The sequence below is a fragment of the Vulpes vulpes genome, chromosome 4, assembly GCF_048418805.1.
Source record: "Vulpes vulpes isolate BD-2025 chromosome 4, VulVul3, whole genome shotgun sequence".
In the NCBI taxonomy this organism is placed as follows: Eukaryota; Metazoa; Chordata; class Mammalia; order Carnivora; family Canidae; genus Vulpes; species Vulpes vulpes.
In genome coordinates this window covers 122,083,573-122,227,751 of record NC_132783.1, presented here as the reverse complement: position 1 = coordinate 122,227,751, position 144,179 = coordinate 122,083,573, and the positions used below count along the sequence as shown (strand labels likewise).

At 34.2% G+C, this 144,179-nt stretch overlaps 1 long non-coding RNA gene across 1 annotated transcript; it reads right to left on the bottom strand.

Moving 5' to 3' along the window:
* Positions 1 to 86,988: 86,988 nt before the first annotated feature.
* On the bottom strand, positions 86,989 to 129,748 carry LOC140598467 (uncharacterized). The gene is made up of 3 exons (XR_012000892.1): positions 129,491 to 129,748; positions 125,194 to 125,304; positions 86,989 to 87,061 (listed from the first exon to the last, which is right to left on the bottom strand). It is a non-coding gene; the product is annotated as an uncharacterized lncRNA (long non-coding RNA).
* Positions 129,749 to 144,179: the final 14,431 nt, after the last annotated feature.

The window sequence follows — 144,179 nt, the reverse complement described above, 5'->3', positions numbered from 1 at the left end:
TATAGCACCTCATTTTTTGGTGGTTAATAACAAATATACTTTTACCCTAATGAGTAATACACATGACTATAGGAGTGAAAGGAATAAATATCAAAATCTCAGGAAGCCTTTAGTAACAAAAATAATGCTAGCTTCTATCTTTCAGGAGTCATTGAAAGTGTGACAGAGAGTAAAGTAATGAATATCCAGATAGGGAGAATTTTAAGTGGCATCTAAATTAAAAACTGTTTTCTTCCTACAAAAATGTAGGAAGGCTTAATTAACAAATACATCATGCTGCGTAGTTGCAAAAGTCTCCAACTTTATGTCTTTCTAATCTGTTTTCCAAATGGCAACGCCTTTAAAGCTGAAATCTGAGACTTCCATGTTTCTGCTTAAAAATTATTTGGTGATCCCCTTTGTATTCTGATGCTCCAAATTCTTAACATGTCATACACAAGGCTTCCAATGAATGTCTCCTGATGAACTCTAGATTTCATTTTAGTATTTTTTTCTCATCATCCCCCTAATGTTTGATAGGCAAGTTGAATTACTGGCTCCTTATAAGATCATCTGCCTTCTCCTCTGGGCCTTTGTAAGTGGTACTTTTTTTTGGAATAAACTCCCTCCTTATCTTTCCTGGGTAAATAATTCCTTAGGTGTCTTCTGTAAAGACTTTCCTTCCCTGCTATCAGTGTCCCTCTATCCAACTCTTCCCTCCGACCCCTGCATTTGTGCAAAGCTATGCACAGTACTACTCAGTTACCGACCCCAGGGCCACTGTTCACATTTTAGTCCTTCAAATTGCACTGGGAAAACCATTTACCTAGAATAAAGTGTGGATGTCACACAATACTGATGCCTTGTCTTTTACTAGTTTTCAGTCCACTACTAAGATCAGAGTTTCTAGAAGTAGAGTCTAAGTTTGCCATGTATCACTGCCATATAGGTGTACTTATAAAAACTGAAGACTGACTAAATTAGCACAACAAAGTCCAGTGGCTAGTCTTTGGGTCTGGCCATTTGTTTTTTAAACAAGCTACTCAGAAGATTTCCTTGCCATCTCAGTGTGATAACTATTACAGTTGACTTGAAACTCAGGGGGCACAAAGAGTGTCCTAGCTACTTATATATCTTCAGTACATATTGTGGAATGTAGCAGCATTTAATATTTAAGTGAAATATATTTTCCTGAGTATGGAAATAATTTTGTATCCTACAAACACTATAATCATTTATAAATTACAGGAGGTTTTTGTCTTTTCTTTGGGAGTTTCTACATAGACAATCATGGCATCTGCAATCAGTTTTGTTTCTTCCTTCCCAGTCTGTATACTTTTATTTCTTTTTCTTGTCATATTACTTTAGCTAGGACTTTCACTATTTTGTTGAACAAAAGTAGAGAAAGGGGACATCCTTGCCATGTTCTCAGTCTTAGGGGGAAAGTATCTGGTTTCTTATCCATGAGTATGATGTTAACTACAAGTTTTTATAAATATTCTTTATCAAATTGAGAAGTTCCTTCTCTATTTTTAGTTTTCTGGGTGTTTTTTTTTTTAAATTTTGAATGAATGTTGGATTACATCAAATGCCTCCTATACATCTGTTGAAATGATCATATGATTTTTCTCCCCTAGAATGTTGATGTGCAGGATTATATTAATTCATTTCAAATATTGTATCCATCTTGTATATTTGGAATATATCCAATTTGCTCATGGTGTATAATTACTTTTACACACTGTTGAATTCAATTGCTAATATTTTGTTGAGGATTTCTGCATTCATACTCGTCTGTAGTTTTTCTTTATTTTAATGTCTTTGGTTTTGGTATTAGGGTAATGTTGGGCTCATGAAATATGTTAGGAAGTGATCCCTCTACTTCTACTTTCTTGAACAGATTATAGGAAATTTGGTATCATTATTCCATAAGTATTGGTATTGATGAGTGAACTCATCTGAGTTCTTTTTGTTTGAGGTTATTAATTATTAAGTCAATGTCCTTAATAAATATAGTCTTACTCAGATTAACTATTTCTGTGACTTTGGGTAGATTATGTCTTTCAAGGTATTGGTCCATTTCATGTAGGTTATCAAAATAGTAGGCATAGACTTGTTGATAATATTCCTTTATTATTCTTTTATTCATAGGCTCAGTAGTTATGACCACTCTTCCATTTCTGATATTTGTAATTTATGTCTGTTCTCTCTCTTTTTTTTTTTCTTTGTTAGCGTCATTAGAATTTTATCAATTTTCTTGATCTTTTCAAAGATCTAATGTTTGGTTTCCTTGATTTTCTATAATTGATTTCCTGTCTTCAATTTCTTTGATTCTTGTCTCTTTTCTTTTGCTTACTTTGTTTTTAATTTGCTCTTCTTTTTCTAGTTTTCAAGAAAGATGAGATTCTATATTGATAATTCTAGATAGATGATTCTAAAGAGATGAGAACTGAGTCTCACTTTTAGATATTCCCTTCTAATATATTTAATTTTATAAATTTCTCTCCATCCCACAAATTTTGATAAATTATATTTGCATTTTCATTTAGTTAAACAATTTTTATTTATTTTAATTTTTTAGTGTGCCAGTAGAGGGAAAGGCAGAAGGAGAGGAAGAGAAGCAGACTAAGTGTAGAGCCTACACTTGAAGCTCCACCGCATGACCCCAAGATCATAACCTGAGCTGAAATCGAGAGTTAGAGGCTTAACCAAAGGAACCACCCAGGTGCCCTGAGTTAAAAATATTTTTAAAGTTTTGTTCAGATTTCTCTTTTCTATGTGTTATTTAGAAGGGTGTTGTTTAATTTCAAAATATTTTGGGATCTTCCAGTTATTACTATATTATTGACTTCTATTTTAATTCCATTGTGATTTGAGAGTATGCAAGGTATTATTTCTATTTTATAAATTTGTTAAAGTGTGTTTTATGGCCCAGAATATAGTCTATCTTGGTAAATGTTCCATGTGAGCTTGAGAAGATTGTGTACGCTGCTATTATTGGATGGAGTAGTTTATAGATGCCAATTACGTTCAGTTGATTGATGGTACTCTTAAGTTCAATTATGTCCTTACTGATTTTCTGTCTGCTGGATCTGCCAATTACTGATTGAGTGGTGTTGAAGTCTCTAACTATACTAGTGGTTTTGTCTGTTTCTCTTTTCAGTTCTATCAGTTTTGCCTCATGTATTTTGATGTTCTTTTGTTAGCTGCATATACGTTAAGGATTGTTATGCCTTCTTGGGGAATTGACTTCTTTATCCATGGTGATTTTTCCTTTTCTGAAGTCCTCTTTGTCTAAAATATGATAGCTACTCTGACTTTGACTAGTGTTGATGCATCTTTGTCGCTTTACTTTTATATTTTTGTGCATTTGTGCTTAAAGTGGATTTCTTATGGACAATATATAGTCAGGTCTTTTTTAAAAAAATATAATCTGGAAATCCCCATATTTTAATTAGTATATTAAGATAATGCATATTTTAAATGATGATTGATACAGTTGGATTAATATCTACCATATGTAACTGTTTTCTATTCATTTTTCTTTTTTTATCTTTCACTTTTTCTATCTTCTCTGGCTTTAACTGAACATTTTACACGATTTCACATTCTCTCATCTATTAGCATATAAATTCATACTTCCTTTTAAGATTTTTTTCAGTGGTTTCTCTAGAGTTTACCATATACATTAACAACTAATGTAAGTCTACTTTCAAATAATACTACACTGCTTCACAGACATTATAGGTACCTTATGACAGAGTTTTCCTAATTTCTCCCTCTCATCCTTTATTATACTGCTGTCATTCATTTCACTTATGCATAATTTATAATAAACAGGTCCATTGTTGCTATTTTTATTTTGATCAAACTATTACTATTTACTAGATGCTTTTAAGATTTTCGTTTGTGGTTGATTTTCTGTAGTTTCTGTGTGATATGATTATATGCCTAGGCGTGGAATTTTTCCTGCTTGGTGTTCTCTGAGATTCTAGGGTCTGTGCTTTCATGTCTGTTATTATTTTAAAATATTCACAAATGCTTTTCTTCATGTATTTTTGTTCCTTTTTCTCTTCTCCTTCTAGTATTCCCATTATGCATCTGCTAGGCCTTTTATAGATGTCCTACAGTTCTAGGATAGTCTGTTCTATTGTTTTTTTCCCCCCTTATTTTCCCTTTTTAGTTTGGAAAGTATCTATGACATATCTTCATAGTCACCAATTTTTTTCCTTATACATATCCAGTGTTCTGATGAGCCCATCAAAGGCATTCTTCATTTCTGTTGCAGTGCTTTTGATTCCTATTATTTCTTTTTGATTCTTTCTTTTCTCTTTGATTCTTTCCATCTCTGCCATATCATCCACCTATTTTTGCATGTTGTCTACCTTTTTCATTAGCATATTAATCATAATTGTTTTTAAATTTCAGGTCTTTTTTTTAAAGATATTATTTATTTATTTATGAGACACACAGAGAGAGAGAGGCAGAGTGACAAGCAGGCTCCACGCAGGGATCCCAATGCAGGACTGGATCCAGGGACTCCAAGACCATGCCCTGGGTCAAAGGCAGGCGCTAAACTTCTGAGCCACCCAGGAATCCCCTAAATTCCAGGTCTGATCATTCAGAAAATCTCTGCAATACCTAAGTCTGGCTCGGATACTAGTTTTGTATATCTCCTGACTATGTTTCTTGCCTTTTTTAGCATGTCTTGTAATTTTATTGTTGTTGTTCAAAAGCAGACGTGATGTGTTGGGCAAAAGAAACTGAAGCATATAAACCTTTAGTTTATGAGATTTAATTTATGAGATTTTATGTTTATCTGCTTATTTTATGTTTATCTGGCTAGCAGTTGCATTGTATTCACTGATGCTACAGCCATGGTTTCAGAGGTTACAATTTCCTTTGTATCATTTTTTTTGTCTCTTCTCTTGACTTTAGTTTCTCTAGAGACTCTTTTTAAATAGGGTCCAAGACTCACAGTTCTTTCAGCTCTAAGTCCCTGTTACTGCACTAGAGCCTTACCGATTAGGTCAAACTCATACAAACAGTGAGTAGATTACCAGGTTCTAGAGTGAGGAGATATTGAGGAGTGATGGCTAATGAGTACAGAATGCTTTAGGGGAGAGTGATTAAAATGTTCTGAAATAGTAGTGGTGATGATTGCACAACCCCATGAATACACTTTAAAAGAGTGCATTTTATGTTATGTGAATTATATCTTTAATAAAATCTGTTAAAGAAAACATGGGTGAACACATTTGATTTGGTGACAAGGAAAATTCAGAATTATTTTCAGCAAAGTATTACTTGCAACCTTATATATAGTTTGGAAAAATTGGAATATCCTAAATTATGTTATATTGAAACTACAAAGTTTTTGCAGTCACTAAAAATTATGCTATCAAAAATGTCAAAAGTTAAGTAAAAAATCAAGATGGTATTAGATACAAGATGTAATTAAATTTTATGAGATATATTTGTATATCTATATATATTTGTGGTTTTCACTTTAAATTTATATATTTTAATAAGAAAATAGCATAAGGGCATTTTAAAAAATGTCAACTGTGTTTATTTATAAGTGGAAGTGTTATGTGTGATGATATTCTACTATTTTTCTTGACAAATTAAGAAATTTTCCAAATTCTTTATAATGAACATTATACAATCATTTATAAGTGATTATAAAATAATCAATTAAAGATAATTGTCTGTCTACTGTGATTCTTAAATCAATGGTCTATGATGGAAAGTAAAGCCCCCATCTAAAATTTTTTTATGAATAATAATAATAAATAATAATAATGACTTAATCAAAACTCACCATCTAGTCCTCACTCCCCGTATTAATATATTCAGTGGTGTTGCCAATGCTGCTATAATGTTCAGGCAAATGGACACAATAACACAAGTAACTTCTCAGTCCTTCTTAGGAAAATCCATTTTAGGATAAAGATTTTAGCAATGTAGTGCATGGTCAAGTAAGGCAATTTAGAACACAACATTGGAGCTAAATTTAATTATGTAATCATTTATGAGGTAATTTTTATGGAGTTCTGTAAACTCCATTATAATTTTTAAAAATGCATTTGTAATGCCCCTTTAGTGACCAACCACAAGATGGAGGAGGTAAGGCAAAACTCATTTTAGAGAAATAGAATAGAGCTGAAAATTTATGAGAAATTCTGAATCAAGTTCACAATTTTACCCATTACTCATAATGATTACACAAAAACCAGAACAGGAAGAAACTGGACTTATTAAAAGAAACATTAAACAAAGCACTAAACAATCTAGGCTTGCAAACTACTGTATCTAGAAGCCATGTTCCCCTGTGGACCTGCCAGAAAAACACATAAAAGACTAAGAAATGTTGATGATATGAACTTAAGAAACAAAATATTCCACCTGGAGCAGTTTTCTTTAGTTATTTGCTTAAAAGCAATTCACATTATCCTAATAGGTCCAAGCAAGCATTTTAGGTAATACAGCACATGATATTCACTTTAGAGCAGAGCCTGAAATATTTTTAAGCACTTGTTTTCCCAACTTCCTATTTTTGTTTTCTTTTGGTTACCAAAGCCCTAACTACATTTTTTTTTTCAGAAGATCCAAAGCACTTAGTGTTTGTACCAAATATTTAGAATTTTATTATATTTTGTTATATACCATACCTCTTATTAAACCAAGATGTGTTCTTGTTTGAAATGAGGTTTCTCCAAGGAAAGAACTGTGTTCCATTTATTATATATACTTTCATAAGGACCCAGACTTGCACTGGGCAATGCTAATAAATATAAGGTCTAGTTTTGCTGGTGTTACTTTCTTATCTATAAACTTCAATTTAATTGGGCTGACATTCACAATTTCCCTCAGAAACTCTGCATTTACACTCTTTTTTTTTTTTTATTTAAACTCTTGCCATATCATCGTACCATCATATTTTATATGGTCATTCTTTCACTCATCCCTCTATTCAACAATCTATATCCAAACTGGTTTTCTTCTCTGTTGACTTGGAAAATTTTCTCTATAGGGAAAAGTAAATAGGGCCTTGTGAGTCATAGGGACTCTGTCACAGGTACTCTCTTCTACCATTGTAGTGCAAAAGCAGCCAAAACAATACATAAAGGAATGAGTGTAGCTAGGTTCCAATAAAACTTTATTTACAATGCAGCTGCAGGTTGTTTGGCCATGGGCCCAAATTTGCAGATCCTTGCTCTAGTCCATCTTCTTCTTTCACAAATTCTCCTTGCCTGTATTCCAATCACCAGGAGACAAAAATCTTTGAGAAACCATACTTCTTCATTGCTGATAAATCTTCAGTAATGTTATTGGTATTCTCAGTCTAGTTTTAAAATACTTGTTTCTGCTTTCTAACATTCCTAAACATCTGCTACTACAACTAAACTTGTTGGTTTCCTGAAGTTCAGAAAAACCTTGGGTATTCTCTGGGAGTGACATTTATACATCCCATTCTATAACTACTAAATTGTCCTTTTACTTAATTTTTCAAGAATCACCTCCCCAGGACTCCTGAGTGGCATAGTCAGTTGAGTTTCTGACTCTTGCTGAGGTAATTATCTTGGAGTCTTGAGATTCAGCCCCTCCTTGGACTCTATGCTCAGCACAGAATCTGCTTGGGATTCTCTCTCCCTTTGTCTTTGCCCCCTCCCCACACCCTGCCACACTCTCACTCTCTCTAAAAACAAACAAATAAATAAATAATACATATTTTTAAAAATCACCTCCCTTATTCAGCATTCAAAAACTACTCTTACTCTGACTCCCTTAGCAGGAAGCTGCCTAGCTGTGATCATCATTTGTATAATTCATTTAACTCTCTATCATTTCCTCTCTATTATACACTTCATTTTTTATTAAACACAATCACTATTCAAATCCTCTTACTTTTTTTTTTTAAGCTTAAAATTTTATGTTCCTAATTAAGATGTAATTCATTAAGGAAAAGAACTGTTTTATACTTAGGAATTTTCCCCATTGGAGCTACCTTTATAATCAATAGTACACAGCAACCTTTTCACCCAATATGTAGAGCTAGACCTAGATTTGAGATAGGACATAACTTAGACTACCTGTTTTTTCTAATATGGAAGAGGTAGCCAGGAGTGGTCTCTTCACTGATGAGATGCTTTCTTTGGTAAAGTGATTGCTCCACCATGAGAACAGGAATGATCTTACTGCCTGGATGCAAGATGAGCTGGTTTACACAGGCACAAATAATGGATACACCTGAAATCCAGGAAGGGGCGATTTCAGTTGAAATGGTTGTACTGAACCTGAAGGGGAAAGTAGAGGCAGAAATTAGCACTACTAAAAACCCATTTCTGTCTCCCTAATAGGTTCAAATACCAGTGGGAAGGCTCTCAACAGATGAAAAAAAAAAATGAGCATAAAAAATGTGCTGGTAGAGAGAGACGAGAAAAATAAGAGATCTCCTAGTAGAGGCCATGGGATTGGTTCCACTGAAGAATTTTGTTCTTGCTTTAAGGTGTAGATACCAAATCACAGGGTAGAATCTGGCCATCATTTTTCCTTCTGTGAATCATTTCTTTTATGATCTAATGGTTATAGTCAATGTCTAAACAAAAATGTAACATTCTTTTCACTTGGATGTCACCAAACAGCTGTATAATTTTTCAATTTAGTTTTTCTGCAATTGTAACGTATTGGTAAGAAACACTCTAAGTACCCAACTGACAAATATGTCTGTACAACTTATACACTTAACATTTTGACATTTTTAACAGGTGCATAGAAACATGTCTTAAGTGACGAGAGATCATTTATTATAAGGGTTGAATTACTTAATGTTTCTGAGTCATTATCTGCTACATCATCATGTTATTTCCTCATATTTTTACTCATAGACTGTTATTGGTTTTTCATTATTAATAAAGCTTTCAAAAAATCACTCAATAGTAGATGTACTATTACTGTTTGACTTGGTGGCTGTTACTCTGTAGAACTCCTATTAATATCATATCCATGGAAGTGGCTCAAGATGACAGTACAGATTACAACTGATGGTTGGTAAAATATTTTTTTCTCTCAGAGAAAATAAAATTTCTGTGGAGCAAACATATAATTTGGGGCAACGAATTATTTTAATAGCTTTAAATATATATTTCTAATTATCATAAAGAATATTAACATGTAAATTAAAGTTTATCAATAGCTATACTAAATTTTAATAATATTTGACCTAGTTACCAAATGTCTATCAAAACAGTCAATTTTTATGAGCTTATAATAGATGAATAAGAAGAACAGTTAACATACAGGTAAAATATACCCATAGCTGTTTTTCACCAAATAACATATTTTTTTCCTTTAAAGGAGGGATAAAGCAAGTTTCTATGTAATGAATACTTATTTTTCTATACTTTTAGTGTGTATATTATGAATACAGAATGAATAAAGTTTTGTTGTGAAATTTCTTTGTTACACAAATGATTAACAGAAAAATCTAAGACATTTTAAATGGTCTTTAATATCAATTTATGTTGAATCAGTCTCCAAGTAGTTTGTAAAAGCATTACAGGAAATAAGATCTTGGGAAAAAACTTGAAATGATGGTTAATTTTAAGCATGAGCTGCCCTCACTTTCTTGCCTCTGTGGCCTGAGTTACACAGGCCTTGAGGATCGCCCCCTGTCTGTATGCTAGAGTGGCTCACACAGTAGCCTTCAGGGTACCCTGGGGGCCAAGGGCTGCTGGCCTCTGCCAATGGTGGTTGTAGGTGGCTGGGCCCACGTGCTGGTGGCAGAGGAAATCCCCTGATGCTTCCTCCCATATAAAGAGTTACAATGTTTCCTTTTATGGAGAGGGTGCTCCTTATATGGCGAGCCTTTGGACAGCTGCATGCAGAAGAATGAAATTGGATCATTTTCTTACACCATACACAAAAATAGACTCAAATGGATGAAACTCCAAAATGTGAGATAGGAATCCATCAAAATCCTAGAAGAGAACAGAGGCAGCAACTTCTTACTAGGCATGTCTCCAAAGGCACAGGAAACAAAGGCAAAAATAACTATTGGGACTTTATCTTAAGAAGCTTTTGCATAGCAAAAGACATATTAAACAAACCAACAGAATGGGAGATAATATTTGCAAATGTCTTATCAGATAAAGGGCTAGTATCCAAAATAAATAAAGAACTTATCAAACTCAACACCCAAAGAACAAATAATCCAATCAGGAAATGGGCAGAAGACAGGAACAGACATTTCTCCAAAGAAGACATACAAACCGCCAATAGGTACATGAAAATATGCTCAACTGTACTAGTCATCAGGGACAACAGATAGAGCCATCAGCAATGTCAATGGCACAGAGACAACCTGAAAATCAAGTTCATTCAGATCAGGGGTCCTTGGAGGAGCCAGGTATACAAATTCTTCGGGATCGTAGCATCTTCCCAACCTTGAAGGGATGAATTACATTTTCCATCTGTTGGTGGCCCAGCCAGGCTCCTTAACCAAAGAAGAGCTCTAATTGTCTTGGGATGCTTAAAAAAAAACATTTTTAGAAATGTTGATCCCTAATGCAAGATGGTGCAGTCACTCTGGAAAACAGTATGGAGGTTCCTCAAAAAGTTGAAAATAAAGCTACCCTAAGACCCAGCAATTATACTACTATGTATTTACCACAAAGATAAAAATGCAGTGATTCAGAGGGGTACCCGCATCCTAATGTTCATAGCAGCAATGTCCACAATAGCCAAACTATGGAATAACCCAGATGTCCATTGACAGATGAATGGATAAACAATATGTGATAAGTATTTACAGTGACATGGTTGGAACTAGAAGGTATCATGCTAAGCAAAATAAGTCAATCAGAGAAAGACAATTATCATATGATCTCATTCAAATGTGGAATTTAAGAAATAAAACAGGATCATAGGGGAAGGAAGGGAAAAAATAAAACAAAACAAAATCAGAGAGGGACAACACAAAGAAGACTCAACCATAGGAAGAAAACCGAGGGTTGCTGGAGGGTAAGGGTGTAGGGGAATGGGATAACTGAGTGATGAACATTAAGAAGGACATGTTATGTAATGAACACTGGCATTGTATAAGATGGATGAATCACTAGGGATGCCAGCATCGGTGGCTCGGGGGTTAAGCATCTGCCTTTGGCTCAGGTCATGATCCCAGGGTCCTGGGATGGAGTTCCACATCAGGCTCCCCTCACAGAGCCTGCTTCTCCCTCTGCTTGTATCTCTGCCTCTCTCTCTGTGTCTCTTATGAATAAATAAATAAAATCCTTAAAAAAAAAGACTGATGAATCACTAAATTTTACCTCTGAAACTAATAATACATTATATGCTAATTAATTGAATTTAAATTAAAAAATACTAATTCGAAGGAATACATGCACCTCAATGTTTATATCAGCATTATCTACAATAGTCAAATTATGGAAATAGCCCAAGTGTCCATCAACTGATGAATGAATAAAGAACATATGATGGATATATATATATATATATATATATATATATATATATATATATACCATAATGGAATATTATTCAGCTATAAAAAAGAGTGAAATCTTGCCATTTGCAACAATGAGGACAGAGCTAAAGAATATTATACTAAGCAAAATAAGTCAGAGAAAGACAAAAGCTGTATGATTTCACTCCTATGTGGAATTTAAAAAACAAAACAAACAAGCAAAGGGGGAAAAGAGAGAGAAGCAAACCAAGAGTCAGAATCTTAACTGATGATTATCAGAGGGGAGGGAGTGGGGGGAATGGGTTAAACAGGTGATGGGGATTAAGGAGCTCATTTGTTCTGATGAGCACTGGGTTGTGCTCATGTGCAATGTGCTCATGTGCAACATGGAAGTGTTGAATCATTATACTGTACACCTGAAACTAATATTACATTGGATGTTAACTAACTGGAATTATTTAAAAATTGAAGAAAATAAAAACAGGGATGTATTAAGGGAAATAATATGCTCTTTTTCTGCCTGGTTGTCTTTTCTCTGTTTGACTATCCTCAAGCTGGAACAGAGGTCTTTTCCTGCTGTTGAACTTAGACTAGAACTTACACCATCAGCTCTCTATCTTCTTAGACCTTTGGATTTAGACTAGAAGTATACCATCTGCTCTTCTGGGTGTCCAGCTTGTTGACTATAGATCCTGAGACTTGGCTTCCATAACCACATGAGTGAATTTCTGGTAATAAATTTATTTATTATATTATCTATCTATCTATTTATCTATCTATCATCTATCTATCATCTATCCATCCATCCATCCATCAATTCTCCTATTGGTTCTCTGTCTCTGGAGAACCACTAATGCATTAGCCTTGAGTTAAGCAATCTTCTCATCTAAGACCATTCTGGAGTCCTCCTGTTCCATCTCTATAGACTATCAGGTGTTTTTCCTACATATTTCAAATCATCTGTATCTCTGTCTTTGAAAACATACTTTATGTGATTCTTCCTCCAAATACATAGCAAGCACCTAGAAGACAGGGATGGTAGCATTTTCATCTTGCCTAGTGCAGTCCTTGATGCTTAGTAATGGCTCAGTAGATTTTACTAGAGTCATACATGCATATAAAAAGATATAGAGATTGAATTTGCATTAATCTGCACACTTTTTCCCAATTCTCTCTGTATCTTTCTAAAACTCAAATCTATATAGAAAGGACAAATAGAAGTAGGGAAAAGCACACTAATGATTCCTTAGCAGACAAATATAATTTTTTTTCTGAAAGTCAAGTTAAATAACTAATAAACTCAATACTTTGACATACATTAAATTCAAATATATCTTTTGAACTCTGGTATTTATGCTAAAAACCAGGTGTGTAAATACTGCCCTTCACTCGCTACAAGCTTATTTTAATGAATGTGCTTTTTTTTGGTAGTAGATAAATTCTCTCTATGTAAACTATGGGTTTGTAAAACACTCATAAATGACCCATAATATCTTTTATAAGAAGCAGCAAAATAATGGCTCAAATAGGTTGGCACAGAAATTACTTCAGAGCAGAAATAATGACCTAAACAACGTTTATCTAAGGAGGATGAAAAGAAGTAATGATGTATAAGAAACCAGTGCAGATAAAAGATCCTAATTTTGAATGTGCCTAGACAAGTAGGGGGAAAGACTTATGAGTGTTTGGTATGTGTAAGTCCAATATTGGGTAAGAAATCTAGGAGGATGTCTTTACAAAAGGTAGAATTGACTGATATTTTTAACAGAAACCATATTAGAGAATATTGAGGACATTGCCTAGCTCTCATGTGTTGAAACCATTTGGATCTAGGAAATCAAGATCAAACTTAATGATTATTAAAATAAAACTGCAATAATCTATATGCCTCTTTAGAGATCAGAGGATAATTTTGTTCTGAATCACAGGGGAAGAGCAAAGGGCCAGGCTGATAGAGGGAGCTGAACAAATAATTATTTGCTCAAGTTTTAAGTTTTCTAATAAAAGAGAAAAGCACATTATTTATTGAAAATACTCAGCTCGTGTGAGTGAAACCATATGATGATTGATGAGATGAGCACTGGGTGATAAATTATATGTTGGCAAATTGAATTTAAATTTAAAAAATTAATAAAAAAAGAAAATACTCAGTTTGTTTTTGAAGTCCAGAATAGGGAACATCATGATGAAATATAAACAAAATATTATAGCTGTTCAAAAATATTATAGCTGTTCGTCATGAACATCATGACGAAATATAAACAAAATATTATAGCTGTTCAAAAAAAGATAGTGCTCTTTTTCTGCCTGGTTGTCTTTTCTCACCATAATATGCTGGGTATAAATCTTTTAAAGTTTTATAGAATAAAGAATATTGGTCTGGCTCAGGACTGAGCATAGAGGATGTTAAGAGTTGAAGAGGACTTTGGCAGAGACAATGGCAAGACTTCAGAGGCTTCAAGGTGACAAAGACAGGATGTGGAAACCTGGAGTTCTCCAGGTCAGGGAGGGTATTAGGGACATAGTAGAGGACTCTAGTAGTAACCAGAGTAATGAATTTGGATTTCATTCTCTGAAATCCAATTCACTGAATGCTACCTAGCAAGCAAATGATGTGATCACACGTGTGTTCTTTTATAGGATACAATAAAGAAGGCAAGACTGGCTCATCCAGGAAAGATAGTATAAGAACTAGAACTGAGGTAGGAGCACTGAGAATGATATCTGAAAGAAAGGAAATGCACTTAAGACCTACTGTAATGGATTAATTGACTTGGTAACTGCTCGGATGGGAGGTTGTGCCTAGTATCTCAAGGAGGTGTTGGGAGTTAATAAATTAGGTTTTGATATTTAAGAAAGAAGTAATATAGGTACATAATAAGTCCTTGATGCATATTTGAGTTAATGAGGAATAAGTGAAGTCATTAAAATATGTAAAGGACCCTCAGGACTGGAGATAAAAATCTGAGAGTTATTTCTAGAAGTTGATAAGCAAAGCTATTGGAATAGGAAACTTCTGAGTAGGATGGAGTCATTTGCTTCAGATGAACAGTGCCATCAAGAACAAGTAGAAATACTGTGGACACCTGAGTGGCTCAGCGACTGAGCATCTGCCCTAGGCTCAGGATGTGATCCCGGGTCCAGGGATCGAGTCTGGTGGGCTCCCTGTGAGAAGCCTGCTTCTCCCTCTGTCTATGTCTCTGCCTCTCTCTGTGTGTCTCTCATGAATAAATACCTTAAATTAAAAAAAAAAAAGAACAAGTAGAAATACTGGATACAATATGAAAATCATATATTTAAAGGTATATTTATAAGGTATAAATAAATCATATATTTAAAGGTATATTTAAAGGTATAAGAAAATCATATATTTAAAGGTATAAGAAAATCATATATCTAAAGGTATAAGGTTTTGCTAAAGCAAAACAAGGGTTAGAGAGATAATATTCCAGTGAGAGGAGACATCAGACATGAGCTGACAATTTATAACTACCTCTCCTTGGAAGGGGGCCAGTGGGGGGAAGCTACTTGCTTCTCTGAAGCTTAGGCAAGAAAGTGAAAATTCAGGCTTTATTTAGACAAAAGAGATACTTTGAGGGACAAAGAAGCCTGTTGGAGAAAACAGATATGCAGATGAAATAGCTTTTAAAAGAAGTGGGGGTATTTAAAAGGTCTTAAGTACCTGGCTGATTTCTTTTTCAAGAAGTTTGTTGAATTCTGAAACTCCACAGAGTAAGAGGCTTAATAAAAATAATCTTCAGATTTCTAAAAAACAGAGACATTTTCATAGCCATTCAGTGCTGAGAAGGCAAAAATTGGCACTCAGGCCCTACCAGGAATTGGGTCCTGGAAGGAATGCCAGGTCCAAGGAAAAATCAGATGTCAACTGAGCCTTGCAAAACTTGCAATCCAGCCTTTACTCGGGTTAGATCCTCGTTTGGATTAAAGATGGTTTCTTCTCTCGCCACCACAGGCCATGCTCCTCCTCTGAAGTCTCTAAGGAAGAATAAACTCTTTGCTTTGTCTTAGCTTCTGGTGGCGATCAGCAAACCTTGCTGTTCCTTGGCTTGTTAGCTGTATCACTCTAACCTCTGTCTCCATTGTCACAAGGCCTTCTTTCCTCTGCATATTTCTGCATCTTCAAACCTCTCTGTTTTTAGACACAAGTCATTGGAATTAGGTCATACTAATCCAGTATGATCTCCTTTTAACCTGATTTCATCTGCAAATATTTTATTTCCAAATAAAGTCAAGTTCACAGGTACTAGTGATTAAGACTTGAACATGTCTTTTTGGGAGGGACATAATGTAATCCGAAATAGGGGGAAGGTAGAAAACCAGTGGGCAGGTGTTATATAAAAATGGATTAATTATGACTCAGCTCCACAGATTGTTGCCAGCTGGGCTTGCTGGCCAGCAGTACCACATGTGAACTGTGGGCTGACAGTATGCATATTTTGCTTTCAGGAAAGTATTTACCTTGAGGAGGGTAGTTTGTTACTGGGGATTAATAGAAGGGGTCAATTGTGAGCACAGGGCCTTTAGTTTTACATGGCTTTAGAAAATCGTAAATATGTCCTACTATGTAGTAGAAGAAATGTTCTGGAATGTCAAGACTAGCAGAAATAGTATAGTTGTAGAATGTCAGAGAGCCCTATCATAAACATTTGGCAATATCATTAAAAATTACATCTAAAAGATGTAGTGAGCATAGATAGACTTATGTATAATATATAACATTATAATCAAGTTTTCTTAGAAAGTTTCCACTTACATGTACCTTAATCCATAGTTATTGGATTTACTCGTTCCCCTTATGACACATTTATGAACTTGACAAGGTCACTTTAATGCAATCAATCTTGTTTTAACAACAATCTCCAAAGGCATGGGATGGGAATGCAGCCTGTTTAGACTTAGAATCACTAAGGTGGACTGCATTTTTGTAGTTCCCAATGTGGAAATTATCTATCCTGAGGAATACTTACTTACAACTCAAAAGGGATTGCTCAATATGAGAATATATTCTCCATTGGTAGGGAGAGATAGGATTTGAAATCTAGAGACTGCAAGTAAAATCACAGTTCGTGTCTGAGGCTCACAATGTCACAGGAATTAAATGAGTAGGATCCAACTCAACTATCTCTTCTAGAAGTAAATTATAAATAACTTCTTGTGTAGTGGGCATTTCTTAAGGTCTTATATTTCTATTGAGTTTTCCTGCTGCTGGAAATACTAGAATTGGGTAGAACATTTCCCCCATGCACACAGATAATTATACATTTAATCCTTTTTTGTTGTTGTTTATTTTACTTTTATTTATTTATTTTTGTCTTTTGTTTCTAGAAGCAGTAGGGCACTCAACCATGAACTTTGCTGATACAACAAAATTTAAATATGGCCTTTTTACTGGACCTTCATAGTCTCATTGCCTAACTAAGGTTACACCCTCTAACATCCACCATCCAGCTATGGCTGTTTTAATAGTTATACTGCAACACAATTTTTACACAAATGTAACACAAATTCACAGCTCCCACGTGGCTAATTCCAAACATGATTTTAGCAATGATCTTTACCGTCACTTTTGCTCATTCTATTCCACTATTTCTGTATGGGTCTACCATTAGATTGTAAATTCTGTTGAGGGAGGGCAACGAGACCTTTTCTTTTCTCCCTTTATTAATGTGTTTTCATATACTAACCATTTAGCAAATATTATTATAATAGCTTCACAAAACTAGTTAACAAATTGAAATAATTCCATTTTTCACTAAGAAATTATTAATGTAAAACAAGAACAAAACACAGTTTTAAGCTAGGACCACAAAGTATAGTCAAATCATTATTAACCACCAAGTAAACTCCAAAGTCAGGCAAGCGAATTATTTGTGCCTAGGGTAATTTTTATATCATGATTTCTACACTATGTCCCATGATGGAAAGACATTTAATTAATTAATTGACAACACTCCAGGTGACTTTATGAAGCACTAGATTGCACTTACTTTGAAATCGAGAAAGAATTTTTTTCCCACACAAAGCAGTGAAATAAATTTGTGTATTTATGTCATGGAAGGAAAAAAAATGCAGTCTCTGAAAAGATTTAGCTCTTTGGGGATTGCAGTATTTCAATTAATGACACTTTCATATCTCTTAAATCCTGCTTTTTGCTCAAAATTCGATTGTCATAAATTTATTCTGTTGTGTTAGGACAAGTCTAAACTATCAAAGGGAAGAGGAAAATAGAGACAATTATTCAGATAATTGAGGCAATATACTTTTTTCTCATTTCAGTATATTTTCAGATAAAATCTTTTTAAAAGCCTGATTACATGGGCAGCCCGAGTGGCTCAGCGGTTTAGCACCGCCTTCAGTCCAGGGTCTGATCCTGGAGACCGGTGATGGGGTCCCATGTCAGGCTCCCTGCATGGAACCTGCTTCTCCCTCTGTCTGTGTCTCTGCCTCTCTCTCTCTGTGTGTGTGTCATAAGTAAGTAAGTAAGTAAGTAAATAAATAAATAAATAAATAAATAAATAAATCCCTGATTACATGTGGAATTACCCTAGTCTCCTTTCTAATAATGCATAGAGTTAGATTATATTATTTAAAATATCTGATTCTTATGAACTTTGTGACTTTGAGACTTGTTCTATCCACTAGTGGGGCTAAAATATGCTTGGGAATTGAGCTCAAAGTAAAATGTTAAGCTTCAGCTAATGAGTTTAAATATTAGAGAATTTATCCAAATAGATATATAAAAATCTCTTCTCTGGAGTCTGGATCCAAATAAGTAAATAAAATAAAGAATCAAAGTAATTATCTCAGTAAACAAAGTCCCAAATTCACCTCTTAAATGCAAAACATACGGATAGTAGATATTTTTTTAAAAAACAAAACTTTTGCTTGAATCATCCAAATTTGATCTTCACCTTACATTTTGTCATTTATGATTTTATCATTTTTATCATTTAAAACTCATTTTTGTTTTTTGAACTTGCTTTAGTCATTTCAAAATAAGATATAATGATATTATAAACTATATACCCCTCTTTGCTACAATTATCCTTTTATGTTAGTTTTCTTCTGGTTCCTAAATTATTCCATAATTGTCTATTTTCATATTTTAGGGGCCATTAAAATGTTTATTTGAAGCAGCAAATATAATGATTTGGAGATAGCTAGCTCATTGTACAGGAAAAATAAATTCATTGAACATATAAAAAGGCATACTTAGGTAAATTAAAAACATAAATGTGAAAAGTAAAACGAGAATGAAATTAAAAATTTATAATGAAGGATTCCTTAAATCAAAAGACATACTATAAAGCAAGAATGAAGGATTGAGCACATTAATTAAGGACTTTATTAAAAAATGGGAAGCTTTGAGAACATGAGTAGAGGTTGATATTGATCTAAAATTGTACCAGGTATTATTCTGAAAATGACAAAGATTTAATATCCAAAATACAACTCATGCAAGTCAGTAAGAAAAGCAAACAAGAAACAGTATAAAAATTGACAAAGAAGAAGGAAGAAATTTAAATGACTCACAAATATGCTAAAAGATGATTAATCTCATAACTAATCCAATAAATGTAAATTAACACAACAATTAGGTATTTATATGCCTCCAATTATTGAAATTTAAACAGTGCCTATATTGCCCAGAATGTAAGAAAAGACAATTCTTTAACCATTGCCTATGACAATGTAAACTGGTATAATTCTTCATGAGATATATTTTGCTTGTTTTGATGAAATTAAGTATACATATAATCTATTATCCAAAGATTCTCCTACTGAGTATTTACAGAGAAATTTTTGCATAGCCTATTGTTGCCTTTGTGTGTGTGTGTGTGTGTGTGTGTGTGGCGGGGGGTGGTAGCAAGAACACAGAGAACCAAACTACGGTCTATCGCTACAGAAATGGATAAGCAAAAATAAGGTAGATAAAAACGATGTGGTATTATGAAGGAGTTACAATCAATGGACTAGACACACAGTAAAATGAATAGATCCTCAAATATTGGGTGAAAAAGCATAAAAATAGAACATTTATAGCCTCACATCATATATGAAATTAAAATATATACATATACAAAGCTGCATTACATTATTTAATAATATATGATTATTAAATACATATAGTAAATAAAAATAGAATGTGTATAGAATGGGAGTGAGTTTTGTTAATGAAGAAGAAAAAATAATAAAATAGAAGAATCTCAAGTAGACCAAAAATGATTGTGTTTCTGTTGAGCAAATAAAACAACATAAACAAGGCCTTCATATTTCATTCTTCATGAAATCAGAGACTCTTACCTTCTCCTCTGTGATACTCTAACTCTACGAATTCACATGATATTTACATTTCTCAGATCTGTGATTCCTTTGATTGACAGATCTGCCTTATCCACTTTATTTTTGTCTATTTCTTGGTTATTCTCTGCCTCTTGTTGTTGTGTCTCTTGTTTTATTATACTACTCTGAAGTATACTTATTTTTTAGTTAGATAGTAAATTCTTGTTATAATTAACTCATAATTTTGCAACTTTGAAATATTCACATAAGGATTCCTGGTTTTAAAAAAAGTAAAAGATATTTAAATAATACACATTGACTAAACTATCACATATCAAATAAAAATGATTCCTCTACTGGAATTGTTTCCCTATAGGGGAGGATATCAGAGGATTAAGGAAGACTCTGCCCTTCTAAATATTTTCTCCATATACTGGCTATTACCTGAAATTCCTTTACAAGCTATGTAGCTTTTCTATTCCACAATTAGTCATATAGTTCACATTTGTAAAGCTCTGTTAAGAGCAACAGACCTTAAAAGAATGAATGGGAGTGCCAGGGAATAAGCAACAGAGCAAAAGGTAAGAATTTTCAAGTGTTTGTTTGTTTGTTTTTGCTTACAATTGGCAGTTATCATCCAGAAATATGAAAAATTCTTTAGTTCAGGACTAGACTTTTCCCTTTCTTTACAAACAAACATGGTTTGTGGTATGAACAGAGACCACATAGGGTTTTCTAGACTTGGGTTTCCACCTTAAACTAAAGATAACGAGGAACCACACTCCTGCCTCATTGCTTGTGTTAGATGAGCCCTATTGGAGGTCTGAACTTTTACTACTCTTCAGAGGTTATGAGGTCGTTCTTCCATGGTGTCAGTGGAGGCCACATGAGGAACCAGAATTCTTATACCTACCCAGTAACAATTAGCAGGCTCCCTCTCCTGCCAATGTGTCAATGGAGGCTGAGCAAGAGACCTGGACTTTTATACCCACTTAGCAATAACCTACTGGCATTCCTCACTTTCTCCATCAGAGTGTTGTCAGAGGATGCCTAAAAAAGCAAAAAAAAAAAAAAAAATTGAATAAGATTGAAATGTTCATAACATACTCCAAATGTCAGATTTTAACAACAACAACAAAAATCACTCAAAAGAGAAAAAAGAAACAATTAATAGATCTCTATGCTGAGGTGAAACAAAAGTTAGAATCATCTGAAAAGGATTTAAAAGTAGCCATCATAAAAATGCTTCACTTAAATATTTAGGAGGGGCATCTGGGTGGCTCAGTTGGTGAAGTGTCTGCCTTCAGCTCAGGCCATGATCCCAGGATCCTGGGATTGAGCCCTGTGTGGGACTCTCTGCTAATTGGGGAGACTGCTTCTCCCTCTGCCCCTCCCTCTCCTCATGCTCTCTCTCGAATAAATAAGTAAATAAGTAAATAAATAAATATAATCTTTTCTTAAAAATTAAGAATACGCTTGAAATGAATGAAATAAGAAATATAAAACAAAGAAATAAAAAATATAAAAAACTAAATGGAAAATTTAGAGCCAAGAAATACAGTCACTGAAATAAAAAGCTCAATGTATGAACTAAATCACAGAATGCAAAGAGCGGAAGAAAGAGCAAATAAACTTGAAGCTAGAGCAATAGAAATTGTTCAGTCTAATCAGAGAGAAAACATATTGGAAAACAATAATAGAATCTTTGTGATCTATGGAATTATTGCTCACATCTAAGATTCTTGTCTTTACAGTCCTTTAGAAGAGAAGAATGGTGGCACTGAAAAGCTTGCAAATATGTTCTATGTAAAAACTTCTCAAATTTGTCAAAAGACAAAAATCCATAGATCCAAGAAACCAAGCAAACACCAAATAGGATAAAAAGTAATTCATGCCAAGATAGATTATAATTAAACTTCTGAAAACTAGTACAATAGGAAATACCTTGAAAGTAGTGAGAAAAACACCTTACCTATAAGGGGAAAATAATTTGAATGACAGAAGATTTCTCATCAGAAACCATTAGGCCTAAAGGAACTGGTACATTATTTTTGAAGCATTGAAAGAAAAGAACTGTCAACCCAGACTTCTATATACAAGGAAAATATCCTTTAAGAATTAAAGAAAATCGAATAATCTCAGATAAAATAAAACTAAAAGAATTTGTAGCCAGCAAATCAAATGTAGCCTAAAAGAATGAATAAAAGGAGGTTTACTAAGTAGAAAGGAAATGATCTAGGGATGAATTCTGGAATATAAAGAAGAAAGAGAAGATAAAGAATAAAGAGTTAAAATATGCATAAATACGATTGACTTTCCTTTTCCCCTTGAATTTTTGAAACTATATTGGAAAGTTGAAATAAAATTGTAACTCAGGCAGACATGGTTTTCAATATAGGCAGGGTATATACATACTGTGTATATGCGTCTCTCAGCCACTAAAAAAGCTATATAAAGACAAAAACATTATATATAAGTCAAAATAAAATTCTAATAGATTTTTCAGGGACACCTGAGTGGCTCAGCGGTTGAGCATCTGCCTTCAGCTCAAGACATGATCCTGGGATCTGGGATTGAGTCCCACATCCAACTCCTTCCAGGAAGCCTCTGCCTATATCTCTGCCTCTCTCTGTGTGTCCCTCATGAATAAACAAATCTTTAAAAAAAAAAAAAAAAGGTTTTTCAAGTATCCTATAGGAAGGCAGAAAAAAAATAAAACAGAAATTTTTAAAAGAGAGAAAAACAGAAAACAAAAATAAAATGACAGGCTTATGCCCTAATATATTAATAATTTCATTCAGTGTAAATTAAAAGACAGACTAAGAAAAGCTAAGAAAAAGATCATCTGGCTCCATATTATCTACAAGAGACTCACTTCAAGTATAATGGCATAGGTAGATTGAGAGTAAAAGCATGGAAAAAATAGAATACAATGTAAACACTAATCAAAGAAACCAGGACCAGCTATAGTAATATCAGGCAAAGTGAGCTTCAAAGCAAAGAAAAATACCAGAGCCAGAGCCAAATATTACATAATGTTAAAGAGTAAATCGATCAAGAAAATACAGCCTTCCAAATGTGATGAACCAAGCAATAGAACTGCAAAATAAGAAGCAAAAACTGATGGAACTGAAAGAGGAAACTGACCAGTTCACAATCATGGTTAGAGACTTCAACATTCTTCTTTGAATAATTGATTGTACAACCAGAAAGAAAATTTGTTTTTTTTTTAATTTTTTTTTAATTTTTATTTATTTATGATAGTCACAGAGAGAGAGAGAGAGAGAGAGAGAGGCAGAGACACAGGCAGAGGGAGAAGCAGGCTCCATGCACCGGAAGCCCGACGTGGGATTCGATCCCGGATCTCCAGGATCGCGCCCTGGGCCAAAGGCAGGCGCCAAACCGCTGCGCCACCCAGGGATCCCCAGAAAGAAAATTTGTGAAGTGTAGAACTCAGTCACATCATCAATTGGCAGAATCTAATCAACATTTAGAGAACACTCCACCAAAAAAAGTAGAACAACTCTCTTTTAGGACCCATGGAACATATACCAACATACACCATATGCTGATTCATAAAACAAAGCTCAAAAAATTTAAAGATTAAAATTATACAATGTGTTCTCTAATCACAATGGAATAAAAATAAAAATTTAAAAAGAAACATAAAAAGAAAATCTCCAGATACTTGAAAAATAAATATTTCTAAATAATCTGTGGGTCAAAGAGGAAATAAAAAATTACAATTAACTTAATGACAATGAAAATATAATATATATCAATTTTCTGGACATTATTAAAGCAGTTGTAAGAGAACTTTATAGCAGGAAATGCTTCAATTAGAAAAGAGAGAATTTATAAATCAATAATCTAAACTCCCACCTCAGGAAAGTAGAAAAATAAGGGCAAAATATGCCTAAAGCAAAAAAAAAAAAAGAAAAAAAATCAAATAGTAAAGATACAAGTATAAATCAATGAAATTGAAACAAATAGAGAAAATCAAAGAAATGAAAAATCAAACTGATGCAACAAAATGGATTCTTTAAAAAGATCAATGAAACTGACAAACATTTAATGAGACAAATAATTTTATATGCCATCTTGGTTAAGCCCTAGTGCTTGTTTTTAATAAAAAAGCTACTCTAGATGTTGCTCTGAAGGTATTTTTCAGATATGATTAACATTTAAATCAGTAGACTTTAAATAAGGCAGTTATTCTCCATACCATGCGTGAGCCTTGTTCAGTCAGTTGCAGGTCTTAAGAAAAAAAGACTGAGATCCCCAAGAAAGAAGGAACTCTGCCACCAGACGGCCTTCAGACTCAAGACTCCAATGTCGACATTTGCCTCTAGCCTGTAGCCTTCCCTACAGGTTTTGGTCTTACCAACATCCACAATCGTGTGAGCCAGTTTCTTGAACAAAGAAACAAACAAACCCCTTTCTATATTTACACATCCTGTTGGTTCTGTTTGTTTGGAGAGTTCTGACTAATATATCTAGCATTACTGATAAAGGAAAGAGAGGACTCCAATCACCAGTATTAGGAAACAAGAGTTATCGCTACAGACTGTGTTGATATCAAAAGGATAATAAAAGGGTACTATGAATAACTACACACATAAATTTCACAGGTTACATGAAATGGGCCAATTCCTCAGAATACACAAACTATCACAATCGACACAATATGAATTAGATCATTCATATTTGAATGACCCTGTAACTATTAACATAATTAAAGTCATCATTTAAGAACTCATGAAAAAGAAATCCCAGGCCTACATAGATGGTTTCACTGTAGAAATCTACCAAACATTTAAAGAAGAATTAACATCAATTCTACACATTTTTTTTTTCCAGAACATGAGAATGGAGAAAACACTTTCAAATTTGTTTTATGAAGCGAGTATTACCCTGGCTATGTGACTGTAAATGGGTCATCTTTACAGATCAGGAACATCTTTACAGATGAGGGACATCTTCACGGTGATGACATGGTCCTATACCTTGATCATGGTGGTGGTTACAGGAATCTAGGCATGTATTGAAATGAATAGAGCCATACATACTAAATGTTCCATTGTCAATTTCCTGGTTAGATATTGTACTTACTATACTTAAATAAAATTAAAAGATACGTTAAATCAGGGAAAACTGTGTGAATGATACACAGGATCTCTCTTGTACTATTTTTGCTACTCCCTGTGAATATATTATTTCAAAATTAAAAATTCAGAAAAATCTTAGGATTTCATGTGCTCTTTCAATTAAACTTTGGTGCATTGTAATATTGGGGAACTAAAATTTCCCAGGATTGGGGCATCTAAGTGGTTCAGTGGTTGAGCATCTGCCTCTGGCTCAGGTCATGATCCTGGGGATCCAGGATCGAATCCTGCATCGGGCTCCCTGTGTGGAGCCTGCTTCTCCCTCTATGCCTCTGCCTCTCTCTCTGTGTGTGTCTCTAATGAATAAATAAATAAAATCTTTAAAAAAAAAATCTCCCAGGTTTGCATGCTTTTGGATACTGTGAAACATGAAAATTCTAGAAAGTAAGTTCTAAGTAATTCATGCCAAAACAATTGAACACATTGCCTGATCTATGGTAGGCAAATACTAAGATACTAAGTAGTTTAATAGTTTAGAAGACAAAGGGATAAAAAAATGACTGCGAATTTGTAAAACCGAAATCAGTGGGCAAGTTTTCTCTGGAAACTGTGATGCATTTTTGTTGTTGTTGTTGTTAATCTTTGGGATGACATTCTCTTATCGGAGTATTATCCAGTTGAATCGTCAATCTCATTTGACTGCTGGATACTTCTCAATCTAATCTTCCCCTTTGCCAACACTTCAAAGTCATAAAAAATGTGACCATTTGTAGATATCATCTACCTTAATGTATATTATCTCATCTCATTTAAACTCAACTCTATAGATATAAAAATTATAACTATACATATATAGGAATCTTTGATGAAGGAATGGAAGGAATTAATAAGCTTATGTAGCTAATGAGTGACTTTTTACATGAAAAGTGCAACTTCATGTTAACAATCTAGAGAAAGAATAATAGTATGTGTAATGATGCTTAAACATGGATGATTGCTTGCTCTAAAGTTGGTTAATCCTCAGTATGTTTGGATGCATCCGTAAGTTCTTGGCAATAGAACACAAAAGTGTGCAGTCCTAGTTAGAGAAAAAAGTGACATTCGATTGCTATAACATAATAATGATATTACCACTTAATGTGTTTCTGACATAAAATATGATGTCAATAAGATTTTCATGCTCAGAAATAGTAAGAGTGGTATGTATAATTTTGGTCTGAACATTTTAAACGGATGTTGGACTGACAATCTATAAAAAGAAGATGCTAAAAGAAATGAATACAGTGTTCATAGGAAGTAAAAAAAAAAAAAAAGCAATGAGAGCTCTGTAGCACATAGAGAGGAAAATAGAGGAAGTCCTCAGATTTATTACTCCAGAAGATCAGTAAGAGCAGCTTCTGCTGTGAGGCATGGGACATAGAGCCTTTAGATACAACTTTTCAAAGTGATACCTCTGGAGATGTGAGCAACTTAGAAGTTTGAATTTGGCCTTCCTTTAAGCCAAGCACTGCCATCACATAATTTCTTGCATTTTCTTTCAGAATTATGACTTTTTTTTTAAGTGGACTGAACTGAGGTTTCAGAATATGTGCACCATTACCTTAATTAAAATAGAAAACCCAAGTGTGTCTCTAGTGATTGCCATGTTTGACTTCATCTCTTTCATAATCTTAATTGTCTCTTTAATTAAGGAATTATCTTACTGATCAGTTTTAAGATAGTTGGAGCCACGGTATTCATCCGTGTACTTATTTTGAACTTGTAAGGAAAAGTCTGAGTCCAAGGTTAGGTAAGATGGTGTAGCACATTTTTCTTTAGGTTTCCAGACATAATTTTGTTCTCTCATCTTAACACTTAGTGTGTTAAGAATCATTCTTCCATCTCTTTCCAAAGCTTCTGATGGCTGTATAGTTGACCAGAAAGAAGTCCCAAACTAAAGAGTGTTCTACAAATGTGGTGAGGAAGATTTTTTTGCTCATTTGCTGAAGATTTGAGTTAATGTGGCATTTAGACCATTGGTTTCCTCAAGTTTTTAAGTGTTCTCTTACAACAAATATACCTTAGTGTGTAACAAAGTTTTGTTGTTGCTGCTGTTAAAAGCAGGAGCAAGTGAAGTTTTACTAAAGAGATTTAAAACCAGCTTCTTGACAATCCTACTAATGTAAATAAAAACTATATAATGAGAAATAGTGCAAAGAATTATTTTATTCCAAAGAAGTTTGTCATTTTTCTAATGGGGTGTTCTAAATATCATTTAGGAAACAAAGTGATTGGTATTAAAATACATGCAGAAGGACTGTGGGATATTGTAAAGAACACAGATTGAAAGTCAAGAAAACGAGAATCAAATCTCAGATCTGCTTGTATTAATGGACAAGTCATTTAATCTCTCTGTCTCATTTTTCCCATTTGTGGACTGGAAATAATATCCATTTAAGGATAAACTATATTGTTAACTGTGACTAAAGAAAGAATCTTGCTTTTATTGAGTAAGAGGGAGGTTTTAAAGCTTATATTTATACCACTTTTCTTCCTAAAATGTGAATAATTTTATTAAAACAGCAACAAGAGCAAAGTAGAAAGTCTTCATTAACATGGCATGAGGCATGATACATCCATATTGGTTACTGATAATATACCAATCACTGAAAATTGTCTAAGTTTGAGATTTGCTCAATAGGTAAACTAAAACCTTCAAGCCTTCACATGGACCTGTATTTACACACAGATGCACCCTCCTCTCAAGGTTATTGTTTTCTAACAAAGTATTGTTTATATGTTTCATGCAAATTGGTTTGAAGTGTTGCTTCGACAATCTTATTATATTTAGGAATAAAAACTTCCATCAAGAAATTGTACAAAAGAAAATGGACACACCAGCTGGGTAAATCTATCATATGCAGGGAGTGGAGCGGGATGGTGGGGGGAGCACTTTTAATTAGCTGAGTGAATGCAGTTTGCTGAACACAGAAAGCACAGCCTCAGTCATATTAAAATGTGCCTAATTTTCTGTGAAAAAGTCCCATCTGAACAGGCCTGACCACAGTCAATCATACTAAAAGCCACTGGTGCTTAATTTGATTTACCAATATAAAATGCAAATTAGGTTATTAAGTGGAGTGGCAGACTGAGTAGGGCCCCTTTCAAACCATCAAGTTAAATGCAAGCAGACAGCAAACTGGCTGTGCAAAGAAAATTTTAGCATATTCGTTTGATTAGTGCTACAAAAATTTAATTAGGTTGGCTAATTACTTGACAAATTGCTCTACACGAGAGAAAAGGCAGAGGAGTTGTTTTTTTTTTTCCTTTTTCATTGCAAATATCCTGTGTGTATTTTAGCCCAAATGCTATCTGCCAATTTGCAAAAACATTATTAAATGAATGGAAGATGGTCCCCAACAATGGTAAATCGTATAATGCATATAATTAGACAAGACCCACACAACTGTACCCATATGTCCATACTCTCTCATGACTAAAAATATTTAACACAGTATTTTTACGTAACTACTGTCAAAACAGATTATTACAAAGCATTCAGTTGTTCTTAAGAAAGAAAATATTGTGCACGATATAGAAAAGAGACATTTGTGAAATTCCTCCCAGAGGAGTTTGTTTGTTAACTATTAAATGAAGTAATGGTGACATGCTGAGGTTTATCATCACAGAATGGACCTGTCAGCCAAAACATGCCTGATTGAGGCCAGGGTTACAATGGAGTAGAGAAAATTATCTCTTTGTGGTACATTCAAAATGTAAAACTATTAAATAATTCTCAAAGTCGACTGACATCTTATAAGATGAATTTCCCTTTCTTGAATGTTGTTTGTTAGTCTTTGTTTCTTCCTGTCTTTTCCCAGTCACTATATGAGAAAGCAGACTTGAGATACTCATCTTGGGGGAAAGCTTGCAAGTTGTGTGACTACAGAATGAAAGAAAATTTTCAGCCCATGTCAGTATTTTATTGAGAGATTAAGAATAACCTTGAGTAACAGAAAGTTTCTTTCTCTGTTCAGAGGAAAACTTGATTTTTTCCTAGAGACAGCATATGTTTTTATCAGCACTCAAGAGAGCAAGAAAGGGAATTTCACATAATCATAGCATTCTTTGGAGGATTTTTTTCATATACTTTATTTGATTTTTGTTGATTTTCTACAGAACTAGTGAATCTGTTCTAACTCAAACACCATGATTTTACACATAGATGACCACTTTGCCTGTTCAAGTGGAAAAAATAAGTATCATGTTTTATAAACATTAAGCTTAGCAGTTAGTAATTAGATACTGTATTTAACCTGTTCTAAAGTGACATTCTAGGAAACTACAAACTATAAGAAATATTCGTGAACATTTATGCAAGATGTGCCTTATTTTTTTGTAATTAGAATTTTCTAACTTAAATTCAGAACATAAATATAATGACACTGCACAGTGCAAATGTGGTAAAATTATTTTCTGTAACACCCCCACGGTTGCTGCCATTTTATCCTAACTTACCATTTTTACTCTTTTTAGATTTACAACCATCACCAAAGGAAGTAGAGCATAGATTATGTGTAGCATATGGGTTATGCAGAAAACTTTACTACTGTGGAATAAAGTTCTGGGAAAAAGTGGTGGTCTCCTAAGCATACTTTTGGCCATGAATTGCTGGCTTTACATATATTGGCCTCAAAGACTCCATCTTTTTATGTAAAGCTAGACTCTACAAAACACTGGGTCAGAAAACATAAAATTCAATTCTGAAGTAAAAGTATTTTTTTAATATAATACAACTGTACCAACTCTTGAGGTTTTTCCCTTCAAGGTAATGACTGATTTTCTTTACTCTCTCTTTTTTGATTCTTTGTTTTCAGTTTGATAAACTGATTTTTAAAAAATCTGGTATATACAGTCTAATAAAAATATTGAAGTCTGAGACATTTTATTAAGGGCATGAGTATAAAATAGTAAAAATCACTAACTTGCAAACATGTTTTTTGTGTTAATATAAAATGTATTTGTCCAATGAATGCTGGCATGTTAATTTCTGAAGATGTGATAATATTTTATTATAATTACTTTGTGCTGCTTCGCACCAATTACATGCATGTAAAATAATAGTGGTTATCTTTTATTGAGCCCCTACTATGTGAAGGCACAAAGTTTAATGCTTACATTTATTTTATTATTTAATTCTTTTTGTAAACTCAAGATATAAGTACTATCATCCCTGTTTTAGAGAGGGTGAGATTGAGACCAAAACAGTTTAAGGAAAATTCAGAATTGAAGACCTAGCAACTGACAAATCTGAGATTTGAACTGAATTCTGTCTGAATTCCAACATCATGTTCTTCCCTATGCCCTGAGTAGTTTTTGAACATATATTTTTTTATGCGATTTTATACATGTATGTGTTTGTGATATAAAACCGGTGTATATAATTTGTATATTATTTGAGATTTTGTGAAACCATTGTGATTTGTATACAGAAAGCCTATCGGTTTTAGGGAGTCTATATCAACTATGGTGATTCAGTCTGACAAGAACCTTTGGGAACATCGTATCTTCTAAAGTTGCATAGACAGAGTCAGATTATTTGCTATATTGGAGACATCAAAAGAAACACACACACACACACACACACACACAGGAAAGACAGGTATGGGATTGGATTAGGAAAACTGAACTTTCCATCTCCATGACAACAAATGCATTGGGGAAGAATACACCAGTGTATGAAGACATGAATTAAAAAGCAGTGTTAACCTATTATAGGGTTTTATTTTCTTTCAGTATAGCTATGTTGTGAATTTTTTAAAATTTTGGTTTCCAGATGGGATAAAACTCTTTCTTCTTAACATCTTAGAAGCTTATTTAAGATACATACATATCTATGAGTAGTAAACAGCAATTAGTCATCTGAATGCCTTTCTACATGTTACTGATAGTCCTGAACGTTTTGTTTCAAGTATTTGATAGACAATAAATAACTTTTCATGTATAGAAATGTCCATCCTCTCGAAGTAGATTTGAATTAATGGCAAAAATTTCCCCAATATTTCAATTTGAAAAGCATTCTTCAGATCTTGAACTGAGTAATAAAATAGATGACTCTAGGAGACACAAGATTACAACCCATTAATTCACTGTATTTTAAAGTTCAATATACCGTGAATTGCATGGTATTAATCATTAATATATATCATAATTCCTTCAATACTTTCATATCTAGAAAAAAAATCTTTTCATTTAAGTTGAAATTTAGAGGAGAATTATGTGGAATTTCAGATTTAAAAAATGATTTGATATTTTGATCAGTGTTTGATCGTATTCCTTGAGTACCTCGACTTTGTCAAGGAAAACAAACATCCTGTTATATGTAGGTCCCATATTATAATGAGAGAGCCATACCAAGTGTTAACTCCACCATCTGCAGCATTCAGGGAACACTTCTTTTCCCACTGTGGGAATTCTCTTCATGCAAAGTGACCAGTAGTGGATCAGTTCTATTCTGTGTTCACAAAGGAAAAGTTTAGCTTTCTGATCTGTAGTTTCACTATACCGTGTGTTATGTATGTCATCTGTGATGCAAAATATAAACACAAAAGCTGCTATGCAGTTAGAATAATAGGTGCATATGCTTACTGAGTTGAGAAACATCAAGAAAAAATGCATGATCTTGCCCAGTTATTCGTAGTCAGGAAAATTTACCCTGATATTTAAATGTATGAACAAAGAGAAAAATAATTTTGCCGGTGAGAGCAAAACTTAAACTACAAGAAGGCAATAACTTAGAAGTAGTTTATCTGGATTTAATGAACTTAAAGAAGGTAATCTGATGAAGAGGAAATTGCTTATAAAGAATTGTTGCAGTTCAGTTTCAAAACCTCAAATATTTGAGGCATTAAGTCTAAAATTTTCGCCTCTTGTCATAAATACAACATTAGCAAGATTATCATTTATTTTTTATTTGCAGAATAATTTATAGTTAATTGTGTGAAAGGGGGACATCTTTACCTTAACAGTTTGGGCAAAATTGTCTAATTAATTTGTAGGCAGTTGAGTAGGATGGACAGTATGCAGATGAAAGCTAGAGAGAGCATTGACACATGGCCAGCTAGTTCTCAGGTCCTTTAACTATGGGGCTTAAGAAAGAGTTTCTGGTATCAAGGAACTTCATTTTAATCCTTTGACTTAAGAGCTTAAAAAAATCCCCTGAACTTTGTACAATAAAAGCCATATGATTACCAGGAGCTCTTCATTAGGCAACAGCTGTCTGTGTCTAGCATGTGAACTTCTGTGGTGGCTTTTCCATTCAGCATTTCTAGGCAGGTCTAGAACAGTAGAGGTAATAATAAAATGAAAATAATTGCTGAACTATAAAAAAAATGAACTCGAATAAGTTGTAATTTTAGAATAAAATCATAGGTTAGCTCACTTGCTAACCGAATGGCCTACACATCCATATTCTTATATTTAAAAAAATCCAGATAAATTTTTATCTTTCACATATTAAGTCACTTTCTGAAAATGTCTTGAAACTGCTGTGTAATGTGTAAATGTGTAAAACTTAGTATGACCAGGTATTCAGTAATAGTTACTTGTCTTGCCTTAGCTAACAGCCTCATTTATGGATTGAGAGTGATTTTGAAGAACAGAAGACATTAAACTGGATTGTCTATGTTCAACTCTAAGAGTAACAATCAGTCTTTGTTTCAATGATTTTCATCTTGGTGGCTATAACCGTGTCTTCTGCTTGTGCTAGTACTGGGCACAACACTGAGGAGGCACTAGGAGCTGAGGCACTAGGTATGATTGAATCAGCTTAACATTATGTACAGTATTGAACCAACATAATTATTACCAAATATTAATTCATGGTATTATCAAACTGATAAAAAATTGTGGGTTTTTTGAGGAACACAAAAACTAATTTACAGTTTTCTATTAAAACTATAAATACAGGGTGGCTGTATTTATAAATAAATACAAACCTGTATTATAATCCTGGGTTGCTCAGCTAGTTAAGCATCTGCCTTTGCCTCAGGTCATGATCCCAGGGTCCTGGGGTTGAGTCCTGCATTGGGGCTGCCTGCTCAATGGTGAGTCTGCTTCTCCTACTTCTGCCCCCCTACCCCCCGACACCCCTGTGCTCTCTCTCTGTCAAATAACTAAATAACATCTTTTTAAAAAGAACTGTAAATGTAGTAAAATCCTTGTTGCAAAAGAAACACTTTCCTGCTTTTTCCCCTCCTTTCCCATTATTAAATGATCATTTTTAATAGCAGTTGTTTTCCTTCTTTTTCTTGATGATAGAAAATGATTGTTTCAGCTTAAACAACATAGTCTGTTCATCTGAGAGTATATTTTTCCTTCTACGGAGCTGAGTACCTTTGTATTTTAGCAGGACTTACAGATTTCCAGGATGTTTTTGCTGCTTTAGAACTAATTTTTGTCTTTGTTTCTCCCAAAGTTAAAAACAGTTAGTGCAAATCACATTAACAAAGACTTACCTGTACTGAGATTCTAAGTTGAAATCCAGCTGCTTTACTATTATCATATAGGGCACAAATTAATCAGCACAATCCTTCACTCACCCGAGAAAACGGCTTCTTTCTCAAAGGTGTAGGTAAGGGACAGAATCACCTTAATGAGATTCTATAGGCAGGGCCTCCTATAAAGCCAAAATTCGCAGTGAAACTACAAATTGTCCGTTTTTCCCTTAAAAGTAAACCACTGATAAGGATATATGAGAATAATATTTTATACACAATGAGCCTTCTATAACTTGGTCATTGTTCACTTCTAAGAGTGTTGAATTGTCTCCCTGCCTGATAAGGTACTGGTTTCTTTTATTTCCCAATATTCTCTAAAGTATTAGTTACACATATGTGAAACATTCTTAGTTTATCATGATCCTGGAAGTTTAGCATTACAAGCTGTGAATATGTTTTAGATACCTGAGAAAATAGGTACAACATGCAAAAGGACTATTCGACTGTCTTGGTCCTGCTATGGTTTCTTTGCAAAGACATAAAGACACCAGATCTTGCTGCAGGACACTATCGACTTTCTTTACTTTTCTTTAAATGGGAAAATTGTATGGAGTGGCAAAAAGAAAAATAGTTAATGAATAAAACAATATAAAAAAGCCACCTCCCCACACTTGTGAAATTTAAAATTATTTGATTAAGAAATTCTTTTCAAAAAAATTAAGCTGCTCTGGCATCAATTTAACATTATAAGCTTAACTTTTCTTTTTTTCCCTGAGTTGACTAAAACAACTGTAAATACTAATGTTTTTAAATTATAAGACAGGATCCAAAACTTTGAGGTTAACTGCATTTGCTTTCTAGGGAAAAGTAAGAAGACCTTTAAAAATTCAAAAATTATAATTACAGATAATTTTTCTAAGTTTCTTTAAATTATTTTAGCTTATTACATTTCCTTCTCTTCTAAGAATACACTTTTTATTTATATCTTCTATGTTATTCTTATTTTTGACTACAATATATGACAAATTAACACGAACATAAGACATCTAAAGTTTACTGTATTTTATGTTTTATATTTGCAGCAAGTCAGTTTTTTGATAAATCCTCTTAATAAATCCTTTTGATAACCAAATATATTAACCACAGTAGAATCAGGAGGGAAATAGACATGACTAAAATTGTTTTAAATTTTCCTAAGTTAAAGGTATCATAATTGTGAAAGGATGTGGCATTTTACATTTTTAAATATTTGCCTTTCATAAATTTTCCCCTTCTAAAAGTAACATTTGGGGGGTGGTTAATATATAGAAAAATGGGTTTTGGGCTAAACAGTTGTTTAGCTTAACAGGTGAGTGCTATGTAAACATGAATAAAGACTATTCATTTGGGATCCCTGGGTGGCACAGCGGTTTGGTGCCTGCCTTTGGCCCAGGGCACGATCCTGGAGACCCAGGATCGAATCCCACGTCGGGCTCCCCGTGCATGGAGCCTGTTTCTCCCTCTGCCTGTGTCTTTGCCCCTCCCTCCCTCTCTCTCGCTCTCTGTGTGACTATCATAAATAAATAAAAATTAAAAAAAAAAAAGACTATTCATTTATGCAACTGTTATTTTAAAAATTCTCCTAGAACTCATTTACTTCCCCAGTGGAGACATTGAGGTCATTTGCAAAAGTTCATTCTTAGAGAAAATATAATCAATAAATCTAATATTTTCTCCCTTTTTAAGTATAAGCATCTAATTGTGATGAGCACTAGGTGTTGTATGAAAGTGTTGAATTGCTAAATTCTACATCAGAAAGTAATATTACACAGTATGTTAAATAATTGGAATTTAAATAGAAATTTTTTTTAAAAAGGAAAAAATAACTATTTTTGTTTCAAATAGTAGAATTACTAGAACCTACTCTATCTGTTGTGGCGGTTTAATGTTGAATGGAAGGTAATATAGCTGTCTTCTATTATCTCAACATTTCCATTCCTTCATTTATTAATCTATTCATTTCACATTTATTAATTCATTTATTACACAAACTTTTGAGTATTGAAACAATAGGAATTGTTTTGATATATAAAATAATGAATTGTATGAGAAATGAATATACATAATATTAAGTTATTACAAATATTTGATACTATAAGAAAGCAGATAATGCAAAAATGCATATTAAATAATGATTTCAACTCTAGAGCTTATCTGTTCAAAATCTATGGACCCATTACAATGAATGCAATAAGGACTACATAATGAATATCAGTTGTACCATATTATTAAGGAACATATAAACCTTTCTTTCTAATCTGTGAAATATGAATTTTGGATGCAGGCATTATCGACATTAAGGCTATTCCTTTCTCAAGAAGCAATGAAGTCAATCTCTGAAAACTTAATCTGAGTCAAGAAGCTTTCAGGTTTGCTTGTCTCAGGGATCCCCTTCTCTCAGATACTCCTTGAGCCCTCTTCATACTGAAGACAGACTTTTTCTCTTAGGTGGATATGTGTTTTTTCTCTTTAAACTTCTCTGAAGCAGAGAATGAATATGAGCATTAAGCTTCCAAGAATTTCTCTGCATGCAAGCAATTGCTTGTCAACAAAACTATGATTAGTGATGCTTTATATAAAAATTCATAGAAAACAACAAGGTGCAATTAAAAACACTAAAGAAAAGAGCATTATTTCTTAAACTCTTGAAAAATTACACATGCTTACAGATACCTCTGAACTAAAAGAAAATACTTTTGGTAACTTGTTGAATAATGATTAACAAATCTAATTTCTTCACTTAATACAAACTTGTGATGGAAATAATGAATGAAGAAGTTTATTTTTGTTTAGGAGATTTCCATCAGCAAGGACCGATAGAGGGAGAGAGAGGGAGAGAGAGAGAGAGAGAGAGAGAGAGAGAGAAAGAGAATTGGAACATATCAGGTCAGCATATGGCTGTGTTTCTTATGTAGAGAACATATTAAATTACAAACCAGGAAACCAGAATTGTGATGTTTCCAAGTAGAATGAGAATATATCACATGAGCCTTTATTTTGGGCACCCTAGAATACTTTACCTATTTCCCTAATTGTGATTACTATGCAAATTTCAGAAACATTTTTTTTTGTTTTTCTTTGCCTTTGTTAGTATATTTTTCTTTCCTTTTCTTTCTTTATTTCCTTTAAATTATTTATTTGAGAGAGAGAGAGAAAGAGTGCATGTATATGTGCATGCCCGCCTGGGGAGGAGACAGCAGAGGTAAAGTATCTCCAATAGACTCTTTTCTGAGTGTGGATCCAATGGGGGGGGTGGGGCTCCATCTCATGACTCATGAGATCAGGACCTGAGCCAAAACAAAGAGTCAGATCTTAACTGGCTAAGCCACCCAGGTAACGCTCCATCTTCATTTTTAATAGCTGATAGTAAATAGAGAAGTCCATAACACATATGTGGGGGGGGACTCCCAAATGTACTAAATTGGTAGCTTTCAAATCTATCACTCCCTCTCTTTGGCAGAGAGGAAACAGTTACACACACACCTGAACTTATTGTTCTTTCAAAGAGATATACACCACCTGTTCTGTGTGTTCATTGGAAATACTGTACAGACTTCTGATGCTTTTGCTACAACAGCAAAAAGTGAATCATAATTCCAAGCAGATAAACATTACTGTTCTTAGTTCAGTCCTTTCAATAAACCCAAATATACATAGTTGGAGCTATAAATATATGGCTTTCCTATTGTAGAACTTTACTTAAGTTATATTGTTATTTACATACTTTTGTACAGGTTAAAATAGAAAACATAATACTTTATAGGAGAAGAAATGTAACTTTTTATTACATCATTATTGTGTCTCTAAACATCTATATATGTCATTCAGATTCATCATAGTTTTGTCTTCTACAGATTACTGAAATAATAAACATTTCATTATACAAATTTTTGAAAATAAGAAAAAAACTTTAAGGAAGGAAAAAAAATAAACAAATGTTCCCACTCAGATAGTTAACATTTTGAAACATTTTTCAACAGTGGTATATATGTTTGCATTTCCTCTCTTACTTTGATAAATATTTAGACCACATGATATGTGTGTGGGGGTTTAATACTTTTTCACATTTCATCATGAGCATTTGCCATGTTATCAAATATTACTTGAAAACATGATTACTAACGATAGTAGATAGTACGATATTACAATAGGTTAAATATCATAATTACTTAGCTGAGGCTGTCAGTGTTTTACTTTACAACTATAGTGAACATTCATGTGCATAAATTATTACATACATTTATGGGTTTTCTTTTAATGGATTTTAATTACAAATGTAATACATGGCCTTGGTAAAAAAAAATCACACAGTACAGACAAGTTTAAATTAATAACTGTTTAAGTGTTTTCTTCCCACAGATGCCTGATTTCAATTATAGACATTTCTACTATTAACAGTTTCTTATTAATCTTTTCAGATTTTTTAAAATGAAGCTATTTTGCACATATTGTACCTTATATTTTTTGAAGCAAATTTTTTTGAACTACCTTGAAGGCTTTCTATATTTGAACCTTAAGAGCTAATTTAATTCTAGTAATGTTTTCATTCTATTCTATGCATTGCTCAATGCCATAATATATTTATTTTCCTCATGTACTCATTTAATTTCTTTCTTTTTTTTTTCTGTTAAACAGCACTACAAAAATATTTTGATCCACATATCATTCAACATGGTTACTAGTAACAGCAAGATAAATCCCTAAAATATAAGAAGCTAGGTAAGCATTCAAATGCGTTTAACAGTTTGGTAGCTGTTTCACATTTCATTTCTAAGAATTTTTACCAATTTTTGCCTCTGAAATAAAGTATGAGAGTGTATATTTCACCATTTCTTATTTTTGCTGATATATATGCTATTTATCTTTTATTTTTCACTGCTTTAATAATGAGCAAAGCTAAGTATTTATTTTGTATATTATTTGCTCACCCTTTTCTTCACTTTCCTTTCCCTCCTCCCTTCCTTCCATCTTTCCATCTTTTGTAAAGCTCTGGATAATATTTTTTATCTATAAGGTTCTTATTATCTTGGACATGTTTTCATATATGTGTGTCTGTGTGTATTTAACTACATATAAGTTTAAAAACTTTTGCATACCTATCAAAAAGAGGAAGAGGAGATAATTCCTCTTCTTAATAATTTGTTGTACACAGTTTTAGAATTTTGTATGTCAAATTAATGATATTTGAGTTTCAGGTCATACTTAGAAAATCTTTTTCCTTTTTTCGAAAGAGAGAGAGAGAGAGAAAGACAGAGAATCTTCAGCAGGCTCCATGCCTAGCTCAGAGCCCAATGTAGGACTTGACACAGGGCTCAATCATGACTGGAGACTGAATCAAGAGTCGGAAGCTTAATTCACTGAGCCAACCAGGTGCCCAGAAAATCTTTTTTTTCCTCCAAGGTTAGTTTTTAAAGTTTGTGTTTTTAACTACATGGATATTTTGGACAAGCTCTTCTCTACAAAAACCATTAAATCTGCCTGCAAAACTATTTTTGAAAATATTCTTAAAAGTATCAATAATGAACACAAGGGTAAGAAGTGATAAAACCAAAATCTACTCATAAGAGGGAATTCCCAGAGGTAAGAGAAACATTGACTGTCTTTCAGTCCCCTGGTCTTGAGACCAGAAGGAATAAGGATTCAAGGTCTCACAGGAAGGGAAGACAAAAAGCAAATGCTTGAGTTGACTCAAGGTAGGGAATATAATGGAAGATTCTCCCTGTTTAAGGCAAGATCTAAAAGGTATGTTCTTTGTAAAAGCATGAAGCAAAGATAGAATTCTTCGCCCTCTGTTCCCCAATTATGCAAGGGAATTTGATTTAATTCTGAGCACAGCAAGGAGGAAAAATCCACAAGATGGTGTAATGATTATCCAGTCTTTGTGTGGATGTGCAGCAAAAAATTCTATCACCTGACGGTTCAAAAATACTGCAGGTCATAAACTTTTTAAAGTGATTTCTTGCTAGTAGAGTTTTCAAAGGCCTGTACTAAGCAAACATAAATTCCCTCTGTAATAAAGAATCTTGGGGATCCCTGGGTGGCGCAGCGGTTTGGTGCCTGCCTTTGGCCCAGGGCACGATCCTGGAGACCCGGGATCGAATCCCACGTCGGGCTCTCGGTGCATGGAGCCTGCTTCTCCCTCTGCCTGTGTCTCTGCCTCTCTCTCTCTCTCTGTGACTATCATAAACAAATAAAAATTTTAAAAAAAGAATCTTTACTCTTGATCCAAATAATTTTGTAAAGTAGTTGAGCAGCTCAAAGTAAAAAACAAACAAACATGAAACAAAATGAAATGAAACAAAGAAAGCCGTAAACTCAGATCCAGTAGAAACAAGAATGCTATAAAGCAAAGGTGCAAAACTTTCAGGTATGGGAATTATCAGACACAGTTACACAGATTATAAAAAAACTGTGCTTACTCTATTAAAAATTTTTTAAAAAGCAAGTCAGAAAATATATCCAGAGAACAAGAAACTAAAAATAGTCACTGAGAGATTTGGAAAACATCTGGAGAGGAGCTTAGAAATGATAATGAGATAATTGAAAGAAAACAAATGTAATAATGTTGTGTTTTGGTAGAGTCCTTGAATGATGGGCTGGGATGATGGGCTAGTAGAAAGCCATTAGAATGCAGCACAAAAAGGTACAGGTGGCAAATATAAAAGAGGTTAATAGATGAGAATAGAGTGAGATATTCTAACTAAAGATTAAAGAGATGACCACCGGGATCCCTGGGTGGCACAGCGGTTTGGCACCTGCCTTTGGCCCAGGGCGCGATCCTGGAGACCGGGGATCGAATCCCACGTCGGGCTCCCGGTGCATGGAGCCTGCTTCTCCCTCTGCCTATGCCTCTGCCTCTCTCTCTCTCTCTGTGACTATCATAAATAAATAAAAATTAAAAAAAAAAGAGAGATGACCACCAATGTATGTAGCTGAATGACATTCTCAAGGATGTTCATCAGGCACGAGAAATTGGAATCCAAGTAAAGTTGTGATAAGGAAGACTGAAAGAGCTAAGTAAGTAATATAAGCCTAAATAAAACTGAATATATGAAATGATAGAACCATTGACCCTTGAACAGCATGGTTTTGAACTGTGTGAAACCTCTTATATGTGGATTATTTTTTGATAAATAAGGTACAGAATTGTAAATGTATTCTCTTTTTTAGAATTTCCTTAATAACATTTTATTTTCTCTAGCTTCCTTTATTTTAAGAGTATTATATATAAGACATAAAACATAAGAAATAGGTGTTAACTATTTATGTTATCAGTAAGGTTTTCTGGTCAGCTGTAGGCTCAGCGGTTAACTTTGAAGACATCGACCTCAATGATAATTTTCATAGAAATTGAAATTTAAACCTCAATGCGTTACCATTACAAATTTTCCCTCGTACCAAAACCTAAATATCTGCTAGTATCAAGCATTGGTGATGATATACTGCAACAGCAATTCTGCTGTTAGTGGGAACTTGCATAAGTAAACTTCTTTGGACGATAGTTCAGATATTTGTTAATTTTATTATTTGTTATATATCTTAGAAAAACTTTCTAATGAGTACTAATACTAGAATATTCATGGAAGCATTGCTCATTACAGACCCAACCCAGAAAATTGAATTGTCAATTGCAATAGAATGGACACGTAATTTGTGGTTCATTCCCAGGAAGAAATGCTATGCAGCACCTGCTAAATGTGAAAATGAAGGAACTGTAGCTTTGAATGAATATGTTATATGCTACTATTTACCCATCATTCTGAACCAAGCAAAGTGACGCTATCTTTCCGTATCACTGTAAGCACTCCTGTTGAGAGAGTGAAGTGGCTCCTATCAGCTAGTAAGAGCTGATGGTTAAATTTTCAGTAGTTTGTTAACCATTGGTAACTTGAAATTTATCATTCTAATAGTATTAATATGACAACAATCAGAAAATGCTACAAATCAGAGCTTTTGTGTTATTTTTTTCTATGGGGAACTAATTGTTAAACATTTGCCAGCAACCTATTAAGTGAGGGACACTAAGGCTTTTAGAAGTCACAATTGTCTATGTCTATATAAGATGGTGGTTAAGTAGGTTTTCACTCTCAAGTGAGACTTTAAACTCTCAAGCATTTTTATGTTTTATTCTATATTAATTATATCTTACAATAAAAACAATCATAGCAAAGTGATTCTTTTAATAATTTCATGGTGTTAGATTCATGTATAATTTTTTAAAAGATTATATTAATTTTTTTGAGAAAGAAAGAGAGCATGAGCAGGTGGAAAGGAGCAGAGGTAGGAGCAGACTCCACGCTGAGCAGGGAACCTGACTCAGGCTCCACCCCTAGACCCTGGGATCATGACCTAAGCCAAAGGCAGACACTTAACTGACAGTCACCCAGGCATCCCTCTGTATATGTTTTTGACATAATTGGAATGTATTTCAGTTATAAGGATGAAATATGAAATCTAGTCTCATCATTTTCAAAAGTGGTTAGTGGCCAAACCTGGATTCGGATAAAATTGTCCAATTCAAAGCCTTTATTCTTTGCTCTATTGGAGGATACCTTGATTATGTCATGTGATTTTTATCCAGTTTCCCACTTGTCTCTTTGTAGCACCCTGCTCAAGAGTCACAAGGATGGAGGTTAATGTTATGAATTTGCTTTTGTACCATAAGGTCAAAGAAATGAAATTATTTTGGCAACCAAGTAGTGGGCTTGATTCCATGATTTCAAGACAATTGTTTCCCCAATTTAAACAAATATCAATAACCCAAGAATATTATAACAGTCAAGAGATTGAGAATATATATATATATATATATATATATATATATATATATATATATATACATATACATAGTCACAAGCTCTCATAATACACAATCACTGTATCATATTTTCTTAATGCCTTGTTTTATATTTCTGGAAAAAAATCCTCAAAGTCAGAAACATCTTACTATTACTTCTAAGTTTAACATGATACATTTGAAACAAGTATACTGTAAATTAAAAAATCAGTGTATCTTACTGATGATTTTTGTTCACTGCCAAATCATATATTATATTTCTGGTACCTGGGTCTTTCTTCCTTGACTTTATGTCTGAATAGATATGTTTTCACCAAAAAGTACCTCTGAGTATTGTAGAAGTATATTTTAATAACCAAATAAAATTAAGACTGCTAATTAAAAACTTGGTATTTAATACCGCTGGCTGTGACACAATGTAATTTACAGCTTTGTAATTCCCCTTGATGGAATACAATCTTTCTTTGCTTTCTTCTGGGGAAAGATCATGCCATATTAAACGGAGTTCTGATACTGTCACGCTCCTATCATATTACAGAAAGCACTAATCCTTAGGCCATTCATCTGACTGCCTATTCCTGAAGTAATCCATGTTGGGCTGCTCTCTTGAGAATTTGCCCTTTTTTGAGGATGCTGAGATCAGCCTTCTTGTGCAAAGTGATCTTGGTTTTATGCAAAAGATGTCTTATTTCCAGATGTTTAGTAAGAATTTTATTATTTTTCACTTAAAAATGCCAACTAGGTGCTTACAAATGTTGTTCATGCTCATTACTTCTTTCTTCCAGTGTCCTCTACTAGAGGGCAATCAGTGGAAAAGGAGGTATTTTTGTGACTTTTAGACAACTGGGTGGCAGTGGTAGGAAAAAAATAATAAGAAAGAAAGAGCAAAGAATGACAGATTAGCTTAATTTCATTCATTAGTATTTCATCTACCCAATTGTCACATACTAAAAAATTAAGTATATTCTGTGTTTAGCCTTTTTGTCATCATGAGAAAATATTTGTAGATGAAGGGACTCAGTTCTTTTCCTAGGATCAGAATTCAATATTTCTTTTTTTTTTTTTTAGACTTATTTATTTGAGAGAGACAGAGACAAAAAGAATTAATTGTGCAAAAGAGGGGGGAGGGGCAGAAGGAGAGGGAGTTTCATGCAGACTACATGTTCAGCACAGAGCCTGATGCAGGACTTGATTGCATGACCTGAGATCACTATCCAAGCCAAAATCTAGAGTTGGATGTTTAACCAACTACCACCCAGGCACTCCAGTGTTAAATATTTCTCATAAAGATAAGTCCTTTGAGGAAAACAAGTCAATGGAAATTTGAAACATTTAGATGGGAAAGATGTCTACAAATATAACTTAAAATATTTGAACTAATGTATCAATTATTGCAAATATGCCCTTAATAACTATTTCTTGGAAAACATTCCCCAGAGAAGGTGACTTACAATTGGCTTAAGAACTATGATTGAATAGAGAGAATGGATTTTGAAAGACTAACATGTAAATGAGTTGTGATGCACAGAACACTGTGCCCATAGGATATTAAAAGATGTTCAAAAAAATGAAAGCACAGAATATTATATGATTAAATAAATTTTAGAAAATATGGGTAAAGTAAGTTTTATTGATTTTGTTTTTATAAGAAAGACCTCTGCTTACCCCACTATATAGACCTAAGAGAATGCAAAATTTTCCTTGACCATGGACCAAGGGATCTCTCTCTTTCTCTATGCATATAAAGTATATATTGATATACTATATTAATCTCTATCTATACATTATATTTATGATCTTGAAATATCTAGTAACATCTTAATGCAAGAAAGGGTTCTACGAGCAATACTATGATGGGGCATAGTCAAATAGATATAGTTGATCAGCAGTTGGGAAGTATATCTGGGGATATCTGATGTTAGTGAGGAGAGTAGATTGAATTATTGAGGAAAAAATTTAAAAATTGAAAACTGTAAGCAAACTTTATGCATAGGGGCAAGAGAAAAAGTCAAAGAAATTTAAAAAGTAGAATTAAAAGAGTGCATTTGTGTCAGGTAAGGAGAGGGAAACCTAATTGTGTGCCCTGGTGAGTGGAATACATATGAAACTAACGCTTTCGAATTTGGATTGAGAATGCAAATACTGATCTACAAATGAGCACTTTTGGATGAATGATGAAAACAGTGTCTGGGCTGCAAATGGTGGAGGCATGAGTGTGTGGTTAGAAAAAAAGCAAATGCTAACTCTTCTTAAGTGAAATTATATTCTGCATATGATGGCAAAGAGGGGTGGGGAATTTGTGAGCATTGCTGGAAACTTAGGAGAATGAACCCCCAAAGGGAGGAGGAGATGAAAAGAGACAGGAAAGTCAGAGTGGAGCATAGGATGAAGGAGGGCCCACCTTCTCTACAAAAGGTAGATGTGTAGACTGAAGAGCTTCAGGATAGCCTTATTTCCTTTTGTCAATTCTTAGCATAGAAGCTCATAAACACTAATGTCAGAGGTAAAATCACCCTGCAGAATTAATTAACCATTAATGTTGGCTCTGAAGCATAACACTTAAAGTTTTATTTTAATCATTTATTAATTTTAAGAGTAGAATCAAACATTTATTTATTGATGGATGAGAGATATATAAAGTGACTGATTATATCCTTATCATTAGTGAGTCTAGAACAACATTCAGAGAAAATTAAAATTCTTCAGATAATAAAAAATACAGAAAGATAAATCTGCTTCATCATTAGACAATCAGAATTAAGTCCCTGACCTATATATACTCCTCATTCTGCCACTTTTTAGTTATGTAAGTAGAAATTAATTCACTTGGTGTTGATATTTTATAATTATTATCAATATTTCAGTATCTTTCAAATAGAAAAGAAAGATTGTCACAAAACCTGGATTTCAAACCTCATATATGAGCCACAATACATTTATTTTAAAGGAATCAATTTAGATTAAAAACCCATAAACATTTTATTTCTTGGGGGTTTGATGAGTTTTACTCATACATAATTTTCCATGGATATGTTTAGATAATTATCTAAGAATTGATGTTTTAAGTATTTTGATGGAATGATGGACTATTGTTGGTAATAATGAATACTTTATACAGTGTCTCTGCAACAACCACTAATTAGCTTCATTATAGCCCACAGTTAATTCCTGCGAATAACTTATGTAAATGATGAAACTCTAGTAGTTTTTCTGAATTCCCTGACAATGAGATTTTGAGAGTAATAAGTGTGGCAAATTTCTGACAGCAGGTACATGTCTTTGTTGCATTTTGAGAAAGGAATAATCCAAATACTAGAATTTATTTAGCTGTGGAGGTTTTTCGTATTCCAAAAGCTTTGAAAGTATACACTGAGAAAAGCAGGCTAAAAAGAGCTTCACATTTGATTTGCATCTTAAGAACAAAGAAACAAATGAAAATGTGACTATTGTCTTTATCTTCACGATTATTGTGTGCAGTATCCTTCTATAATCTTTTCTTGTAATGAGGCTTAATAGCTGCCTTTGAGATATTAATGGAAATTGTCACAGACAAGGGAGATATTACTGCATCTAATGAACTAAAGTAAGACTAAAAGGAAGGGAAAAGGAACAATAAGTAAAATTTGCACAAATAAAAAGAATTTAACTAGTTTCTAAAATTTAACCCTATAGATGACTCTGTTATAAAATGTAATAATAGAAATGCATTACTAGTCCGTTTTCTAAGACATCAGTTATCAAACACAAGTGGCAGTTTCTCTTTTTATTATTTTGTATTTATGTGGCATTTTAAAACCTCTTGACTTGAACTTTACCTGATGCCCTAAAGAAGGACATGTCATATGGCTTCAAAGGACAAGTGGGATCATTAGGTTTGTAGCATGCAAACAGGAGGATAGATTCTGAGAAAAAAAAATTCAAATAAAATAATGGTAATAATATAAAGAACAATGTAATAATTTCAATTAGATTCATCTGTATATTGAACGATGTTTGGAAAATTTCAAGTTAAAATCAATTTTTTATAGTAATTATACTATTGACTGACTTTTCAATGCTCACCCTTAGGTTATAGCACTTGAAAGAAAAGTTGATGCTTAGGTATTATAATTTCATAAATGTACATTCTTTTCCTTGATTCTTGAAAACTGAGAGGTGAGTAGCTGCCATTTGAGCGCTAGTGTATTGCCATCTGATTGAATGAAGGATGTACAATTGAGCTGTCAGGTAGAGAATTATGAGGTTAGTACATAACTTATGATGGCAACCAGACTTCTTTTTCTCAGGGCATTCCCTGAGGAACAAATTGTAAATAACGCCATCCAAACTTCCTAAGAACAAGATGCATGCCAGGTTTCTGCCAGGATAGCAGTTGATGCCTAATTGAGCCCAGGATTGTTAAAATGTCTCGTCTTTATAGTCCTGAATAATGTAGAGCTAATGAACAGATTCCATTTCAGATCTGAAGCATCAGCTCCCTAGCAAAGATTCCTTTATGATTTAGCTTATTTTTTTAATTAAAAACATAGAGATTGTTCTTACCACAACCCCTGTCTACATATGATGCTTAATTCTCATCAAAATTTATATGTAAATTCTTCGTTGTACATATACAGCTATTCTAAGTAAGAACTGACTGGTAAATTGATTGGTCTCGAAAACTACATTCCATTTTAATCATATATTTTGGTTCAGGAGTGAAAAAACCTGATTCCTTGTCCATGGCTGTCTTCTTTTTTCTCTTTCAGACATGTAGAACATTCCCGAAATTTTTAGACAGTTAATACTTATCCCGTGCTTAAGAAGAAATACTTATTTTTTCCTTCAACTGTGGATATTACAAACAGAGATTAGTGGCCTCTCACTTCAGAGCTGTCAGTGTTGAAGTGGCATGAGCTATTAACATTCTATTGTAAGTGGTCAGAAGCTTCCTTTGGCATTCCTGTCAAAAGGCCACTAAACCTCCCAGTTTGTGTTGTTTTCACTAAGATAATCCATTCCTGTCCTTTTTGATTGGTTGGTGCCATTCAAGATACCACATTTACTAATGATCCTATGCAACCACTGAATCTCTTCTCCTTAAAAAAAAGAAATAACAGGTAAATCTCAGATCAGGCTATACTCATATTGACGTTATGATTTGGTTTACACAGAAATATTTTATTCTAGGAAAAATGATATGAAAGGAAATGAATGATTTGTGAACTGCCTTTTATTAGTTAAATAAGGCAAAATATTGTTCTGGTTTTGTATCAGAAAAACTATAAAAAAAAATCAGAAGGTCATTCATCTAACCACTAAGATGGAATTATGTGGAGCACTAACAGATGTCCAAAAGCTAGACTCCATCATTTCCTGGCTCTATGCTTCCCGTAAATTATATGATCAGTGCAGTAACAGTCCTAAACTGGCATTTGTTTTTTTTTTTTAAGATTTTATTTATTTATTCATGAGAAATACACAGAGAGAGAGGCAGAGACACAGACCGAGGGAGAAGCAGGTTCCATGCAGGGAGCCCAATGTGGGACTCTATCCTGGGACTCCAGGATCACGCCTTGAGCCAAAGGCAGACGCTCAACTGCTGAGCCACCCAGGTGTCTCCTGGCATTTGTTTATTGAAGGAGATAACGTTATGCTTTTCTAAGAAGACTATACATATATTTTGGGTCACCTTATTCCATTAATTTACAAAGTACTACATATTCTTTCCCAAATGTTCTAAATCTCCTGTTTATTGGCTAAAAATCAAAAGGTAGAATTCATTTCCATATTTTGAATACATACCTACCACATAACAACAGTCTTCTGCAACAACTATAGTGTATTTTCTTTTTTCTCTCACTTTTATTGAGAAATAATTGACATACAGCACTGTGCAAATTTAAAGCATATGGCATGATGGTTTGATTTATATATATATATATCACTATATACATATATATATGTATATATAGTGAAATGATTACCACAATAGGTTCAGCCAACATACCTCTTCTTATACAGATAAAATAAAAAGGAAGGAAAGAAGAAAAGAAAAAAGGAGGAGAAAAGCTCTTGTGATGGGAACTCATAGGACTGACTTTCTTAAAAACTTCTCCTGGGTATCATACAGCAGTGTTAGCTGTAGTCATCAATTGTACATTACATCCCTGGTATTCATTTGTCTCAAAAGCAAAAGCCTGTACTTTCTGACCACCTTCTCTTTCCACCCTGTGCCTCTCATGAGTCTGATTTCTTTTTCAATGAGTTGGGGTTTTTTGTTGTTTGTTTGTTTGTTTGTTTTAGATTCCACATAAAAGTGAAATCTTAAATGTTTGTCTTTCTCTGCCTGACTTATTTCACTTAGCATAAGGCCTTCCAGGTCTAACTAGTAATGTCAAACATTTTTCATGTACCTGTTGACTTTATCTTTTTTTTTTTTTTAAGAAATGTCTATTCAAGTCATTTACCCATTTTCTAATTGGGTTATTATTTTTTCTCTTCTTTTTTTGGCTATTGAATTTATGAGTTCTATATATATATATTGGATATTAATCCCTTATTAGATATATGGTTTGCAAATATTATTATTTTCTGTTCCATAAGTTGTTTTTTTTACCTTGTTGATAATTTCTTTTGCTTGTAGAAGCTTCTTAGTTTGATGTAGTCCCACTTGTTTGTTTATTTTGTTACTTGTGCTCCAGGTGTTATACCCAAAAAATAATCTTTAAGACCCATATCAAGGAGCTTTATTCCCATGTCTTCTTCTAGGAGTTTTATGGTTTTAGGTTTTACATTCAAGACTTTACTTCATTTTGAGATAATTTTTGTGAATTATGGAAGATATGGGTTTGCTTTTATTCTTTTACATGTGGATATCCAACCATTCCAGCACTATTTATTGAATAGACTCTTTTCTTCATTGAATATTGTTGGCTCCTTTGTTAAATATTAGATGACCAGATATGCTTAGTTTTGTTTCTGGGCTTTTGATTCTGTTCTCTTGGCCTTTTCATCTATTTTTATTCCACTATCATACTGCTTTGAAGACTATAGCTTTATAGGAGAGCTTAAAATCAGGAAGCATTAGGCTTTCTACTTTGTTCTTCTTTCTCAGGATTTTTTTGACTATTCTGGGTCTTTTTTGGTTCCATATAAATTTTAGGAGTGTTTTTCGACTTCTGTAAAATAAAGTCATTGGAATCTTGATAGGGATTGCATTGCATCCATAGATGACTTTTGGTGGTATTGGCATTTTAAGATTAATTATTATAATAATTATTATTATTATTAATTATTTCCAACCATAAACACAGGATACCTTTCCACCTATTTGTGTCTTATAGTTTTCAGAGTAGAGATTTTTCATCTCCTTAAACTGTTTTTGATGCTGTGTAAATGGGATTGACTTCTTTGTTATTTTTTCAGAAAATTCATTGTTAGTATATAGGAGTCCTACTGATTTTTGTATGTTAATTTTGTATTCTGAACTTTACTGAATTCATCCATTAGATCTAACAGTCTTTGGTTGAATTTTTAGGATTTTCTATGCATACAATTATGCTATTTACAAATGAGGATAATTTTATATATTCTTTTCCAATTCTGATACCTTTTATTCCTTTTTCTTGCCTGATGGCAGTAGCTAAGGCTTCTAATATCGTATTAAATAAGAGTGGTGAAAATGGACATCCTGTCTTATTCCTGATCTTAGAAGAAAAGCTTTCAAAACTTTCATCATTAAGTATGATGTTACCTGAGGGCTTATCCCATATGGCTTTTATTCTGTTGATGTATGTTTCTTCTGTGTCTAATTTGTGCTTTTTTTTTTTTTAAGATCTTATTTATTTATTCACGAGAGACACAGAGAGAGGCAGAGACACAGGCAAAGGTAGAAGCAGGCTCCTTGCAGGGAGCCCAATGTGAGACTCCAGGACCCTGGGATCCAGGACCCTGGGATCACGCCTTGAGCCAAGGCAGATGCCCAACCACTTAGGCACCCAGTTGTCCCTTCCTAATTTGTTGTTTTTATAATGAATGGATATTGAGTTTTGTCAAATGCTTTTTCTTGTCTATTGGGAAGATCCTACGAGTTTTTCTTTCATTCTGTTGATGAAATGTATCACACTGGTTGATTTGCATATGTTGAAATATCCTTGGATCCCAGGGATAAATTCCACTTGGATCCCAGGGATAAATCCCACTTGATAAATCCCACATCCTTTCAATGTGCTGAATTTGGTTTGCTAGTATTTAAAGAGAATTTTCACATTTATATTCATTAGAAGTCTTGTCCTGTGATTTTCTTTCTTAGTAATACCTTTTTCTTGTTTTGGTATAAGAATAATGCTGGTTTTATAAAATGAGTTTAAGAGTGTTTCATCCTTTTCAGTTTTTTGGAAGAGTTTGAGGATTGATATTAATTCTTCTTTAAATATATGGTAAAATTCAAAAGTCATTCAGTCCTGATCTTTCTTTGTTGAGATAATTTTGATTACTCATTCAATCTCCTTGCTCATAATTTGTCTATTTAGATTTTCTAATTCTTCCTGATTCAGTCTTGGTAGGTTGTATGGTTTCTAAGAATATTTTCATTTCTTCTAGGTTATACAGTTTGTTGGTGTATAATTGCTCATATTAGTCTTTTATGATCATTCAAATTTCTGTGTTATAAGATAGAATGTCTCCTTTTTCATTCATAATTTTGTTGATTTGAGTCATTTCTCTTTTTTTCTTGGTTAGTCAGCTAAGGATTTGTTAATTTTATCTGTTCAAAGAAACGACTTTCAGCTTAATCTTTTCTATTGTTTTCTGTTCTCCATTTCATTTATTTCTGCTCTAATCTTTATATTTCCTTTCTTCTGCTAATTTTGGGCTCATTTTGTCTCTTTCTTGCTCCTTAAGGTTTAGATTTGGGTTATTTGTTTAGGATCTTTTTTTGTCAAATGTAGGCATTTATTGCTATAAACTTCCCTCTTATAATTGCTTTTTCTGCATTCCACAAGTTCTAGTATGTCATGTTTCCATTTCACTTGTTTCAAGAAACTTTTTTATTTCCTCCTTATCCATTTATTGTTCAGGAGATTGTTGCTTAATATCCACATGTTCCTGAATTTTGCAGGTTTCCTCTTATTGATTTTCAGGGTTTTTTTGTCATTGTAATCAAAGAAGATATTTGGTAGGCTTTAAATCTTCAATTTGTTAGGACTTGTTTTGTGACTTGACATATGTTCTATCCTAGAAAATGTTCCATGTGCACTTGAGAAGAATGTGTGTTCTATTGTTGGGTAGAATGTTCTATATGTCTGTTAGGTCTATTTATTCTGTAGTGCTGTTCAAATCTGCTTTTTTTCTTTTTTGGTTCTGTCTGGATGATCTATGCATTGTTGAGAGCAGGGTATTAAAGTCTCCAACCATTGTATTATGGCTTATTTTCCTTTTAGCTCTGTTAGCTTTTGCTTTATATATTCAGATGCTATAAAGTTTGGCATATAAATATTTATAATTGTTATATCTTCTTAATTCATTGACTCCTTTTATCATTATACATTGACCTTCTTTATACCTTTTCACCATTTTTAGCTTAAAATCTATTTTGTCTGATATAAATATAGCTACCTCTGCTTTTTTGAAATTATCATTTGCAGAAAATATCTTTTTCACTCTCAGTCTATGGGAGTCTTTAAGACTAAAATGAGTCTCTTGTAGGCAGCATGTTATTGGATCTGTTTTTTGTTTGTTTCTTTGTCTTTAATCCATTTAGCCATTCTATGTCTTTTAATTGGAAAATTGAATTCATTTACATTTAAAGTAATTATAAATAGGTAAGAACTTACAATTACCATTTTGTTAATTATTTTCTGGTTATTTTGTCAATCCATTATTCATTGTTTTTTATCCTGCTATTTTTATTTTGTATGTGTTTTGGTATCTTTTGGTATAAGTACACTTGTACTTTTACCAAGTTTTTTTGCATAGTTATTATTGAATTTTCCCTTATAGCTACCATGAGGCTTGTATAAAATACAAGATTTAAACTTAAAGCACCCCATTTGAAACTGGTAACAACTTCAGTAGAATTCATAAACTTTATACTTTTACTTCTCCCTTCCCTCACATTTAGGCTATTGATGTTTTTGTATTGTGTAACTAGTAACAGATTATTGTAGTTATGGTTATTTTTATTATGTTCTTTTTTTTAACTTTCAAGTTTGAATTGTAAGTGAATTATACACCATGATATCATATTGTAGCATCTAATTATGGCTGTATATTTACAATTACAAGTGATATATACTACTTGTATATGTTTTTATGGTGTTAATTAGTGTTCTTTTATTTTCATTCAAGGAACTCCTTTAGCATTTCTTGTAAGGCAGGTGTGGCAATAATGAACTCTCTCAGCTTTTGTTTGTTTGGGAAAGTCTTTATCCCACCTTCATTACTGAAAGACAGATTTGCCAGGTATTGAATTCTTGGGTGATGGTGATTTTGTTACTGCATTCTGAATATGCTACTTTTTTTCTTATGACTTGAAAAATTTCTGTTGAGAAATGTACCCATAGTCTTATGGGGGTTTCTTTGTATCTAACTGCTTTCCTTTCTCTTGCTGTTTTTAAACTTCTTTATCCTTAACTTTTTGGTAATTTAATTGTAATGTGTTTCAATTTAGCCATCTCAGGGTCAATGTATTTAGGCTACTTTTTGCCTCACTGTTGAATGTCAATTTCTCTCTCCAAGTTTGAGATATTTTAGCCACTATTCCTTTAAATATACTTTCTATCCTTTCTATTTTTCTTCTCTTCTTCATTCCCATAATGCAAATATTGTTTCTTTACATTGTGTATCAGAATTCTTCACTCTTAACTTTTTTTTCTCTTTTTGCTCTTCTGACTGGGTAATTTCCAATGGCTTATCCTCCAGATCACTGATCTCGTCTTCTGAATGGTAAGGTCTACTTTCGAAACTCTTTATCAAATTCTTCAGTTTAGTTATTATATTTTTCAACTCTACGATTTCTGTTTTTATTTTATTTATTTTGGATGGTTGCCATTTCCTTGCCAAAGTTCTCATTTTGCTCAGACATTGTTTTCCTACTTTTGTTAAGTCATCTGTCTGTGTTTTCTTGTAGTTCACTAAATATATTAAAGGGGATTATTCTGAATTTTTTGTTTGACAGTCCATAGATCTCCATACTTTAGGGTCAGCTATTGGAACTTCATTAGTTTTCTTTGGGAGCATCATATTTACTTGATTTTTCATGATTCCTGATTCATTTTGTTTGTATCTGCACATTTGAGTAACTGGGTACCTCATCCAGGCTTAATAGGTAAGCTCTGGCAGAGATAGTTCTTCACCAATCAAACTCAATTTGGGTTTCTTGGTCTATCTGCTGTTATTATCCTTGGGCAGGTGGCAGCCTGCTATTATGGTTGGTTTTTGGGTGAGGCAACTGTGGAGCTCTGAGATGGACATTGGGGGTATGCCCCTACTAAGAGCAGGTGGATAGGACTACTGGTTGATGTTTTGTCCTAGTGAGACTGTAGGGTGGACTCCACATTTGCCTGGAGTCTCTGGTTGGACTTACTAGTTAAGACTGGGTATTATATTCAGTAGTAAATGAGGCTGTGAATTAGCCTCCCTGCCCTAGGAGGGCATCAGGATGAGACTCAGGGCCTGTACAGCTCATTGTTTGGGTACTTGAATTCAGACCAGAGTGTGCACTAACCTCCCTGGTTGGATAATGCAATAGAGTATGCTCTGCAGACAGGCAAAGACACAGGTTTTTTTCTATGTTCAAGTGTCATTGTAGATAGGGCCACTGGATGGATTATACAGCTTCCAGTGTGCTGTAGTCGGTTTTTCTGATTGGACAGCCAAAAGGCTGTATTCAGTGATAAGCAGGGCCATGAATTAAATTTCCAGCACAGGTGCAGCAGGAGAAGCAGCTCTAAAGCTGATAAAGCTCTTTGTTTTTTGGCTAACTCAAGCTGACCTGCACCCTAAGTTCCCTGACCAAAAAGCCAGTGGATTTGTTCTGCAAACTATCAGCTCTGCCCACTCACCTTTCAACTCAAGTGCCACTGGACTGTACAGCTTCCAGGAATTGGGTTCAGCCCATCTGATCAGATAGGGTCAGTAGACACTCTTCGCAGCAGAGGGACTATGTTTCAGTTCTTTTGCCTGGATGAGAGGCGGAGTGGCTACTCCAGGCTACTTCTAAATAGGCTTTCCCAAAGGCTATCTGGTTGGAAGGGTTGGGAGCTTCTAAATAGGCTTTCCCAAAAGCTATCTGGTTGGGAAGGGCTGGGAGCTACCCTTAGTCATGGTTATGAATTGATCCTCTTGCCTTTGCATAGCATGGAAATGCTCCACATTTGGTACTTTGCTCTGGGGACAATCAGTTCTGCTTGCCCTCCTCTTGGCTCAAGTATAACTTCCAAGAGTTGTTGCCAACTCTCCTGCTCAGCTGGGTCCAGAAAACACTCTCCATAGTGGGTAGGGCTGTGATTTAGCTCCTTACCTGGGTTTGAGCAAATCAGGCTCTAGGACCAGCAAAATTCATTTGAGGATCTGAATCAAGCATATCTACATCCCACTGAGTTCCCTTGTCAGAGTGCACCCTGACTTGGTCCTGCAGATGAGGCAAACCTTCGGTTGGGCTTACTACTTGGATACTGCAAGTATGTACTTGGTCTGCCAAGATTTGAGTACTGTTTATTCCAAGCCCCCACCTTCTTCTTCATCATAGTCAGATTCCCAGTAGTTAAACCATCCAGATTTTCCTGAAATCCTCATGAGGCAAACTTAAGGAGGGGTTCCTGAAAAGCAACCCACAATGCTGGAAGAGCTAGTTCTTCCACCAGAGGAATTGGAGTCTCCAGGGAAACCTCTCTGTGTAATGCTGCACTGGCCTGGGAAAGGCGCAATGTGGTCAGTGGATGTCTTCTTCGTTTGCCCTTTGAATATCATCTTTCTTGGTCTCTTTGGTAGAGGGTGCTGTTTCAACTTATATTTTAGGATTCTCTCAGTAGGGTCTTATTTTTAAACATCTCCTGATTATTCTTGGAGGGGAGGACAATCTATGATGTTTTATTACCAAGGAATGTATTTTTAAACTAATTAATTAGTTATTTAGTTCATTAATGATTTTTTGTGTGCTTATTTTATGATAAGCATTATGCTAGACTTTTGAGCTAGAACTGTGAACATATGAGACAAAAAATTCCTAGCCTATAGGATTTGCATTCCAAAGAGAGGAAATAGAACCTAAATAGATAATAGAGTATATCAGGTGATGAGGAGAGCTATGAAGAAATATAAGCTATGAGGGGGAAAAGAAGGGTCCAACAAAGAATACCATATTTTATCTAAGTCTTAAGTTAGAATGAGATTGATTTTTCAGATATGAGAAATTTAGTTGTATTATTGGGTAACTCAAATATGATTTTCCCTCATTTTATTGTCAAGCTTTTAGATTTGCTAATTATTTAGGCCCTGGTCTAAAACTCCCACTTTTACATGTTGCTAACATATTTATGTGAATTCTAAATTTTCTTCAGAGAAAGAAGAAAGGAAGGCTTTCAACAATAGATAAACATTTACTTGGGTTTTACTTAGAATTAGTCCTCTCTTGAGTCACATTGCTCTCTAAATCTCCCTCAGTTCTGTTACTTTTGAATGTATTCCACATTCTGATAGATAAACAGACAAAGGGGAGAAGAAGAAGATAATGGCATTTTGATTACTGTGACTATATTCTTTTAAATATTAGAGTTCTAAAGAAAAATGCAAGTATTTCTAAACAAAACTTTCTATTTTGCATTGGCATCACTGCAAGCAACTCTAATGAAATAGATTCTATTTTAAAATTAGTTTTGTTTTTTTTATGGCCACAGAAGACTGATCTTGTGGACTCTGAGGAGCCAGACTAAATTGTGACCCAGTTAGAATAGGATAGCTTTTCTTTTATTAGATAATATCCAAGGTTAATGTCAGATAGCATAGATCAACCCCTGTCCTCCACTTAGCTTCAGTGGGAGTTGTATGAGTTTTGTAGGGTGTGAATTTGGCCCTGGAAGTCTAACAGTGGAAAAACTAGATTACTTTTTTTAGGATTTAGTGATTGTTTTTTAAAAAAGTGATTAATCTCTTTGACAGATCCCATGCACCACCTCCCTTTTTTGGAATGTAAGTGACTCTTTCTTGAGAGATAAATAATCTTATAGAAATTCCCATATACATTTCTGTCTAACAATATTAGCCTTTTTAAACAGAATGTACCTGTAAAGACTTTTATACAAAAGAAATAAGGCCTGACTTTGCTCATAATATGTGCCATTTTAAAATTATATTTCTTGAATTTTAAAATTTACTTAACTCACAATTTTAGTGGATTCCAATTTTTACCAGAAACATTTGTATTATTGCTAATTAAATGTTTTCTAAGTAATTATCAAACTTTTTACAACATATAATTTTATTTAGAAAAATAAATAAATCTACTTTTTCTTCTTCCATCCTCAGAGGAGTAAATTGCTACATAAAATTAATTTTTCTTCTCATCATTACTAATTACATACAAAAGTTTATGGGGTAATAAAAAACAATATGGTGCTGAGATTAGGGAATATCATAGCTATATTCAGCTCACATGTTTCTGTTCTTTTCCACTGATAGTCAATTTTTAATCTTCAATAATTTATAAATAGCCTCATATAAAATATGTAACTTTTCTATTATAGGGAAATACTCTAGTCTGCAGAGAAAAATAAAGTGGAAGCTATTTGTAATAAAAATAGACTGTTCAAATGTTTAATTGAATCTCTGACAGTGCTTGTTCAAACACTTTCACCCGTATCCTCTTATCAAATGAAAATAAAAACAGTCATATAATTAATATGAACACCCTGGAAAATTAAACGAAGCTCATTAATGCTGATGCATTGATTTGAATAAGAATAACAACCATACATACCTAGGACATCTTATTATATGGTTGAAAGTGTTTATTTTAAATATTTTCTCTCCTTTGGGGTAAATAAAATATATTTTGATGTAAAAAGTTTCAGTGCAGCTGTTTTATCAAGATACAATATTTATTCATTCTTGGATTTAGTAAACATTTATGGGAATGAGCTTTGTGCTGAGAAGTGGGCCAAAAACATGTATGAAGAGTTTCCTACACAATGGGAAAGACACACAATGAAATAAATAATGAAGATATGATGGAATTGTGCAATAGTAGAAATATAAACAGCATGTACAAGAATTTAATAAGTGGGACAGCTTTGCATAGTGGATCAAAGAGGGTTTGGCATGTAATACCTTAATTGTGCCAAACCAGAAAATAACTAGAAGTTTACCGGTAGAAAACTGAGTTAAGGCTGAGTATAAGGGACAATTCAGACAACATGAAAAAAAAAATCAGCATCCAGAGAAGCGGGCAAGAATGACATATTCAGGGAGCACAGAATAGTTTGATGTAACTGGAGATAGCATCTTCACCTTAGAGGGATCAGGCTCAGGATCAATCATAAAAGTCTTTAATTTATTCACTAAAAAAAAAAAATCTTGGTACAGAATCCAAGTAGTTTTTAAGCATTTTGTTACTCATTATGACCATCTTGCGTCCCTCAAAATATACCAAATCATGAAACAATTATTCCACAAGTTGCAGCTTTCAAGTGGAAATGACAAATGTGTAGATGTGTAGGATAAGAAAAGCCAGTACATTTTATGTTGGTTATGAAGCATTTGGAAGTAGAAACACTGTACCCCCTGGTTGTTCTCTTGTTTTCTTGCGTTGTATTTAGTATACATAAAAGAGATGTGTAATCAAAATAAAGGGCTTTTGCACAGCAAAGGAAACCATCAACAAAATGAAAAAGCAACCTACCGAATGGGAGAAGATTTTTGTGAACTTCTACAACTCAACACCAAAAAAAAAAAAAACCCAAAATAATCTGATTAAAAAATGGGCAGAGGATCTGAACAGACATTTTTCCAAAGAAAACACAGATGACCAACAGATGACCAACAGATGGCCGTGTGTCTATATGAAAAGATGGTCAAGATCACTGACTATCAGGGAAATGTAAATCAAAACCACAATTAAATATCATCTTGTACCTGTCAGAATGGCTAAAATAAAAATGACAAGAAATAACAAGCGTTGGTGAGGGTGTAGAAAAAGAAGAACCTTTGTATACCGCTTTTGGGATTGTAAATTGGTATAGCCACTGTAGAAAACAGTATGCAGTTTCCTTAAAAAAATAGAGATACCATATGATCCGATAATTCCACAACTGGATATTTACCCAAAGAATGTGAAAACATGAATTTGAAAAGATATATATACATCCCTATGTTTACTGAAGCATTATTTATAATAGCCAAGATATAGAAGAAACCTAAGTATTCATCAATAGACAAATGGTTAAAGAGAACGTGGGATACAAATTAAAAAAGGGTGAGATCTTACCATTTGTAACAACATGGATGGAAATAGAGGGTACTATGCTAAGTTAAATAAGTCAGATGGAGAAAGACAATTACCATATAATTTCACTTATACATGGAATCTAAAAGCCAAAACTAATGGATAAGTGAACAAACAAAAAATAGAAACAGACTCATAAATACAGAGAATAAACTGATGTTTGCCAGAGGTGAAGGAGATGAGGGAATGGACAAAATGATGGAAGATACAGCTAGTTATGGAATGAATAAGTGATAGAATTCAAAGGTACAGTATAGGGAATATATCAATATGTCAATAATATTATAATAGTGTTGTGTGGTGACAAATGGTAGCTACACTTGTGGTTAGCAGAGCATAATTAATAAAGATGTTGAATTACTATATTGCACAATTGAAACTAATGTAATATTGTGTGTCAACTACACTCAAAGAAATAAAATTTAGAAAGAGAGATATGCAATCAATCTTTGGGAGAGAACACACAACATGGTTCTAACAGTAAGTAAATATTGACTGAGTACATTTTAAGAGCCTGAAGTCAGGGGTACACATATGGATTTTATACACTTCTTACCTTGAGGATTTTAGGATCTCCCAAAGAAGACAAACAGGTAATTTCAAATACTGTTGTAAATTATAAGAAAGGAATAGCACATGCAGGATGATTGGGAGCACAGAGAAGAATCTTCCAGGCATTTAAGCAAGACTTCTTGGATGAGGTCCCACTCAGCTCAGTGTAGAAGAATAAATAGTGAGTACCCTTTAGTGGAAAGAGACTAAGCAAAAGGCAGGAATTTCTATGGTGTTTGCAGGAGCACAAGGAGTTTGGAATTCTTAAAAGAGTGTCTAGTATGAAGTAGATGGATGAGCCTATAAAGTTGAAGCTATGGAACTAGACAGGGATCTGTCAAAAACGGAGCAGGACTTGTATCCATCTTATGGAGTTTGGAGTTAGTACACTAGGTAATGAGACATTAAATAGTTTTCAGGAGGGGTAGGACATAATAGTATTTGTATTTTAAACCGATGTCTAGCTGCAGTATGCTGCTGGTCTATGTAGTACTGGGGGGAAGATTCCAGGCTCTAGGACTGCAGGAAAATTATACATCTCATTCACTACTTGGCACAATCACTTGCAAACTAAGCAGGTGCTCCATAAATTTTTGTTGAATAAATGAATAAATAAACAGTTTGGGGTTATTGATGAGAAGGACAAGCCTGAGCTAGGGCCATGGTAATAGGGAATGGAGAAAAAAAGAAGAATATGCATATAGGAAAATTTGCTAGGATATAAAGGTTAGCAAAACATGGTAATTAGTTCTGAGAGGGAGAAAGAGAAATAGAACGATTCAAGGGCTTGAGGAAAGGCAACATTTTTGGTCATGATGATTTTTAATTCCATATGGAAGACAAAAGTATTAATCTGTCTTCTTAAGGATGGATTGATATTTTTGGCTCACATACATCTAGCATTAACAGGACTCCAGAAGAGTTATTGCTTATCCGCGCGCGCGTGTGTGTCTGTGTGTGTGTGATTATGCATAATATATATGCAAAGAGATTGTAAGATTTCTATGGGGGCAGAACAATGCCTAATACTTCATGAAACTCCTACATTTGGTATACAGCATGCTTTTATTAAATATCTATTAATTGATTGGCATTATTGTTCCAATTTAAGTCCAAATTTCAAATACTAGGTTTTTTTTATAAGTACAATTTCACAGTAGGTATCATGATACTTTTCTAGTCTCTCTAAAAATACTATCTTCACTATCCATCCCATAGGAACTAGGCATAGTTGAAACTCTTATAATTTGTTCTTTTTGGTATTTTGCTACCTTATCCTCATTAGTGTCTTGGATAGATTACTTTTATAACAAACTGTGACCTACAGTAATGAGGACAGACATATTGTCCTTGTCGTGCATTGCTGATTCCAGTTGGTATGTGGACTCTAACTTCAGAACCTAGATCAAGATCAGCCCTTCCTGTTTATTATTCCAGTTAGTGGTCTCTGGCTCTCTACTGTAACTTGACAGTTTCCATTAGGCTTTCGGTCTTCAGCGTATTTTTTAATGTATGTGAAATATATCTTACAGAGCCTATTAATTTACTTAAGTAAGTACCTGTGACAGCTCCAGCAGGGGTGATATTCTAGGAAAAAGAAAAAACATTTTCCCTTTAGGAAAATGGGGAGAAGATATAATTCAGGAAAAATAGAGCTTCTCATTCTTTCTGAAGGGATATTTGTTTTTTCATGTAAAGGGCAAAATTGAATTTAGTTACACCTATGCATTGTATGAAGGGCTTTGTGCAGGTTGTCAAAAGGGATTTTACAGGTGAAAAAAAATGAACCTGATTTATATATATATATATATATATATATATATATATATATATATATATAGGCTATTTTAATATATATATATTAATATTATAATAGTTACAAGTATCTTGCACAGGTTTTGCTAGTAGAAACTGAGTATACTGATGAACACAAAGAAGTAAAAGAACAACATTATTACTTCATCCTTAAATATGCTTATCCTGACACCTGAAATTTATTGCTGTAAATAATTCAATGCAGTCTTATTGTTTGCCAGTGTCTGCAGGTAAAAATTCTGTTAGAAACAAATAAACTCACCTTGAAGGAGATGCTTCTAATACCACAAAATCAATAGTAAGTTATAGTCCCATAAAAATAACTAATTCAATTTGTTTCACTTGGGTAAGTTATTTAAACCTACAACAACTTTTCTTTTTGTCTGTTCCATAAAATGGAAAAAAGTATATATATTTAAATCTTGTTATTAGAGGTTGCTGGTAAAGGTATAATTAATTAATGTATAATTTATTCCTCACTTCTTTCCAAAACAGGTAAAATTCAATAGTGGGGGTGGGAAAAATAAAAATCCTAAATATTTTTTGAATGATTGAATTAGCAAGGAAAAAATATTTGATATGACTAATGCATACTCTAAATATGCATTAAATTTTTAGATTTTTATTTATTATAAAAATTGAAAGCAGTAGAAATGTATCTTCTCATTTTATAGATTTATGTAGATATTAGAAAATCTCCTGCTATTTGAAGTTTTTTTTCCAAACCTGTGCTTGATTCTAGAAAATTTCCTTCACTATTTGAAATGTGCATTGCAGAATAATCTCTTTAATCTACAAACATTGCAAATAAGAAAATAACTATCACTTAATACGACAAAGAATAATTCATGTGGGATTGCCAAATCAGATTTGTTCTTTATATAGCAAGAAGAGAGACAAGTGGATTAGGTATGAGTAGTATCTTTTCAGCTGGGGAAATTGTGTGGTCATGGAGTCATATATTTCTAATTGTGTAAGTTGGCTCTGTGTTCAGGAAAATATCACTTGGATGTCCTTGTCTTGAGCATTTTGATTTTTTAAAAATATATGAGTCTCCTTTAAAAGCTTTCAGGCATGAGCCTTGAGGTAGTAAATCAAGTTTACCTGAGTGTGCATTATAACTGTCTAATCCATGAAAGTGATACTCTATTTGTTTTGTGATATTTGATTCCCTGTTAAATACTTTAAAATGGAGGTTCCTGTCTGGCCGTGTGGTGTGAGGGTACTTAATATCTAAGAGGATTCAGTTGTCATGACTCTATTTAGAGGGTCTTAAAATACTCTTTTAGAGTGGAGTCATTTTGAAGATTATTCATCACCCATCTCTAAAAAAGGTAAAAGTTGGCAATTATAATGTATCATGAGGGACCATATATATTTCTCCTCCTTCTGTCTAGTTCAAGTTTGAGAGCTCTAAAATGGAGCTAAGAGGAGATGTTAGGAAAATTTAGGCTTAAATACTGTCTACTAGTTTTTAGGACACAACTAAACTGGAAGTGACTGCACTTGACACACTAATTTGATTTTTGGGATTATTTTATTAAGTGAAGTGTATTCACTTAAAACTATTCCTTCATATATATGTAACAAAGATATTTTCCTTTTTTATTAAGAAATACCATCTATAAGAAGTAGAATTTTGATATGGCAAAATAAAATGTATCTATGAATTGAAAATAAAACCTAAAGCAAAGATGAACTTAAAAATAGCTACAAAGATCTTTAATACATTTACAATTTGTTACCAAGTTCTGATATATCATCCTAAATTAAAACAGAACTTAAACAGAAACTTGAAAATAGGCACATGGGTGGCTCAGTGGTTGAACACCTGTCTTTGGCTAAGGTAGTGATCCCAGCGTCCTGGGATTGAGTTCCACATTGGGCTACCTGTAGGGAGCCTGCTTTTCCCTCTGCCTATGTCTCTGCCCCTCGATCTGTGCCTTTCATGAATAAATAAAATAAAATCTTTTAAAAAAGAAAGAAACTTAAAATACTCCAATTAAACTTGAAATTTAGGTTTGTCACAAATCAGTACTTCCAACTATTTGATTTTGCACTCTGAATTAGGGTTTACATTTCTATGTTCATTTTCAGCATACATCCAATATCAAATAACTATAATTATTTGGCAGGAACTTATTTATTGCCTTCCACATGGTGAGTTCTATTCTAAGTCCTAGTTATATAGTGTTGAATGAGACATTTATTTACTCAAAAATATTTATGAAGTGCCTTTTATATGCCTGACATTGTTGTAGGTTCTGGAGCTAAATAACAGGATTGTGGGGGGAAAAAAATCTCAGCCCCAATGGATTGTGTGTATGTTGTGGAAAGGAAAGTAGAAAACAGACAAGATGGTAAATAAAATAAAAGTGGTTAGATGGTAGTGAGTGTTAATGGGGAAAAATGAAGCAAGGGAGGGGTGTGGGTAATTGTGTAGTGGTTGTAGTGACAGGGTTTGCCATTTTTGATGGGGTAGCTGGGAATCCTCATGGAAGATATAAATCATGAATAAAGCCCTGGGAAGAGCTACTAAGGTGTAAGCCATGAAGAGGCAGGAAAAAAATGGTCTTCAGGAAGAGGGAATGGCAAGAGCAATGACCCTCAAAGCTGGCATCAGCATGGTGCCAATCTGACAAGTTTAAATGTCTTGGAGGATAGTCAGAGAGGGATAGGAGTAAATGATGGGGCAGCTGTTTCCTTAGAACTTTGTGTATATTACAAGAACTTAGCTTTTACTTAGAGGTCAATGGGAAGTCACTGAAGGGCTTTGAGTAGCAGAAGGATAAGATCTACGTTTTATTTTAATGGGATCATTCTGGATGCTGGGTCAAGAATAGATTGAAAAGAGAATGGTGAAAACAGGAAGTCCATTTAGAAGGCTATTTTAATAATTCATGGAGAGCTGTGGGTGGAATAGACCAGAGTGGAGAGGAAAGGTTGGGTTCAAGATATCTTTAAAAGGTAAAATATTAAACTGAACTTGGGCATTTGGCTGTGGGATTTCATGGAAACAGAGGAGGTGGGGGTAGGGCCATAATTCCAAAGATCTTGGCCGGGGCAACTGAATACATGAATTTACCATTTCCTGAGATGAGAAAGACTCTGAGAGAAGCAGGCCTGGCATGAAAATCATGAGCTCAGCTTTGGCATGCTAATTGTGAATTTAAGTAGCTGGGTATGACTATGGAATTCAGAGAGGCCAATTGGGCTAGAGAATAAAAATCTCCTCATCATGGGTATAAAAATGATATTTAAGTCTATGTGTCTGGATGAGATCAGCAAGGTTGCGAGAATAGATTGAAAATAGAAATGATTTCCTAACTGCTCTGTGGGGGACTGAAACATTCAGAGATCTGGGTAATGAGAAGGGACCAGTGAATGAAACTGAGAAAGGTTATTCTAGTCAGGTACACAGAAAACAAAGTAAGTAGTTCATTGTGTTCATTGTCCTAGAAGTTAAGTGAAGGATTATTTCAAGTATGAGATGATGATCAACTGTGTTGAATGTTAAGTCAAGTAACAAACAAACAAACAAACAAAAAAAGGAATTACCATTGGATTTTAAAATATGGGGATCATTAGTGACCTTGATAAAAAAGCAATAGCAGGGGGTATTTGATGGGATGAGCACTGGGTGTTATACTCTATGTTGGCAAATTGAATTTAAATAAAACAAAACAAAAAAAAACCCCAATAGTAATAGAATCATGGGGGGAAGGGTCCAATTCAAATAGTTTAAAGAGAAAAAAAGTGGGACAAGAGATATTTAAGATAATGAATTTGTACCTTTATTTCAAAGCATTTTGCCATAAAGTGAAAGAGTGCAAAGAATCAAGAAAGGGTATTTTTTTTTCAAGATTGGTAAAAATAACATATTTGTATATGGATCAGAAATTCCCAGAGGACGTGGAAAATTTAAGAGACACAATTCTTCCTATCATGAAGGATATGAGGTATAGAATCTAGCAGTTACATAATTAAGGACACAATCAATGTGCTATGATGCAAATAAACTGCTGTAAGAACATAAGTGAAGGGATGAGATCATTTTTTACCGAGATATATGTGATTGGAAGGAACCAGTTGTATAATAATAACTTGAAACAGGAGTCTTCCAGGTAAAGAGACGAATAAGTGTGAAGACCCCAAGGCAGGATCTAGTCTGGTTTTCCACACACAAAATGAAGTGTCTTATTTTATTCTGAAAGCAGTGAAAAGGCATTGAAGGGTTTTGTAAAATTGTGCTCATCACTACCTGTAGAACGGACTTAGGAAAAAGACATGGGTGGAGGCATGAGAACTAGTTAGGCAGAGATTTCAATAGCTCAGATAAAGTTGATGGTGACATGCTTAAATGGACATGGATAAAGATAGGGTTTTAATTTTATTTAAATAGAAATAGGGGCTCCTGTGTGACTCAGTCGGTTAAGTGCCTGACTTTTGATTACGGCTCAGGTCGTGAGATCAAGCCCCACATTGGGCTCTATGCTGGGCGTGGAGCCTGCTTAAGATTCTCCCTTCCTCTCCCTCTCCCTCTGCCCTCCCCATCCCCCACCTGCACGTGTTCTATTAAATAACAAAAATAATAGAAACATTTATATTATTTTTTAAAGATTTTATTTATTAATTTGAGTGACAGAGAGCACAGGAGAGTGAGAGAGAGAAGCAGACTCCTTGAGATCATGACCTGAGCCAAAGGCAGACTCTGAGCTGACTTAGCCACCCAGGAACCTCTAGAAACATTTAAATAAGCATTTTAGATCACTCTTCATAATAACCTTACAATTACACTAACTGGCATTTATTGAACACTTACTGTTTCCTGAGTTGTGGTAAGCAATTTTAAATTTATTTTCACATCATTCCTATATGATACTCTAATTATCCTCATTTTGCAGATGAGAAAATTGAACTCCGGAGCAGGACTTTAACTTGCTTAGATGCCACAGCTGGCACATATGAAGGCTGGGTCTCTATCCTGGTTTGATCACTCTAGAGTCTTCTTTATTGTCTTCCAAGTGATTATGCTATATTATCTACTTGTAGCGGCATAACCATCTCCATTTGAGGTCTCACAATAATACACTTCATCATTTCCAGTCTATCTTAAAACTTGTGACAAGTCAAAAGAAGGCAAAGTCTTGCCTTCACTGTCAGGGACTAGAAGATCCCCAAAGTAAGATCTAACAAATGATCTACAAGCTTATTTTCCCATGCTACTTATCACCTTTAATTTCACTCAAGCCAGATCCCCCTTTTTGGTTAAACCCACATTAATTTTTTTGTGTAATTTGTACCACTGTGAGTAGAACAGTAGTAAGCCATAGCCCACTCCTTTACATAAACATGAAGTAGACTCTTCCCAGTCAAGAGCATGAGTCTTTCTGTACCACTTGTCACCTGGCCCAATTCCAGAGAATATATACTATCTTGGATAAGTTATAGCATGAGATGTAGAGAGACATTTTATTTACACAGAAGCAATCTATTTGGTAAAATATAGTTCAATCAATTTTTATTTTATGTTAATGTTTTTGATATTAATTAATTGAAGTCCACACCTTAGGGAAATGAATAGAAGTATAAGCTTCTGCTCCTCAACTACCATGCCTGTTGGAATAGTGAATCTTATAAGTAAAAATTCTAAGGTACAGAGAAGAACCCTGGATTTAGAGAGAGGAGACCCGAAGGGATGATAGTTAAAGAATGACTTATGTTATACCTAACCAATGCTGGTGCACTGAATGGGCAGCTTATGTTCATTTGTTCATTAATGGCACTATTACCATCTCCATTTCACAGAGGAGAAGACTACGAGTGATTGAGATTAAGTGGTTTGATAAAGTTCACATAACTAGTAAATGGCCAAGATCTGAATTGAACCACTAGGACTCTGACTGACTTAACCATGATATTTCCTGCCTGTCCTTTTGCTTCTCCCCTCCCATTGGGACAGTTTTCAAATCTCCATTAATTGAAAGAAAATTAAGCTTAGGACCCTGAGTGTCAAATTATCCTCTCAAAACTTATTTTTATTTTATCATTTCTCTCACCATTGGGAAATGTAGTCACTTTCAGGCAAGAGGATTTCCACCGTACTGCTTCCACCAGAACTAGAGTTCCGGGCTGAGCATGGAAACTGGGACTCTACAGTGATCTTTACTTGTCCTCAAATGAAGGGGATAAAGTGTAGGAAAGTCTTTTAAGCTGTGAACTGCTACAGAAATGACTTAAGAAAATGATGACAATTTTTAAAAATCCTAGACCTTTTGGCACTATGAAAAGTTTGCTTGATGGCTATTATTTGCATTTACATAAATAGAAAACGCATGTTTTCCCTCTGATCATATAGATGAAGGCAGGAGAAAGTGGTTCTATGTGAGAGAAAGTTAATTCCTTAAATTTCTTTAGTCTCGTAAAAATAGTAAAGTCGCCAATATAATTTAACTTACTATATTTTGGCTTTTTCTATCCCCCCTTCCCTAAAAATGTTAACATATTTCAACTCATTTAAAATTGACCCTCCCTGAATAATTAATCATTTCAATAGATTGGATCTTCCTAACTGACCAGCATATACAAGGCCACATTCTTTTATATTTTGGCTATGTGATGTTACCATACCTGATAGTCTGACATTAGGGGAAAAAATAGTTCAACTATACCAAAAATGCCTTACTAACACTTCCTGTGAGGGTTTTTTTTTTCCTTAAAGATCTATTTATTTTATTTTAGAGAGAGAGAAAAAGCACATAAGAGGGGGAGAGGGGCAAAGGGAGAGGGAGAGAGAATATCAAGAAGACTCTGCCCTGAAGCAGAGCTCAAAGCAGGGCTCTATCTTACAACCCTGAGATCATGACTTGAGCTGATACCGAGAGTTGGACGCTCAACTGATTGAGCCATCCAGGTGTCTCTCATGAGTCTTACCCACAAATACCATGGCCCAGAAAATATTTGTCCATTGCTGAAGCCTTTCTCTCCAAGACTCTGTATAGTCTTCCTTCTCTGGATTTCTATCCAAGTGGTCAGAAAAAGATTGTAAAACTTCTGGGAAATGCTATAGATTTTTGTAACCACCCAACTCTGTGGATTGGGATTCTGATTTAACACGGTGGGTAAAGGAAGGAGAATTATTTCTTGTTGAGACCGAGGAGGTTGCATTGCATGGTGGTTAAGAGCATGAGTGCTGAACTGCACTGCTTTAGCTTGCATCTCTGTTCTGCTGCTTACTAGTTGTGTGACCTTGGGTGAGTCATTTAAGTCAATTTTCTTATCCATAAAATGGAGGTTATTGTAGTACTGATTTCACAGTTTTTCTGAAGGTTCAATAAATGAAAAATCATAAAGTACTTAAAAGAGAATCTGGCACTTAGGAGAGTTCTGTATTTATCAAATACATATTATTTCTAATCATCACCTTATAGATAATTGATAATCAGTAGCTTTTAGTCAAATAGTAAATCTATTTATTCAGAAATTCTTGAAGCAGCATAGATCAAGTTTCAAGAATCTAGATCTATAGATTGTTTTAGCTATTTAGTAAAGCATTCAGAGAACAATTCTGCTCACTTTAAAAATCTGAGATTTTTTTTTATTAAAATGAGGTCTGCAAATTCAGCTAAGCCAATCTTTCTTTTCATAGACATAAAATCCCTGGATCAGGTCAAAAAGGGCACAGTTGATTACTATCAGAGTTAGGACTAGAACTCAGATCTTTTGATGTCCAGCCCAGTTTCTAACTTCTACAATGATTATCTAGTCTCCCAGTTAGGACTCTGCCACCAGTTTATTCCTAGTAACACAAATATTAGCCATTTTGTAATGCTCTCTTTACCATCATGGCCTTGACTCAGGGTTTATGTTAACTTTCAAAATATAGCAAAGTGAATTTTGGGACAAAGACAATAAGATTCATCAAAATGTTAAATGATGACTTTATTCAATTCAATGACTTTATTGAATTGACACCCTCCAATGACTCAGGCTTTGCCAATTCACACAGAGAAAGTTTCAAGTCTTTAAAACTTAGTGTATGGAAAGTATAAGACTACCAAGAGGTATGTTGTACTCAATAAGCATTAGTCAATTAGAACTGTCTATTGACCCTGAATTCAATTATTCTAAGGATACAGTGGTGGATCATGGGGAGGTAAAGCATCTGATGCAGAAAATAGCCCTATACAGTGAATAATAAACTTAGAATCTTTGTTCAAAGAGATGCTATAGACTGAAAATAGATTAACTTTAAAATGTGCAGATATATTTATGCCCAACAGGTCCATGCTAGATTATGAGTAAATGAAGATTATTTTTTGGGGGGGAGCCATATAGAATAGGTAAAATTGATTGCAAGAAAGATGAAATCACTTTCTACAGTAAAGTTACAGTACACCCATGTTTCATGTTGACTGGGAGCCAGACTCTGAAGTGCTTTATCAATAACCTTTTTGATATTTAATTGCTCCTCCCCCCAGTAAATTTGTGTAGAAAGTGTAATTATGAGATGCTTGGCACATAGTGGCACTCCATGATTAATTGTAGCATGAGTAAGGAAACTGTGGCTTAGTGAGATGCCTAGTAGGTGGAGGAACTGATTTTGAAAACCAAGGTGTGTGATTCCAAAAGGCTACAAATTTTTCAGTTCTCACTGTTTTCTGTTCCAACTTCTTGTCAGGGTCTGAATACCGGATGTTGCACAGATGGACTTACTTGTGTTAAATTTTCAGGTTGATTCATGTATCTTTGTATAAATGAGCCTTAAGATCCAGAAAGAGGGAGAAGCAGACTGCCTGCTGACCAGGGAGCCCAATGTGGGGCTTCGTCCCAGGACACTGGGATCAGGACTTAAGCCAAAACCAGACACTTAACCAACCCAGGCACCCCAGAAATACAATTTTCTTTTAAAGGTGTACTTTATAAAATCTTCTTTTTAAATAAATTATTATTTTAAATAGAAATTGTAATAGGTCTTTTGTATCAATACTTTTTTTTTATGATTCATACACAACACTTACTATTGTGAAATATTCATTAGGAATCTGATAAATTATATACTGAATAAGCACAGTACTTTCCTTGACACACTTTTCATAGGGTAAATTTCCCAGCAAGCAGTCAGGTCATTTGCATACCACAAAGGGTTTCTCACCATATTTTAATTACTTATCACATGACTTTAATCTTTTTAAAAATGACTTTTGTTTACTATTTTACCATATCTTTGCTTCTAAGAATTCCATAAAATGTTCACTAAGAATATATTTAGGGGGGTTCCTGGGTGGCTCAGTTAGTTAAGCATCTGATTTTTGATACCAGCTCAGGTCGTGATCTCAAGGTTGTGGGATGGAGCCCCTTATTTGGCTTTATGTTCAGCAGGGAGTCTGCTTGAGATTCTCTCTCTTCTTCTCCCTTTCCCCCTCCCTCTGTGTGCATACTGTTTCTCTCTCTCTAAAAATAAATAAATACATAACTAAATATTTAAAAATACATATGAATTCAAAAGCATTTTAAATAAAGACTATATGCAGATACTTGTTTAAAGGAACATTACATGGTGGCATTGGAGGACTAAATTTGGTATTGGTCTCAAGCAACGAAAGGACCATTCTGTGAACAAAAATGGTACTGCCTAGACTGAAGGCCTAATATAACATGGAAACACAATGTATAACATATAATAAAAGTAGAGCAACTATGCCTATATGATTGTAGACATTGGTAGAGAAATGTGCATATCAATGTATTAAATTTTATTATGTTCAATTAATTTTATTGCATAATTAGTATGATTGGCATTTATGTGAGCCAATATGGTCCTTATGTGACAAAATTAAACCAGGGAGAATGTTTTAAAATATACACATATTCAGTTATTGGATATGTTTATTTATTTGATATTAAATTATTTTATATTAAATTAAAGTTTATTCATACATTATGTGTTTGATGTTTTAATGTTAAGAGATGTTGTCTTGAATTACAAAGTTGATCCAAATCATGGATTCCAAAGTGAATTGCTACTATGGAAAAATAATCTGTAATGTCAAAATCAGGCACATGTATAGGTTAAGTTTTATTTTACATGATGAGATGAGCGCTGGGTGTTATACTATATGTTGGTAAATTGAATTTAAATAAAATATTTTTAAAAAGCTTTATTTTACAGTAGAAATCAGAAAAAATTGTATAAGAAAATATAGTACTTGTGGGGAGAAACTACTTTTTAAAAAGCATGCATTCTGTAGGAAAGCTCAAAAAAGGGTAAAGACTGATTTTGAACAGATTTAATGATGCTTAATTATTTATAATATGAAAATATTTGTCTATACTTGGAATCGAAGTTGATGTGGAGAAAAATTATTATTCCATTTAAGATTTCTTTAAATATCAAGTATGACATGAAACTTAGTGTTTGTACAAGAGATGTTTAAATATTCCAAGTGTACTGAAGAAAGTAAGAAAAAAAATAAAATCTTTTCATGTCCCACTTCTCAAAGGTACTATTCTAACAGATTCTCCTCTACTCATATATTTACACCCATACTTCTTAAAATATTATTACATATTGAATTATGGTATATAGTTATATTGTATACTGTCTCAACTTGCTTCTTAACACAATAATATGCTCTGTTTATTTTTCACATTAACGCATATAGCTTATTATCTTCAACTGTTACTTAGAAACCCATCTATAGATGTACCATGACTTATTTGATCAGTTCCCTATAGGTTAATAAGTTTTTTCCCAAAAGTTTGTTATTACTATTGAACTATGTCTTCATAGTCCTTGCATATGTAGCAGTGGGGAACATATTCACAGACTAAATTCCTAGAACTGGAATCTAGGCCAAAACTTTTCAGTATTTCAAATTTTGATATTGACAAAATATCTGCTATAGAGTTTGTACCAATTACTAAAGTAGTATGAAAACATCTATTTTCCTATTCTTTCATGAAATTTAATGTGATAGATAAAAAGAATATTGCACTTTGAAGTGCATTTATTTAATTGTGAGACTTTATCGGCATTTTTCCATGTTTACTAGCCATTGGTACTTCTTTTCTCATTACATATTTATTCCTTTGCTCATATTTCTACTGTATTAAGCATCTTTTTGCTATTGAATCACAAGTTCTTTTTTAAAATTAAGGATAGTAGCACTTTGCCTCTCATAACTTGAAAGTATTATTTCTTGATCACCATTTTACTTTTTACTTTGTTTATGGTATTTTCATATTGTATAGTATTTTTTTAATTATAATAAAATTTTAATTGTTCCCATGATATCTTCCTGGAAAAAATCTTGCCATCCAGAATTTTTTTTTTTTAACTGAAGCAGCACCATGCTTCTGATTTCATTTTGTACATATAGTTTACCTATCAATAACAGTATCAAGGTAAGGAAAATAAGCTGAATATTTTTCTTTGATGAGAATTGAATAGAAACCAAATTCATTGTGGTATAAATTTTTTAATCTAAATTATGTCAAATATTTTAATACTAATATTCACTATTTTTTTCTTTAACAACTGAAAGCTTTTGCTTTGCTTAAGGACTGATAAAGTTATCAGTGTGCCTGCTCTATAGATTATCTTCTTTTGTAGTTGTACTTTTAGGGGGAAGCCCTAATTCTTGTGATTACATAATAGGTAAATGAAGTAAGAAGCCCAAAGTATGTAATAGAAAACTGAAAAAATCTCATACATCTTATTAGGCCTTCTTAAATGTAATAGTGAGGTCTTAATTCAAGGGAGACAATGTACTTCACATCTAACTATATCACAGAGTCTTCACGCAGTCATTTATGTACTATTTTCTTATTTATAAATTTATTTGCTTATAATATTTCAATTTGTACTTGTATGGCACTCAACTAATATGTTTGTCCACAAAAGAATAGTTATACTTAAAACCAGAAGCTTTGAATGTAAATAACTGCTTACTGCTGGTAAAATGATTTTGAATGGAAAGCATAAGCTGTTATAAATATTTCTTAGGTATAATATTGGGCCCTTCAGAGCTAACAATCATCAGTACAAGCTTTCCTAAAATGCTAAAATACATGAAAACTGGCAGGTGAAACAGAATCATTTCTGTCAAGTTCTAATTAGAGATGAACCAACCTTGATTTAGTTGATTTAGCTCTTCAGGGGAGTTTTCTGTAAGCTCTACCATATACTTCTATATCCTGAAAATATGGACCATGATTTGTGTGTATAGTGTTAGGATCTAAAAGCTGCCTGGCTCCAGGCCCAGCTTTTCAACCAATTCTTCCCAGTGTAATAACTATTAGGTATTATAATTCACTTGGCTCTTGTTCTCCACTGCTCCTGGCTGGAAATCCCAATTCAAGTTAAAGAGTGGTGATACATGAACTTTTGAAGATTTGTAGGTTTGGATAAAACCCCAATGGGATGATGTCTTTATCTAAAAGTTCATGCTAACCTGTATGAAGATTCTCTACTTAATTTCACTTAAAGATCAGGAAAGAAACCATTTCTTAATAATTTAGAGAGAAATGATAATTTTCCTTACCTTTAGAAAATGGGCAAAATATTACTATACTGAAATAGATAAATTTAGAAAAATTTAAAGATTATTTTTTTATTATGATGACAACTCATGGCCATACCAAAGTACACACTTACTGATGACAGTATTTTATGACTCACATCTATGAAATGACCAAGTATCACAAAATAATTTAACTCACATTACTATGGGGGAATCAAATTTGAAAATGTTTCAGATACCTGTCTGACAATTAACAATCATGGTAGCAGTATTATGTTTTCTAAGGCTTTGAACAGGAGATTCTTGTCATATATGTTGTTGCTTCCTGCCTTTGAAATTGAAACGGCTCCACCCAGTATGAGGCATCCAGAAGTGGAGAGAGTCCACAGTGACTTTATAAGTGAAATCAAGTGAGATCCTTTGAATGATGGGCAAAAGAATGAATCTAAGGAAGATTAAAATCGCTAGTGGATTTATTACAGGGCTACTATTGCACACAATCTGAAGCCTACACGTGAGATCTTATAAGGTAATCTAAACACTAACCAGACATTCTAGTTCTTTTTAATATGCTCTGAGAGTATGCACTTAACGGAAATTTTACTTGGAGAAAGGCCATCCCCCGCCCCCCCCCCCTTTGTACTATTTGGGTCTCCTCTTGCTCCAGCAGTGGTTCTGATCTAGGACCACATGTCATTATTGGTAATACCACTTCTGTTAATCACAGTGAAAGCCAAATTAAAATGTCCCAGACAAAGATGTACACTTTTCAATTTGAAAAACATGTACCAATTTAGTTTTTGCTTGGAAAGATCACATGCATGAAGTATTGATTAGCTTGCATGAACATAATATTGTAAACAAAATAGACTGATGGGCTTTCTTAGGCATAAGGCCATGGGAAATGGACTGCAGAGTGAATCAGGAAGTCATAATATTTCACTATGGAGAGGATTCTGCAATCAAGAAGTTTCAATAGTAAATTGAGACTAATAACCTTTTTAGCATCTGTTGCTTTTAGTTAATGCTTTTCAAGTATTCTGCTGTATAACAATGTGTAAATCATCTAGAACTTTTAAAATAATTTTTAGAAACTTTTCTACTGTAGTCAAATGGAAATGGTTTGTTTCACTGAAACAAAATAACTTAAAAATTGGTTAGGACATATTTTCACATAGGCAAACAAAATCTTATTCCCTGTTACATTGCAATGAAGTTACAAAATATCTAATGTTTCTCTGAAGCTACAAGGATTCTAACTGCAAGACATTGGTAAAACTGAGTATGTGAGAGGAATTGAGTATTTTGACTTCTAATTATACTAGAACATTGGGTTAAGAAGACCACTGGACAACATTTGTCCTCTCTCTTTCTAGCTGAGTTATAAGTGGTATCTATAGACTATATTAAAGAATAGGATTTGATTTTTTGAAACTTGGCTATAAAAGTTTTTGGCAAAGAAGGCCATGCAGTTCCTAAGTATGACCTTCTCCTCTCCACAGTGGCAAAGGGTACAAGAGGCACAGCTGAGAAGTTGAAGTGCTGATGATAATGAACTCACTGTCACCCTTTTTCCTGCTACCCAACCATTTCTTTACCCTTTTCTGATCATGGTCTTATCTGGAATATCATATTACTTTCAGGTATCATGTTTCCTTAGGCTCTTCTAGGCGATGATAATTTTTCAGACTTCTTGTTTTTGATAACCTCTACAGTTTTGAGAAGTACTGGTCAAATATTTTGTAGAATATCTTTCAGATTTGACTGTTTAATGCATTTCTCATGATTAAATAGGAGTTATTGGGTTTTGAGGAAGAAGACAACAGAGATGAAGTATCATTTTTCATTGTATTATATCAAAACTACAGATTATTAACATGGTATCACTATTGATCACCTGGCTGAGGTTTGTTGAGTTTATTTTCTATTTTTTTTAAGATTTTATTTATTGGGGCACCTGGGTGGCTCAGTGATTGAACATCTGCTTTTGGCTCAGGGTGTGATCCTGGGGTCCTGGGATCAAATCCTGCATCAGGCTCCCTGAGGGGAGCCTGCTTCTCCCTCTGCCTATGGCTCTCTCTGTGTGTCTTTTATTTATTTTTTTTTAATTTTTTTTTATGATAGTCACACACACAGAGAGAGAGAGAGAGAGGGGCAGAGACATAGGCAGAGGGAGAAGCAGGCTCCATGCACCGGGAGCCCGACGTGGGATTCGATCCTGGGTCTCCAGGATCGCGCCCTAGGGCAAAGGCAGGCGCTAAACCATTGCACCACCCAGGGATCACTCTGTGTGTCTTTTAAAAAATCTTTTTTAAAAAGTTTTTATTTATTTATTTATTTATTTATTTGACAGAGAGGTAGAGGAGAGAGAGCACACAAGCAGGGAGAGTGGCAGAGGAAGAGGCAGTCTGAAGGGAGTATTGATCCCAGGACCCTGGAATCATGACCTGAGCCCAAGGCATACATGCAACAGACTAAGCCACCCAGGCTCCCCTATTGAACTTCTTCACTATAACATTTCTCCTTTTTACTTGCTTTATATGCTATACTTTTTGGAAAGAAGTAACTATGCCAACCCACATTCAAGGGGTAGGGATTTATGCCTCTCTGATAGGAAGTATCTACATAAGTTATCTAGAGATTTTTTTCCCCATAGGAGATTTGTCTATTTCTTCTGATTTATTTACTTATTCAGTTATTTATTTCTATCAATATAGGCTCATGAATATCTACTTTATACTATGATTATGATCCAGTACTACATTATCTTACTATGTAGTCCCAGCTGTAACCACTAGGAACATTTTTAGTTGGTTTCGGTGTTTCTTTGACATACTTCCATTGTTGGATTTTTACTCCTCCCCACTGCCCCACACCACCCCTTTGGTACTTTCTTGCTTTCTGGCACTATAAAATGCTCCCAGTTTATTTTGTATGTTCCCAGCCCTGTCTTAGATTTAACTGTTTCCCCAAGGAATCCTACTTCTTTTAATTGGAAAAATGGTATTTGAACCCAAAACCTAGTTGCTTCTGTATTGTATTTTTTATAGGGTTTCTCAGCTGACAGAGCAAGAAGTTATATGTGTCTATACTAATTCCTGTGTATATAGATGTCTAGAAATACATCCCCATGTAACTATCTTTTTGTGTATATTATGCTAAATATGGTTCACTGTGATATCTCCTACCATAACCCATTCCTGCATGGATCCTTCTAGCCTCCTCTCCTTCTTTGTCTGTACTCTCTCACTCCCATAGTAAGAACTCTGGCTCCCACCATCCTCCATTCATTTACTTAATGGGGTTCCAGCATATGTCTATAGTGGTTTCAGAACCTTTAACTTGTATGCTCGTGAGAAACAACATTATCAAGTGGAATACAGTTTTTATGTACAGTTTCTTTTGCCTTTAGTCTTGCTATCTCCAGGCATCTTCAAAGTTACTTAGGTCAGCAAATTTTCTCCACTCCCTTTAGTGAGGTTATATTATATATTTTATAATACAATTAGATTTGGGGGCCCTTAGGTGGCTCAGTAGGTTAAGCATCCAACTTGTGATTTTGGCTCAGGTCATGATCTCATGGGTCATAGGTTTGAACCACCAGCCAGGCTCCATGCTCAGGAGGGAGTCTGCTTGAGATTCTCTCTCTCCTTCTGCCCCCTCCCCACTTGTATGTGCACCTGCAGTCTCTCTCTTGTAAAAAAAAACAAACAAAAAAAAAACAAAAAAAAACTTTACTAATAAATTAGATTCTTTTGTTCCATTCTTCATTCCATCCTGGTATCTTCTGACTTGTTAAATGATTTAATTTTTCTAAGTTTGCATAAATTAAGGTTGATACTTTGTGTTGTACAGTTCCACGGGCTTTGAAAAATACAATGTCACATACACATCATTTCAGTAACACTAAATACTTTTGCTACCCTAAAATCTATGCTCCATCTATTTAATCCTCCCAAATCCTCAAATCCGCATCAAACACTGACCTTTTTAAAATCTTTACAAGTTTTTTTTCTTTGAATGTCATATAAAAGGAATAATTCAATAGACAGTAATTTTGGACTGACTTTTTGCTTAGTAATATCAATTTAAAATGCCTGTTATGTTTTTCATAGCTTCTGATTTCACACCTTTCTATCACTGAATAGCATTTCATTATATGGATGCACAATGGCTTGCTTATAAGTTCACTTACTGAAGGATGTCGTCAATGCTTCCAGTTTTTAGAACAAAGCTGTTATAAAGATTTGTGTGCAGGTTTTTCTGTGGACATAAGTTTCAAATTAAGTAAATAGCTAGGAGTACAATTGCTGAATTGCAGAATATAACTAACTATGTTTAACTTCATATATGAGTTTTTGTGTGGATGTAAGTTGTACAATACTGATTTTCAAAGTGCTAATACCACACTGCATTCTCATCAGCAATATGTGAATGTTTCATGTGTGCTGCAATTTTTGCCAATGCTTGGCTTCGGGTTTTATTTATTTTAGGCATCCTAATAGGTTTGAAGTGATATCTTAATATTTTATAATATTTTATTTCTATGATGACTAATGACTTCATCATTTGATGTTTGTCATTAGTATATTTTCTTTGGTGAAAAGTCTGTTTATATCTTTTGCTCATTTTTAATTGTTTTCTTATTATAAATTTTGAGAGTTATTTATATATTTTGGATACAAGTCCTTTGTCAAAAATGCTTTTTTTGTAGCTTTATTGTACTATAATTTACTCATTGTAAGTATACAATTTAATGAATCTTATTAAATTTCTAGAGTTGTAGGACTGTATTATTATGATTACTATTACATTGTAGTTAAAAAATGAAGCTTTTAAAAATATATTTATAGATACCAATAGGAGCTCCTCATTTATTGAAGGATAAGAATTTCACATATATTTATGTCCTTCTTTCCTTTTTAAAAAACATTTTATTTATTTATTCATGAGAGACACACAGAGAGAGAGGCAGATACATAGGCAGAGGGAGAATCAGGCTCCATGCAGGGGGACTGACTCAGGATTCGATCCTGGGTCTCCAGGATCACACCCTGGGCCGAAGGGAGGCACCAAACTGCTGAGCAACCCAGGGATCCCCTTTTCTTTATCACCTAACAGACTTTTGGATTTGAAACTAAACTATGAGTATTACATCTTATTACTTATATTTTAAATCTTCTCTTTAAGGTATTTTTTTATATTGACCTTATGTTAATATGACTGTAAGAATGATTATTTGAGTTTAGTTTTTAGTTTGAGTTATGTTTTGAGTTATATCTTTATTTTTTTTATTTTTTTATTTTTTGAGTTATATCTTTAGTATTGTGACTCAGTGAATTTGCAAACAACTGTCATTATACACCAGAGAGTAAAGTTGAAATAAAGAGAGATTTAGGCATGCCTGGGTGACTCAGCAGTTGAGCAACTGCCTTGGGCTCAGGGCAGGATCTCAGGGTCTGAGGACTGAGTCCCTCATCAGGCTGCCTGAGAGGAGCCTGCTTCTTCCTCTGTCTGTGTCTCTGTCTCTCTCGATCTGTCTCTCATGAATAAATAAATAAAATCTTAAAAAAATATATAGGGAGATTTAAAGATGCATACAAGAGTGGCTTCCTCCATCTATGATTAAAAATTAAATGTTACCTATATAGGAATGTAGTCATTATGTTGGTTGACTGTAAGTCAGTGGAAAGATTCACTAGTAAGGTAAATCTAAGCTTGCCTTAGCCGATTTGAGTGATTGGAATACTGAGGTGCAGATTCCCACTCCTATACACACTGACCAGAGGCATGCTGGAGTGCTGGGTTTAGTTTTGTTTGCCATTCTATAAGAGAGACATTGACAAATTGGATCTAATACATAGGGCAACCAAGATAGTAAAAGGGCTAGACATGGTGTCACATAAGGAATGTTTAGAAAAAACTGGAATGTTTAGTCTGCAAAAGGAAAGAATGATGGGGCTGTGGATTGGTTGGAGGAACATGATAGCCATCTATCTTTAAACATTTACAGGACCAACAAAATAAAGAGGATTTTTTTTTTTTTTTTTGTCACAAAGAGACTCACTAGTAATATAGATTAAGTTCAAAGGAGGCAGGCTTGACTTATACAAATAAGAAATTCTTCAAATTAAAAAATTCTGAAATGAAATGGTTTTCTGATTTAGATGCAAACTTGGTGGTGGGGGGTAGACTTCAATGTCAACAGCATGCAGGAATCCTGTCTAAATATTTTTGAAATTTACTACTTATAATTCTTCATATATTTATATTCCATCAAAGAATATTTTCTATAATAATTGGAACTATATGATCATGATAGCAAGCCTTCTGTTGCCCTGGACATTGAATATAAAGTATGCTGGAGAGAATGGTCAATGAATGATGAATGATAAAATTAGAATTTTAAACATGGATAGCTTTTGAATATGAGAAAAGCAAGTATTTTAATTGGAGAATTATGTCTAAGAGTACAGAAAAAAATAAGCAAGTATGTCATTTTTATAAGGCACCAAGTAGACAAATCTGACTGAAAAACAACTATATGTAAATATTTATGAAGTAACTATTTGGGATGAGAGCTTTGGTTTGTCATTAATGGCCTCTAATAACTTCTACAGTCTAAATTAAATGATCAGTTTATAGCCCTCATCTTGCTTGACCTATCACCAGTCATTGATATGGTTGATCACCCCCTCCTCTTTGAAACAAATTCATCACTTGGCTTCCAAGACACTATGCATGCCAAGTTTTTGTTTTTCCCTTCTGGATGTCCCTTCACAGTTTCTTTCCTGATTCTTCTATATACTTAACTCCAGAAGTACTGTAATTTCAATAACATTGCTTTATATGTCACATAGAAGCTGCTATTTTTCAAATGTGTGTCTCTACCCTGTACTTCCCTGAATTTCAATTTCAGTTATAAACTGCCTACTTGATACCACCTCTAGTGTATTTAACTATAGAAAACTAAACCTGCCCTAAACTGAACTTCCACTATCCTATTCTACCTCCCATCACCACTATTCCTTTCCCTTGTAGTATCCTCCTCTCCCTACATTATAGCTCTATTATTACAGTTCCTCAGGAAATTAGATTCATTTTCTGATTTCCATTTCCTCTCATCGTCACACAGTCTATTAGAAAATTCTGTTGGATCTACCTTCAAAATATATTCAGAATGCAACCCATTCTCATTCCTTTACAACCAGCCCCTGATCCCAGACACCGTTATCCCTTTCTTGGATTACTACAGCTTCCTTTTGCTTCTAACTTTGAGTGCATTCTCAGCAAAGCAGCTTTTAACTTGAAAATCATATCATTTCACAATTCTGCTCAAAACCTTTCAATGGCTTCCATCTCATCAAAAAAAAAAAAAAAAAAAGCGGAATTCTTTACAAGAATCCACAAAGTTCTGCTAATCTGGCATCCTTCCCTTTCTGACCTAGTCTTTTAGTCTTTTAGTAGTTTCCCCCTCACTTACCTCTCCTCTGGTCTTGCTATTCTTTTTTTCTTTCCCAACTTATAAACAATGTCCCTTATCAGGACTTTTGTAATGTCTGTTCCCTCTACCTGTAATACCCTTCTGTCGAATATCCATAGGACATGTGCTCTTATTATTGCCTTTGGGGCTTTACTTATCACCTTATCAGTCAGCTCTACCCTGTATAAAATCTCAACTTCATCTCAACACTGCACAGCCCTTTTCCTGCTTTATTTTTCCTTAGCACTTCTCACTATAAATGTATCATTTACATACACTGTGTAACTTTATTAATAAATTTGGCTGCTTGTTTCACCTCCTTGCTAGATGTAAGCAACCATTTTTGTGCATGTTTTTCACTGCTGTACTCCAGTGCCTAAAAGAGCTCATGCCATGTAGTCATTGCTCAATAAATATTCATTAATGTTTAACTACTTTTTGAGAACCCTGAGCCATAGGCCAAAGAAAGAATTGTGTTTACTTGGCTTTGGAAAGAGTGCAGAAGCTTTTTGACAGTAAAAATTATGTTAAAGATGTGTTGTCAGAAGACTCACTTCCTCAATTATGGTTTAAATATACAGAATACTGAGAAGTTGCAAAGGTTTAAGAAAAGAAGACCTTGTAGGAGTGTGTTATAATAATTTATACTATCCTGTGGACAAAAGGAAATGTGGCAACAAAGAAGAGACTAATTACAAAGAAAGAATTGTTATCTAAAGGTTAGTGATTGGATAAGAGGAAAAGAAATAAAAATCAATGATTTTTGAACCCCTCCTTTTTTTTTTTTTTTTTTTTTTTTTTTTTGTAGAGTAGTGAGTGAAGGAACAAGATTAAGGAAAAAAAATAGTGTAATGAATGATAGAGTACACCACACCAGTCTCTCAGGACTAAAATTTTCATTCTTCCAGCTACTGACAATGTTGGCTGACAGCTCTTAGTTGAGTCTTGTTTCCTAAAATTTCCCTTGGCTAAAGAATTCCCACCCTCCCAAGTTCATGCTGCTTCCTCTGGAAGTAGGTTTCATCCATAAGTCATCAATGAGGAGATATGAAGACCTTAAAGTGAATAGCTGTGGGGCACCATCCCAGGTCTGGAGCCAGTAGTGGTACACAGTGAGGTCCTAGGTCTGTGTTGCAAATCATCTACTCTTTTTACTCAATCTAATCTTCCTTTTCCTCTAGTGTTCTCTTGAAGGCCCTCTCCATAACCCTCCTGCATGTGATGCTGTTCCCAAGAAACCCAACCCAGGACAAATAGACATCTGAGAAACACTGAAGAAAATAAATATGTTAAAAAGTTGGGAGCTAGCAACATTTATGTTTATAATGGATAAATAGATAAATTTCTTTTTTTTTGAGTTTAATTAATTTATTTTTAAGTAATCTCCACACCAAACATGGGGCTCAAATTCGCAACCCTGAGATCAAGAGCCACATGCTCTTCTGGCTGAGCCAAACAGGCACCCCAAGAGGTATATTTCATACATTAAGTTCAATTGAAGTCATTTAATTTTAATATGGATTTATTAAACATTTAGTGTTTGTAGAAAACCATACTATTTACTACTGGGAGTATAATAAAAACAAGATGGCCCTTGCCTCTGAACCTCACAATAAATACTTCCAATTTATGAAAGAGCATTGATACTGAGGCTGGAATCCTGAATCGCAACCAAATTCATGATTAACAGCCTGCAGATGTGCATAAACTTGTGAAAATGTAATGTCTCTGAAACATGTGAGATGATACTAGTCTGTTTACAAAGCATTCTTCCAAAGATACTCCATGCATCTGTAGACTATTTAGTATTTTAACTACCTTCTTAGTTCTTTAAACAGGCTTACATCTGTAGTTCTAAGAACATAAAAAGAATAGAAGTCAGGTTATAGACATATCCTCTTGCAATGCTATCCTTTCTGATCTTGGGTTAAGGCAGTGTATATAGATGGGCAGTTCTTAAGGGAATACTGAGAATATTAGTTAATGGTTCGAAGATAAGTAATTGCCAACAATTTTGGGAATAATCTGTGGATTCGAATACTAAGAGCATTCATGTGATGATATTAACTTAGCCTCTTCACTTTTAATGTTCTGTAAGAAACAATTCCTTTTCCCCTCTGAAACCATTTAGCAAAACCAGCAAGAACTCGGTGTCTGAATTTTCACCATTTGCACTCTCACACATGGATATTGCTAGTAATTTGTCACAGGATAGTGACATACTCTGTAAAGTTGGATTGTAATAAACACATGAAAAAAATTTAAAAACACACTAGCTGCTAGGGTGAGACAATCTAGAGCAAGGAGAGAAATCATAGGGTGATACAGTGATAAAGTAGAAAGTGGCATTCACAACAAAGCTGTTGCAAATTACTCACTACAAACAGTTATCCACCACGTACTTAAATTTTTTTAAGAAAGGAAATTCCACTTTTTTTTTTCAGAAACTCAGAATTTAATAGCTTTTGCCATCAGTCTTAAATAAATCCCTCTATGACAGTTGAAGTCCATTTCTTGTTTTTATATCTTTAACACTCAGTGATCCATATAGCAGCTGTAATAAATTTTCACCATCCTAACTTAGAAATCTTTGAATCTGCTGATTTCTGTCACCTCACATTTGGTATGGATGGCCCAATTTGATTTTGTCATCTGTAATACACATAAACCATTCTCGTCTGTATTATTCTCCTCGCTCTTTCTCTGAGACCTTACATCAGTGTTGATATTATGACTAGGATTGCTACATCATCACAAGAGAACAACAGAAGTTATCTTTAAGCTAAAGACATTCATTCCATAATGGTGCTATATTATTTCGCTCCCAACACATTTCCAAATGGCTTACTACCTACTTTAAATAAGAAATATAAAGGAAGTGTAAAATATTTTACGTAAAGCAAGCATTCCAAATGACAATGCTTGCTTTATTCCTCATTTTTAACTTAATGTCTCATTTTTTTTGTTTGTTTTTAACCTGATTTGTTCACAGTTGCTTGTGTCTAGAGATAAAAGAAATGTTTTTATATTATGTCTGGGTTTTTTTCATTTCAGTAATGTTTACACAATTTGTAGAAAATGGCTTGTTAACAATTTCTGGATTAAATTTTTATTTACAAAAAGTCCTGCTCTGGGAGTAAGATTGAATCAGAGTTTCCTTGGTGAATAATCTTACATGGCTTATTCCTACTCATGCTCCCCTTTTAGATTGTACATCATTTTAATCAGTATACACTGTGTGTTTGACACTGTAGAGTGATATAGAGAAATTCTGCTCTTCCAGGCAGATATTTATTGACCATGACATTTAAGCAAGGCAGATGCTTGGTTACAAAGAAGGTTAAGAATTGGGATAATCATGACAAGTGTAAATTTTTTGCCTAAGTATTAATTAATAACTGCTTTGTGTGTATCTAGAAAAGCAACATGATTGTACTGGCAAACATCTGATAAGATATCAAAAAAAAAAGTGATTAATTCAACTCCATCTGGACTCTTTGTACAATCTCAGTTTTTTGAGAAATATTTTATAACAAATACAGCAACTGTTGAATCCTGATGTCTGCCTTGATATTTGTCTATCTGTCCATCTGTTTGTTTGTCCAAATGTATTTGGCTAGAGGATAACATATATTTCTTTATAAGCCTTTCTCCATAACTGAGGAAGTAAAGGGATTTAAATGGTAGCAGCCTTGTTTACTATACATCACCGATTTGGAATCATGGACTATTTGCAAAAAAGCATTATGTCTCCTTTATAAATTACATTATTAAAGCTGTGTAATAAAAGTAAAAATTGAAGTATGTATAAAAATGAAAAGATATTTTGGTAAGCTGAAAACCAACAGGGTGCTCAACATGTGTAATGTAATGCCTTTATAAAATATTTATATATATATGTTGCATTATAGATAATATTAAATATCTAAAAATAATCTAGCAGAATGCTTATACAAATATTAAGAGTAATTACCTTTGGGGAGACGAATGGTATTGGGTATTACTATTAATCTTCATAATTCCTTAGTGTTTTATTTTGTTTCAATATGCGTATAATTTTTTAACAATTATAAAACTGCTTTTATAATTTAAAATATATCTAAGAAAAAAGTAAATCACATTGCTGCACAGGAAATGAGGAAGCAGTAGTTTCTTTACACTCTTCTATTCTTCCATGTGGACCTGTTAGCTAGAACTCAGTTTGATGAACTACCTTTATATATAAAACCCATCATTTTGTTCTTTTTTGTTAATATAGCTTCTAAGTGGTTTCCCTAGCATTTTAAATCAAACTGCCTGGATTTATCTGTTGTTTACTGAAGTGAATGAAATCAGTGTCAATGTCTAACAGTTTTTGGAATTGCCATTTTGTTTTGTTTTGTTTTGAGGGAAAGTTTTTAGAAATCTCCCAACAAGAAAATTAATCATAATCTAAAATTAGAAAATTTATGTGGAAATAAAATTTTGCTGAATAAGAGATAATGACCCCTAGATTATATTCAAACAATAACATCAATAATGCATTAGTCAAAGTTATTGAAGCATTGACAGCCACAGCCCAGAAAAGTCTATGAATTTTTTACAGCACCAGGTGTGAAAATTATGAGGTGGGGAACAGCTTTGTTTAGAATTAACAGTGTGCATTAAGTAAGCCAATAAAATAAATCTATTGCTATCTCTTCTTCTACTTTCACTTTTACTTTGGGTAGTGTTTTTTAAAAGATTCACTTATTTATTTGAGAGAGGGAAAGAGAGAGCATGAGCAAGAGGAGGGGCAAAGGGAGGGGAGAAAGAGAATCTCAAGCAAACCACCCCCCCCATTCCAGTTAAGCACCGAGCCTGACATGGGGCTCAATTCCAGGACCAAGAGACCATGACCTGAGCTAAAATGAAGAGTCAGACACTTAACCAACTAAGCCACTCAGGTGCCCCTAGGTAGCCTTTTTTTTTCTTTATAAAAATCCTTTCTTCATTTCTAATTCTATATATAATTCTTGTGTCTTGATGTAACACGAGGTTGGTAAGATTTTAGTTATTGAAGCTATGATTTTTAATGGCAACTTCTATTACAGATATTCTGAAAATTGGCCCACTCTCCATCATTTCCCTTTCAGGATCATTAGAAAGGGCACATTGTCTTTAATGATGGATCTGGTGCAACTCATTTCCAAAGTCTTTAAAGAGAATAAATACAGAGTAGAAAGACAAAATCTTATAGATTATCACACCTGGGTACTTAAGACATCCCTTCAAATCCCTGGGAGAATGATCCTCTAATGTATTCAAGTGATTTTTTACTTGAAAGACATTGCCATCTTGGTAGAAAGGCATAAAGAACTAAAGATTAAACATATAATAAAATAATTAAATGATATATGTGTGTGTATACATATGTATCTATGTGGATATAGATAGATTCTACTATGGATAGTGGAAGCTTTAGAAAAATATATTAGGATAAAATTTATATTTGAGAAAATTCTTAATGTGTTTTCTGATTATTGAATAAATACTATATTTAATTAATTCTTGTAATAAAAAAAAATGGTGTTCTAACAAAAAGTAGCTTAGAACCTTCCATAAGGTGTCATTAATCATTCATTCATCAATCTTGAGCTGTGCATTTCTATATCCAACTGTCTACCTGATAACTTTACTTAGATGTTTAAAAGGCAAACAAAATTAAAGGCAGCAAAAACTAAACAAAAACAACTCTCAGTTTCATACACACAGCCCCAACATCTTTCTCCTACTTACCTCATCTTAGTAAATGACACAATAATACACTCAGTTGGTCAAACCAAAACTTTTCTATTGGTGATCCTAGACTCCTTTCTTTCTCTCCTATATGTAGCATATTACTTCCAGAACATGAATCCAACTTCCCTTCATCTCCTCTACTGCTATGCTGTCTTACCTGCTGGGATCTCTTGGTTTCATTTCTTCAGGAACTTTCTGGTAGGTCTCCTAACTTCGTGATCCTTTAAAGTCTATTCTCCACACAGCAGCCAGAGGAGTCTTAAAAAAAAAAAAAAAAAAAAGAATCTGGTCATCACTTCTTCTTCTTGAAAGCTCCAAAACTTTTTTATTCCACATAGCATAGTGAAATGCAGACTTTTTATCTTTGCCTACAAGACCCAATATGATTGATTTCTACTCTATCCCATCTCCTACCACTTTGTTTTCTCTTCTCCAATCTACACTGGTCTTCTTTTTATCACTTAAACACACTGAATTCACACTGGAAATATATTTTGTAGCAGTTACTTGTGTATAAATCAAGTACTTCTTCGATCAAGTGTAAAATGATGACTAACACACAGATTCTGATCTCGAGAAACTTATGATCCAGTAGAAAGAAATGTGCCAGTAAGTAAACCAGAGCAAAAAGTATTCTGGTGGTATGAAAAAACTATGAATAAGCTTGTAAGATTGCAAAGAGGAGTCACCAGTTTTACTTGAGGAAACTGTTGAATGAAACTTCAAAAGATAACTTGGGAGATATTGGCCAGGAGGACCCAGATTGAGGAGGGCATTGGAAGCAGTTGGCTCTTGAGGAGGTTCATGGAGGACAGGAACCAAATATGAAGTAAGGAGACACACAAATCACTCAGCCTGGTTTGATCAAATCACCAGATCTAAACAAGGACCTATTGTTTCACGTTACCGTGAACCATAAATAAAAGTAAAAACAAAACAAAACAAAAACTAAAAAAAAAAACAAAAACAAAAACTCACAAACAGAAAAACCTCTGTGGGTCAAGTGATATCATCAGATTAAAATGCATTTCTTATGCCCAGGCCACACTATTGGTCCATTTGAACAAATAATTATTTTACTTATTAAACAGATATTTTTATCGTCTAAGATCTATACTTGGTACTGTTCAAACTATTAGAAATGGGGGATTGAGAACAACAGGCTAAGTCCCTGCTCTCATAGTCTTTACAGTTAGTGTGGGAAATAGATCAAAAACAAGCAAATAAACACTTGCTGTTTCAAGACAGCAATTAGTGCTCTGATGAGAAACAAGGCAGGGTAAAGGAAAGGTAGGAAAGGGGGATTTCTATTCCACTTGGAGTGATCATGGAAGGGCTCTCTGTGAGGAGGTAGATGTCTGACTAGAAATCGGAATAGACCAATAGACCAAGGGAGGAAGATGCAGCTCTCCTTGAGTGCTAAAATGGCAGCAAGAGAAGATGTGAAGCATGCACGTGGTCGCATTGAGTAAAGAGCAAGGAAGCAAGGACTCCTGGAGCATGGTAAGCCATTGAAAGAGTGGTAAAATCTGACTCAGAGAGAGCCAATGGCAGGTCATATAAGGCTCTGCAGACTTTCACTAGTGCTGCAAGTGACATGAGAGCTACTGGAAGTTTTTGAAAAGAGGGAAGATACTACATGACTTAGGTTATAAAATAATAATTCCAGGGATCCCTGGGTGGCTCAGCGGTAGTGCCTGCCTTTGACCCTGGGTGTGATCCTGGAGATGCAGGTTTGAGTCCCACATCGCGCCCCCTTCATGGAGCCTGCTTCTCCCTCACCTGTGTCTCTGCCTCTCTCTCTCTCTCTCTCTGTCTCTCATGAATAAATAAATAAAATCTTTAAAAATAAAATAAAATAAAATAATCATTCCGTAGAGTATGTAGTATGGAGGATAAGAAAAGAATGTGGGAGACCAATTAGATGACTATACAGTCCAGTCATCAAAGAGATGATGGTGTCTTGAACAAAAGAGTTGTCATTGGAGATGAGTGGATGGGAAGGGTTATGTTTCCAAAATGAGTAACTTAAGACTGCTTGATTTTTTTTTGAAGATTTTACTTATTTATTTGTGATTGACACAGAGAGAGAGGTAGAGACAAAGGCAGAGGGAGAAGCAGGCTCCCTGCGGGGAGACCTCTGTTGGACTCCATCCCAAAACCTCAGGATCATGCCTTAAGCTAAAGACAGATGCTCAACCACTGAGCCACCCAGGTGTCCCAAGCCTGCCTCATTTTATGTGGAGTAAGAAAAAGAGAAGAATAAAGGATAGTTTCTGATGTGTTTGCTTCTTGTTAGAACAACTAACTGACAGAATGGTTGTGCCACTTTTATATATGGACAGATTTGGAGTTGAAAACCAAAGTTTCTATTTTTGCCGTATTAATTTGTGATACCTATTGGATAAGCAAATACATATAATATTCAGACTAGAAGCAAGTAGACTTTTTTTTTAAAGATTTTATTTATTTATTTATGAGAGACACAGAGAGAAAGAGAGGCAGAGACACAAGCAGAGACACAGGCAGAGGGAGAAGAAGGCTCCATGCAGGCAGCCCGATGTGGGACCTGATCCTAGGTCTCCAGGATCATGCCCAGGGCTGAAGGTGATGCTTAACAGCTGAGCCACCTGGGGTTCCCCGCCAGGAGACATTTTGAGGGAGTTAAAATGATCCAGATTTGCAAGTGTACACCTTGACAGTAACATGTCAGTCTGAGTTGATAAGACTAAGCATTTCAGTAGATATTAACTGAGTTCCTAAGAATGAACTGAAAACTAAATCTGAGGACTAGTGGTGGGAATCCCCTAGGATATTGCTTGTTAGGTAACAAGAGTAATTAAATTAACAAGAAGGCTACAGGTTGAACCTGGAATGTGAGAAAAGGGAATTTCATGACTGTGATATTTCATTAAGAAAAGCATGAAGGACCAGTTTTGCCTAATACTAAATTTTCTAAACCTTCCTACTGCCAAATATATTAAGTTTATAATATACACTGTCTCCTTGTTTTGTGTCAATGCAGATTGACCTCAGTTCAAAAGAGACACAATTCACAGCTTTCACTGTAAAAGTCACATTTCAATCTAGTCATTTTGCTATACCTCGACCTTGATTAAACTTTGGTAAATCCTCCAGGTTCAACGATTACAATAATAAAAGAGTAAATTAACTTAATGGATGTCTAAGGACATTCATTTTGTTTCATTTCTTTTTAATCATTAATTCCAAAAAGATGTTCTAACTAGACTTTCCTATGTAGAATTCAGTGTGCTTTTCTTGACATATCTACTTCTATATTCATTCATTTAGGCTAATGAAACTAGAAAACTAGAAAAAAAATCAAACTTGAATGATCTTTTATGCTTAGATATTTAAAAAGATTTTAAAACCCACATCAATGCAAAAAGAAACATAGGAACATAACTAGAATGTGATTTTTGGTGAATTTAAGTGGAATTTTAATTAAAAATAACATCCTAATGCAATCATTTTACCAGCTAAATATCTCTTCATTCTGTCTAAAATAATGTCTTATAAGTTAAAAGAAAGAAACTAAAGATGCTTTCTAAAAATAAAACCATAATAGATATGACCTTGGAATTTTATCCCTTTCTGCTTAATGAATACAATTAATGTTCTGTAGGGGTAATTTATCTGAAACTACTGTACTCATTATGTTAAATTGTCTCTAATTATTATTTTCAGGCAATTTGGCACAAATAGACCAAGTTCAAAATTACAATCCTCATGGAATCTATGGTGTTTGATAAACAGAAAGTTATAACTTTATGTATATAATCATGATGTCAAATCAGCAGCCAATTGAGTGGAACTCAGAGCTAGTGCTTCCTACTAGCTGGAATACCAAGAAGGGGTTCAGTAGATGTGCATTTTATTCCCACTTAGCCCTTCTTTTGTGATACACAGAAACACTCTCCTAAATGGGAATGAGCCATGCTGTTTTACTCATATAGCTAAGATTAGATTCAGTTTTGAACTCATTAGCTGAAAGGAGCCTTTTTATTGTTGTAGTATAATACAATTGTGTTCCTAACTTGGAAAAAAAACAGCTAATGATACAGATGTGTTTTGGTAATGATGGGTACTATTAGTAATTCTAACCACCACTAAACTTTCAGAGAAGGAAATAAATATTCTCATTTACTATAAAAGCTCTGGTTCGTACCTTTGGTTCACACTGGATTTCATTCTTTTTCTCACAGGTTGTGAGCTGCTCACATTAACAGTGGGAACAAGGAGTCTGATAAAATAGACCTCCTAGAAGAGGCCTTGCCTTCTTACTACTGAAGAGGATCCCTCAGAAAAGTCTTTTTATAATGGGAGCTAGCCCAACAAATGCTTTCTGCCCTAGGGGCCTGTCTTACAAATAGTGATTCAAAAGAAGTACAAGGAACTGACTGACAGGAGGGAAAAGAAATGTGGTTGGGTTCAAGGGAGGTTATGTTTAGTTAAAAAAAAATGCTGGTTTAAGAATTTCCTAAAATGCTCTAGAATCTCAAAATGCTATAATCAAAAGCAATTGCAAAAATTTACTTTGACATTTGTTTTACCTTCTGTAATCTTGTGGAAATCACATCTCAACCTTTTATGATTTTTTCATTTGAACACACTTTAAAAAAGTCTTTTGGGAATGAATACATTAAAGACATTGCTATAAAGTCAGAAAGTCAGAAGGTATAGGAATATTTTGATCAAGTCAGTATGAAATCTATTGTTGTAAATCACACTGAAACTAGAAAACATGCATCATTCATGATTTCTTACAAAGAACCTAAATAGATATATATCACCAAGTAAAAGTCTATAGGTAAATTGTAGCAGTGACATAGACACTTGGCCAAATTAGAATTCTATTCCAAAATAATCAATTTTATCACCCAGTACATTTGGAAATGTTGGCATTTTACACAAGTCTCCATCATGTGTAAAAAGTGGACATAATTCCACACTCACTTTGCAAATCAGACATGGTCTGCCAATTACACTTAAATTATGTGATTCTGCTCCTATCCTGGCTAAAGATTTTGAAGATTTAATTTTTGTCTTTGCAAGGCTTCATTCTAAGGCTGCCAGATTTTGGAGAACTCTCAGGTTTGTAATTTAACACTTCTTGTGAAATCTTTTCACCAAAGCAATTGTTTTATCTCCAAAACGGTCCTAAGCTTGGCCCCGATCTCAGGAGCGTTTGTGACAGCCACATTGCCCTTGCTCACCTGTGTTAGATTTCTCCTCCTCCCTTTTTCTGCCTTTTCCACACAACAAGACAATCCAAAGTGTGTGTCATTTAGGTGTCACCAGGTCTGTGAGACGTGAAAAGCTCTGCCAGTTAACATAAAACAAAAATCCCGGAGGTTTCATGGAATCACATTTCCCTACTGCAAAGAAAGTTGAGAAGGAGGGCAAGGTAGCTTTAGAGTGGGAGTTTGAATGAGGACACTTTGGCCATGAATGGAAACTCTACATTCTTTGTTATTTTAACAGGCTGTGTCTGTTCTCCCTGAAAGAAATTGTATGAGAGAAGATTGGATTAAGTAGTTTTTATTTTATTTCAAAGCACTTGTACACTTTTTCAAAGATCAACTTACTTAGCCAAGTAATAAACTCTTGTTTTACAATAATACTAGTGTATATTATATCACTCTAGCTTACTACAAAATACAGAATTAGAGTCGGGAAACAAAACATTTGTTTCTTTGGTGAATGAGGCATATATCATTACCTATTCACTCTGCCAGATATAACTTGAACCTTTTAAGCTATTCAAAGAAATACCCAACTAGTTAATCTGCTTTAGGAGGAAAAGAAAAATAGCTTTGCACCTACTCAGCCTCTTGGTTTTATGTTGTTGTTGTTGTCTTTTTAATCTTAGCCATTTGCAGTCCAAAGTTTCTGTTTTCTTTGCAAGTGTATCTTTTATGAAAAGTTTAAAAATGGGGCTTTGTATGTTTTCCAATTCCACTTTTCAGACTTTTTAATGTATTGCAGTTTCACAGTGGATGGATGAGTGCTTTGAACCAAAGAACTCATTCGTTTGGCTGCTTATTTCTCATCACACAGAAACCAGAGTACGCAGATTTTCAAATTGTAAATAACTTAAATTATAGAATACCCTCATACTTCAAACTACCCAAGGATATGATTATTATTTACCCATTTTTAAAAACTTGGTAATATCACTTTTTAAAGTCTCTTATAAAAAAAAACTTTACTTTTAAAAAGTTTTCAATGACTGTGAACTCAGGATTTGCTTAGACACTGCTCTATAAAAAACTCAGTTTTATAATTTCTTTCTAATTAACTTGATTTTTTTTCTTGCTCACAGCCAATTCTTTGATCTTTTACTTTTGTTTTTACCATTCTGTGTAATAGTCAACTTTGCTATAGATAAAGAATCAAGTAGTCTGCTTACCTTTTACAAAGAGTGGCTTTAGGGCTCAGCGGTTTAGCGCCACCTTCAGCCCAGGGTGTGATCCTGGAGGCCGAGAGATCGAGTCCCACATGAGGCTCCCTGCATGGAGCCTGCTTCTCCCTCTGCCTGTGTCTCTGCCTCTCTCTCTCTCTCTCTTTCTGTGTCTCTCATGAATAAATAAATAAAATCTTAAAAAAAAAGAGTGGCTTTAAAAAAATTATATATTCCCAGTTCATGTCATTTTTATTACATTCTGTTAACTTGCTACTAACACTACTTCTTGATGGATTCATATTCTAAGGTGGTCACTACAGCTTTGTCTACATAACAATCAGAAAAAAAGTTGTGGGTGGTCTCAGTTGGTATGTGAATTAACCACTTGATTTCTACTTCCACTGAATGTTTCAGGTTAAGTGATTCTTTCAGTCAGAAGTGATGCTTTCAGACATGTTACTACAGATGAATGAACTAACCATCTTGTTCAGCCATCTTTGTGTGTTGCTGGCTGCATCAAGAGATATACTACCCTGTCTCGGTCAAAAATGATAATAACCTGTCAACTTTTTCTGAATGAAAATAGATACTGGTACAAAAATGTCCTATCATCCTAAATTGTCCCTTATTAAGTCTTCTGAAAATTTGAAGTATTCTTGGGTTTGGAGGAATCTGCCACTCTAAGTTCCAAACAGTTCCATCCCACCTTAGAAGAATGTGTTTCCTTACGTGGTCCCATAAAGAAGAAAAGATAAATTTTCTCTTTACATCCTGACAGAACTTTGTGCATCTTTTCTTTTGTTTACACTTAAAGAATTCAAGAAAAAAAAATGGGAGAAATGACATTATACAGGAATACAAGTGTGAGCTCTCCCAAGTTCTGTATCAAGTCTTATATCAACCACATGTAATTGTGTTGAAGCTGTTATTGGGCACCCCGTGTGGCACACCAAGACACACATATGACCGCACTGCAGAGCATCTTGATAGGGGAGGGTTCTATCCTCAGAATCAGTGAACGGTTTCCCATTAGAGTTAGTAAACTTTTAGAATGTTATTCAGGGATCCCTGGGTGGCTCAGCAGTTAAGCGCCTGCCTTCAGCCCAGGGCATGATCCTGGATCAAATCCCATGTCAGGCTCACTGCATGGAGCCTGCTTCTCCCTCTGCCTGTGTCTCTGCCTCTCTCTCCTCTCTCTCTCTCACATGAATAAATAAATAAAATATTTTAAAAATGTTATTTAATTCATTGGCTCTCATACTTAGACATTATTTAAAAATGTAGGAACAGAGGAAGCAGAGTAGAGAAACAAGATGACTAGGAAATACAAGAAAATGAAAGGAAGAAAGAAGAAGAAAAAAGAATTAGTTATGGAAATCAGTGCTGGAAAATAACCAAATCTCTTTTGATATTTGCCCTACCAGTATGTAGTTTGTGAATTAAAAACTAACAATAGAAAAACAAATCCTAAGCATTTCTTCAAAATCTAGCAGAGATGATTGACAAAGATTGAGTGGGCAAATGGTAACATTTCTCAGCACCTAGCATAGTGTTTGCATTGAGTGTATGCTTCTTTTTTTTTTTTTTTAAGATTTATTTATTTATTTATTTATTTATTTATTTATTTATTTATGATAGACATAGAGAGAGAGAGATAGAGGCAGAGACACAGGCAGAAGGAGAAGCAGGCTCCATGCCGGGAGCTTGATGTGGGACTCGATCCCGGGACTCCAGGTTCGCACCCTGGGCCAAAGGCAGGCGCTAAACCATTGAGCCACTCAGGGATCCCCTGAGTGGATGCTTCTTAAAGGGTGGTAGAATTAATGAAGAGAAATATAATAAAATGCCCCTAAGGGATCTGATACCATCCTGAGACAATGCAAGAGAGGAGAGGAAGGTTCTGTGACGAGCATGTCTGAAGGTGATACTCCTGATAGCAGGTGAAGTAATGATGGTGATAAAGCATAGAGTGGACTGTCACTGGCCTTCCCCTTCTTCTGGAGTTATGGCATCATGAAACCAATGAGTTTAAATAGCCAAGAATTTGGGGTGAAATTATAATCCCTTTAAACCTAACATTCTACATTAGGACAGGGTATAACTGATTTGAAGTAAAATTAGGTCAGATGTGGCAGCAGATACATCTGGATGCCCTATCAAATTATTAACATTCTCTTCAAATTGTGTTAATTATAAGATGATAGCAATTACAAATAAATCCAAGGATTATTTTTTTTAATTTTGTGTAAATTATATCTTATTGACTCAACATGGCTTTCCAATTCCCCAAATGCAGTTTAAAAAGAATCACAAGCATTTGACCTGATATTACTATAGATCACAACACAAAAGCCTCAAATTAAGGCAGTTACAATTTAAAAGTAAGGAAAATTGAACAGATGTCAGATGGAAAAGGCTTTAAAAATTAAGTAGACTTTGTTTTCGGGTAGTTTTAGATTCATAGAAATATTCAACAGGAAGTACAGAAGGTTCTCATATTTCCCTTGCCCTCCCAAGCCACAGCCTTCCCCCTTACCACCATACCCCATCAGAGTGCTACATTTGTTAAAATTCACAAACCTGTGTCGACACATCATTATAACCTAAAGTCTACAGCTTACAGTAAGGTTCATGATTGGTGAACATGCTAAGGGTTTTGATAAATGTGTAATGACAAATGTCTAACGCTGCAGTATCCTATGCAATCATTTCTCAACTGAAAATCCTCTGTGCTTTACCTGTGTATCCATTCTTCCCCAAACACCTAGAAACCACTGATTTTATTGTCTCCCTGATTTTGCCTTTTCAAGAATATTGTATAGTTTACATCATATGGTATGTAGTCTTTTCAGATTGCTTTCTTTCACTTAGTAAAATGCATTTAAAATTCCTCCATATCTTATCATGGCTTGATAGCTCTTTAATACTAAATAATATTCCATTGTCTAGATGTATCACAGTTTATCCATTCACTTATTCAAGGACATCTTGGTTGCTACCAAGTTTCATAGCTACGAATAAAGCTGCCATAAACCTCTGTGTACAGATGCTTTTCTTTTTGAAAATTTCTAATGGTCACAAATAAATGAGTTAGTGAGTTTTAAAGTGTTTAGTGAAATAAGTCTTATGCAAAGACTCCACACCATTTACTCATAGTTGATATAATGTTTTAAATTCCTTTTCATAAGTCATAATATCATTTTTATTATATTACATACTTATTATGTTAATGTCAGGTGTTTTTCTAATACTGGGAAACAACATGGAAAGATTGTGAGTTTGAGTCTTAGTTCCAGCATTCCAGGCCCTAAAAGCTCTTTCACCTTGGAGGAGTAATTAACTACCGTGAGGGTCATTTCTTCATCTGCAAAGTGGGAGTTGATAATATCTGCAAACATGTACACAGGAAGCACTCTGTTGCAGACACATGGTTCTTAAAGTTAAACACACACACAGTCACACACATTCGCTTCTACATCAGACCTATGATGTAAAGAATGATTATCATTAAATTGTCAATGTATAGATAAGGAAGCTGAGTTGACACAGAGAGGTTAAGTAAGTTGTTTAAGTCCACAGTTTGGCTTGTGAGTTTGTGCTCTAAATCATTATTCATACTGCTTCAAGCATGCCTACGTGCTAGGGATAGTGTGCAAATTAAATGAGATAATCCATATAATGTGCTTAGAAAAGTTTCAGGAGTGTAATCAGTTTTCCATAAAGTTTAAACATGATTGCAATGATGTGCACATCACATAACCACATCTAATATTGATTAAATCTTTACTCATTCTCAAAACCTCATAAGGTAATTATTTTACCTGGGAAATGAGAGAATTGTTGATTATGTAGCAGAGGAGTGGCCAATTTTGGGATCAAATGTCTCTGACTTCAAATCTTTTCACTATAGCCCCTGATCTTCATAGCTGCTGCTGATAGATGTAGATGTATTAATAAGAGACTTCCTCTTGATGTTTTTTTTTTTAATTTGGGGAAAGTAAACTGGAGTTTAGAAGTGACTGAATAGTGTTCCATGTAATTGGCATATTAATATGTTCATGTTAATATGTTCTAATAAAGTATGGTTTTCCCTAACATGGGACCTTGAGATAGAGTCTCCACAGTAACACCTTAGAATCACAGCAAGTGTCGTGTTTGGCGTAAGGCAATCCCAAAGTGATTCCCATTCTCCTGTTTGCAGGCACTTAATCTTGAGCAAGTTACAAATGCTCTCTAAATTCATTACCTTCTCTTTGAAATGGGCATAAAATACCTTACTACACTTCATTTGAAGATTCAGGATACTAAAATGAAAACTTATAATTATGCTTTTTATTAGCTTCCTCTAGCTGCCTCTGTCCTTTGGTTCACAGGCTGTTCTTCCAACTTGAAGAGCACCACTTCGATCTCGAGTCTGTCATCCTATTGCTTACTCTTCAGACTGACTTCCGTGCTCCTGTATAAGGACCATTGTAATTATATTGACCCACTCAGTGGATCCAGGATAATCCTACGATTTCAAGATCTTTACTTTACTCATATCTACAAAGTCTAATTTAAAAGTATCTTTCAAAGGTAATACAGATTCTGAGGATTAAGACACATAGCCTTTTGAGGGGCATTATTCAGCCCACTAAATGTGCTTATGATGTTCCATCTTATTCATGGTAGCCAAAGACTGCATAATGATATTTTGAACAGCAGGAGCTCATGGTCCTTTGACCAAAAACCCTTCCCATGTGCTCTCATTTCTCATTCTCACAACGACACTCTGAAGTTTCCTAGATGAGAAAACCAAGACACACAGGGGCAAATTAACTTGCCTATTGATCACACCACTGTGATTCTAGAAAACAGCTAGGATTTTAAGTTGGTGATTAGATTCCAGAGGCCCTGACTAAGCAACATTGTTCTAATGCCTCGTGAGTGCCATTCTTTCAGGCTATTGTGGTTCCTTAGAGCAGGCAGGTTAACAATCAGTGTATAATTAAGTGAGGTTCTTTCTTTTTCCTTTCTTTCTTTCTTTCTCTCTTTCTTTCTTTCTTTCTTTGTTTGTTTCTTCTTTCTTCTTCTTTCTTTTTATTTTAGTTGGGGTTCTTTCACCAGTGGAATGGCAAATACTCAAGGATCTGGGTTTAGGACTACTCTGTTCACAGCTTGAAACAGGTAAGGCTTGTCCTCAGCCAGTACTTTTCCATGATACCTTCTTTGGCACAGGGTAGCTTGCCATCATTGATAGAAGGCATTCTTATCAGAAGCCTATTTTCAGACCTTACCCTAAATATAAACAATAAATTCCAACTTGTGCACCCTTTTCCTGAGGATATTGTGTTTTGGATATAACTGAACTTTCCTCCATATTCCAACATTTTATGATAGTTATATTACAGAATAATCACAGAAGGTTGTTGGGAGGAAGAATTGGCCAAGAATGAGTATTCCTGCTGCCTTCAGACTTTTTCAGAATTAGATAATTTGTTTAAATCATTGCACTTGCCTTTGCATATGATGATATTTCTTGTTTCCTACTAAATCCAAATCTACCTACATCAGCCTTCAAACACTGATACACAGTGTATTCAATGTACAGTTTTGATTACTCCAGAGCAAGCCCTCTGTTCCAGCTGGAGAAAACTAGTTGTCATTTCTTACTTCTCTGAAGTTTCTGGACTCATGCCTCTCACTCTCATCTGTAAATCCAGACTTCCTCAAAAGCCAGTAATTTGACTCTCCCTTTGGCTCTGGATTTCTCTTCTTATATCTTTTCCCTGAGAAATGAACTTGGAAGACCCTAGCTGTAAGAGCTCTGGGAAAGGTCATGAGGTACACATAATTACAGGGAGAGATCCTGTTGGCTAATATATCAAAATATTAACCTGCCAGTGTTTGAACTACTTTTTGAAGAAAAGATACATGAAGGACTTGCAAAGAAAGAGGATGTCTTTAACCCATAAGGTTCTTATCAACAAAGATGACAAAATCTTCTCATGAAATATCCTTAGCTGGCAACCAAACAACTGCCTGGATGACGTCAGTTTGGCAATTCTTATAAGCCATACAAATTCTCTTTATTCAAATTGTGTCTTGAAATTATTTGGTAAATACATATTCTCTACCTATACCGTTAAGATGTACATTTCTTGAAAGTAAAGAGACACTGCTTTGTATCCTTTAAACATGTAATCCAATGATACTATATGTAGGTACTCAAAAATATTTTGCACATTTTCTCTTATGGCGTTCATCATTAGGGGAATGACTGTCCAAGTTGAGATGGCTGAGCAACTGCTAATGACCAACATTTCCTCTACTTATTCATTTCTGTCAACTAATTGATTTGTCCTGCCAGCATAAATGAAACTTACACAGCTTATTGCAAATTTTTTAAAAATTAAGATAGATTATAAATAAAAATATAACTGAAGAGATGTTAGACTCTTAACCCCTGTCTTGCTGATAGTGACTTTAGTGGGACTGAATGAGAACTAATTTAGCTAATATTTTCTAATTAATTGTATGATCCACTCAAGTTGGAGTAGAAAATGGAGCCTAGTAAAATTACTTCAAGACCAAAAATAGAGATTCAAAATATCTCCCAACCAGATTTTATACCTAGTAGAACAATAGATCCAATAAAATACCTAAAAGCCTAATCTGAAATTACTATACAGGTGATGAAGTTAAGAAATCAGAGTCAGCCTTGGAACATGAGCATAAATGTAATGAAATGAATAAATAAATGATAATATACACTTTGGCAGTGGTGTACCAAGGAGGAGGAATCAAGGGCATAGTCTTCCCTAGTGGGGAGGATAATTTTATCACTAATATTGCTTAAAATTACCAGCACATGATAATTATGATAAAAGATAGACTTGTGTTTACATAGTTTATTATTGTTTTAAAATTCTCTATGTGTAATGCAAACCCTTAACGAGTGGATCCCTGGTAAACTAATTCCATCCCTCCTCTCTTGGTACACAATTGTATTTTGATTATCTAATATCTGGAGAATGTGTTTTCTTGAATTTTGCTCAGTAAATATATGCATAGTAAACAAGTCAACCATTTTGACTGACTCCTACAAGGTTATACGTAGGACTGATTTATATCCTAGACAAGAGAGTAAAGTAGGAATTATCTTGGTTTAGCACTTCTTACATCATAAATTCTTCTTTTTTTTAAAGAAAACATTGCTACATATTAAAGTGCTACAGCAGATTCTGGGGATGTAAAGATAAATAAGAGTCACACCCAGTTTTCCACATTAGCCTGTGGGAAATCACAATCCAGTAGGAATAACAAACACAAATAAACAACAACTTATAAAACATGTGGATGCACACGGTGGGAACGGTGAGTATAAAGTCTGTGGTGGCCAAGAAAAAGGAGCAAGTGGTTTCCCTTGAAGTAGAAGTGTTGAAGTCACACCCCTGAACTAGATTTTGAAAGACAAAAATGATTTTGCCTGCTGGAGTAGCGGGAAGCGGGCCATTTGTTTCTGTACTGACAATGTAGGCAGCAAAATAACTGGCTAATTTCCTTTATGCCAAGGTTTTACCTATCTCAGGAACAGTAATTGCTTTGTAACAGAGGACATTTGGAAGTGGGACAATGTAAGTCATTGAATCACCAAATAGTGGACACTCAGGTGATACAGAAGATAGCATTTTTGTTTAGGGAGTTTTCTGGCCTTCCTTAGATCATACCCTTTGAGTGATTACCTAATATATACAGATTTGGGTTCTCAGATTTGGGTTCTCCAAATGGAGACATTCCAATAAAAAGGAGACATAGGGTCATTTCCACCAAATAAATAATGTGTTTTAATAGTTGGAAAAAAAACTAATGAACTCAGAGTTGTTTTAAAATGTATGGGGTTTAGTTTTTGAAAAAGAAATCACCTCAGTTTCCCAATAGGGTTATAAAATACAAGTACTAGAAAATGTCAATGCAGGTTGTAAAATATTAAGTACCCCTGGAAATTATCTACGTAATCGTGGTTTGTAGGATTTCCATTTCAGGAAAAGACTTATTAAGGTTACTACACCTTGGGTCACCGACATTGCATCATCCTTCTAGTGGCCTAACTCTACTTCAAGATCTCTGCAGGTGGTGTAGCTGCCATCCTTGCCAACACTGCCCTGCCCCACAACTCCCTTACAGGCAGTGGTGGCTGGAGTGGATCAATCTCTAAAGATAGTGACTATTGTTATCTCTATAGCCTTTGACTAATTTCTTATTTCTCTTTCTGACTAGAGGATTCCAAGAAAGCAAACAGAATTGATAAAAGTTGAGGAAAAAGTGCTAGTCCCACCCTTCTTATGTTTTTCTCTCCATTTCTATCTTCTCTGCTGATTGTTCATGGCCCACCTGCTTGCTACTTGAGGCAAAAGCTCCCACATCTAATTCGAGTGTGCCTTGGCAAGTGAAGTCACTATTTAGACACATCTCTCAAATGCTGGCATTGGCAGATTCTGTACCACGGTTATGCCTATGGAGATATGAATTGTTATTCTGATTTCTCATCCTCAGATTCAAACTCATTTGTGGGTTTTGCTATAAATGAACTGCTCTTATGGTGTGTAAGGGTGTAAATGGCTTTTAAACTTCTAATTCTATCCAGTATGTTTTGAAATACCTTTCAATGAATGCATTTTTTTTTCATGGAAAATAGATATTTGCCAATCTAGCTTTAAACAGGAAAGAAAAAAAACCTTTATTCACAAATTGTTTAGCTTCCTATTTTGCTTGTTAAGTTTCAGGTGTATACTTCTGGGCCCAGCTGGTTTCTAAGCTTTTCAGGAGACTCTGTCTCTGAAAACAGGTATTTTCACCAAATTGTCATTAAACAGGGGGTACATTTTTATTCATGTCAACACCCCTTCTCTCTTTGGGGTTGGTTTCTTTTTTGTTCAGGTGCAAATGTCTCTGCACAGCTGTCTGGAGCACCCTTCAAGCCTTGTGCAGAAAATAAAAATATTTTCCTATTCAGCTATAGCAACAAAAGAAAGGGGAAAAAAAGCCAGGCTTGCCTTTTCTACTTTCTGAGCATGTAAGTAGCAGTTCCACACTGTCCCCTCATGGGAGCCTGGCCCCAAACAGCACACTGCAGGCTCACTGCCAACCCATTTTGTGTAGAAGTAGCATTGGCAGGAGTTTGCTTTGGCATAGGATCTGTTTCTTTCTTAACCTAAGGCTATTACAAGCTTCCTGTTGTATCTGCTCTATTCTGTTTGTTGTCTATCGTTCTGCTCTGACCAGGTCTACCTTTTAATCTACTTAGTACATGAAGGGAATATAACAAATCCTTCAATTACTTTATCTTATCACAGACTGCTCTGGCACATTTTTTTTTTTCTGTTTTAAAGTTAATTTCTCGGGATTTGGAGTTAGGAAACTATCGAAAAAATCAGTCTGTCTTACTCATCAATATTAGACAACCTTGTAAATGGCCATTCTTGAGTGCCCTTGCATCTCCTGAATCTGCATGGACTGCTTGCAAACATTCAAAATGAACACAGGTCCTGGCATTGGATCATTCTGGCCAGAGTATGTTGGCAAAATATCAAGAGCTTGTATGTTCTTGTTTTGGTACCATTTTAATAAGCAAGTTATATTTGAAAGTCAAAACAATTACACTAATCTTATAGCTCATTGGTATTTCCCTCAGTTAATCAATGATGTAATGGGTAGTTAGCTTCTGTAATCGATGATAACTTTGTTTAATTCCAGGACTTGTAAATTTCCCAGCAACTCTGGGCAAGTAACCACTCCTGGTCTCAACTGTATCATCCATTAAGATGGGGATAAGAGTAAAGTTTGCAGCATTTGGGTTATTGTAAGAATTGCATTATATGATATAATCCACATACAGCATTTTGCATATTGCCTGGCACTTCATGCTCAATGAAAATGGTAATGAAGGTGATGACGATGATGACTGATGTGACTCCAGTTAGTAACAAGCCAGCTTTCTTTAGGCTTACTCATGCTTTAGGCTACTATGTGACAGAGTCTTGATGAAATAATAGAATATAACCCTGAATGCAATCTTTTGCCACTTCCTCATTTGTAGATGCAAAAACTAAGAATTAAATAAGATAGACAAGAGCCCTAGATTTTATAATTAGAAGCAGATCCAAGAATAAAACCTTGATTCTTTATCCAGAGTCGCCAAAACTCTTGTTTTTCTCTCCACAGTGTGTTGTTTTCTTGACAACTTCAGTTGTCCTTTGCTCCAACAATAAAAAAAATCTTACAAATGGAAAGCAGATACTAAGGCCGGATTTAGAGGAAGAAGAGGGAAAAAAGGAAGAGAGAGAATTCTAAATTTCCTAGTCCACAGCACACTCACTAAGATCTACCCTTGCTGGATCTCTAAGAAAAGTGAGCTTGGATAAGAACTAAAAAAAAATCTTTAATTTCATTACTTGTTAGACCTATACTGGAAAATTAGGCTGGACTATACATAACTCGCAAAGACTTCTTGCTTCTATTCTAGAAGCATTCTTCAGTGAACTTCTTCAACTTTTTCCCAAGACTTAACTCGCTTTTTTTTTTTGTCTTGTATGGCTGAATTGCTGGTTCACTAACAAAAGCCATGACCCCTAATATCTTTCTCTTTTAACAATTCACAATGGAGATTGAAGTCAGGTAATGTCTTTTCCAGCTTCCTTGGGAACAAGGGTGAGTGACCACATATGACCGAAAAGATGCCTACTGGGGAGCTTGTAAGGTTTTTGCTACCTTACAAAAGAGGATAACAGGACAGAAAAGCTCAGTCTCCATTTTTAAAATTTGAGCATGAATATTGTGTTTGGAGCTAAAGGAGCCATTTTTTCTCTCTGAAACAATAATCACGAGGACAATAAGCCAACATATAAGAATACTGGAATGAAAAGAGAGAAAGAAACTAAACTCTTGTGAATATTATGGAATCGCTGACCTATCCTGAGATCACACATCCCAGGTTTGTTGTTAACAATAAATGTTATGTTTTAAGGCATTATTAGTTGAGTTCTCTATTGCCTGTAGCAGTTGTCATTTCTAGATTATACTTTTTGATGCGGAGTGGTAAGCATGTGGGTAGCATGTCCACCTAAGTGGAGGAAGATTCCAAATTCTTCTTACTTTGTCAGCTTCAGGGAAGGGGAAAAACATATATGGAAATCTACAAAGCAACATGGAGATGATTCAAAGATGATTCAGGTAGTAAAGAGATTTACTGTCTTGGTATAGGTCTAAATATAATATTGCTAATCCTACCTACCATTAAAAGCTTTACCTTCCAGCACAGTACATCAATTATTTGTCTTTAAGAGATAGTCTCAAACAATGTTCCAAACCATCTAAAAATCCGTGTATTTGGAGTTTCACTGAACTTTGCAGGTAAGGAGGAATTCCTAATTGTGTATCATGAAGGTGTTTTTTAATTTCCTGATACTTTACATCATAAGTCATGTTTCATTTTGCTCAGCTGCATGTTTGACATCATCAACTGACTTAATGTAAAGCCCAATGGAACATACTACATATCTCTAAAAGCCACTCAGAGACAATTAACTTGCCAATGCAGATGCTTATTTTAGAAGTACACACTAAAACTTCTTTAAAATTTGTTTGATATATACTTTTTGCAAAGTGACTTAAAATGCACATATTCTTTGACTCTGCAATTATACCTTCAGGAACCCTAATTTATTCACTGTGTTAAATTAAAGATGGCTGTAGTTATTTATTACTGCTGTTGAGAATAGAGTTCAATTTCTCTCCCTTTAACTTTGGGCTGGCCGTAGTAGATTCCTTGACTAGTAGAAAGTGGCAAAAGTGATGTTATGGAACTTCTAAAGTTAGGCCATAAAACACCTTGCAGCCACCATCTGGGATTTTTGGAATACTCTTTCTTGAGCTCCAAGTAGCTGTGTCTATGACCAAATATACTGAAACTGCCATGCCGAGCAGTCTACATGGAAGCACCTCTGTCAACAGTCCCAGCTGAGCCCAGCTTTCTAATCATCTTTGTCAAGCCACCAGTCACAAGAGGGAAGTTGTCTCAAACCCCAGACAGCACATTTGGCCCCTAACTTCCACTGAGTGACTTCCACTCATGTCATACGAAAAAGAAGAATCACCCGTGAATTTATGACACATAAAACCTTGAGATAAAATAAATGACTATTTTAAGCTTCTAAATTCTGTGGTAATTTGTTATATTGTAATAGGTTACTGTAAAAATCAGTACAAAAAGACATGTATATGCAAGAATGCTCATTGAAACATTAACTGTAAAAATTAAAACCTATGAACAGTTTAAATTCCATTAATAAGGGATGAGTTAAGCAATTTGTAGCAAATCCATATGAGAATCTGTAATACATATGGCTGTTGAAATGATTATATATTTGTATAATATGATGCCCATGATGTATGAAGTCAATAATATTCCAAGTTGAAAACAGCATTATATATAGTATGAGTTCACACACACAGAAATGTGTTTACATAGATAGTTCTCTGCATGTATGCATGCGTGTGTATCAGTGTATCACAAACACATATGTACAAGTCTATACGCACAGCTGTTAATAGTTTCAGCATCTTGGGAAATTTCTCCTCCCCCTGCCACATACTTTAGTGTTCTTGTTCATTAGACTGTATTGCTGTTGTTTTTGTTTACATTGCTTAAGCAGTATGCATGCATTAAAAACATTTTGGAAATCAGCAAAAGGGTTAAAAAAAGTAGATATTACAATTTTATCTAAAGATACTCTTTGTATCTTAAGCTTTCTCTATGCATGTTTCATTTTAAGTGTGGTTCAAGTGTTACATTGCTTTACATCTTTTATACGTTGGGCTTTCCAGATTTAAATCATATCATCTGCAAATAATTATTTGCTTTCTTCTTTCCAGGTTTCACTAGCTAGACTTAGGACAATGTTCAATAGGAACAGTGTCTTCCTGAAGCTTTGGATTATGTCCCATACTGTCTCTTGGATCAAGCTTGATAGTCTTCATCATGTTGAGGAAGCATTTTTATTTCTTATATTAAAAACTTATACTAGTTGATGGTTCTTGGATTTTTGTTATAGTCTTGCACATCCAAATGGAAAGACTCTATTATTTTTATATTCATCTTGTCTATGTGATAAATTTTATTAGTAGATTTCATAATGATGAATAGTTTGATTCTTGGACTAAAGACTATTTTGTTGTAGTCTGTTTAAAATTTTGCATGTCTACAGTCATAAAGAATTGGATATACAGATTTCTGAGTATCTTTGTCAGCTTATTTTCAGAACAGTTCTTGCTTTATAAAGTGAATTTAGTAACTTCCTTTTTATAATCTATGTTTTCTAGTAATTTTTATAGCACAGACATTATCTGTGTTTTGAAAACTTAGAATAAGTCAAGTGTAAAACTATCTGTCTCTGGAGATTCTTTTTTGTTTGTGCTAAGTTTTTGACAGTTTCCAGTTTTTTTGCTTTATTTTTTCCTTTTAAAGTCCTTGAATTTGTTTTGGCTATTTATGTTTTTCATTAAAAATTTGTCCATTTTCTTGAGATTTTTAAATATACTAGTGTCAATTGTTCTAATTTTAAAATGTATTCTATACCTATTAAAATATTCCCTTTCTAATTTTTGAAGTATTTTTAATTAGCCAGAGTTTTTCTATATAATTCTTTATAAAAATATCATATTTATTATTTCCATTCTTTTGCTATGTAATTATTTCTGCTTGAAGCTCCCTTATTTACTTTCTTCTGAATTATTTAGATTTTGCTTATTTTTCTTGCTATCTCTTGAGTAAATCCTTACTATAATATTTCCTTTATTTTAAAAATAATGAAAATAACAGATGCTCTGAATGTAGCATTGGTTAGATCTCATAGATCTAATATGGATATGTTTCTTTTCCTACTTATTCTGTTAATGTTAATCCAATTTTCTCTTGACTGATTTTTATTTACAAGGTTGCAAAAAAATTCCAAGTTTTTGCATTTTGTTGGTGCTATTTATATTCATTTACCTTATTAACAATCTTAAAATACAGCTAGTTAGGTAGATATTCATATGTGGTAATATTAAAACTGTGAAGTTTTCTTACACCAATTTATGAAAGTTAAGAATGGCTCTATAATAATTTGCCCCCTCTTTAGGAAAACAACTTTCCTCTACGCCCAAATTCTACCCCTGCCTAGCATTATCCTCAGTAATTTCACTTGGAGATAAGACCCAACAATTTTTCTTTGTTATTGCTACCTGTTTGGAAGAAAAAAATGTTCTAAAGAACACTCTTGAGAGTTGCTGTTGTTTGTTGTTTTAACATCTGAATGGAGTATATTCTGAGTCCAGACACTTCTGAGAACATCTTTGCATTGCTCTCATATAGGAATTATAACTTGGGTGAATATAGAATATAAATATATTACTGTTAAAGTTTTATTGGTGTGATTCCAGTTTCTTACTGCATTTAATATGGGCCAAAAATTGGAGACCAGCCTGACATTCTCTTTATCTTGTGAGATACCATTTGGTTGTTATTGAGTGTTGAAGAAACTTTTAACTTTACACCTTAAATAATTAGGTTAACACAAAGTGAAAATCCTTTTCTTAATTTTTTTCTTAACATAGTAAATATAAGAAAGTTTATTAGTCTATATCCTGTCTCTTCTCTTTGAAGATATGATCAGAAAATTTTCTTTATATTTTTATAACTGATTTATTTTGTATGTATTTTCTTTGCTTTTAAATATTATTATTGTAATTAACATATTTTATCAAAGCATTATTGGATATTTTAAAATGTGCTATTCTTCAGTATGTAATTCAATTTAACTATCACCCAAAATATATATCAAAAATTATTGAGTCTTTTTCTTACATCTATTAACATAGATTACTTCTGCTGATTCCAGAAGCTCATATAAATGGAATAATACAAGAGGTATTCTTTTGGGTTAAGTTTCTTTGATTCAGCATAATCTTTGTAAGAGTCACTCTGTTGATTCATATATCAGTAAGACATTCCATTTCACTTCTGAGTAGTCTTTTATTGTGTAACTACCCTATGGTTTATTTACCTTTCTTCCTTTTAATGAGCACAAAGAAGTTTATAGTTTTTTTACTATTGTGACTAAATCTGCAAGGAACATTTTTGTTCAAGTCTTTATTGTGGATTTATGTTTTTATTTATCTTGGATTGATACCTATAAGTAGAATTGGTGTGTAATAACAGATTATTATCTAATACCTTCTACATCAAAAAACAAGAATACTATTATAAAAAGATAATTGAATAAAATAAAATATTAAAATGAAACTACATGGAAACAAAAACATAATAGTTAATTTAAAATTATACTGAAGGGAAAATGATAAGCTTGATAAAAAAAATAAAATATCAAAGTCATGAAGTAAATGTGAGTCCCACCTAGGCTGAGACACCTGGGTGGCTCAGTGATTGAGCTTCTGCCTTCAGCTCAAGGGGTGATCCCAGGGTCCTGGGATCAAGTCCTGCATTAGGCTCCCCAGAGTGAGCCTACTCCTCCCTCTGCCTGTGTCTCTGCCTCTCTCTGTGTGTCTCTCATGAATAAATTTTTTTAAAATAAAAATAACATAGATGTATGCTTAACTTAATAAGAAATTGTCCTACAAGTTTCCAAAATATTGTACCAAGTTTTACTCTCACCAACTGTGTATGAAAGTTCTAGTTCTACATCATCACTATTTAATGTCAGTCTTTGAATTTTATGGGTGTTGAATGATCTCTCACTGTGGCTTAAATTTTCATTTCCTTAATGCCTATAATATTGACTACATTTTCAAGAGTTTATTGCACTTATATTTCTTCTTTTATAAAGTAATTTTTCAAGTGATTTCTTAGTTTCTTTTTTTAGAAGATTTTATTTATCTATTTGAGCAGGGGTAGAGAGAGAAGTTGGCTCCCCACTGAGCTGGAAGACTGACCTGGGGCTCCATCCCAGGACGCTGGGATCATGACCTGAGCCAAAAGCAAATGATCAACCAAATGAGCCACTCAGAGGCCTCTATCTTAGTTTCTAAATGATTTTTCACTTTTTTATTGTTGATTTATAGAAATTCATTATATATTTTTAATACAATTTTTGTCAGATAGATTTATTGCAAATATTTTTTCCAGAGTTTTAGTGGAAATTTTCTCTAGAAAAGTTCTATCTTCTCTCTTCTATTTCTCTCTCACACACATATGCATGCCTAAAGATAATTTGCATTCAGCTTCTAACTCAACAGGAGATCCATGAACTCACTTTTACTTCATGACTTTGATATTTTATTTTTTATCAAGCTGATAAGAGGAACCACCCAAGCTTAAAATGAATCTGCCTTTTGGGAGCCTGTTCAAGCATGAAAGACAATGAGGCTTATGAAGAGGCTCCCTCATGAAGCACTGAATTTATAAATGTTTTTTGGAAATACCTTAGCACAAAAATAAGGTTGTGGAAAAAGCACCAATATTTGTCTATTTGCCCCTAAACCAGAGGTTATAGCAATAATAGGTTAAATATAAACACACATTAATTAAGAGCCATTATCACAACAATGTAAAAAAATCAATGCTACAGAATACTACAAAATCTATTTTTGTGTTTTGTTATATTAAGTTTTTGTCAAGTCTGACATTAGGTTTTTTTATTTTTCTTTTTTCTCTAAGTTAGTGAAATTTAACCAACAGTTCTCAATATGCTATCATCTATGGGTTTGTGATGCTTATACCTAATATATGACAGTTATTCCTTTTTTAAGAGGGTAATTATGCTTCAAAGATATAATGGGAGTTTGATTCTAGAAATACTTCATTGTGAATATTGTTACAGCTTATTTTGAGGAAATGTTATTTTAGCAGTCCTTATGTATTAGCATCTTCAAAATTCAAATCCAAAGACTACAACAGAAAAGAGAATACCTTTATCTGTAACTATATCTATATCATAAAAAAACTATCACATGAGGGATGCCTGGGTGACTCAGTGGGTAAAATGCCTTTAGCTCAGGTCATGATCCCAGGATCCTGGGATCAAGCCCCATGTTGTCTCCTGGCTTAGCAGGGAGAATGCTTCTCCCTCCCCTCTTCTCCCCACTGCTCATGCTCTCTCTCTCTCAAACAAATAAAATCTTAAAACAAACAAAATCATACATAAAAGCTATCACATGAAATGAGAATACATTCAGTGAACAGAATTTCCGGCATTGTCTATCACATTTAAATATTACTTTGGGTGATATTCTGTATTGCTTTCCTAGGGCTGCCATAACAAAGTGACTTAAGATCACAAATTGATACTCTTAAAGTTCTGGAGACTAGAAATATGAAATCAAAATGTCAGCAGGCCCATGCTCCCTATGAAGACTCTTAGAAGAGTCTTTCTTTGCCTCATCCCAGTTCTTATGGCCTCAGGCTTTCCTTGGCTTGTGACAGCATCATTGCCAAATCTGCCCCCATCTTCATATAGCCTTCTTCCCTCTGTGTCTCTTTGTTTCTGTGCATTCACTTATGAGGCCAGTCATGGATTTAGGATCTATCCTGATCCAGAATGACCTTTTTTTAAACTTAGCTAACTACATCTGCAAAGACCTTATTTCCAAATAAGTTCACATTGTGAGGTTCCAGGTGGACATAATTTTTGAGAGACATTTTCAACCAGTACAATCTCTTAAAGAATATCAAAGTCAGTCGTATAAAAAAATTATATGATTTTTTTGTGATTTTTAAAATTCCATTTCCTCTTAGTTTGAGTACCTTCACGTTACATTAAGAGATCTTTGGGTTGGCATGATGGTGGAATTAGTGCTTAGTCTTTTGAACAACTGACTAGTAGCATGGTCTTGGATGAGAAGATTAATATCAAATCTCTCAGTTTTTCCAATGATTAAAGTGAAAGGATTGGAATGATGTAATGCTAAGGTCTCTTCTATGCCCCAAATTCTTTGGTTCTATGTAGAATACAGACTTACCTCATGGTCATGATTTATCCAGCAATTTAAATTATCCTGAATTAAACTAAGAAAACAAATTTAACTTAGTAAGGTAGCAAAAACTAACTCCCAAATGAATTATATATGTTTAATATGTTTTTTGGGGAATAAAAGAAAATAATAGAATAGAATAGAAGAATAGAATAGAATAGAATAGAATAGAATAGAATAGAATAGAATAGAATAGAATAGAATGAATACTACAAAAGCTAGGGAGACTGGCTTTCTTTTTATACTTTCTATATAAATAGTCAGATGTTTTTCTAGTGGTCAGTCCCAAGAAAGATCTTCTACAAGAAAGGTCTTCCAAATCAATAATAGTACAATTTAGTTGATAAGCTTCAAGAACCACCTTTTAAAAGATTTATTTATTTTAGAGAGAGCATGTAGAGGGAAGGGGCAGAAGGAGAGAAAGAGAGAGAGAATCTCAAGCAGGCTCCATGCCCAGCACAGAGCCTGACTCAGGGCTCAATCTTATGAACCTTAAGATCATGACCTGAGCTTAAATAAAGAGTCAGATGCTTAACCAATTAAACAGCCCAGGCACCCCTCAATGATCAGATCTTGTCACCTACTCTCCCTCCACACACCCCGTGCCTGTGTGTGTGTCTATAAAATTATATTATCAGTTATCCTATGCTTTTGGAAGTATTCAACTGACAAGTTAAAAGTTTATTGAGGCTATTTTTCTGTTTACATAGTTGCAAAATGGATGGTTATGTAGCTAGAATAAGCAAAATCTGAAAAGCATGGCAATTTTTAAAAATTGACACTATTTAAACAGTGCGGTTTCTTCCTTGCATTTCTAAACATCTTGATAGATGATTGCAAATTTGTTGATTTGGTTATGAACCCTGGGGATAGACATGAATAGACATTTCTCCAAAAAAAAGACAGATAAATGACTAACAGACACATGAAAACATGCTCAAAATCACTTGGCATCAAGGAAATACAAATCAAAACTACAGTGAGATACCACCTTAGAGTGGTCAGAGTGGCTAAAATTAGCAACGCAGGAAACAACAGATGTTGGCAAGGAAGTGGAGACAGGGGAACCCTCTTACACTAGTTAGTGGGAATGCAAACTGGTGCAGCCACTCTGAAAAACAGTATAGAGGTTCCTCAAACGTTAAAAATAGAACTACCCACCAATTTCACTACTAGGTATTTATCCAAAGTATACAAACATACTGATTCGAAGGGTCATATGCACCCCAATGTTTATAGCAACAATGTCTACAATAGACAAACTATGGAAAGAGCCCAGATGTCCAATGACATGAATAGAGAAAGATATATATATATATATATATATATATATATATATATATTCAAAAGGGATGAAATTTTGACATTTGCAATGACATGCATGGAACTAGTGAACATTATGCTAAGCAAAATAAGTCAGTGAAAGACAAATACCACATGATTTCATTCATATATGAAATTTAAGATACAAAACAGATGAACATAGGGGAAGGGAAGGAAAAATTAGATAAAAACAGAGAGGAAGGCACACCATTAGAGACTCACCTATAGGAAACAAACTGAGGGTTGTTGGAGGGGAGGTCAGGGGGGATGGAATAGTTGGGTGATGCACATTAATGAGTGCACTTGATGGAATGAGCACTGGGTGTTATATGCAACTGATGAATCACTAAATTCAACATCTGAAATTAATAATCACTTTAGGTTAGCTAAATTGAATTTAAATAAAAAGTTTTTTAAAAAGAATACATTTAAGTATATATCTTTGTCTTTGGTGTGTACATCCTAATGGCCATTCACAGTTAGTGATATTGTCAGCATTTCTTCTTCACCAATGACTGAATTTTTTAAGAAAGTTATTTAAGTTGTGATATTTCTAAACATAAATTATATATTTACATAACTAAGTTAAATATCAAATTTATTTTTTTAAGATTTTATTTATTTATTCATAGACACAGAGAGAGAGGCAGAGACACAGGCAGAGGGAGAGGGAGAAGCTGGCTCCATGCAGGGAGCCCGACGCGGGACTCAATCCCAGGTCTCCAGGATCACACTCCAGGCTGCAGGCAGCACCAAACCGCTGCGCCACCAGGGCTGCCCAAATATCAAATTTAATATGGTTAGGTAATGACAATGAATGCCCACAGTAATGCATGGATGAAAAATTCCTTATTGATTTGGTTTGGCATATAATTAGTTTGTTACAGTATCTTTCCCTGAGAAACAATGTGATACCCAGGAAGTGTCTGTTAGGACTAATGTTCTGATATAAACTGTGGGATTTTGGACATGCTACTTAAATTTTTGAAAATTGCTTTCCTCATTTGTAAAAATAAGCACAACAATGCTTACCTACCTTTTTATGATGAATAAAAACATTTATGTGTAAAAGAATTAGCTCAGGGTACCTGGGTGGCTCATTTGGTTAAGTGTCTGCTTTCAGCTTAGATTGTGATTCCAGGGTCCTTGGATAGAGTCCCTTATCAGATCAGGCTCCCTGTTCAGCAGGGAGTCTGCTTTTCCCTCTTCCCCACCCCCCTGCTCATGATCTCTCTTTCTCTCATGCTCTTTCTCTTTCAAATTAATAAAATCTTAAAAAATATTATATCTAGGACATGTTCAATAAATGGTGGTTACTCTGAATGATTTAAATACTTGAGGTTTTTCCATGAAATGCCAGAAAAAGCATTAAAATTTGTTTTCTAAGAATGGTTGTTTATAAACACAAAAATGCTAAATCAGGAATTTTGTCTAACTGAAACACATATACACAATTTCATACTGAAAATAGAAATTGCTATGCACATAATTTTTCTATGGCATGTGTAAAATCTATCATAAATTATATTTATGAAAACAATTAATGTATTTCATAAATAGTAAAATCAAGTGCTTCAGGTATATCTTTAAAATAGTATAATTCAAATACTTCCAATTGGTCAAATGAAGTAGTCTTCCTCAAACTTGCCTGATCATGCTACCCCTCGGGGGCGGGGTGTGGGCAAGTGGATTTCTTGGAAGTACATAGTCTTGGACTCTGAATTAGACTTGCTGAATAAGAATCCTAAGATCCTTGGTCTAGGTTGCTGAATAAGAATCCTAAGATGCTTGGTCTAGGTTCATGAATTTATTTTGGGGGAGATGGATTATGTATTCCTAGAATGTTTTAGGATTCAGGAGGTCTGGGGAATACTGAGTAGAAAAATATACCCAGATAGTAGGGCTATAGCTATGAATTGATGACTTATAAGATTTTCTTAGATGATACCAGACATTGCAAGAACTCTTATTTTAAATAACTTCATCTAGTTGCTTAATAGTCCCAGGTTTCAGGGTTATATTTCAAAGTCGGCAGGCACATAAGAAGTCTGTTATGTTGCATTAAACCAGATATCCCATACAGCATGACTGAGGTTTTCTATCTGTGACTAGGTGTTACCAGTTCATTTACCAAAATCACGCAAGTTAAAATAACCTCTTCATGCTTAATGTGATGATAATGTGGGGCCCAATGGAGTTCCTTTCAGGACTCTTAAAAGAAACCTTGATGAAAAGGGTAGCCTTGCCAGAAAGCATAACTGTGAACATCTAAGCAGAGTTTGAATAAGGATTAGACCTTCCAAAATATAATGTTATTTCCCTCACCTTTCTATCTTCTATAAGAATGGTATATATATATTCCCTTATCAATGATAATTGTAGCACTGTTGTTTCTGAGTCAGTAACTACAACTGATTACAAAATCTCAAATGAACAACTGCGGAAACAGTATGTTATCCATTCACTTCTCTAAGTATTCTTTTCAATTCAACCATTCATGGCACATATTATTCTAAGATGCTTGTCTCACCCCACCTGAGAGTAGGAATGGGCTAAGGTAAGAGGGCAGTGAGGAACAGTTTGTTGAAAAGAGTTATTGATTCACTGGGAGGGAAAGGGGGGAGAAGGGCCATTCTCAAGTTAAGATCTGGTCACTCACAACCCCAGAAATGTTTAAAGCTAGTATTAAAGTATTATGTACATATTTCCGGTTTTTGAATCCATTTTGTTCATCTATAAAATTAGATTATATGGGGTATTGGTATGTGAGAAAGTACTGAATCATCTATGCAATTTCATACTTGAGGCTTAAAATTTTCTCCAGTTTTAACTAATCCCAAATCCTTATCATGACCAAAATAAATGTCCAGTGTCAGAAGTTGAAAATGATGTTACCTAATTACTACATTTTCATCTTTTGTCAGTTTCTCCCAAATTAATAAAATTAGTCTTCATTATCTTTTATTTTAATTCCGATTCATTGCAATAAATTATAATTTGTATTCATAAAGTAATCAAAAGAGAAACTTGAAACTCTTTGACAACCTTATGCCATCAGCCTTAGTGGCAGTAATGACACATTGCTACTGCTATTTGTTCCTTGTTTCGTTTTGTTCTTAACCTTGCCCTTCATTGAATCTCTTTATTTAAGCCATCTAGGAAGAATTCTGCTTGCATCAGAGGCCCAAATTGATATATAAAAAGTTAAAAAAATAAGTTTACTATAAGTTATAATAATGTAATTTTAATTTTAAAACTGTTAATAATATGTGGCCCATGTGTACATTTTCAGGCTAAAGTTACATCATATGCAAATATTCCTCAAAACCCTGTTTCATATTGATTTATGTGGATAACATATACCTTCTCAGATAAAAGGTACCTTATGAAAAGATTATAGCAATGGCAAGGGATCAATAATTGGTTTCATAAATTTTTATATTTTCACCTCCATTTTGGTTCCATTTCAGACTGTTCTTTTCACAGAAAACAAAGAGCTGCTGGTATTAAGGGCACTGTTCCTTCCCCAGCTTTTTTTATAATAGATGTTATCAGTTGTTCTTTCTTTAGTTTACAATTGCTGAGTTCAGTTTTTAAAAGTTATATTGACCAAAAAATATCAAAATACGAGAGGAATCCTCTTATGTAACATTTTGAAATTTAAAAAGTAGATTTTTTTTTAAGTAGGCTGCATGCCCAGAGTGGAGCCCAACATAGGGCTTGAACTCCTGATCCTAAGATCAACACCTGAGTTGAGATCAAGTTGGACGCTTAACCAATTGAGCCATACAGGTGCCCCTTAAAAAAGATTTTTTTGAGGATTGATGACATTATTTACAATTCATTTAAAGATTTAAAGACTCCCTAAATCAAAACTTAGAGATTAAAGAGGATTCAAGATCCTGATGAAGTAAGATTAAATAAAAGTAATACATCATCCTGTACATAACCTATATAACCATCCTATAAACTGGTACTATTTAATGGACATGTAAAGTCAGCTCAAGTAAAAGCCATATATGTAAAATTAAATTTATAACAGTCACATTAAAGTTTAAAAAGAAACAGGTCACATTAATCTTAAAACATTTTATTTAACTGAATATGCCTAAAATATTCTTTCAACCTGTAATCAAGAAAAAAATATTCATGATTACTTTCCTTTTTCTTTTTTCATACTGAGTCTTCAGAACTCAGTACATATTTGTCACTTAGAGTTCATCTCAATTCAATCAAGCCACATTTCAGGTTTTCAAGAGCTACATGTTGCTAGAGACTGCAATATTATAGCATAGCTACTAACATTCTAGATGCCTAAAACTCCAGAATTGGAATAAGGAGATTTGCTTTCGGAGATTTCTTTGCTCTGTTGCTTCATTCTCACTCCAGTACCTATTTTATCCAGCCCTGAAGATTCTGTTTCTTCGAAATCCTGATATCCAAGCTCTTCTGTATATTTCAATAAGAATCGACAGAACAGATCTCTTTGTAAAGACAACAAAAAAGTTCTTGTTCACAATACTTCCTACTAAAGAGAGTTAGTAATCAGAATCCCGAAGGCTCTTGCTATCACTTATTGTGCCCGGCAACAGGTGGTAGATGAGCCTTCACCCTGCACTTCCCTTCAGACCACAATATTGAAAGAACCAGCCTTGGGCTGGGCTGGGGGTGCTCTTGCTGAGACCTACCCTGGTGCCTGCTCTCATGTCATCTTCTGACACCAGGATGAATGGTTGCATATGGATTGTAGCTGTTTTCCTCACTTTGTACTCCTATTTGGCTGTAATTCCACTATTTTAATACACTCCTTTTACACATACCCCTGGAGTGCTACTCAGGACCTAGTCATCAAAGGGCCCATACTTGGTGTCACTCCTATATTAGTAAAAAGAATCAGCAATTTGTAAGTTTAATCTTGAATTAAATTTTAATGAATAAAAGCTTATACTTTAATTCCTGTTGTTGTGAATTCTTTCTATTTACATGCTGATGATCTTGTAGCTAGGTTTATGACAACAGTTCTTAAACGTACAATGGTAAATCTAAATAAATGAGGAAAGGCAGTATTGTCACTGGAATAAAATTTTGTGCACCACTATTCAAGCTTAAGTTCTCAACAAATAACCATTTTATTTTATCAATATATCTTAAGAATATTAAGAAATTGCCATAAACAATTAGTATTAAATTAAGGTTGAGCTCAGCCTCTGAAATTACATGAACCTCAACTAAAACACCAGTTTCCAATTTTTTTTAAAGATTCATTTATTTATTTGGGAGGGAAACAGAGAAAAAAGAGTGTGTGCACACGGAGGGACAGAGGGAGAGAATCTTCAAGTAGACTCCCCACTGAGCATGGAGTCTGACTCAGAGCTTGATCGCACAACCCATGAGATCATGACCTGAGCCCAAACCAATATTCAGACACTTAACTGACTGAGCTATCCAGGCACCCCCCAGTTTCCAAAGGTATTAAGTTGTGTGACAGGTAATGCATTTAATGTCCTTAACACGGTGCTTGACAATAAAAATGTATAAGGACTGATTATTATATAATTATAATTATAATTATCATTATAATTCTATGTCACAGAGCCCATCCATAGAAGACTTCCAGGCTAAGGTCTATTAATCTTTCATTTACTCATGGATTCACTTAATATTTACTAAACAGTGTCCATTTGCTGGATGCTGTGCTAAGTACAGAAGGAACAAAAATGGATAAAATGGAAACTTTCTGCCATCATGGGTCTTAGTCAATTAGAGGATACAGACAAATACCTAAATGACCCTAGCAAAGTGCTTTTTAGAGGAGTGACTTCCTTTCTGCTTCTAGTAGATTCTGTTCTGGGACTTTTTCCTTTCAGGGTCACAATTGATATTCATTTTATTCTAGGTTTTCTCTCTTGGGAGATTTCCACTCTGTGCCCTGCAGTCTATCCTTCTCCTTCTTCACATGTGGATTAGCTCATGACATCATTTGTGTCCTAGCATTTTACTGTCTCTCTCTAGTCATATTCTTTTCTTAAAGTAAAAGATACTGTTCAATCTTATCTGTCTACACTTATACCAAAAAACTATTTCCCTTAAGCAACTTTGGGTCTGGTGGTTCTGTGTCCTGACTTGAGTGTGAGGAGATCCTGTTCCAGCAGGGAATTCCTGGAAAACAGCTACTCGAAACCAGTCTCATTAGACATAGAAAGGAAAATCTCACAGGCAGGTTATTATCATGGTGGAGTGAGCCACCAGAATTTATGATTTAAGGGGACTTTCCACTCTTCCAAGAGTACATACAGGGGAACTGCTGCAGAATGCAGAAATTCAAACTTCTCAATTTTCAAAAAGATTGTAAGGAAAGATAGGGGATATGAATGTGAGAGCTTTTGCACGTCTTATGCTTATTGTGTCAAAAATATTCTGGGTACTGGGATGCCTGGGCGGCTCAGTGGTTGAGTGTCTGCCTTTGGCTCAGGGAGTGATCCCAGATTCCTGGGTTCGAGTCTCACATTGGGCTCCTTGCATGGAACCTGCTTCTCCCTCTGCCTATGTCTCTGCCTCTCTTTCTGTGTCTCTCATGAATCAATAAATAAAATCTCTAAAACAAAATAAAACAAACACAAAAAAACAAAAAAATCCTGGGTATTGGTCAACTTCCATTAGTATAACGGACCTGAAAATTACATAAATTTATTTTGCCCCAAGATAAAAACAAAATAATATATAATATTTGATCTTCCTTTCTTATGCTTTCATTTTAAAATAAGTGATCATCATTAAGTTATGTGCAAAAGTCCTGCCAAAAGCTTTTTTAGGACTCTAAGTGACTAATAGCATGAGTACGGATAATCTCGTATTATGTATATGATAAATAGTGATGAGTTTTATTAAGAATGGAAATAGAATGTCAAAAATAATAAATTTTCAACCCCCTTCATCATGCAACTAATTTCATCTCATTCTGTACCATCTTTCTTCAACTTTTTAAAATCTTTGCTTATTTAATTTTCTTGGCCTAGAAAACCTCATTATTCTTCTTCTATCCATAACCTCTTTCTTCTTCAGAGATGGGTCAAAATCATCCTCTTCAAAAAGTCTTTCTTATTTCCTTACTTGAGGCTAATAACTCCAAAGGTACTACCTTATTTGGCTCAAGCTTTGGCTGTGAGGTTAACATGATTATATTTTTCATTCCTTACTGCTCCTTTTGGCTAATTCCTGTAGATATAATTTATGTTTTCCCAGAATTGTAAACATCTAACCCATTTTAGAGAAAGAGAACACTATCTTTGAAGTTTTTTTATAATTATTAAAATGAGTACATGCTAAAGAAGAGAGAATACAAAGATTTAGAAAATGACCACTAGCCATTCTGAATGAATAAATATAAACTCTAGACAGTAATTTACATGTTAATCTGTTTTAGAAAATCTAATTGGGTTAGTCATAAGAAGGAAGAAATGAAAGACATCTTAAATTGCATTTAACAAAAATCTGTTCTTGATTCACTCCCTCAACAAATGAACATTTACTGAACACTTACTACAATGCATACACTGCGCTAGGGACATAAAAATACTGAAATGTGGTCCTTGACTACAGATCACTCACAGTTTAAGAAAGGAAAAAAATCAGTAAAGAGCAGTAGAACTGTATTATATTGTCCTAGGTGTTATGATGAAGTTAAGTACAAGAAATTATAGAATGAAGGAGAATCACTGAATCCAATTAGCAATTGGGAATTGTTTAGAAAGCCTTCTTTGACAATATGATCTTCCAGATAAGATTCAAAAGGCAAATAGAGAATAACCAAACATAGGTTGAAGAGGCAGGGGGCACAGAAGGGGAACATAATGAGGTGAGAAAGAAAAGAGGTTGGAGAATGAAAGCATTTCTAGGAATAAGAAGCTGCATGTTTGAAAGCACTGAGACATAATGCTCCATGTTTAGGGACTCTAGGTCCTTTGGTATAGCTGGGAATATGGTGTTTTTTGTAAGGTGGGTATGGATGGGAGCTGGGTGAGAAATGTTTCTAGATGATAGTTTGTAGCTGATAATGAAGGAACTCCTCTACCATGTTTCATCTTTATAAGATTTTAATAAGGAGAATGACATGTTCCAATTGGTGTTTTAGAAACAACAAATTTGCACTACATCACTCGGCATGCAAGGAACATGTCTGAAAAAGTTGAAGACACTAACCTGGTCCACCCACACAGGTTCAATTTCTATGACTCATCATGGATGTGATACAGACATATTCATAGTGGCTGCCAAATCCTAAGGTCAAGGGAATTTCTAAGCAGCAAATGGAAACTCTAAAAGCTCAGCAGAATATTATGTAATCTGTATGTGCCCTATAGATAATTTTGAAGATTTATCTTTTGTTCTATTCAATTTGACACAGTCAACTGACCTACTGTGAAGAATCACATAAATTCCCAAACTGTCTGGATGATCACATGCTGTACATTTTTTGCCAATTGCTTCTTCCTCAAAAAACACTTGGAAACACATATCTACAAGCTGATGTACAAAAATGTGTGCAGAATTAGTTAGCCTTTTCTACAAGTACAGAGGAAAATTTTTTGCTTTAATAAACAAATAATGCTGTATTTTTTAGACAAGCAAATTATTCTTGTTACACCAAAGCAAGTAGATAGTTATAATTTACTTGTCTGAAGGTTGTTCATCTGACATACTTGCTTCTCTGGAACACAGCTAAGAACCCACAGGTAAGGGAAAAAAAGTCTTGTGAGAAGTCAAATAAGTATCTTAATTCTCCACATCAAAGCTTGTGTAACTTCCCAAAAATGTTTTCACATCTCTGTTCATCAAATCCTGCCAACTTGTATTTTACCAAAAATATAAGCAAATTTGGTGGTTTTGATTTTCTAATTGGTAGCCAATGGATGACACTTATTGTGAATGAGCATGTTTGTATCAGGGGGATGCTTGTATGCGTGCTTCAGAGTTTTACTGAGTTGTATTTTGGAGGCATAGCCTACATAATATTTGGTAGGTCAAAAGCAAAGATTAGAGACAAAGAAAAAAAACCTGAAATCAAACTAAAAAAAAAAAAATCTTTCAAATGGCAGTGATCTGTAGCCATTTATAGCTTTATTGTATCTGTCCAAAACAGGTATCTAATTCATTACGTTGACTTTTTTTCCAAGTAAATTTAGAAGAGTTCACTTTTATAGAATTTTTTCACACCGAAAGACCAAAATATATAATAAATATTAGATGATAACATTCAATTATCTCTAAATTACTCACATTGAATTTCTACTACTAGATATTGAATGGATGAATTTCTGAAGTTTTTTAAATAATAATTTACATTATATATGTTCAAAATAGCTTCTAATTAACACATTTTTAACAGTAATTTATTGTTGGAGTTTCCAAAGAATTTTCTGTAATAAAAGCAATAGATCTAATAAATTGCAGGGAGCCCAGAGCTAAATGACACACAATACTGTTTTTAAAAGTATTTATTATTTGCTTTCTGCTTTGTACTATACATATGTGGTTTCATTTTGTATTTATAATAAACATAGGAGGCATATAAATTGATCTTAATTTACAGATTTGAAAATTGAGTTTGAGAGTTTGAGAGCTCAAAGTGACAAAGTTAGTAAAGGGACTGAGTCTAATTTCCAAACCCAGGTTTGCATTACTAAGTACTACTTTGTCTTTGACTGCACTGTTTTGTATCTTCAAGGCTTCTGAATTCCAATGATTGGCATGCCCACAGATGACACATTGAAGCCTTTTAGGGGATTTGTATCAGGTTGCAATTGGCTGCTTCTCCCCAGCATCCAGTTATCTACTCAAGTGCCAAGCTGCCCTATCTTTTATCTTTTTAACACTTCCCATTGTCTGAGTGTCTGCAATTTGCTGCCTGGCACTGGTTGGAATAAGAAACAGTTGTTGCTATTATTGCCACCAACCCTACTGCAAATCACTTTCATTGTGATCACAGCTTCCACTGCTTTCTCATCTCTGTGGCTTACCATACCAGTTGATCACTTTTGTCCATTCTTAAAACTCTGCTGTGTAATGTGTAGCTTTTGCACAGGGATTGGGGATGTCATCATCTAGTGCAAAGTTCCACATTATTCCGTAAAAATAATGATCAGGATTCACTAAATATAACCTCCTTTTTTCAACCATTTTGGAACTATATTTATAATTATTGCATATATTAGAACCATGTCAACATCAAGATTCTTATTAGGCTGTCTTCATGTCAGACTAATTCTGGATACCTGAGAATTTCTGAAGACTGAGGTTAGCCAGCAAGGTGTGTATGTGTGTGTGTGTGTGTGTGTGTGTGCGAGTGTTTAGTAAATGGAAGGCATAGCAAAGAGGAATGAAAAAATTTAAGTATTTAAAACCAAGATTACTCAGGTTTTAATTAATTAAAGAGGAAACTATTTACCACCTTAATTTATATGGTTCATTTAAACACAGTTTAATTGTCAATAGTTTATAAAGCTATGCTGTGATTAAAAAACAATATATCAATTAAGGTGGGCAGTTTATCAACAAAATCTCAAGCTACTAATGGCTGAGTGGAGTGGATGGTAGCATTTGAAAGTGTGGCACATTAAATAAATAGACTAAGAGGGAAAAATTCTTTGTAGTAAGGTTCAGTCCAGGTTGTGTTCTGCTCCTAAGAAACAAGGCCCTCTATAAAACTCTCCTAAAATATGGTCAGGTATACATTGTCATAGCTCAGCACTATTCTGAGGACAGCTGTAGGCAGGGCTACAGAAATAGACTACAAGCTCAAGCATAGGCATTTGCAGACTTAGACAAGCATCCTTTCCACTGGATTTCTGGTTCTTGATACAATCTAAGGATCAGAGAATAGGAACCTATTGCATTATTTGATAAAAAAAGAATACAAAGGACGATCAGTGTTAAATGTGAACAAGAACAGGGAACAGGAAGCATAGAGACATTCTTCTCATTCATATTTATCTCAGATTTTCAAGATCAGTTTAGTAATTAAACATTGACAACACCAAAAACTACACTGTGGTCACATCGTCATATCCTTTTAGTTTATATACTGATAGTCTTAGAGAACTTCCTCATGCGTGTTCCTGACCATGATATTTCTTTACTTGAGCATTTGTGTAATACCTTCACTCATACTCTTCCTAAGGACTTTTGCTAAGCATTCTAGGACACAGTGATTTCTATTTTCCTTAGAGATCTTCTCATCTTCACTACTTGTTTTAGCTCTTGATTATATATTATCTTAGAATATGTGGTATCTTCAGAAGTTTAAGATGATGCAAAGTAAAACAGTTTTTGATAAGGAATTAATCGGAAGTGAAGAGATTATTTTAAAACATAGTTTCATAGTGCTGAGCATCTGTGTGGCTCAGTGGTTGTGTGTCTACCTTCAGCTCAGGTCATGATCCCAGGGTCCTGGCATCCAGTCCCACATTAGGCTCCCCACAGGGAGCCTGCTTCTTCCTCTGCCTACGTCTCTCTCTCTCAATCTCTCTCTCTCTCTCATAAATAAATAAAATCTATAAAAAATATAAATATGGTGCTAAGTGCCTGATGAAGAGAATTGTCAGAAGGAAAAAAAGAATATTTCTATGAATTCTTGATAGTCGTAAAATATAGAATTTAAAGCACACCAACCAATTCTGTCAGAACTAATTTCTATAATGTTTTGAGAGCGAAGTCAAGACCTTGGAAAATTCTTTTGTTTTGCATACTCTCTGAAGTCTAGAATCATCTGTAGTGTGATCTAATGCTTTCGTTTTTTGTTCCCAAAGTTGCCTTATGTATGTACAATGTGTTTATTGCAAGGTATAGACCTTGTCATCTACAACTATAATAGGGCAGCATTTTCCAACATGTGTTTCACTGAAATATTGTCCAACTAGACATTTTTTGAATAAATCCTCTAAGTCAAATGACTTTGGGAAATGCTGCATAACCTATGTTCTTGTTGATCAGCAATTAAAAATATTTGACATTATTTAATATTATAATAAGCATAATTTAACACTATACCAACCTCTCTTTAATTAGAGTAATTTTCACTAAATAAAGTAATTCATAATTATATAAGAAATTCTTGATATGACACACTATTTGTCATTCTTAATGTCTGTGAGACACATCACAAAGAACAATGTATTTTTACGAGAAGAATTTAGTGTCATCACAGCTTTAAATATAACCCATAGAGATAGCCTGTTATCACCACTGTAACCAGTTCCCTCTTTCTATCTCTCTATTTCTTTAATCACTTTGGGAACGCAAATCCCAAAGGTAGCATGCCATTACAACAGAAGATGATAACAAAAAGGCTCAACTAGGGAATGCTCAATGTTTAAACTGTTTGTCCTCATCATTTCCCACTCTACTGCCCAAATGTCACAAAATAACTATTTGATCCAAGAAAATCTATCATATTAGTTAAAGTTAAAACAAAATAAAGTGAGTGAGCTCATAAATAACTAGCAAAAGACATTTAGTAAGTCTTGGATTATATTAAGTCCTCTTGTCTCCTCTTCCCACATAAAATACATTTCAATGTAAAGATATTGCAAGTTTCATAATATATTAAACACAAATTAACAGCCTGGGCATACTTTACCTTTTGTCTTTGCTTTCAACTGATTTAAGTGAATGCTGTCTGTCAGATGATATGGACACATGGATCACATCCTGGGAGTGGCTATGTAACTTGAAGTTTCCAGATTATACACTGAGAAATATAAAAAAGAAATGGAAAAAAAGAACTTTTTAAAAGTTTAATTTATTAATTCCAACTTGTTTAAACTTTGATGACCAGTTCTTGGTACAATTTTTAGTTTGACATACTTTTATCTTTTACATCATCTGCTTTTACTATATTTTGTAACATTATTATAATGCTTTCCAGTGGTTATTTAAAAATTTTTTTAATTTATTCATTAGAGACACACACAGAGAGAGACAGAGAGAGAGAGGCAGAGACACAGGCAGAGAAGCAAGCTCCATGCAGGGATCCCGACATGGGACTCGATCCCAGGTCTCCAGGATCACGCCCTGGGCTGAAGGCAGACGGTTGGTTAACCACTGAGCCACCCAGGCGTCCCTCCAATAGTTAATCTTTTTTAAGTTCAAGTACAGGGTAATGTGACCAGGAGCAATGTGTTTCTATGAATTTAAGGAAGAACTTGCAAAATTTTAGATAAGACGGTGCTTAAATGGATGGGATGAGGACAGAGAGTATCCTAGAAAAACACTTTTGGGGTCTTTATTATCTTAAACATATAAAACAGGTTTCCTAGGCATGTCTAATTGTGGTATTAGACATCCTTTAAAGGGATATAAAATAGTATCTAAGTTTATCTTTAGTTTTCTAAGTTTAAGAATAAGGTTTTGTAAATCTTAACACTATATTTAATTTCATGACTCTTCAAACTGAAGTCACAACTATGCTGGCTAACTGTACAGGTTAGCTGCACTTAGAATGAAGGCTGAATTGTTAAAAAATATTGACTGTTCTAAGTCACTGCTCATTAGAATGACTGGCATGAGTGGCGCTCTGAGGGGGTCCATATGGCTTCCATTCTCAACACTTTCTTACCAGATGAGTAAATAGGGTTGACTATATCTTTTGCTCATATCTATATCAACCCTGCCCAGAGAAATATTTTATGTTACACATCTTAGAAAAATATATAAATATATAAAATAACCATAAATCATTAGTTTATTCAACATTGTGGAGTTATTTTTTTAGTTATCAACTATGATACAATATACCCTCATTCATTAAAATAGACAAAAGTGCCAAATTTGAAGTCCAGATTAAGAAAAACAACAGTTTTACTTTGCTGATATTTTAAAAGCCACATGATCTAAGAATACACACATTTACTTATCTCACAAAGACATAATCACACTGTCATCCATTTTTGAACCACAAAAGATGGATAGTATAACATGTGCTTAAAATGGATTCATTAATTATCAAAATAGATAAGTGTTTCATCAGGTATATACAGCAGATAACATTTATCTTTTCTCATAGAAGAAAAAAGATTAAAGTAATTCTTGAACTCATATTGGGGAAGAAAAAAGCCTACTCTACTGAGACTTTCATAATGTGACACTAGAACTTTGCCACAGATGGTAAAGTTACACAAACATAGATACAGACAAGTTATTTCATATTCAACTAGGGCAGTTGATTGCTGAGTAAAGCCATTCATTCCACCATAAATATTACACAGCATTTATTTTATTTCTTTATAAATATGGAGTCCCCACAAAAATTTCACAGTAAATGTTAGGAATTTTTTTTCTGACATGCCTCTCAGAAATTGCAAAGGATTTGCACCAATATAGTTCACAATAGCTTGCTAATAAGAATGGTAAGGTGAAACACATCTACCCTCAATGGTGACTGTTGTAGTATAGGGACTTGGACTTACAAGGGAATCACTCATCAACTGATATTGATTCTTTCTGTACATTTTTCTTTTATTGTTTTTAAAAATATTTATTTATTTATTTATTTTTTTTTTTTTGAGAGAGAGCGAGTGTGAGTCGGGGGAGGGGCCAACGGAGAGGGAAAGAGAATCAAGCAGACTCCCCGCTGAGTGCAGAGCCGTTGGTGGCTCGATTCTGTAATCCTGAGATCATCACTTGAGCCCAAATCAAGAGTCCGTTGCTTAACTGACCCAGCCACACAGGTGCCCCAATTCTTTCTATATATTAAGGGTGATAGATTAAAATAAACAATTTTTACAATTCTCTAAAAATTTAAAGGTGCCTACTAAAATAATTACCTTCTGTTATGTTTCCTCAATTAAAAATTTGTTTTCTCCTCATAAAGTGTTTGAAACTCAACTATTCTATCCATTTAAGTATATTAAGATGCATTTGAAAGGAGAAAACGATATTCTGTAACTGCCATCAATTTTAGTCAGAAAAAAATTTTGGGTGAAATGAGCCAATAGGCAAAATGGAAGTGAAATCTATTTTCCACTGGAAAATAGCCATTTAACAGAATGTATGATCATAACATATTTTACATGGATTACTAAGACCACTGAAAAAATAGATTTCACAAGTTCATTCATCTGTCTTCTCATGAGTAACTTTAGATTGCTCAATTGTTGATGAATAAATGACTCTTGATTGTGCTTGTTCCATATTTCACATTGTTGAGTTAAGGAGTACTTAGGTCACATGACCAAATATAGCTCTACCCCTTTTTCAGTGCCTTTATTTGAGACTGAGAATATCTTGCAATGTTTTCTAACAAGTTAAAAACAAATTTTATGTACAAGAATTACATGTTTCTATTTATACATTTTTGAATTGGTTTATCTTTTGTAATGTATTATGAAATATTTTATTCAGTTTATTTCTGCCATTTGCTAACTGTGAATGATCTCATTACAGAAGCATCCTATAGGAATGCACTCTATGAAAGCTGAAAAAACATAATTTCTGTTGCTTATTAGTTTTTAAATATCTGATAGATGCAATATTTGTGTGTTTGTGGCATTAGTTTAACTGCATTATCTCACTGTCAGATTTATACTTATAAAATTCTACACAATCAAGTAAGTTCTTTTAAACCTAGTGTATATTGTGATATTGATCACTCTCAACACTATGAATTGTAACACCACTGACTGGATAACATACTCCTCTTCATGTACGCAATTCACTGAATAATGTATCACTGCTTGGGGTGGAGACACATGAAATAATTCAGTTGTTAGTAAACTACTTAAAGGCACTTTGCCAACCTGAGTGAAACAAATGTGTGAGGATATTAAAAGGAAAATACCAGAAATGAAAGCCGTCAGATTTGTGTGTTGTTTAATTTTAACTGCACTCTGCTAGTGGAATTCAAGTTTGCCCTTTTGAATCATTATCAATTCATTTGAGGACTCAAATAAACATTGATAAAGGGCTCCAGGGAAACATAAATGGCAAGAATGCTCGGAACAGGAATATAGATACAGAGCACTGTTTTGGGAAGACAAAAGCTTTTCTTGCAAATGGTGTGCTGACGGTGTTTCTACAGATTCTTATGATGGTTTCAATCCATAAAATACTTAAGATCAATTTAAAAAGTTAAAGAAAGGAGAAAGTTAAATAAGTTAATCTCTTGAAATTTTGCTAAAGGTAAATTTCTAAACAATACTATCTTAAAGTTCTTGGACTTTAAGTGCACAATGTTACTGGGAACTAGAAACACAATTACACAAAAATTTAAGAACTTCCAAACCATTCTATGAACAGCCAGATCTATTTTGGCCAATGCCAACCATGTCTCCCAAATGGAAATTACTCATGGCTTATCCACCCAATAGTACTGTTTATGTTTGGCTAAGTTTAATTGAAAATATTCATAAGCTAATTTTGTGAAGGATGTTTGTCAAAAATAAACCTATTGAATATAAAATGTTACAATAAAACATAAATAGAAAAGAACAAAATAAATAAAAAGAAATTCACTTTGGAAATAATCTTTCTAAAAGCATTGAAACTTTTTTCTCTTTTTCTTTTTATCACATCAAGTATATTAAATTGTTCTCATTCGTGTGTACATAGCCAAATATTTCAGTCCTAATTCAAGCATTAATGTGCATGAGGTTGTAAAAATTTATGACATGTGGAGAGTTATTTATTCATTAAAATGCATATTTTTCCACAGCAAGTATATTCTCTCACTCGAAAAGTCAGTGTGAATAACAAGCGAGTACAAAATTCACGAATTATGTTAGACTTAGCTTGCAGCAGATTGAGTGACAGCCATTTTTCTGCACATCTCCTCCAGCCTCACTCCAGATTAGAACTGGCACCTTCCCCTATGCAAATGAACATCTAATTAGAGACACCTCCCAGTCAATAAGCCACTTTCTTATCACCAGTTATATTACCTGACAAGCCCTTTCTTTCCAGTCCTGGCCCACCAAGAATCTTCATTCATTTTCTCTTCTTCTTCTCTGCAAAGTGAACTGATCCCGCATAATCCCTGGAATAATGTAGTTTCTCTTGTGGAAGAGCAGCTTCCCTCTCCCCCTTTTACATCAAGCTAATGGAGCCAGTAGGTATCCTATTGATCTTTTCTCTATATGGTTTCCACAAGGATTTGACAGACTTCCTTACAGGTTAAACATCCAGGCTTTCTGAAGTGGCTATAAAGCTTTGTTTTTGATTTTTCTAACTTTTTTTTTTGAAACCCTTGCTCATCTGTAATCTTTAAAAGCTCAGTTGATGCCATGCAGAGCAAAGCCTTATTTCTTTGCAGAACTAATCTAGACACTGTCTAGTGTTGAGTACAGTTGTCTGATTCAAATCTTCTGTTACAAAGCAGATGACATCTAGCTAGATGTCATGAGAAGAGCCTAACAATGACAATTCACTTATCCCTTAGAAAGAATCAATTCTCCCACAATGCATCTGTCAGAGAACTCTCACTCAGTAAAAGCAATTTTTCTAGCTGTCTGACACTGTAATTGCTCTTAAATTTTCAATGAACGTTTTACAAGGACTCCCCTGAACCATGATGAAAAACTTAACTTTTTTCTAAAAATGAGAGGCTGACAGGATGAAAGAGGTCTTTCTCTTTAAAGCCTTGCTTGCTTGAGTAGGAATTCTTTCATATCATCAACAAGCTGTTGAATAGAGGATAGATTACTTTCCATTTATTTCATCAATCAGATTAAAGGCTCTCCTTCACAATGCCCTTTAAACAAGAGCTGTTTATGATGTCCTCCCAGGTTTGACTTTAATGTAGTATTAAATCACTATGGACAGTGGAGTCGGTGAAGAATATAAATATGACGAATATCTGACAACATTTAAGTATTGCATATATTTTGGTCATTATCTTCATTCTTGTCATAAAAGAGAGGTAAACAGAAGAAGAAACACAGCTATAGATTTGCTATTTTTTTAGACTGGAAAAAAATGCAACATAATTTCCTTTTATGGCTAAGTAAGCAGAAATGCCAAGTATGGCAGTAATTTTTTTTTTCCTCTCAGACTAGGAATCTAAAAGGAAAAAATAATTTTAAAAAAGTAGAAATTTCTTTATTTCTATTCTTTTCTAAATATGCCTTTACTAGCTTTAAAAAATGGAACTCTGATTCCGTGCATTCTTTGGGAATTCAGACTTAAAGAGTATAGGTGGTGTAGATAATCCTCGATTTTAAGGTTTTCCAAAAGTAGAATCAGCCCAAAGAATGGTTTATGATTTTTATCAGCAACACAATAGTCTTTTCAGAGAGATGTATGTGTCAAATAGGTTAAAATAATTACTTTTACTAAGTATGTGTGTGTGTGAATGTGTGTATTTAGTGAGTAGGCAATAAAAAATTAAATGCAGAAATATTCCTTAATCTAAATATATGATGTATGTGTGATCAAACCTTCTGTTTTAGGTGCATAGTGATATTGCAGCTGTTTTAAGATAAAAATACAGTTTAAAACATACAGTTTATATTCCAATCTCTAATATGAATTACCCTAAATGAGAAGGAAATTATGAGAATTTTTAAAATGTCAAATGTGGAAAGGAATTTTATAGCCATCTTATCCTGTCTTCTGCTGTGTACATGCAGCTCCTGATGACTGCTTTGGTATATTCCATCCTCTCCTGGAATATCTTCAATAACTGGAATTTCACTACATCCCCTGACAGTTTATATATTTTCTCAAAATTCTATGTGTCAGAAAATATTCTTCTAATATTGAGTCCAAATCTTTATTCTATGATATATTATCCATTGTTCCATAGGCCATTGTTTTCATATAAACCAAATTTTAAAATATATGATACCTGAAACAGTAAGTATTCAGGTATTAAGACAATTAGTTTTTTGAAAACAATTCTCTTGTCCTCTCCACCTTCCCTTTTGAAGCTAATCACTGTCAGTTCCTACAACAGTTTTTTATGTATCCATTGCAACAACTTAATAGGAACAAATCACCCAGGCATTTTATCTACATAATCTCATTGAATCCTCCATCAGTATATCTATGATAGACATGTCTTTTATTCAGAGAAAAAAATGAGACACGAAAAGATTAAATAAATTGACCAAGTCAGGTAATTAGTAACTAGAGAGTCAAAATTTAAGCCCAAATTTTCAGGCTCCAAAGGCCACCATCCTTACATATTTTCACACTGTCACTAATGCTTCTAATATTTCCTTTTTTTACTTGCCTTCTGATTTTACATTTCTATAAATTTGGCACCCATAAAAATGGTAGCAAGAAAATAGGGTGGTAGTGCTGTGCTTCAGACAAGAATTATGAAAATGATGATGAAAACGGTGGCAGTAGGTATGGAGATGAATGGACAGATACTCTATGTCTTCCTTCTCTGTCTCCCTCCTTCCTTCCTTATCTTTTCTCCATCTTACACACACTTACTTTCATTTTTCTTAGCTTTTTCTTCCTGTCATGAGCTTGCCATGTGTTATAGCATCCAAGTCATTGATAAGCTGTTTGCAACAGGTAAAGTTGAAAACTGCACTCTTCAACATTCCACTTAGACACTCTCCTACTGACTGGAATCAATCTATTAATTGGCAATCTTTCTGTCAGTTACCAATTCCCCTGGATAAATCTGTTGATAAGTCACTCTGCTCAGTGCATCAACAAGAACCTCACTAAAATCTCTTATCAAATGCCTGTCTTTCATGTACTTTGTGTATGGCATTAATCTGTTAGGACCAAGTGTGGCTGATTTGGTGTGATTTGTTTTAGTGATCAGAAAAAGGAAATAACTCCTTTGTTTCTCATTTTTAAAATTTTATTCAAGTCATAACTCATAAAGACATGAACCATTGGTTTTTGCATGCCTTAGTTAATCATATGACTTATACTGTCTGCATTTGCTTTTTAAAAAACTCTGAGTTCATCTTATAAATTCTTAGGCATGAATCTCTTCATGAGGGACTGGAGATGGGAAAGTAATTTTCAGCTACGGAGTAAGAATTGTCCTCCTGAAATCTTAATTTTTGTAAGTATCTTTCTGTGTAATATCTCATTTCATAGATTTATATGTTCATTTCTTTGTTCTATTTACCCTGGGTTTTGGCCAGGTTGAGCAAACCACTTAGGGAAAAGAATCTCATTCGATTTTATTTTCTTTCCTTTAATCTGTTCTATTTTCACTTGGTTCCAATTTCACCAAGAAAACTGAGTATTTCAGGCAAGAGATCACTTTTTTCCTTTACCAGTACATACCAAGTTATATACATTTACTTTCTGAGACTCATTCTGCCACCTTCTGCTATGGCCACCATTCTTCTTCACCCTTGACCTACTTGTTTTGTTGATTATTCTCATTCTTATGTCAGTAAACTCCCCTTACTACTTTTCATTGCTCTTACAGAATAAACCGGATTAAGTCTCTACCATTAAAAATATATAAAACCTACACAACAAAAAGTCCACTGCATCTAATTATTTTCGTTTCCCTCCTTTTCCCATGACTGTCAAGATTCTTTTTTTTTTTTTTAAGATTGTATTTATTTATTCATGAGAGACACAGGGAGAGAGAGAGAGGCAGAGACAGAGACAGAGGAAGAAGTAGGCTCCATGCAAGGAGCCCGATGAGGGACTGGATCCAGGGACCTCCGAATCATGCCCTGAGCCAAAGGCAGACACTCAACCACTGAGCCACCCAGGTGACCCAAGATTCTTGAAATAGTAGACCAATCTCAATATTATTACTTTCCCTCCTTCCTTTTTAGTCTTCAATCTATTGGAGTCCAGCTCTAGATCTAGTCCCGTAAAATTCCTATTTCCATAGCATCATCTTCTTTTATCTTAGTTAACTTTTCTTTGTAGTTGATACTATAACTAAATATGTTGAATTCTGAGTTACTAAATGTTTTGGTTACTTCTTAGAAAGCTCATCTTTCTATTTTTGTACTTGAAATCTGAATTTTCCTGAGGGTTCCATTTTCAGTTCTGTACTTTTTGCTCACTATTATCTTCTTTCTAAATGATTTCATTCAAATCCAGAGCTTTAACCATTGACTATGAAGTCTTCTTCTCCAACTCAGGCTTCCCTTGAACTCAGGATCCAAATATCAAACTGTGCATACTGTACAATTTCACTGGTTTTCTACTGATTGAATGAACAAACTGATACTTATTTTTCTATTTGGCTTCTTGTTTCTTCTATCCTTTCTGGGTTTGAAGCCAGAAGAAAAGAAGTATGACTGATACCTAATGAGCATATCATGAAATTCTCTTGAAATTAAGCCAGGGTCTTACATTTGTGCTTCATAGGATCAAAAGAAATAATCAAATGGAACTCATCTGATTTCTCCAACCATCCTTTACCTACCAAACTACTCAAATTCACCTCATTTTCCCTTTATCCTAATACAATAATTGGGTGTAACAATTTGTGTCAACTTTATCCAAAGCAATCACTTCACCATGTTTTGAAATACCATCTGCTCTCAGCTTCTCAAGTTATTCTCCCCCCCTCCCGTATCTTTCTTTTCTGTTGCTTTGCATCATCAATTTCTTTCTATCCATCCTGGATAATTTCCATCAGCATAGCACCGTTCTTCAGTACCTCCAAATTTAGAGAGTGTTATCTTGGAAAAGTCATTGCTCTGTCTTCAGTTTTTCTTTTAATCTTCCAATAGCCTTTGACAAAGTTAATAATTTCCTATTCGGACCATATTTTAAATTACAAACCACTTCTTCCACTATGTCTAGTGTTCTATACCCTGTTAACATGCTCTACTTTAAAAAATCTTTTGCAGGGAGCTGGGTGGTTCAGTGGGTTAAGTGTTTGCCTTTGGCCCAGGTCATGATCCCAGGGTCCTGGGATTGAGCCCAACATCAGGCTCCCTGATCAGCAGGGAATCTACTTCTCCTACTGCCCCTCCCCCTGTTCATCCTCTCTCTCCCCCAAATAAATAAATAAAATCTTTAAAAATAAATAAATTAATTGATTAAAAATCTTCTTCAAAAAATCATCTTCCAAAATATTACTTTTAAATTTATTACATTTATTATTCTATTGTCTATCTTCCCAGTAGAAAATAATCTTCATAATAATAGTTTTATCCTTTTTAATACTCTTTATATCCATTGATACATCTCAAGTGCCTAAAACACTGACTGTTACATAGTAAATACTTGATAAATATTTGAGTAAATGAAATAACTCCTTTGTGAACACCTGCTTCTCTTGGCTTTTAGTATATTCTGTTGGTTTTGCTCCTACCTTACTGTCCATGCGTTCTTAGTCACATTTAAATTTTACAATGCCCAAGGACTGAATTGGGACTGAATTCTTTTTTTTAAGATTTTATTTATTCATGAGAGACACACAGAGAGAGGCAGAGACATAAGCAGAGGGAAAAGCAGGCTCCCCGTGAATTCTTAGCTATTTCTTTTAACTATAATTCTCTTTAAATGATTCACAGATTTGAGCATCTTATTCCATGGACTTCCCCGATTTACAGATACAGTACTGGACTTCCTTCTGAACTTTACTCTCATATACTTGACTACTTACTTCATATCTTTACTTAGACATCTAAAAGGGACCTTAATCTTAACATGTCCAAAATTGAAATCTTAATTTCTATCCCAAACCTATACTCCTTCTATGGTTTTCTTTATCTCATGTTCACCATCCACCAATTGCTCAAGCCCCAAATTTAAACTCATTCTTGATTCTTATTTTTTCTTATTCCCGATTAGGAATTTATGCCTATTTACCTTGTGTAATCAACATCAAATTTCCTGTTTCTACTTCCTCCTACCCCATAACATTTTTGCCTCCCATGGTGATGTTTTAAAAGCATAAATCATGGCATGATATGGCATGTATCCACCCTGTCATTTAAACACTTCAATGTCTTCCCATTGCATAAAGAAACAATTACAAGCTCCTTTCTCTGGTCTGTCCTGATTGGCCTTTGCATCCTCGGTTCATATGACGGTCCCTTTAACTTACTGTTCTCCAGCTACACTTGTTATCTTTCTATTCCTCAAACATGTGAAACTTCTACTTTAAGACCTTTTACATTAGTTATTTTCTCTTTCTATATTACCCCCATAATCACAGGACTTGCTCTGTGCTGTCAGGTTACAAGTGTCATCCCCACCACAGAAAACTTTCAGAATGTTTTTCGAGTGGTAACTGGTTATCCTCCATGATATCAATTTATTTTATTTTCATCAAAGAACTTATTACTATCAGCCATATAATTTAAAATTTTAGTTCAAGGTTTCTTTTCCATAACTAGAATGTAAGTTTCATGGAACCAGAAATCTTGTCATTCTCGTTCACTACTATATCTCCTGTGACAAGATTAGTGATACACATAAGTATTTAATAAATGAAAGACTTTTGTTGACAACTCTGGTATGTTAAGAACACTTTTATTTTTCCTTTCCAGTGTATTCCAAGCGACATTGCCTTAGTTTGGATTCCATTTCCACAAGTGATAAATCTCCTGATACAATCTCATATATCATAAAGGTTCTGTTTTTTATTTTTAGTCTATATTCTCTTTGTGCTTTCACTTGTATAATCTATAGATTAGTATAAATAGATTATTGATTCTTTTGTGTGTGTGCATATACAATCTGCTATAAAGCCTATATAATATTTTTTCAATTGAGATATTATATTTTTTTGCCCTAGGATTTCTATTTGTTTCTTTTTTATTGCTTCCATATTTGTCCTGAAATTCACCCACTATATTCATTTTGTCCTGAAAATTCTTTAATATGTTCATCTAAGTAATTGTGAAATCTTGTCTTCTAAATTCAGCATATTGGTTATGTTGTCTGCTAACTTCAACATCTATGAATCTCTGGCTCTGTTTCTTATCTCCACCCATCACCCCACTCCACTCTGGTCTATGGGCTGAATTTTTTCCCTATGATTGGTAGGTTTTTGTTGTTGTTGTTATATATTCAACATTGTGGAAGATATGTTGCAGAAACTATTAATTCTATTATCTTCCTTTGAAAAATAGCAAATAAGCCCATGCTTATTCGGTCAAATAATCTATGATAAAAGAGGCAAGAATATACAATAGAGAAATGACAATCTCTTTAACAAATTGTGCTGGAAAAAAATGGACAGTCAGATACAAAAGAATGCAACTGAACTATTTTCTTACACCATATACAAAAATAAATTAAAAATGGACTAAAGATGAGGTCTGAAATGATAAAACTCCTAGAAGAAAATATGTACAGTAATCTCTTGGACATTGGCCTTAGCAACATTTTTCTAAATATATGTCCTAGGCACAGGAAACAAAAGCAAAAGTAAACTAATGGGACTATACCAAAACAAAAAGCCTTCGCATAGTGAAAAACCATCAACAAAATGAAGAGATAACCTGCTGAATGGGAGAAGAGGAGATATTTGCAAATGATATATCCAATAAGGGGTTTGGATACTAAGAACTTATACAACAACACCAAAAAAACCCCACAAATAATCCAACTTAAAAATGGGCAGAGGATCTGAGAAGACATTTTTTTTCTCCTAAGAAGACAAACAAATGGCTGACAGAGACATTAAAATGTTCAACATCACTAATCATCAGGGAAATGCAAATCAAAATCACAATGAGATATCAACTGTCAGAGTCACTAGAATCAAAAAGACAAGAAGTAATAAGTATTGGAAAGAATGTGGAGAAAAAAGAATTCTCATACACTGTTGGTGGGAATGTATATTAGTACAGCCACTATGGGAAACAGTATGGAAGTTCCTCAAAAGATTAGAATACAGTAATTCTACTGCCAGGTATACACCCAAAGGAAATGAAAATATAAATTTGAAAAGATATGGGTACCTCTATTTATAATAGTCAAGATATGCAAGCAACCTGAGTGTCCATTGATAGTTGAACAGATAAAGATGTGATATAGATACACAATATAATATTACTCAGCCCTGGAAAATAAGAAGATTTTGCCATTTGTAGCAACATGGATGAACTTTCAGGGTATTATGCTAACTGGAATAAATCACACAAAGAAAGACAAATGCCATATGATTTCATTTATATGTATAATCTAATACAAAACAAAATAAACAATAAAACAAGCAAAACAGCAGAAACAGACCCTTAAATATAGAGAACAAACTGGTAGTTGTGGTTGCCAGGGAGGAGTTGGGGGATGGAATAAGCAAAATGGGTCAAGGGGAGTGGGAGGTATAGGTTTCTAGTTATGAAATGAATAAGTTATGGGGATAAAAGGTACAGCATAGGGAATAAAAAACGGGGAATTTTGTTCTGATATGCCATTAAATTACTAACAGATTACCTTAATATCATGAACACTTGCTTTTAGGCTTTTTTAGAGAAGGTCTGTTTCGATTGTGCCCTTATTCTTAGGCCAAAGTCCTTACTCTTGGGATTTGGTCTTTATTCCTTATTCTTGTTCCTTCCAGAGTACAATGTAAAGCCAATTTATTATGGTCTTCCAGTTTACTGAAACTTTAAATCCGAACTCTCAGCAACAGGCAATTTTTTTTTTTTCGTAACAGGCAAATTTTGAAGTCTCTTTTCAACTCACAGGCTTCCAGCTGTTGTTTTTTTTTCTGGTGTTTGGAGTCTTGCTCCATGAATAAACTTTTTAGGTATCAGCTTTGGAAAGGTTGCAGAAGGGGAGAAGTGAGTGGGGGGATGGGGTAACTGGATGATGAGCAATGAGGAGGGCACTTGTTCAGATGAGCACTGGGTGTTATACCATATGTCGGCAAATTGAATTTAAATTAAAAAATGTAAAAAAAAAGTATCAGCTTTGGCTTTGAAAAAATATATATATAATTCATATATTTCAAATCCTCTTTGTGGCTGTTTTCTGGCATTATCCAACCATTTTCCAGCCAGTCTGGATAGCCCAAATTCTACCTCTGATTCCTCAGACTCTTTCTGCATGCAAATATGAACCAGTCAGTGTCCCTATGGGACCAAAAAATATATAATTGTGCATCTCACCTAGTTGGTTCCCTCCTTTCAAGGGTCATATTACCTCCAGTTTCTGTTTACTGCTAGTTGATTTCCAGTTTCTTTGTAGAGTTTTTTTTTTTTTAAGATTTTATTTATTTATTCATGAGAGACACAGAGAGAGAGAGGCAGAGACACAGGCAGAGGGAAAAAGCAGGCTCCATGCAGGGAGTCCAACGTGGGACTCGATCCCGGGACTCCAGGATCACGCCTTGGGCCAAAGGCAGGCACTAAACCACTGAGCCACCCAGGGATCCCCCTTTGTAGAGTTTTAAAAAGAACTTTGTCTGGAGTTTAGAACTATTATTGGTGAGATGGTTATAACAATAAAAATTATTGATTTATTAAATTTGCAATTTATCATCGGGAACCACTTTTAGTTCATTATTTCTATATTATTGATCCACAATACCTCATTTACAATTCTGAAATCTCTAATGTTCTATAAAATTAACATTTTTAGTTAACTTACTTGGTGACTCAGTAATTTTATGTTATCTATTTATTCTAGTTACTGTGAATGTCTATATATTTATGCTGAAGGTATATTAATGCTTTTAATTATGATATCTTGCTTCATACCTTGCTGGGAGTGTTATGAAATATACTATATATAGATAACATTTTTTGTTCAAAATATAGAAAACCCAAATTTTCAGTCATAACTGGCTTCAAATATTTAAGATAAGTGACTGCCAGACTATATTACATTTGAGCAAGAAAAATAAATGTCCTGGTTTTGATCTAGATTAGAGGCATGGTTAAAAGTGTCTTTGGTAGGAAGTACTTTGAATTTTGTCTGAAAATCAGCAAGTAATTGATCTGGAAAGGGGAAGTGAGGAACTGATAAAAAGCTAGCGTAAACATACCTGTCCATTAGAACAGGCTTTGCTAATAGATGTTAATTGTGAACTACCCATTTAAGTCGAGCAAATTGTCCATGCTTTATTTTTCTGATAATGTGATCAAGGTTTACATAGAAGTATGTGGAACTAAGTCTAGTCAAACCAGCTGATCTCTCTAATCTAAAGTCATTAATTGGCCACTCTGGTTAGCTACTGTGTCATCACTAGTGCCTGTGATTATATTTTTAAAAGTATTATTTTATCTTTTCTTAGGCAGGGTCTAATCTACTTGAACAATCTCAGTCTGTTGAAATCTTTTTTAAAACATAAATTTTAGAGTGTCTCTAGAATAGACATTTACAATTTTGAGAACTCATAACAAATATTTAAGGATTATAGTTGAATCCTGTTGATGGCCCTTTATTTATTATGGGTAAAGACCTTTCTGAGATGTCCTTTTGAAATTACAGATGTGTTTTTCTGTTTTTAAATTTCCGAAGAAGATTCTTAGTGCATTTATATTAGGTACTCTCAAAAATCAACCAGGAACATTCTAGAAATGAAAAATGTTTAAGTCCAAATCCCCTTATATTACTGTTTAAAAAAAAAAAAATAAAGCCAAAACTGCAGACCAAGCAATTAGAATGTTGCAGTCCTTAAAATATGAGGCCATATTTCTACTACAGCTAATTGATTTTACATCTGGCATGTTAAAAGAATTTATGAAACTTGAATAGTGTCTTTGTTTATACCCTGAAGGCTCAAAATGAATTCTCTATATCATCATCCTTAAGGAGAAATAATCTGCTTTAAAAATGTAGTCTGATTTCAAATGTAAATCTAATTAATTTTTAAAGATCCTAATAGGAATTATTTCTTTTAAATGTGTGTAATTACTTTCTTTAAATATTTGGGACATCCTTCATGTTTAAAAAAATAACAATAATTTATTTTAAATTGTGATAAGAAAAAAGACAACTGGGAAGTATCCAAGGGAAAAATGGCATTTAAGTATGTTAAAAAAAAACTATAAAAGGAAACAAGGATTTACATTTACAATTAATAAAATGACTTCTCCTTTTGATAGGAGGAAGAGGCTAACAATTATTAAGCATCATGTACATGCTAAGTAATAATAACTAATTTATTAAGCCCTTATGGGACTGATGTTGCTCTAAACACTTAACATGCTTTTACCATTTTAATCCTCCCAACCAGTCTATGAAGTAGTTTGATTATTATCCATACTTCACAGATGAAAAAGAAAAGAAACCTGAAGCACAAAGAGGTTAAGTACTTGCTCAGAGTCGCATGGGGAGATGTGGTAGGACTGGGACTCACACCCAGGCAGTCTGGCTCCAGAGCATGTGCACTTAAACTTTATGATATATAGCCTCTTCCAGTACTGAATGCTTACTCTGCCAGAATAGTTTTAAGGGATTTACATGCATTATATCTTCTAAATTCAATAGAAAAGAGGTAAAGCACAGGATCACGGGTCTATCCTACATCAATACATTAGTTAGCTGCCTATGTCCGTCAAGATTGCCATTCTGGCTTCTACCACAAAGTGATTAGGAGAAAAGCAAGATATTTATAGAATAAGAAATCTCTGGCAATCTATTCTCAGGACCTTTTCCTGAGCATGTATCATGGGTAGTTTTAGCCAAAACATATGCTATTTCCAGGTGCCTCTCCACTAAAAACTACCCTGACTTTTCCTGTAGAAATCATGCCATCTCAATTTGGAAAAAAAAAAAAGGTCTTTGACTCACACAAAGAAACCGACTTATACAAGCTGTTTTATTTTTCTTGGCATTATTTTAAAATTTGTTTAAAGATGAGATTGAATGATTCAGCAGGTATTCATAGGATTATGGTGCAAATTCTTAGTACAAAAAGTAGAACATCCTTGATCCACTAACATTTTTTTCCCTAAATCTTTTTATTTGGTTTGATTATTAACTGAAACCATATATCAAGTTAATTTGTAGGTATTGAGTGGTATGTGCACAAGTGTTTTTATAAGGTTTTATACATACAAACTATAAACTATATTGACAGCATTTTTTTTGGTCTTCTGACTTTGATATTTCATAGATATAAGAAATACATGATAGTTAAATGAAGTTCAATGATCTCCTCAATAAATTACTCATTCTAACTAGTTCTTTGTTTTTACTTCAATCTTGTAAAACTTATTTTTAGCCTTTGGTGACAATTCAATAAAAGAGTATCATTTGAACTAAAGAAAAGATTTAAATAAAATTTCTTAAAATAAATTTTCAAACAGAGTTTTAAAAATGACATGTTGAGGGGCACCTGTGTGGCTCAAGAGATTCTCCGTTAAGAATCTGCCTTTGGCTCAGGTGTGGTTTGGGGTCTGGGGATTGAGTACTACATTGGGCTCTCTGAGGGCAGCCTGCTTCTCTCTCTGCCTGTGTCTCTGCTTCTCTCTGTGTGTCTCTCATTAATAAATAAATAAAATCTTTAAAAAATAAATAAAAATGACATGTTGGAGGCAGCCAATCAAAATAGCTATCATCATTCTAGAAATAAGGCAATTTCTAATAATGACAAAATTTGAATCTTCAACTCTATTTTCTGAAATTGGCTAAATTCTATGTTAGCTCTCAAAAACAGCTATGTGGTGGGAGAAAGACTGGGAATATATCCAAATTCTGTTCCCAAAATCAGTGGCTTTTCAACCTTCTAAACTCAGTTTAGGTAAAGTTGACTGAGATAATGAATTTGACACTATGATGGCTGATAACTTGGGGACAATTTTATATCCTTAATGGCATTGAGTAACAAATTATAAATATATGATTTTTTAACTTTAGGTTGAATATTATATTAATTAGAAAAAAATAGCTGTTCTGACAAGTAGTCTTTCAAACTTTCAGTGCTGTAACAGATACTTGTTTTTGATTTTTGCTCACATAAACTTACAATGAGATCAGCACATACTTTCCTCTGGGTGGTGATTCAGAGATCTAGAAACCTTTCAAGGTATAGTTTTGTCATGACTCAAGGTACGTTTACAACAAGGAGAAAAGGAACGTTATTTTTCAAAAAACCACAGCTCCTTGGAAAAAAGTAATTGCATTTCCACATCTACTTGCAAGGGAAGCTGGAAAACATGGTGTCAGACTGGACAGCCACTACCTACCAACTTTAAATAATAAAGGGGAACAAGTATTTTGAAGGCAGCTAGCTGTGGATATCACAGATATTCAATCAAATGAAATGTATAATCTGTTCTTTACTTCTTACTTAAATATTAAATAATATTCTTTCATTGCTCTTTTTTTTTGTTGTTGGTTCCTTCTGGATGTCAAGCACTGTGCTGGGTACTAGAAATACAAAGATGGACAAAAGATGAAGCATGCAGTATATCAGGGAAAAAAGAAACTCTTAATGGTGCAATTATAAGTCAGTGTGATAATTACTATGATAGAGGTCAACCAAGGTAAATATAATCCAGGAGAGGCAACTAAAAATGATTTAAAAAGTATATTAATTCAGATTCCATAAGGAAAATAGAAACCATTCTCAGAAAGAGAGTGTCATGGCAATAATGAAGACAAAAACGATGGTGGTCCAAGCAAAGTTATTGGCAAATTGCCTGAAGGCTGGACTACAGATAAAAAAAGACACAAAGGAGAAATATTTGTTGAAATAGCATATGAGTGATTCAGGGCAAGGCAGAGAGTTTGGTTTGACAGTTGAGTAGGTAAATGCCATTTACCAAGTTTGAGACATAGGAGGAAAAACACACTGGGAAAGGAGTAGAAAGAAAAACACAATTTGGAAATGAACTCATTTCCTTTGGTCACCTGTATGGAGAAGTACAATAAACAGTTAACTATCTAGATATAGAAGCAAGAAAGAATTAAGGTCTGGAGCTATAGATAAAAGTCATTGCTATATGTATCCGTTAGAGTTCTCCAGGGATAAATAGAACCATTAGTGAAGTGTGTGTGCATGTGTGTGTGTGTGTGTGTGTGATATTTAAAAAAAATAATTGGCTCACATAATTATGGGGGTAGCAAGTCCAAAATCTGTAGGGCAGTCTTGCAGGTTGATAATTCAGGAAAGAGTTGATGTGTAGTCTTGAGAACAAATATCTACTTCTCCTAAAAACCTCAGTTTTTGTTCTTAAGGCCTTTCAAATGACTGGATGAGCCCCCCCCCCCCCCCCCCCCCCCCGCGCCATATTTTAGAGTAATCTGCTTTACTTAAAGTTGACTGATTCTGGATGTTAACTATATCTACGAAATATCCCCACAGCAAGACTTAAATTAATATTTAATTAAATAACTGGGTACGATAGCCTAGCCAAGTTGACACATAAAATCAACCACCACACTAGTAAGTGATAGAGGAAATCATCAAGGAGAGAAAAGAAGTAAATATCAAAGTGGTTAAAAGCTTGGGTTTGGGAACAAAGGACCTGGGCTCAAATTTCATTTTTACTATTTTGTGTGGCATGCTTCTGTAAGTCCCAGTTGTGGCATCTATAAAGTAATGGAAATATTCTACATCTCTTGTGTTATTATGAATATGAAATAAAATATGTGAAGAACTTGTCACAGAGCTTGGCATGTACTAAGTGTTCAATTAACTATAGCTAGAAAATGGACTCTTATTTTTTTATTTTTTTAAAAGAGTCTATTTATTTATTCATAAGGGGTGCAGAAAGAGAAGCAGAGACACAGGTAGAGAGAGAAGCAGGCTCTCTGCAGGGAGTC